Source organism: Cyprinus carpio, chromosome B18 (genome assembly GCF_018340385.1).
Source record: "Cyprinus carpio isolate SPL01 chromosome B18, ASM1834038v1, whole genome shotgun sequence".
Taxonomy (NCBI): Eukaryota; Metazoa; Chordata; class Actinopteri; order Cypriniformes; family Cyprinidae; genus Cyprinus; species Cyprinus carpio.
The window spans coordinates 6,499,911-6,644,089 of record NC_056614.1 but is presented as its reverse complement, the minus strand read 5'-3'; the positions used below and the strand labels follow the sequence as shown (position 1 = coordinate 6,644,089).

The 144,179-nt window shown below is 38.1% G+C and overlaps 4 protein-coding genes and 1 long non-coding RNA gene across 6 annotated transcripts; 1 reads left to right on the top strand and 4 right to left on the bottom strand.

Moving 5' to 3' along the window:
• The first annotated feature begins 7,900 nt into the window (after positions 1 to 7,900).
• LOC109085543 (transmembrane protein 255B) lies at positions 7,901 to 45,250 on the top strand. 2 transcript variants are annotated; one of them, XM_042743831.1, is made up of 9 exons: positions 7,901 to 8,074; positions 8,712 to 8,854; positions 19,354 to 19,416; positions 29,377 to 29,466; positions 30,434 to 30,514; positions 30,853 to 30,938; positions 33,125 to 33,284; positions 42,557 to 42,691; positions 44,196 to 45,250. In XM_042743831.1, exons 1-9 carry the CDS (start codon positions 8,017 to 8,019, stop codon positions 44,343 to 44,345), a joined length of 966 nt encoding a protein of 321 aa, XP_042599765.1. In that variant the 5' UTR covers positions 7,901 to 8,016; the 3' UTR covers positions 44,346 to 45,250. The 2 variants fall into 2 exon arrangements, with proteins under 2 accessions (XP_042599765.1, XP_042599764.1); XM_042743830.1 differs by having other exon boundaries at positions 7,909 to 8,074; positions 42,554 to 42,691.
• Positions 45,251 to 53,387: 8,137 nt separating this feature from the next.
• On the bottom strand, positions 53,388 to 97,280 carry rasa2 (RAS p21 protein activator 2). The gene is made up of 24 exons (XM_042743649.1): positions 96,777 to 97,280; positions 85,910 to 86,033; positions 80,809 to 80,915; positions 80,627 to 80,721; positions 77,259 to 77,335; positions 74,687 to 74,770; positions 74,340 to 74,412; positions 73,525 to 73,601; positions 71,345 to 71,446; positions 68,139 to 68,292; positions 67,673 to 67,827; positions 67,127 to 67,241; positions 66,891 to 66,965; positions 66,505 to 66,628; positions 66,200 to 66,306; positions 65,842 to 65,928; positions 65,604 to 65,681; positions 64,385 to 64,458; positions 64,127 to 64,233; positions 59,497 to 59,579; positions 58,469 to 58,677; positions 58,278 to 58,381; positions 57,745 to 57,916; positions 53,388 to 56,002 (listed from the first exon to the last, which is right to left on the bottom strand). Exons 1-24 carry the CDS (start codon positions 96,832 to 96,834, stop codon positions 55,972 to 55,974), a joined length of 2,472 nt encoding a protein of 823 aa, XP_042599583.1. The 5' UTR covers positions 96,835 to 97,280; the 3' UTR covers positions 53,388 to 55,971.
• A 2,797-nt stretch (positions 97,281 to 100,077) lies between these two features.
• zbtb38 (zinc finger and BTB domain containing 38) lies at positions 100,078 to 117,437 on the bottom strand. The gene is made up of 3 exons (XM_042743648.1): positions 117,244 to 117,437; positions 116,671 to 116,818; positions 100,078 to 104,494 (listed from the first exon to the last, which is right to left on the bottom strand). Exons 2-3 carry the CDS (start codon positions 116,788 to 116,790, stop codon positions 100,805 to 100,807), a joined length of 3,810 nt encoding a protein of 1,269 aa, XP_042599582.1. The 5' UTR covers positions 116,791 to 116,818; positions 117,244 to 117,437; the 3' UTR covers positions 100,078 to 100,804.
• Positions 117,438 to 123,260: 5,823 nt separating this feature from the next.
• Positions 123,261 to 123,947, bottom strand: LOC122140374. Its single transcript, XR_006157023.1, has 2 exons — positions 123,848 to 123,947; positions 123,261 to 123,513 (listed from the first exon to the last, which is right to left on the bottom strand). It is a non-coding gene; the product is annotated as an uncharacterized LOC122140374 (long non-coding RNA).
• A 9,624-nt stretch (positions 123,948 to 133,571) lies between these two features.
• Positions 133,572 to 135,467, bottom strand: fbxo36a (F-box protein 36a). Its single transcript, XM_042743725.1, is given in 5 exon segments — positions 133,572 to 134,053; positions 134,056 to 134,065; positions 134,343 to 134,515; positions 134,614 to 134,722; positions 134,948 to 135,467. Coding segments are annotated over 5 exon segments (591 nt in total). The 5' UTR covers positions 135,068 to 135,467; the 3' UTR covers positions 133,572 to 133,874.
• Positions 135,468 to 144,179: the final 8,712 nt, after the last annotated feature.

Below are 144,179 nucleotides of genomic sequence, written 5' to 3'. Positions count from 1 at the left end.
GTAAGGTTGAGCTGAAGGTGATGGTCTCATTTATCCAGCTAGAAATGTCACACTCAGACAGGCTGAAATGCGAGCAACTACCGTCGGGGTCATCTGGTTGGAATGACAAGCTGACAATGCTTTGGTTAACCTCAGCGGACAATGCTTTGTTAACAGCAGACTGGCAGTTCCAGAAACCACTTGGAATAGAGAGCGTTGTAGTAGAGGTCAGAGGGACAGGCTTTTTAGATTTGTCGGGCAGGGCGAGCTTTCTTCGACGTACATAGCGTGCTCTCTGCCTGTTGGTAGTGATAGTAGAGATCTGAAAGCACATAGTGACTACAAGTGACCAAAATAAGTATTTGGAGGATGAGCTGTACAAAAATTGAAGGGGAAGAAAGCAATACTCAAGTGCCCTGTCAGTGTCCTTGCTCGGTGGAGTCGCGCAGGTAGAGTCGATGGTCTTTTTTTTACCACCCGTCGTTTCGGTCTTCACACATAGGAGGCTTCACTAAACGAGGGTCTGCCACGACCCACGGCTGCCGCGGTGACACCTACCCACTTATATATTTGCCTGAGTACCTGTGATTGAAGTCAGCTGGTCACGCCTCCCTATTTAGCAGACCAAAACTGTCCAGTTTCCCGCTATAGGCAAACGCAAAACCAAACGCCACTTCACACGTATTTACCAGGGGTAAGCACACACAGTAATTAAAGCAAAGTTTCCCTAGCAATGATGATCACGCAGTAGTCTAATGAGAAAAAACGAGGCAAAAAAAAACTTACAAACTGCTGTCCTTATCTGTCCCTCGGGACTGTTTCTTATACTGACAAGCGCTTACAAAACAGCTCTTTAAGTAGTGTTTACCGGCTTACTGGCTATAGTCACGCCTCCCTATTTAGAAGACCGAAAACTGTCCAGTCCCGCGATAGGCAAAACGCAAAACCAAGCAGTAGTCTAATGAGAAAACGAGGCATAAGACACAGTAATTAAAGCAAAGTTTCCCTAGCAATGATGATCACGCAGTAGTCTAATGAGAAAACGAGGCAAAAACACTTACAAACTCCTGTCCTTATCTGTCCCTCGACTGTTTCTTCTGAATGGTTGGGCCCAATTTTCCCATGTCAGCCATTTTGGGGCGTGGCCATTTTGAATTTTGTCATAAAATGCTATAATTTACGAACGCATTGACGTATCGTTATGAAACTTGGCAAGCATCTTTAACAACCATGCCTGACATGATGGGTTCAGCGCCACCTTGTGGTCAAAAGTATGATGAAATTTATAAAAATGCTAATAACTTTTGCTTACATTAGCCTATTGTAATGGGACTGATGTTGACAGATTCCTTGGATCATGCCTAGAACATCGATACCAATTTTTGCCATAATTGACTGAACTTCCTGTCCTGTCCACCATTTGTGATTTATGTTGAAAACCCTACTTTTTGAACTCCTCCTAGACAGTCAGTCCCAATTTTCACTAAATCTGACTTGGATCATCTTCAGACCATGCTGGCAAAAAGTTATGGATTTTGTGTCGATATTAGAAAACAGTTCTCGTTAAGCACGTCAACGAATTTGATGGAAAGATGCCAAACTGAATCTGAGGGCCGTATCTCTGCAACGCTTTGACATATTTACATCAAACTATATATGTGCCATTGTCACCTCAAACTGATCACGCCACATCAATTTGGTAAACAGCGCCACCTATTGGTCAAGAGTAATAAAACCATTATTAACTGTTAATTATTAAATTTCCAAACATTTTCCTTGGGTCATGCCGACAACATAGATACCATTTTCAACTTAGACATTCCGAACCTCCTGTCTGCCATTTTGATTTATGTTGAAAATTTACTTTTTCGAACTCCTCCTCAGGTGACAAAGCGTTATGGATTTTGTGCCGATAAGTGAAACTTTCCGACTGTGGTGACAAAACGTTATGGATTTCGTGCCGATAAGTGAAACCATTTTTGTACATCGCTGCTAAAAAATTTTAGGCACCAGTGCCAAACTGCATCTGAGGCTGTATCTCTGCAAATATGTTGACATATTGATAACCAAACTTTGTATGTGGCATTTATCACCTCACCCGGACCATGCCACATTGAATTTGGTAACAGCGGCACCTATTGGTCAAGACTAATAAGCCATTCATTAACTGTTAATTATCAAATTTCCAAAAAAGCTAATAACTTTTGATTGCATCAGCCTATGGTAATGAAACTGGGTATGAAAACTAGTCCGTTGTCCTTAGGAATCTATGTCGCTCAGGGTGTATCACGCCGGCCGATATACGTGTACCCTACAATCACAAAACCCTCTAGTCTGATCATTAGTCAGAGGTTCTGACTAACTATTTAATAGGTCCCCCATGCTTACCCATAATTTAAATAGTTGTTCTGTTTAGCCCCCTTCAGTCACCCATGTAAACAACTTAGTTAAAGCTCAAAACAGTAATCAGCGGTTATGCTAGTACTATTTGCCTAGCCCCTGATAATTAATATAACTATGTACCACTTAATTAAATCTGAGACAATAAGCAGAGGTTTATGGCCAGTACTATGAAGTATGCCCGAAACATGCTAATACTGCAATAGATTTTGTCTAGCCCTCCACAGTTAATGGAAACTGCATAACAACTTAACTAAAGTGAAGGCAGTTAGTCAGAAATCTATAATCTCACCTGATGTGCCCCATGCTCCAACTAACCTGAGATTTAGTATGTACTAACCCTAGACGCAGATTTGTGGTAACATACACCTTCACTTAATCAACTTGAGAAAATAATTTCAGAATAAGTCAAAATAAGATCCAATGTAACAATTTATTGTCACTCAGGTGAATATGTATTATGGCAATTACATAGCCAATTCAAAGATATCAAATCAATACAAGACATGTAATTCTCAAAGATGAATCTAGAAGTAAGATGCATACCTGACTTTAGAAAAATACAAAAAATAGTGGACACACGTCATGCTATGGGCTTCATTCTGGCTACAGAATCTCCCCAACCCTTTGCTGCAATCCTTTAATACAACACCAAGATAAAAACATTCCCCCAAATGGAGGCATGTAAAAACAATTGGAATTTGCATTAAGCCAGGTTCCAGACCTGGGTGGTTTATACCTCAGTGGGAACAAAATGTTATTTAGATGGAAGACCCTGGGAAAGGGCACTCCCATTACAGTAAGCAAAATATCTCTTAACTCTTCGGATCTCTATTATCTATTATTATCTGTTAGTCTACTTTGTAAGATTGAGACCATTGTACCACTCACCCTGAGGACTATTCAAATGATACCAAAACATGACTATAAATATTACTTGCATTCATGTAGCACATTATACTATTGACCATTTTGAGTGAACCAAATGGAGGGAGGCTAGGTAAAGGGAAGTAAGGGGATGAGAAGGAAACTGATACATATGTAAGAGAGGCGTTATCTGCATCTCCACTCTGTGGGGTGTCTCGAAGATGCCTGTGTATGTTTGTACTGTCTGTTTCTCAGGAGATCAAAGTATCTGGGGTTCCTTCATCCTTACAAGCTCATGTTTAATACCTTTAAATGCATTTAAAAATTGGTCATATACTTGTAGTATTAGGACTGGTTGTCCCTCAGCCAGAACGCTGGAGTCAGACATTGTCCTGCTTCACCCCTTCAGGGGGGTCCACCACTGATGGTGCTGGGAATACAGATATAAATAAATCATTAAAAAACAGTGAGTGATTTTCTGCTTTTATTGATTGTTTTGGGTCATGTTAAGAGCGTAGACAGCAGTATAGGTACTGTGTATTATGCTGCTGTCACATCCCAGCAGGTACACAACGTCATATGACATTGATATTTGGTTAAATTTCGGTTGCGATGTCGGGTGATCAAAATTCAGTGTCTATTCAACGTCTAATGTCAATTTTAAATTTGATGTCCAATACAGACGTCAGCTGATGTTGATTATTTGTTGTTTTTAGGTTGTGTAACCAAAATCCAACGTTAAGCCAATGTCAAATTGGCATCAAATACTGACATCAACCGATTTTTATTCTTAACCAAAATGCAACAATCTGTCTTGACATCATATCCAACATCAAAATGATATTATATTGATGTGCTGGGTTAATACACAGCTCTAATATACTGTAAGCATGCGATTTCTTTCCCAGCTGTTTACCTTCACAGACAAAACCGACTGTGTTTTTGTAACTTCTGTGTGTTTTTTAACATTGGACTTGCGTGTAATTAACAGTTTAAAGCACAATAAGACATGAAAGAATTTAGTCCTCACATACCGTGTGACACCCGCTTCCGTTTTTGGCAGATTGTGCTTCAGATGTGTGTGCTTTGAAAACTGTATATCAGAATTTTGAACCGATATGGCTTTAAAGCGCATGATTTCAGAGTGATAGAGTGATAATCAAAACCAAACAGATGTTTTTGGCAGATAATCTAAAGCAGGAGCTGTAAAGGCACAGTATTCTGGAAAAGGGGGCAGGGAGCAGCAGGTCATTTATGCATTTAAAAAATACATGGAAAAGTTACACCATGTACAGTAGAGTTGTTTGATAGATAGATAGATAGATAGATAGATAGATAGATAGATAGATATCCCACCTACAAAGTAGTTACAGCTGGATTAAAGCAGGAGGGTTTAATGTATTGCTTTCTGTTCACTAAAGTGCCTCCCCTCATGAAATATGTTATGAAGAGGATTATGAGGGGAAGATGTTCACAGAACTGAGGAGGATCTCACACCAACAACGAGACAGAGCAATAGAAAGAAAATGATCAAGACAGATCATTGTCTATAGAGAACCTTTGGTGCCTGTTTGTGAAGGGTTTCAAGTACTTTAGCATTTTGCCCTTGACCTTGTAAGGCTTGGGAGGATCCATCTCCCCTGGTAAGTGTTCAGGAGTTGAATGTACAGGTTTGTGTCTGTATGGTATTAGGGTGGGGTGCTTTCAAAGGAAAAAAAATCTGTTAGACAAATTTGAAGGATATGAGTATGTGTCTCAGAAGACCAAATGCACAATTACGTACTATAATGCTATTGTCTTCATTCCAAATTTCCAGTATTTGGTTTTAAGAATGCCACGTTTAACCCTCATAGATCCACTATTTTTGACACAGCCTAATGAAATTTTGGATTGTGCCTGTGGGTTTAGTCTAAGATAAACCTAATTTAGACTATAAGGGGTTTCAAACTGGGGTTCTGGGCAATTTTATATTATTATTATTATTATTATTATTATTTATTATTATTATTATATGTTATTATTCTTATGTTTAATCAGTAAAATTTGTCAGAAAAACAAAATCTATAGCCAAGTGCGCTTTACATATCCACCATTACTATAATAATGGGCATAATTTACAGAAAATTGTTTCATTCTTTGCTTTGGTATCAATACAGTAATAATATAAAAGCCAAATTTTTATATTTGTGGGCAAAATGCTTAAAATATCCTGCTTTTTTCTAAGCATTTTTATGTTTTAAATGGGTCTTTACTCGTGAAATGTATAGTTTTCCTTAATATTCTATAAAGGGGGTTTCTCATAACGGCATAATCATATTTGGGGTCCTTGGCATCAAACAACATCTATGATTACTGGAAAGACTTTTATAAAAGTCAAAGGCACTGCAGTTTTGATTTTCAGGGCCCCCCAGGGGGAAATTCCAGGTCCGTGAAACTTCAAAGGATATCAGAGCACAATTTCAGCCTCCTAGCTTAAAAGTTAAAGCATGTGTTGTTAAAATACTTAATGATGACTACTGTGAAATTTTGCCTTTATTGCAATTTTGCAACATTTTCTAAAAATTCTAAAATCCAAAAATAAAGTATGACACAAAAGTTGATCATTATTTTTGTTACATATAGCGCCATGATCCATTATGTCTTTGATTGTATCTGCTGCCTGTTTAACAACCCAGATTAACAATGACTATATTGATGGCTGTATTGCTTAAATAAAATATCACATCATGTATTACTAGGGCTGTTTTATACAGGGGAAAAAAAATCAAATCACCTAATTTAGATGTTAATATATGACGGGATTCTAAGTTTTTATAGCAGAAAGCTGTTTGCTTAAAAAAATAATATTCCATAATGGACATTCAAACAGCACTGTAAAAAAAACTTATTTATATACATTAGGTTATACAATGTGAGTTGTAACACAGTCAGGTTACCCACCTAGAAATTAGAGGTGACACATTTAAATGATTTACGTGACAAAGACCAATTTCCAGAAAGAAATATCAACATTTCACCCTGGTATTGGAACATATTGTAATAACAGCACTCATTACTTGCATTACTTAACATTACTTTATACAGTTCAAGGATAATGTTGGTTTCACAACCACTTTAATATGTAGCAGATGAACATGGGGGAAAATGAGTTAAAGATGTTAAAGTGAAAAAGTGTTACAAGCATCCTCAGTCTCATCAGTTTTTATCCACAGAAATAGGAAAAACATCACTTTTTAGTCCTATGTCAGTGAACTCACACTGACCAATCCTGACCATCACTGAGAGTTCCAGATATTCTAGCTGCAGGCGGAGGAAAAACATCACCCACCAAGCTCCTCACACCTATCAAATATATCATGTATCATTTTGTGAGTTTCAACACCCTGAAGTACACAGAAGAGATTAATAAAATATGCAATATGGCAAGAGATATATAGTAGACAGCAGACCGAGTTTAAAATTACGTATAAAATCTAAGCTTTAATCACAATACAAAGTCATTTTTCACTCCTAACTAGATCCACCTGCTATCCATAGAGGAGCGTGTTGAACAACAGAAATAATTTACAGCCTGGCAGGAATGTGACTTCTAAATGAATCTCAGATAGAAAAGCATATGCTGCAAACTTAATACAGAAAGGCCAGAAGCAGTACAACACCTTCAGTGTTGTTATTTTATACCACCGTTTTCGATAAATGTGTTCATACCTTAGAGTACATAAAGTACATAAATATACATATACATAAAAATACATTTAAGTATTCTGTTTCTCTCTAGGGTATATTGCTCTTGTACAGCAGGCAAGTTTTCAAATAGTTTTTAGTCACAAAAAAAAATAATATTATAATAAAGAATAGACACATCTGAACCTCCTCCCATAAATAATTTTTTGCATGTTCCTTTGACTAAAAACTGATACAAATCAGTATTATAACATCACTTTGCTGAGTTTCCCAGCAACACGTTACATTCAAGAAACTGGCAAGTGTTCAGAGACTAAATCAACATGTGATAATTTGCCCATTTGTGTAGTGAGACTCATATTGCTCTATAATCTTGACACTGAAATAAGAGACAGAAAACTGAAGCACCGTTTTGCTTATTAATAACTCTTATGGCTTTTAGTGTTTAATAAACTAACTACAATAATCTTTTTCCTGAGCCATTATAGCTTTTTTAGGTGGCACTTTAGTCATTGGTACAGTTTAAATATAAATTTTGAGTTATAATAATTAACTACATGTACTTACTATGGCTAAGATTAGAATTATATGGTTTGGTTTAGAGTTACTTGCATGTAATTATACATAATTAATTGTTATTATAATAGTGAGTACATGTTACACATGTAACAATGACACCTTAAAATAAAGTGTTACTTTATTTTACAGTCAAAACTTTAAAGTTTGTGTCTTTACAGAAAAAATTTAATAAATATACGCTTAGAAATCTTCACTGCAGTATTACAAGGTGACAAAAAAGCATAATCTGCAACAATTCCTGAAGAAGCATTACAACAAAACCATCATCAAAATAGTCAAAAAACAGTCCGTTTTGCCTCAAACTCTATAAATAATATCACGTAACGCTACCAGGTAAGACAAGTTTCAGTTGAACTGATCACTTTGTTCAGACTCTAATATTTCGTCCCTGAATTCTCCGGAGGGCGCTGGCACGTGTATAAAAGCTCTAGCAGTCGCATTGGCGCGCACAGTCTGGACTTACACCGCGAGTGAGACCGGTTGGATTCTAAACATTAACGAAGAGAAATGACAAACGCACAGGAAACGACCCGGCGCGACGCCAGTCCTACACACGCTGCTGCAGGTAAGTGTTGAATCAGATATCAAAAATATGGACCATTTAGCGTAAGAAAGAAAAGGTTAAATTTTGAAAAATAGAAAGTATTTTCTGTATAATACGTATTATTGTTAATGAATGAAACAGAATGTCTGCATTGACCTGCACTTGTCATTTTTACACTAAAATAAAATGTGTTTCCAGTCGAAACTATTTTATCGATTAGGCTATATTACTGAATTTGATAAACATAGACTGTGTATTGAGAGACTTCAGCTCAGGTAAAGTGAGTGGGACCTCAGGTAAAATAGAACGATTTTTTTTTTCATGATTGGTTGTATTTTAAATATTAGTAGACAATCATATATACCCGTCATTAATAATTATTTTTCATTCGAAAAATGTTTTTATTTGTCTGACAACCTCATAGTGCATCAACCTTCAACATATGGATATGTGTTTTAGTGTGTAATAAATGTACCTTAATAAATTAGATAAAGTGAGACATAATTCTAATTTTAAATAAAAAAATTTCATACGTAAACAGAGATTTGTCAGTCAAGAGGGGAAACCTATACAATTTATTTAAGCAGATTTAAACTGTATTTATGTTACTGATCTGCAATCATTTAAATGTATTTAACTCCTAAACTCTCTCTGGTAGATGCAGTGAGGATGAGGAGAAGAAAGGCTCAGGGGCTGGTTTCAGGCATGTTAAGTCTGTCTTTGCTCATTGTAGTGATGGGTATCTACACCAGCACTCGCACTGAGAGCGTCAGCATCACAGGATACATGTCAGGAATTGTTGTAAGTGTCATAATCTCATTTTGATTCGTATTTGGTATAAATGCAGAAACACTGGGGGACAAATGTTTGAATAGAAAATGTTAAATTGTTTGTTCAGTATTTGTTGCTTGTTTGTATTTGTTTTCTTTGGTATTCTAACTATAAGACCCACTGACATTCTTGATCTTTTTGTACATACCCTGGAGAACTAGAGTTTATTCTGATCTCAATGAAGATTCCATTCCATCCAGCGAGATGAAAATGTACTTATGTTCAGTCAAAACACAATCCGATAGGAACAGTAACACCCCAAACAAACCAACCCAAAACAAAAACACTGACTTTATTTAAAACTCGACAAATCTTAAATCTGGCCAAAATAGACAAAGACCAACCAAACTTTTCCAAGAATAGAATTCAACAAAATAGACAAAGACTAGCTAAATCTTTCCAAGACAAATTTTCATGAGAAAACCACACACTCAGTATTAGCAACAGAATCGTACTCGGTTATAAATGTAACATCGGTTCCCTGAGATATGGGATAGAACTGCGACTGCTAAGACGCTGTGGGAAAAAGTATTTTTTTTTTTCTCCTAAGCTGAAGCCTTTTTCAATAACGCAGTGTAACTGCATGGCCATTGGTTCGTGCAGTATGCTTTAAAAATGAACCAATGGCTCAGCAGCGGTGCTGAACGAACCTATGGCCACAAAGCCCGCCAAAGCCCGCCAGAATGGGCGGGACCATCTGGCTTTATAAGCGGGCACTTCGCCATAGGATTCATGTTACTTTGACTAAAGCGACAACTGAGTCGTGCAGCTGCATAGCATGGCTAGCAACGCAGTACTCGTCGCTGTATCTCAGGGCACCGAGGTTATATTTGTAACCAAGCTCAGAGCGGTACTGTGTAAGCTGTTGCATGCAAGGCATGGACGTCCAGGTTATAAAACCTAGCAAATGTGGAAGGTGAGGCCCAACTGGCTGCCGCACAAATTTCTGCAATGTACATGCCACTAGACCAAGCCCGATAAGAGGTGACGCCTCTAGTTTAATGGGCCTGTACTCCAATGGGGCAGTGCAGGCCCAAGGAAGAGTAGCCTAGCATAATAGCGTCAATTATCCACTTAGAAAGTCTCTGCTTCGTGACCGGATGCCCTTTAGCGTGGCCACCTAAGTAAACAAAGAGCTGTTCAGACTGCCTAAACGGGGCAGGACGCTCAGTGTAAACTTTCAGTGCCCTGACGGGGCAGAGTAAATTCAACTCCTGGTCCTCTTCTGAGGGAGGAAGCGCAAAGAGTGAAATGACCTCTGCCCTTAATAGAGTAGAGAGCACCTTAGGTATATAACCATGCCTCAGTTTCAGGACAACCTTAGAGTCACCATGCCCGAACTCCAGGCAGACAGGGCTCACAGAGAGCACCTGTAAGTCTCCCATTCATTTGACTGATGCTAATGCTAGCAGCAGAACTGTTTTCAACGACAGGGACCGAAGGTCAACAGACTGCAGCAGCTCAAAGGGAGGACGATCCAGGGCCCTCAGAACAGTGGGCAGGTCCCACGTAGCTACAGTGATGGGAAGGGTGGATTCAGCCTCCTAGCTCCCCTCAGAAAATGGACAACAAAGTTGTTTCTGCCCACCGACTGGCCTGCTATAGGGGCATGAGAAGCCTTTATAGCTGCTACATAGACCTTGAGCATGAATGGGGAGTGCCCCTTATCCAACAGCTCCTGCAGGAAGGACAATATCACCGATACATCACAGATGGACGGGTCCTCGCTGCGGGTTAAACACCAGGCGGAGAACACTGACCACTTAAGGGTGTAAAGGCGCCTTGTAGATGGAACTCTAGCCTGAGAAATGTTGTTTAGAACACACTCTAGCAGGCTTGCAGGTTCCTGTCGAGTGACCAAAGATGCAGAGCCCACAGCTCGGGCCGGGGGTGCCACATCTACCAGCACTACTGAAAGAGGAGATCCCACCTCAGGGGAATTGGCCATGGGGCTGCTATGAGCAGGTGTGACAGCTCTGATAACCAATGCTGGTTTCTCCAGAGCAGGGCCACAAGGAAAACCTTGCGTTCTTGTTCCCTGATTCGTCTGATTACCTGTAGGATCAGGGGAATCGGGGGAAAAGCATAGAGAAGGAGGTTGGGCCAGTCATGGGCAGGGCTGGATTGGTAATCGGGCATTGTGGGCATTTTCCCAGTGGGCCGACGCACCTAAGGGGCAGACAGAATTCTTTAAATTTTCTTATAGTATAATGTCCACCATAATTTCTTGTTCATATATTCCAAAACATATTTAAAACATCTCATAAGATTATTCAATGCAATTGTATTTTTTTTCAGTGTAAATGATTTAATTTGATAACATAGAGATAACAATAATCACATTATTATAATTGAATTTATAGATTAAATGTAAGAATTTGAAATGAAAGATGAAGTATTAATGAGATTAGGGGGAAAATGCCCTCTATAAAGGTAAAAAAAAAAAAAAAAAAATATATATATATATATATATATATATATATATATATATATATATATATATATATATATATAGATATATATATATATTAGTGGTGTCAAATATCGCATCCAAAATAAAGATTTATGTTTATTTAATATATGTGTGTGTATTGTGTATATTTATTATATACTGTATATATAAATACACACCCATGCATGTATATATTTAAGAAAACATTTTATATTTCTATATTAATATATTTTTAGATAATATAAATTATATGAATATAATTATATACATGTAAATATTTTCAAAATATATACTGTATGTGTTTGTATTTATATATACATAATAAATATACACAGTACACACACACATATATTACGTAAGCAAAAACTTTAATTTTGGATGCACAAATAATCGTTTGACACCACTAATATACAGTAGCCTCAAAAGACAACTCTCATTGCCCAATTTATTAGTACATATATATCTATATATATATATATATATATAATATATATATATATATATATATATATATATATATATATTTATTTATATATCGAAGTGGTAGTGGGCCATCTGGACCAAAAAATTCCAGGGCCGATTTTTTTTGTCCCAGTCCAGCCCTGGTCATGGATGGTCCAACACATCCTTGTACTTGTAATAATAAATTGGGCAATGAGAGTTGTCTTTTTAGGCAAAGAGGTCCACTTCCACCTTACCAAAGATCTCCCAAATTTTTTGAACCATCTACGGATGAAGCATCCACTCTTCTGAGGGGACCTTGCTTCATGACAACATGTCCACTCCTTGGTTCAGTTTGCCCGGAATGTGTGCTACTCTTAGCGAGCGCAGGTTGAGCTTAGCCCATTCCAGGAGGCGCTCTACCAGCACAAAGAGGCGCCTTGAGGAAAGCCCTCCCTGGCTATTTATGTAGGACACCACGTTCTGGTGTGAGCGGACCAGAACGTGGTGTCCCCTCAGGTCTGGTAGGAAGGTCAGACCCAACATACTGCCAGCATTTCGAGGCAGTTGATGTGAAGACTGTCCTCTGCTTTCGACAATTTGCCGAAAGCCGGATTTCCTTCGCACAGAGCTTTCCAACACATGTTGGAAGCATCTGTCAAACCCTTTCTACTGCAGACCGTTCCCAGGGGGACGCCCTGTTCCATCCACTGAGCATTCTTCCAAAAGAGTCAGGGCTGTTACACAGGCCTGGTCTACCTTGATAAGCAGGCCTGACGTCACGCATGATGGAACTTGCAGTTTCAGCCAGTACTAAAGGGGATGCATACAAAGCAGGCCCAACTGTAGCACTGGAGACGCAACCACCATAAGGCCCAGCATCTTTTGAAATGCCTTGAAGGGGTGAGAGGCAACGGCCTTGAAGAAAGCTGCGAGCTGCTGTATGACCAGAGTAGCTCTGTCGCGATGACTGCTCTCATTTGGGTTAAGTCAAACACTGTTCCCAGGAATGATACTGGGGGACAGTGCACTCTTGGCAAAATTGACCCTGAGCCCCAGGCATTCTAAGTGCCTGAGGAGGAGGGCTCTGTGAGATAGTGACTCCACCTCTGATTGGGCCAGAATGAGACAGTCTTTGAGGTAATTGAGAATGCGGATTCCCTTCTGCCTCAGAGGGGAAAGTGCCACATCCATGCACTTTGTGAAAGTGTGTGGAGCCAGGGACAGTCCAAAAGGGAAGGACTGTGTATTGATAAGCCACTCCCTCGAAGGCGAATCTCAAGAATTTCCTGTGGTGGGGGGCTATCTGGATGTGAAAGTAGGTGTCTTTCAAGTCCAGAGAAAAAAAAAAAAAAACAGTCCTCTGGGCGGATTTGCGAGTAGATCTGCTTCAGTGTAGACATTCTGAACGGCCGTTTCATGAGGGCACAATTCAGGCATCTGAGATCAAGGATGGGCCACAGGCTGCCATCCTTCTTGGGGATGAGGAAGTAACGGCTGTACAAGCCTAACTTGCTCTAAGCTGGAGGAACTGTATCTATGACTCCCTTTGTCAGAAGATTTTTCACTTCAGAGCGCTCTGAACCAAAGTGGGGACCACCCCGCTGAAATGTGGGGGTCTTCGTGCGAATTGAATAGCCTCGCTAAACCACTCTGACACTCCGAGGATGGCTTGCCATGCCTCGGCCCGGGAAGTAAGGGATTGGATTAGTTTGAGTGCCTGGTCGCTGCAAGGGGACACGGTACTCATGAGAAATGGAAGAGGAAATCTGCTCTCTTTTTGGAATTTTTTGTGTTTTAATCTGCCTGTTATAACAGCAGATCGCCGCTTGGGCACTTGAACAGACCCAGAGTTTTCAGCAAGCACATCGCCAACTGCACCCGAAACTGGACAGAGTGATTAGAAGCTTGAGAGATGGAGCTTGGGGGGTCCGGTTGCAGTGAGACTTGGCCCCCTCTTTCTGTTCCATAGATCAGGACGACGCCTGAGGTGCAGGGTCTAGTGCTATCTTGGGCCAGGGTCTCTGGTGCTTCGGAAATGGGTAGCATTTGGCCGAGCGGGAACATTGTCGAGGCTTAGGTTTTAGCTGGCTTGGCAGTGGCAGCAACAGCAGGTACAGACTTCGCAGGCTGCTGAATCGGCACAGACTTGGGGCAACTAGAGGCCGCTGCAGAGCAAGAGCGTTTTGGAATGAAGTGCCACATGGCTTGGGACGACATTTGTGCCTCTGTGAAACACTCATCGAAGCCTTCGACCGCTGACCCGAACAGACCAGTTGGGGAGATCAGAGCATCAAGGAAGGGAACCTTGTAGGTGTCCTTGATTTCCGTCAAGGTCAGCCATATGTGGCATTCGAGCACCACCAGACTGGCCAGTTTCTTGCACAGACCGATCGTTTTGTGTCTTTACACGTCAATGTATCATCACAAGCCGCAGGGTTTATTGTGGTTTTGTTTATCTATATTTTTTGACTCTCAAAGCCGTGATTCCCATCCACTTACATTATATGACTGACAGACTGCAACCGTTTGAGTTAAAAATCTTCGTTTGTGTACTACTGAAGAATCAAAGTCACCTACATCTTGGATGCCCTGGGGGTAAGCAGATAAAGCAGATAAACAAATTTTCATTTTTGGGTGAACTATTCCATACAGCCATATATGGACTGTTACATGTCTGTGAAAGAGGAAAACATAAATGCAGGGTGAGGTGGAGAAAGAACATTTTGCACAGCATGAAGTGTCCAGACAGATGAGAAGAATGTTTCACAGCAGATGGGAATTTCATAGCCTGTAATTCCAATGTATTGATGAAAAAGATTTCATAGTCCAGAAAACATTTGTTATCCCAGGGAGAGTGTATTTAGTCTTTTAAAAGGCTATAGACTCCTATTCCACAAGAGTGTTTCTCTGGACAGGCAGAACCTGGGTTTTTTGGAAAAGCTGTTGAGATACTGCAGTTTACGAAGAACAGTAATAGGATACATTAAATCTGTCATTATTTACGCACCCTCATGTTGTTTCATAGACTTTCTCTTTCTGCGGAACACAAAAGCGCATATTTTGAAAAGTGTTAGTAACTAAAGCTGTGGTGACTATTGACTGCCATTGTTTGGCGAAAAGGCACTGAGGCATTTCTCAGAATATCTTCTTTTATGCTCAGCTGCAGCGAGACTTGGCCCCCTCTTTCTGTCTCATAGATCAGGACGACACCTGAGGCGCAGGGTCCAGTGCTATCTTGGGCCGGGGTCTCTGGCGCTTCGGAAATGGGTAACATTTGGCCGAGCGGGAACATCATCAAGGCTTAGGCTTTAGCTGGCTGGGCAGTGGCGGCAACAGCAGGTACAGGCTTCGCAGGCTGCTGAATCGGCACAGACTTGGGGCAACTAGAGGCAGCTGCAGAGCTAGAGCGTTTTGGAACGAAGTGCTGCGTGGCTTGGGATGACATTTGTGCCTCCGTGAAACACTCAGTGAAGCCTTCGACCTCTGACCCGAACAGACCGGTTGGGGAGATCGGAGCATCAAGGAAGGGAACCTTGTAGGTTTTCTTGATTTCCGTCAAGGTCAGCCATATGTGGCATTCGAGCACCACCAGACTGGCAATGGAATGGCCTATAGACTGAGCCGTAGCTTTGGTGGCGCGCAAAGCCAGGCCGTGATGTGGCCGTGCAGTTGCACTGCGTTATTGAAAAAGGACATTTTACCATAGCGTTTTAGCAGATGCAGTATGAGAGAAGTATCGATAGGGAACTAGTGTTCCTTTCGTCAACAAAAATTGTGACTAAATATCGTTGTCAACGAACCTTTATCATGTGACGAAAACGAGATGAGACGCAACGTAAATGCTGGTCATGTGACGATGACTATAATTAAATGTATAATGCAATATTGTTGACGAATAAAAACAAGACTAAATGTGGTTTACAAAATAAAAACTATGCTAAAATGTCTCTTCATTTTTGTTGACCAAAACGAGACGAAACAAAATGTTATAACGTTTTCTCGTGTCATTTAGTCGCGTTATTTTTATTTTGCAGTTTTTTTTGTTTCCTATGTCTCACTGCGCAGACGCAACTAACGTCACTTCCACAAGCCCCACTCATGGGATTATTTAGAAGACGACAACAAACAAAGTTAAGCAGGATTTATACTTTCGCCTGGCTCCGCTGACTGCGAGTGCTCCTTCCCAAATGGACAAGGCTTTTATACTTGTCACGTTCGCCATTGTACTATTCTTTGAAACAGGGGAGCGATGAGGAGTAATTGTCCTCTAAAACCGTCGGGAATCACCAGTGAGAAGAAGTCATTTGCCAGTACAAGTCTTGTGATGAATGAGTTGATGAATGAATAATTTCTTTATGTACAAACTTAAAACAATCTTAAACTATTGGATGTATTTCGCATCAAACACAAGACAACTTTAAGCACATAGTGTATAATTAATATCTAAATGAATTCTAATTCTATTAAAAAATAAAACGTACTTCAAATAAGAAGCCATGGACAAACTATGCAAACTTTTTTTTCCAAACAAACGTTTTCCGTCAGAAAGCACCTGATGGAGTATGAACTTCACATTAAACTGCTTTTGTTTCACACAAACGCCGGCACAGACGTGCATGTTCGGATGCGGAGCTATGTGTAAAGTTATAAAAAATACTGTGCACTCCGCCACACAAAATTAGTTTGCACACACTCAAAGCGAACTTCCGGCAACACCATGATGATGTCATATTTTCCAAGGTCACCCAAACGAACTTGCGGACTTGTCGAGTATAAATCAGCCTTGACACAGAGAAAGGGACCGATGGCCGGCCAGCCGGGGTTCGTCATTGGGAGAAAAATTTGCAGATTTTTAAAAATTGTTTATTTTATTTATTGTTTTTATTTATTTTATTTAAATTTATTTGTGTGTACTTGTTACATGTTTGGTTGGTAAAATAAATGTTGTAAATTCAAGTCTTCTGTGTCTGGAATGGATGTATTCTTAAGTCTATAAGGTAATAATAATATAATAAGAAAACCTTATTTGAAATGGGTTTGGCTAAAATAAAATTTTGGTTTCGTCTATACTTCTAGGTACTTGTACTATATTGACTGGGTTAAATTAAATTGCATTACGAAAAAGAGGCTAAAATACCATTTTCATTGGCTAAAACTAGACTAAAATGTCATCAGTTTTCGTCGACTAAAACTTGACTAGACTAAAAAGAGTATGAACGTGACTAAAACTAAAATTAAAACAGGCCGCCAGAAACAACACTATAGGGTACTCACTTTTATCTGAAATACAATTTTTAAATGCAGTTTTGGATTTCACCACACCTTCTCAAAACCCTTAAATGCACAAAGATATTGACTTTATGATTTACCCTGTGCTCAGAGATGACATAATTATGGTCATGGCCAAGGAAATTATGTTTTACAGTAAATGCTATAAATCAAACAAATATAATTTAACTGTCTTTTGGAAAATAGCAAGTGTGTGATGTGGGTTTTTGTCATTTTCATGGTGATTTCATGTGATTATAGACCCACACCTTAATTCCCTTCATGTACAGTATCAAGTTTAACATTGTAACATGTTAATTTCTCATTTTATGAATATGACAATTATCATTTTGTCACATACTCAGCAGGCACATGCAAATTTTGTGGGCAAAAAAAGGTTCATTGTATTTTGTCAATAGTGCAGATATGTATAAATCACAGCTCATACAGAAGTTTACTTTCAAACCAAGCCGGTTTCTATTGGTCAACATGGCAAATCCGTATGACTAACTTAAAACCCGTCACAAAATATGTGTGGGAAAATATTCTTAAATGACTGGATTGTGCCAATGAAAATTTATCAAACAATGATAAATGTGACTGAACCTTTACTCTTTTGTCTTTTTTTTCACTTATGCATTTTAATCCTGTATTATTATTATTCTATGGAACACAACATGAATTAATAAGATGAAATTCAATGAAAGTCAGTGTGGTCTATTGTTGTTCTGACTTGAATCTGTCAGATAGAAAGGATCCTCTTCTTCTCATCAAACTATCCACTGGAGTTCTACAGGGTTCAGTACTTGGACCTCTTTTATTCTCTCTGTACTAAGCAACATCAACTCTCAAAAATGTCATAATCCTTATGCAGATATTACTTAGCTCAATCATTTAAAAATGAATTCGTTAAAAATCATGTTGGTAATTCCAACCAAGAACCAACTGTGTTTAGACCTTATCATTTCAATCAAAAACTCAACCAGCTCACCACAAAGAAAGCCAAGAACCTGTAATTTGCACCCCACATGCTAACCAGGAGACCTGTTCTTACTGCTACAACTGATTCCTGGCCAGTCTCCCAGCATATGAGGAGACCTGTGCATCTTACCCAGAATACTACAGACTGGCTGTTCAAGTTTCCCATGTACTTCCACACCACAATGCATGTCTGTTTCACGTCAATGGCTCCCTATCACTGCTAGAATCAGGTTCAAAACACTTCTAGAGTACAAGGCAGTCAATGGCCAAGCACTGTCTTACATTTGTAGCCCTATTATGATACCTAGGACTATAACTAAGGTTGCCAGCCATCACAGAATAATTATTTCTGTATTTGTATAATACAGAATAATCTTGTATGTAAATATTAAATGCTATGTCCCTAATTGAATCGTGTGGGACTCAATTTGTAGCCAAAGTGAGTTTTTTTAAAAGTATTTTAGGCCATGCACCCCTCAATTCACTGACGATATCTTTTGGATTGGTCCAAAAGAGATTGTCCATGAACTGATACAAATTTTTATTACACTTTTATTATACAATGCATCCTTTTTGAAACTTAAAAACTCTTTTCCCAATTACATAGCAACTAAGTATTACAAAATTTCTTCATTTGTGTCATACAGGTTTGGAATAACATGAGTAAATAACGACAGAATTTCCCCCCATTTTTATGAACCAATCCTAGTGAACCAGTCAGTGCTTGCATCTTAGTAATACTCAAACTTGCATTTTCCCAATTAATGAATTGCATTAGTGACTTCATCTATGAGCTCAAGGCTGTTCAGACATTATAAACAAGGGGCTTCTTGTTGATACAATGTCAAATATTATTAATGGGTTCACAGCAGGAAAAAGAACACAATAAAATCAGCCTGACAGTGAGAAGTAAACCGCATACTGTGTTACCAAAACATCTCTTTTCCATCTGTGAACTTAGATGGTCTTGAATCTTACCACAACTCTGGCAGATACCCTGCTGGAGACTTGGACTATTATTATAGTTACAGTGTGTCACCTCTCATAAGCTGATGAAGTTTTGCATCTAAAGGGATTGGACCTTCCAATTAGCTATCAGCAGGATGTTGAGGAGAGGGAAGGTTATGTGTTCCGCAACACATAAGGATCTCATGATCCTTGAAATATTTTGGTTTCAGACTTCCCCTTCATATTTTCTTGTCATTTAAGCTGGAAAAAAAACATGATAATGATTCCCAGTGCTCGTACGGTCATGCTTATGTTCTCTAGAGTATTTTGCATCATTGTTTCTCATTTTACATTCACGTCTGTCTACTGATTGCAGTTGGCGTTTGGATCATTCTTGGGAGTTCTTGGACTATGCCTGGAGGAAAACCGCAAACAGCTGGTAGATATCACAATGTAACATTTTCAGTAGGGTTTTGTCTTCCTGTTTTATGATCCTGATCAGCATGATACCTTGTCATCCTGCCTTGGTAATTTCTAGTTATGCTTCACAAAATATGTACTCCCTTTTTTTTCTTTTTCTTCACTCTGGTTAAGAAAACATTCTAATCTCACGCTTCCAATGTGCAAATATGTGAAGCACAAGTATTTAAAAACACAATATATCTGTTTTTATACAACAGATCCGCCAAATGATGTTCAGGGATTTTTCATAATTTTTTTTAAAAAATTCATAATTTTTATTGACTTGTGTTTAAATGTTTTAAATAGATGGAATTTCAAAAAGACACAAACTCTATGCAAAATAATCATAAAGGAGACTTCTGTGTATGTCATTTACAGTATATAGCTAAGAGTACGTACAGAAATTTCACACTGGTTTCAAATGTTTGATAAGACCAGACCTGCCTCTAACCCTTACCCTCACACAAACCTATAGCAGACTTAATGAAAAACATAATTTGTCCAATTTATGAGCTTATTAAATAGTGTGGACACTTTAAATGTCCTCGCAGTTGAGTTTCTGACATGTTTCTCTATATTTGTGAGAGCATATTCAAAAAATTGGCCCTCACAAGTAATCAAACCTGCACACACACGCACACACACACATCTGGGATTTGGTGGATACTTTCCATTGACTTTTATTGTTTTTACACTTAGCTTAGATGTTTTCCATCACCTAACCCAACCCAAGATGCTGCTGGGTTAATTAAAAAAAAAATTCAACTGCTTACACACAAAATCTTTACTTGTCACACACAATTTCTGAAACCTGACCAGAACCACACACCAAATCTGCAAAACCATACACTATTTCTCGCACTTTGATTGAGTTTTCAATTTCATAAAACACTTTTTGCAAAACACAACACACAATTCTCTGTGTAACACACAAAAATCTAACAGGAATTAATATTATGGCAAAGGTGTTTGCAAATGTTTGCTTTTAAGATGTGTTTGTGATTTTTTTGAATTCAGTGCTTCATTTTGGAAGAAATGTGAGAGATTTTGCAATTTGTGTGCACAATTCTTGCATTTGTTTGTAAAGTTTTGAAAAAAAGAGGCACATTTTTGAAAGTTTTGTGTGTATGCAGTTAAAAAAAAACAAGGTTTGTTCAGACTGTCAGTCTAAATCCTGTTTTTGTGCATATCCAATTGGAATCTGATTTTAATGTTGTCATTGTCTAATGTGTTTACTGTACATTTTACATGGCATGAGAAAGTGACATTGGCAAAAAGCTACACAAAATCAGATTTCACATAATTTTTGCTGTTCAGACTAGATAAATATGATCAGATTCCAGTCAGATATTCACAAAAAAAAAAAAAAAAAAAAAAACATGATATGGACAGTAACATCTGTGTACAAAATAAAAATCATTGATATCAAGGTCTACATTGATCTGCCTTGACAGGTTAAAGGAATAGTTCACCTAAAAATCAAAATTTGCAAAAAATTTAATAACCCTCAGGCCGTCCAAGATGTAGATGAGTTTGTTTATTCATGTGAACAGATTTTGAAAAATCAAGCATTACATCAAGTGCTCACTAAATGGATCTTATGCAGTGAATGGGTGCTGTCAGAATAGGAGTGCAAACAGGGGATAAAAGTAATCCACACGACCCCAGACATTAAAAAGACATTAATTGGTTGACTGTAGTCATGTGGGTTGCTTGTGGATTATTGTGATGCTTTTATCATCTGTCTGAACTGTCATTCTGACGGCACCCATTCACTGCAGAGGATCAATTGGTGGGCAAGTGGTGTAATGCTGCATTTCTCAAAGTCTGTTTTGATGAAGAAACAAATTCATCTACATTTTGGAAAGCCTGAGGTTGAGTAAATTCTTTCAGCAAATTTTCATTTAAAATATTTCTAAAATTATATTTGCTCTCAAATGACACACTACAGTTAAAATTTGTAAACACATCAAAATAAGTGTATGTCTTTAAAGTATTATTAAAACAATGAAGCCCATTCATTAAATGTTTCATAAAACAATGTCTATTGTTTGTGCTAAAAATGTTCCAAATTTTCCCTTTTCCAGCAGGATGAGTTTAGTTTAGTGTTATGACCCCATAGACTTCCACTGTACTTGTACATGTTTTTGCTTGTTTTTACAAAATGATGGACACAATTATTGTCTGTGATAATCATTTCAGCAGCATTTCAGAGGTGCCGTTGATAGAGCATAACCAGAACATAGAGGGTTCCTTTAATGATTCACAGATGCATACTGTTTTGCAATGTAACACAATCCATTTTATTCTTGACCAAAATATTTTTGCATGCATTAACAGAAAACAATAATGATGTTTAGGAAAATACTCCAAATTAAGCAGACCACCCATATTTTAATGCATGGTACATTTGCTACCACCCAGAACATTGTATCTTTGTAACTGTTGGTTAGTTTACATATTCCACTCACCACTTTTATCAGAACATTTAAATTTCCTACTTAAAAACAAGGTTTCAAAGGGTGTAGTGGGACAGATACTTATCCAAGCCACAGGATTTTCTCCAGATTGGTGTTTCAGGCAAATTTGAGAACTTGAACTTGTGCTTTTGGAAATTGCAGAACCATTTATTCTTGTACTTGAAGGGTCACTGTAATAAACGGAGTGCAGACAAAGCATGAGCCAAAACCCTCACCAGTACTCATCTCCACCATAACACCACCACTACTCAGCTCCACCATAACCTACATTTTACATCACTGACGAATTTACTGGACTCAACGTAAACAACAAACTAACAATACAAATAAACTAAATATTTAATGCCCATGTAAAATTCCACCACCACATAAAATTCCACCATTTGGTTCTGATGACCAGTACTACTAGTTGGATGGTAGCTTCTTCTGGGTGGAGGAGGCATGAGAATTGACTGGAAAACTTTCAGGAGAGCCAAAGGTCTGTCTCTGTACATCATGGTCCAGCTTCAGATCCTACAAACATAAAAGGCTTAAAGGGATAGTTCACCCAAAAATTAAAATTTCATGTTTATCTGCTCACCCAATTGGACCATTGACACTCCTAATTGAGACTGTAGATAGAGTGTCAATGGTCCACTTGAGAGACAGGTGGTGGTAATGCACTTATAAGCAAGAAGAAGAAAAATACACGTCAGGCGCTGGCTGTTGAGAACGCGCTCAGGACAGTTCGGACATTGTGGTGAATCAGAGGTGAAAAAACAATATAAATACTGTTCAGTTTCTTGCACAGACTGATTGTTTTGTGTCTTTACACTTCAATGTATCATCACGAGCCGCAAGGTTTATTTTGGTTTTGTTTGTGTATATTTTTTGACTCTTAAAGCCATGATTACCATCCACTTAACTTATATGACTGACAGACTGCAACAGTTTGAGTTAAAAATTTTTGTTTGTGTTCTACTGAAGAAACAAAGTCACCTACATCTTGGATGCCCTGGGGGTAAGCAGATAAACATCAAATTTTCATTTTTGGGTGAACTATCCCATTAAACCAGATATGGACTGTTACATGTCTGTGAAAGAGGAAAACATAAATGCAGGGTGAGGTGGAGAAAGAACATTTTGCACAGCATGAAGTGTCCAGACAGATGAGAAGAATGTTTCACAGCAGATGGGAATTTCATAGCCTATAATTCCAATGTATTGATGAAAAAGATTTCATAGTCCAGAAAACATTTGTTATCCCAAGGAGATTGTATTTAGTCAAATAAAAATCCAAAAACACCCATTCCAAAAGAGTGTTTCTCTGGACAGGCAAAACCTGGGTTTTTTGGAAAAGCTGTTGAGATACTGCAGTTTATGAAGAACAGTAATAGGATACATTAAATCTGTCATTATTTATGCACCCTCATGTTGTTTCATAGACTTTCTCTTTCTGCGGAACACAAAAGTGCATATTTTGAAAAGTGTTAGTAACTAAAGCTGTGGTGACTATTGACTGCCATTGTTTGGCGAAAAGGCACTGAGGCATTTCTCAGAATATCTTCTTTTATGTTTTACTGAAGAAAGAAAGTCATAATGTTTTTAAGATCAGAAATATTTGACAAAGCTCTAATGAGGACATGGCTGGTGGTTGATGCAAATAAGATTTTTTGATCTTTTAATTTCTTATCAATTTCAGAATAGTGCTCCTGTTCCCCATCACTTATTTGTCTTTAAAATTGCATATATTTAAATGTAAAAATAATCCTGCCCACAGACAGTTCATTTTGCAAATGCTGTTCCACACTGATCTGGACCTTTTTGCATAATTGTTTTCCTTTAGTTGCCCGTTAACATAACCGAATCGCAGATAAATTCAATTCCATGTCCAACACTACTTTACAGTAGTCATAGGTCAGAATACAATTATTAATTATTTTCTCCCAAATACTACACTAGTATTAAAAGGCTATATTGGAATAGCTATTTATTTATTTATCATTAGGTTCGAACCAAAAAAAAAAAAAGAGAGAGAGAGAGAGAGAGAGACATATTAGTAGCTAAGTGATTTGATAAAAACAGATGGTGTGAGGTCTAAAAAGCTAATGTACCACATCTTGCTACAACTTTTATTGTGTTTTTGAGTTTTGTTTTCATGTGCTACTTGTTGAAATAACTTGAGTTCAGAGCTTGGCACTGTAGGTTTGCTGGCACCAACAAACAATTATTTAATCTTAAATGAATAAAACTCCCTAAATAAATTCTTTCATAGTTGCTGATAAAATGACATACACTAAAAAAACAAAAAAAAAACAACACATTTCAAACTCCAAAATTTGTTTTGGAGACCTATAATCAAAAATTTCCCTACAAACTAAACAAATTTAAACCCAAATGACAAATATCCTTCTGCCCTGAAGAAATCTTAACCCTGACAGACATTAAAACAAGCCTAATGTTGTGATAATTAAAACTCTTGGGAAATATTGCATGTATTCTTCAGTATTTCTGGCAGTTATAGAACAAAACCATTGACATTTTCACAATGATGCTTCAGTGGTTGTCATTATAGAAAAAAAAAGTTTTAAATGGCCATCTGAAGCAGGTTTGCTGGTGGCTGACGTACTTTAAGCCAACATAATTTAAATTCAAGATTTAAAAAATAAAGCAAGTGTTGAGATAGGAAAAATTTTAAAATGAAAATGAAATGCCTCATCCTCAAAGCAATATTTTGGTGTTTCTTTAGACAATTTTATGTTCCAGGATTTAAATTCAACAATCAAATTGAATCAAATTCAAATTTGCTTTTTGTTCTATGAATATTTATTGTATGAAAATGATTTATGTTCATTTCAAAATATTCCACCATTTCCACTTCCTCCTACAACAATAAGGTATAACATATTATAATATTTTGAAGAGAAATATGGTGCATCTGATATGCGAAGACAACAAAAAGTTAAATATCACTTTAGAGCAGACAATTTTTTATTGCATGGCGCAGTAAAATTCTTTTTGTATCAGCAGCCAATGAGCTCACTGCTCAACATTCAAATACTTGGCTAGTGCTTGCTGTAGCAGTGCTTAAGAAACCCTACACCTTCCCCAGCTCCACCTGTATAGATCTGTTACGGGGTGAATCATATATTCTATATATGGGGATACTTTATGTAGTAAGTATACAAATATCAGTGTACTAGTAGTATACTTGTAAGTGTACTATTTCAATACTCATTGGGACTAAACTGGCCCACTTTCTAGCATACAAAAGCAGTGCCGGCGCTGTGGTGGGGCATTCGAGGGCCGTGCCCCCCCTAGCGGTCATTGATGCCCCTCCTACAGGCCATGGCGTGGCCCAAAAAAAAAAAATCCCTTTTAGTTATTATTTTAATATTAAATGTTCAAACTGTAACTTAAAGTAAATAAAATAAAAAGAATGGGGAAAATGCATAATTTTGGTTGCTCATGGCACGTTACTAGGCTTCGTCATGGTGAATGCTTATTGGTCGCCGAGTAAACTTGTTACATTTGATTTGCAGCGCGCGCGCAAAATCCATTTCAAGTTGAAGAACAGTTTGTCCGTCTATATTATAGACAGTTGTTAGCAGCTAATTATAAAAAAAAAAAAAAAAAACACAGGTGAATTGTTGATGAATGTTTGTGGGTTCTAACTGCATTTGTGTTTTATACTTGGCTGTCTGTAAAGATATACGGCCTTATGTCATTTCTGCTTGGTGCGTGCATAAACTGTTGGGAGGTGTGTAACCCAGGTTAAAACCAAGTATTAGCATAAAGTAATAGCAGAAAATACATTTATTTTTGTCCTTTATTTATTTTGTTTAGAAAATGAGTCCTTTAGAGTATTTAAAGTCCTTGAAACCCTAAGAAAAAACGGTGTTTAAAGAAATTATTTTATTTGTTGAAGCACACTTTGTATTTTCTGTATTTTATTCTTTCCATTTCCTGTATTTTCTTTTCTTTTATCTATTTCTCAAGTTCTACAGAATTTGCATTCTACGCAAATCAAAAACTACAAAATCAGTTAAACCTTATACCCTGTGTGAGTGGCTCATTATTGTTGTGACATCCTTATTCTCTGCAGGCGAATTTTAGTCTTCTGTTGGTCCATACGCAGACATTTGTGTGATGATGTCCAACTCGTTTTATTAAGAAAAAAAGCCTTAAGTTTTCAGAAACATCTATACGAAAACACTTTGTCTGATGGGGACATTTTTTTTGCCGGTTTTTCAAAGCTTCAAACTGATTCAGTGTTTTATTTTTGTCGTCGTAATTTGTAAATTATTTAAGTATAAAAAATATATAGCTATTCATTGTAGGCCAATTTTATGTTTTTTTATTTAGCCTATATTATATTTATATTATTATTTTCTGTCCTGTTCTGTTGTTTAGGCTACCGGTTCTGGGCCGGGTTTCCCTCGATGTAGCCTAGCCTATTTTAGCTCTTAAAAGCGCTCTCTACGTGCAAGGTTATAAACGTTAGCCGCAATTCCTCGCGCGTTTCCCAAAAATGTAACGCGAGAATGAGTCGCTGTCCATTCGCTGACGTGCTGAACTAGGCTATACTAACCTTATATTGAATCGTATTCTGAACGTTTAACCTAACAATCGTCATCTGTTGTGTATTAGGAATCAAGACAGGTATAAAAAAAAAAAAAAAAAAAAATTATATAATGACATTCTATATAGATAGATCATTGGAGCTAACATTATAGGGTAGAATGTCATTCTATATAGATCATTGGAACCGTATCCGGTCGGCAAAACAGCAAATTTCAGCGCTGTCTTCTGTTCCTCTTTTAGATAAAACCCAAAGTCTAAAGGCCCGTTCACACCAAGGACGATAACTATAAAGATAACGATAAAGATATAGTTCTAAAAATCGTTTTCAGTATTAAAGAACAGCAGCATCCACACCACAACTATAACGATAAAGACAAAGAAAAACGATATCGTTGGAATCACTTTCAAAACTATTTTTTTCCAGCTGATGAACGATAAAAAAATTGACAGCCAATCAGAATCCATCCTGTTGTAACGCGCTCGAGAATTTAAAGCGCCAGACGAGCGTGCGCTTAGAATAAACAGAAGATATCGTTCGCTGGTGTGGACGCTAATATCGTTATCTTTATAGTCATCGTTCTTTGTGTGAACGGGCCTTAAATCTTTCATTGTCATTCTATATAGATCTTTCAGATTTAGGTCTGGATTTCCATGCTACTATGATGTTGCCAATGCGTCAAAAAAATATTTATCAAACGACAGACTGATATTGTTCATTAAACTTTTTCCAAAAACAAAATTAAAAATACTCCAATACTTATATAAAAGTATAACAATAGTAGACTTTGAGTACACTACTAGTTTACATCTATGTTTTTAATTTGTACTGCAACTATACTAAAAGTGAACTTATAGGTATACTGATAGTTTATAATAATAATAATTATAGTAATAATTAAATAAATTTTTAGTATACTTTGAAGTATAGTCTCAGTAAACTACTAGTTTAGTAGTTTAATACTGCGAGTATACTCATAAGTTTTCTTTAAGTGAACTTTACATCATACTTAAATATACAACTATGTCCCTATTTATGTATTAATTTGTATATATTTTGTTACATGTATATCTGAACATACAAAACATCAAAAGAACAGGCTATCTGCTTATAAACAAAAACATTTACTCTAGCTTCATGCATTGTTTTTTTTTTTTTTAAACACTTGAATGTGGGTAAATTTTATAAATAAAAAATTAAGAAATAAATAACATTTTGAACAAAAAGCTGAAAAAAGACTCGTCGCTCAACACCCCAAAGCTTGACAGTCATTATTACCTCTTCATTGGTCGACATTTTATTCCATAACATTACACAGTTTTGATGCTGTTTTATGTCAGATGATCATGTTAGAATACATGTGGAAGCATCTGTTGTTTCGGTTTCTTCTTCACTTTTCACTCTTTTTGGAAATTATGTACAGAAGATGTGTAATAACGCCCCCTAACGTATAACAATGAAAACACAGATTCTCTGAGCACAAGTATAGCTCAAATATATTTAGACTTTTTCTAAGTATAAGTCAAGTATACTTAAATGTCATTTTAAGTATATTTCTGAGAAGTATATAAAGTCCATGTCTGAGAAGTACATAAAAAGTAGACTGGAAGTATACTTTCCTATTTTTTGGTTTAAAAGAAGTATACTGCTAGCACACTTAAATAAACTTCTTTTTCGTAAGGGATGTTTTTGGATGTTTTGGCAGTCTCGGTACTTGTTCTTCCACAGCAGCAGCAACAGATCTATTCCACCGAGACCAAACATATTAACACTGTCATGTACACTACCATTCCAAACAATCTGAAAGTTGTCATGATAGAACTGTTTTTAAACAGGTTTCTGAATATTCTGGACATCTGCCATTGTTGAGACAAGATTCTGCCCCAAGGCGGAGCTTAACGAAGAGTCAATTGAAAAACAAAAAACAAAAAAAAAAACCACATATATTCATAGTTTGGTCAAAAATGTATGCTTGTTTATGTCCTGCTAAATTTGAATGTCGTCCTCATTCCCATCTTTGAACTGTAATTCACATCTGTTATAGATTTCTCTAAACTGCACAAGAAGCACAGGTCCTAAGTGTGGACATTGTCCTTTCATCTTCCTTCCTTCCTTCCTGTTACTCTTCTCTCTGTTCCTCTGTTGACCTTTATATACACTGCATCCATTTACTGTCTCTGTTCACTTCCTCTCTTCCAGGCTCTCCTTTTCTCTGTATGTGCATATGTTTCTCTGTTGGTGGGTTGAACTTCTTTTGGCAGTCTGTCTCTGATCAGCTGAGAAGAGATGCGTCCCTGTGGCTATCATATTGCATATTAAAATAAATACACTATGACATTTGGTTGAGTTATTGTCAGTTATACGTAATTTATGGTAAGTTTCAAAGCCGGATGAGTTTTTATTGTGCCCCCAGGAATCACATACAAATTTGTCAGCTTTGGACAAGGACAAAGACTGCATGTATGTGAACATGTATATGTATTTACTAGGAAAGGTATTTACTAAAGTAGAGTTCATGTCAAATAAAGCTGTTTTATATAGGTATTATTTTAGATGACTGTGATCATCGCCATGCAATAATATATCACTTGTTGTGCAGTAGTGCTTTATGTGAGTGCTCTATGTTAACACATTTGGTATTTAATCGAAGCAATAATGTATTATAAATGTTTATATGTATATATTATTTATTATATTGTCTTATTGTGTTTTATTTAGATTTTATTATTTATTATTCCATTATTTATTTTTTAATCAAAAGAAAAAAAAAAGTATATTCCAGGTAATCAATATTGGGGAAAATGTACCATTAATAAATAAATAAAGACTGCATCTTTTTTTGCTGTCAGCTCAAATGTACATTTGTATCTGTAATCCATTTTCTTTCTCTCTCCAGCTGATTGCAGCTATTGTGTTCCTGAGTTTTGGTATAATTTCAAGTTTCCTGTGTCTCGTGGTTGATGGCATTTTCATCCTTCTCAACATTGTAAGTACAGCAACTATGAAACATTTTTACATAGAAACAACCTTAGCAACTGCCTAGTGACTGTTCAGAACATCTTATCAATGCAGCATCAAGCAAACAGAATACCCAAGCAACCACTACTATATTGGAGATATAGCCAAATTAGGGCCAGATTTACTAAACGGGAAATTAGCGTGAGAGCTCAATCCCATAAACGTGCATATGGGAGTGGAAAGTTCTGCGGGTGATTAACTGACATTTCATGAATAAAAGAACACAGACGCAGACAGATAATTTTCATAATGACCAGCACAATATACCAAGAGCAGTGCAAATTAGCTGGATTAAGACAAGCTTTTGGGGAAGTAAATAATGGCACAAATACCAGTAAACTGACTGGCACATACCATAATAAATGGAGTTGCATGATTCATTTAAACACCCTCCTCTCATAAACTTTGCATCTGAAAAGGTGCATATGCAATAAAGTCAGCAGCAAAAATGATAACCTCTTGGCTAACTCTTAGTTGGTCATACAAGTTCTTAAGTCAAAGTATTATTAACCTAATTACTAAATAACATATTCAGTTTTCAGTGTCAAAATCCAAGGGCTGCATTTGGAGAGATAAGGAGTTCACTGAACTCTTTAGTATTTGTGTAAAAATTCAGCGGTCAGATCATCCGTCTTAACAGCATGAATGTGACTCATGAAGAGCAGAACGATGGACTGATGAGTTTGAGGGAAAACTCGGTGTGATGATAAGAAATGCCTACTTTGAGCTTCTCATTTGCATTCATGAACAATGTACAAGCTAGAGCAGAGTGGAAATGTAGAGAAAAGAAAGAAATTAATTTTTTCCCTTAAGTTTTTGTAGTGGTTGTAGATAGTAGTGGTAGAAAGGAAAAAGCATTGTATTAAAGAAAAAAAAATTCAATGAAATTGCAGAAGAAAACATCAAACTGAAGACATTTCTTACAATCTCAACAGGATATGCGTCCAATGAAGGCAGGAAGATGTCAGTTCTACACCAGTGGAAATAGTTACATTTATGAGAACTACTATGCTACAGTGAGTCAAGTCCTCCTGATTTCTATGTTCAGCTCTGTAAAATATATTTGTATGCCTACTGTACTTATAAAAAGCACCCACCTAAATAGCTGTTTGTTTAACCAGGTTTTTAAAGTTTTTCTAAAGTCCTGTTTTAAGTTGATTTAGTTCCTTGGTGAATGAATTGATGCTCTGAGCTATTACATGCAGTTATTTAGCATCATAATTTGATTTTATAAAAGTAGTTAGTTATAACTAGAGACATCTGAATGAAAATGTGTGCACAAAACATTTTGTATAACAAAAGTGAGTTTTGTATATAGCATTTAATTTCTAAAAGATGCTCAATTGTTTTGTAGGTTCCCTGTCAAGGACTAACAGAGTCATGTAATATGAAAGTTCGGAGTGGAACGTGTTACTGTTGTGATTTGTATGATTGTGCCAAGTAAGTAATTCACATATTGGTGAAGAAACACAGACACTTTATGGAAAAACTCAACAATAATGCAATACGAGTTATTTGTCCACTGAGCATCAAAGAAACCAAAAATTCATTTCACTCGTTTAGTAGTATTTTTTTTCTAGTTTTTGCAAGTATCTCTATTACTATTATTCATACTTTGAGTTAAGGGTTCAAATCTCTAACTATGAGTATTAAAAATAGCATATGAATGCCAAGCTCTGTAATAAAACTCTTGATGGCACGGGCTGATAGGTCCTTAATGCAAACTCATGATATTCACAATGTTAAACTGCTTGATACAAGCTGATTGGTTTATTTTGCATATGCAACCAATGAGCTTGCTGCTTTACATTTAAATGGCTGGTTAGTATTCACAAGAACAGTTCGCAGTGTGCTTTGAGAGTTCCTCTGAATCCCTCCACTTCCCCAGCTCCACCTGTATAGATCTGCTACAGGTTATTATTAGGGCTGGTAATTTAATGCATTAATTCGATTAGTTAATTATGGTAAAAAATAATGTGTTAAAACTATTAATGCATTTAACGCACTTGCCCCGCCCCAGACCTACGTGGGTCAACTGACATTTCATACAGATGATTAATGACAATTAATTTGATTTGAAGCAGTGCTGCACAGATCGATCGGTGTATGACATCAAAGTACAGCGAGAGCGATTCAAAAGCATAAGGAGCCGTCTGCTCTCTATAGCTCTCACGGAGCCTGTCCTCCAACAAAAAACGACCATATAGGTCGTTTGTGCAAGCACCTTATTACGACCTATTTTTACGTTTTAACGTTAAGCGGCCTCTAGCGGGCGTAAAAATAATGACAGTATCGCGTTGCGTCTGTCGTCATGAAATAACGTATAACGTCATTACCAATCAAAACGCACGCACGTTATTTAAATGCAATGTGTGGACTTTTTACACCGATCTCACAGTAATTCGTACATATTTTACTAGGAGGCTTATTCGTTTCGAATGACCACACCTAACCCCACCCCCTAAACCTAACCCTCACAGAAATCATGCTAAATTATGATTTTTTGAGCATATACATTTTACGTGCACGTCCATTCTCGGGGATCGAACCCATGATAGCATGATTGCATTTCAAGGTATAACGCAATAATCTACCAACTGAGCTACACGAAACGCAAATCACGGGACAAATAAAAGAGTACAAAACATTAATATGAACACGACCTTTTGCCGATAGGGGCGCAATTGTAGTATACGCTCTGATGGGTCGTATTTCAAGGGATTTGGACAAACGACCTATACGAGCGTATTAGTTGGAGGACAGGTTGCTCTCACGGTACTTTGATGTCACAAACCTGTTGGTGTAATGGTGGTGATCTGCTTCAAGTCAAACGAGCCTAATGATTCAATGGACCATTGATAAAGAACCATTTACCTCACTCCTGAATGAATCAGCCATTTGAACGAATCAAATGAATGAATAAATGACTCAATGACTTAATCATATAGACATTTACCACCACCTACTGGCAGTTTTAGTTCATTATTTAGAGTATCATTTCATTAAAGAAATAATTTAATATTTCCGTAGTAATAATAATACAATTAATAAAATAAATTATTAAAGGTATAGTTCATCCACCCAAAAATGACAACTGTGTCATCATTTACTCACCCTCATGGTCCAAAAGAGTATATGTATAAATTTTATCCAACAAATATTTCCTGCTGAAGCTACTTTTTGTAATGTCTGTTTGATGCTTTACACAACAACTTGAAATGATCTATTAGGAGTAATTTCTCAGGCAAATTTGATGTGCGATTAATTTGCTATTAATTCGATTAATTAATCGCCACATCATGTAATTAATTAGATAAAAAAATGTAATCGCTTACCAGCCCTAGTTATTATATATGCTATTTGTGCAGCAGCAGTATGTCTCAAATACTTACAGCACCATACTGGCGTATGTATTGGCAGTAGCAAGTTCCTGTAAGTGTAACTGCTTTGCAGCAGCAGCAGCGTTATCATGATAGAATTAATTTCATACCATTTGCACTACAGACAGTGAGTTTTGCACGGCAATGAACCACCTACACTTTCTTGAGAATTTCTAGTATCAATAAATTATTAACAGCACATAAACTTATAATACCATGACAATGATTTCTTGCTTTCTTTTTCAGTGGAGGATATCTGAACAATTACTATGAGTTTGTTGGTGTGCAGAGCTGTCAGGAGGTCCTCTCTCTGTATGTTCTCCTCTGGGTCCTGACCACACTTAACCTGTTGGCTTTCGTGTGTGGAATCCTGACCACTGCTGTACTGGGCAGTATCAAAGACATGGTGAGGCACGGAAAAACTCACAGAGAGTTAACAAACAGCCTGAAAATAACTAGCAGTCATCAAAATTTGAGTCCATAATTAAAAGTAATTAAATCTTTCATTATAAGTAGTTCAAACCTATTAACATATTTACTGACACATCGATTGAGACTCACTGATGTAAAAATTATAATTGAACTTTATTTGGAGTACTCCATGTGCAACAATGCACATTTCTTAATATTAAGCCTATGTGTTTTAATGTGACTATTTATGACATTGTATGATCTTTGAATAATATCAGCCTTTAAATGCAAGACATTTAAAGTGTACCTGAAGTATACTTGCAATAGCTCCACTTTAGCACAATCAAATGTACTTGTATCTTTAGCTGGACTTCAGCACTACTTCTGCACAATTAAAATGCATTAATTACAAAATCAGTTGTTCCAATTTAATAGACTTTAAGTACATCAGTTTATTATAGCAAAAGTACAACTGCAGTGTATTTTTATTAAGTACATGAATATGTTAATGTATTTGTAGTACATTTAGCATGAAAGAAATGTATTTCAATAAATTTAAGTATATTTATTTTTCACTAGGCACTCTGCACAACTCTAATACTTAGAGATTGAATTTGCAAGTATACAGAATTTTTTTGACATATACTTTCCAAAATCCAGAAAGATCTACAATGGTTTAATACAGTGTTTTCATCCTATAAAAATCTAGGTTTGGCCGATTTTGAGTTTAATTTTCATCTATGACTTCCAATGATTATGACAACAAGACAAGTTCCAGGTTTATCAGAAAATTAGACGAGGAAGCAAACAAGAGAAAAGCAGAAATGTAGAGTTTTTTTTTTTTTTTTTTGGCAAGTGCATTCGTTTAAATGTATGTGGGGTGGTTAACTTGTGGAAGAGGTGTGTCTTCAGCTGCTTTTTGAAATAAGTGATAGTCTCCGAGTCTCCGCTCATTCCACCAGAGAGGAACAGAGGTTTTGGAAAGTAACTTTTAGCCTCATTAAGGCGTTGCTCATTCAGTGACCTAAGCTGGAGAAGAGAAAATAAACTTGCAGGAGTGGAGGTAGGCAGGTGCTATTCCAGTGGCTGTCCTAAGAGTCAGCATCAAACCCTTGCATTGAGCCAGTGGAGTGAGATAAGGAGAGGTGCGATGTGGGTCCTCTTTGGCTGATTAAAGACCAGACTTGCTGGATCATCTGCAGAGCTTAGTCAGACTGGTTTAAAGACCCACTGGTAGATATCTGGCATGTGTTTAACTGAATGTGACATTCTCAGCTATGAAAGAAAGAGAAAGTGTGTCTTGGGAATCTGTGGTCACATTCTTGTTTCTGCTTTTGTTGACTGAATGTGATTTTTTTTTGTTTTCAATAATCCTCCTGTGTTGAAGGACGGGAAATTTATTTTCCTGCAGGAAAGTAAATCTCGGCTTATATGCAGATGTTTGGCTGTCTAAACCAGATTCTGCACAAGGATGTTTGTGTATTTGTTTTGTCCATGTTGTCTTTTATTACAACAAGCTTTCTAGTTCCCTTTCAGTCGGTCACTCTCGACGCCACGTCGGTGACCAACGAATTGGGATATCACTTCGATAGACCAATCTACTTCAAGTGGAAACTAAATGAGCCAATACACATTGGCATGCAATTATTGCATCCAGCTGCCGCTGATCACAGCATGAGTATAATAAGGCAGCAGGTGCAATGCATACCAGCTTTTCGCTTTGTGGCTGAACGTTAGTATCGTTCTCCTCAAACTGTGTCTAGCTGTGAACTACGAGTTCAGCACGCTCTCGGAAGCTTCGTGTGTTGGCAAGACGGTGCTTCAGCGGTGGTCATTCCTGAGTCAAGTGGGTTGCGCACTTCAGGCTGCACTACCCCCTGTCGTGTTGCAAGCGGCTAATTCCCCTGTGCACCTCAGCAATAAAAGAGCATTTCCTAAAGAGCAAATTTCTCCAAAAGAGCTTCACAGGTGCGTCTTTGAAAAGATGATGGATCGTCCTTATAAGGATGCCGTTTCACCCATGCGTTTCTGGGTGCGGTTGTTACCTGGCAACGGGTGATGGTCACGATCACTGCCTCACGTGTCTGGGCAAGTACGCTGAGGTGGCCTTCGTGGATGAGTCATGTTCCCACTTCGGGAAGATGACCATCTCAGAGCTGTGAACCAGGCTCCGCTACCTTCAGGGGGGCAGAGTCCCGTTGCCGCTGCCGCGATCTGGGGCTCGTTCTGGCTGCAGACAGATGAGAACCACTTCCAGCAGTAGCGCGAGCGGTTTGAGGGTTACAGTGGTGGCAAACCCCGCAGGGAACCAGCCCTCTGGGGACCATCACTCCTCTTACACCTCTGATCCAGTGGAGCAACCTATGGAACGTGCTGGGCCCTCTTCAAAGAGCATACCAGCAGCATCCAGTGGGCATCCCCCTGACCAGATGTCGATCTCAGCATTGGAGGGAGAGCTGTCCGATGAAGATTCGGCTGCACTTCCACCCTCCGGGACGGTGGCAAAGCCTGAATCGGATCTGGAGATGACAGCTATGCTTTCCCAGGCCACCGAGAGGGTAGGGCTCGAGTGGAAACCTCCACCGTTCCCCCTCAAGGCTGGATGACTGGTTTCTCAAAGTGGCTCGCGCTGGTTCTCAGCCCCCCGCCTTTCTTCCCGGAAGTGCAAGATGAACTCACCAGGTCGTGGACGGCACCTTTTACTGCCAGAAACCGGCCGGTGGGCTCTTCCTCCCTTGACACCTTGGACGGCGGTGAAGCGAAGGGGTATTCGACGATCCCCCCCAGTGGAGTGGGCAGTAGTGACGCAATTGTGTCCTTAGTCTGCCTCCTCATGGCGGGGAGACCCGGTGCTTCCTTCCCGGGCCTGTAGGTATTTGTCTGGTTTAACTGGCAGTGCCTATATAGCTTGCAGGGAAGCTGTTTCCGCCTTACATACTATGGCGTTACTGCAAGGCACTGAAGGACCTGCACGAGGGTTGTCACAATCTGGAAGTTCTGAAAGAACTCTGAACTGCCACTGACCTTGCGCTCCGAGCGACGAAGGTCATCGCGAGTTCTCTGGGTTGTGCGATGTCCGCACTTGTGGTCCAGGAGTGCCAACTCTGGCTGTGTCTGGTTGATATGGGGGCGCCGACAAAGCTCGGTTCCTTAATGCCCCTGTGTCCCAGACCGGCCTCTTCGGCGACACAGTCGAGAACCTGGCCCAGCAGTTCTTGGCTGCACGGGAGCAGACTGAGGTGGTCCAACCTTCTGCCAGGCGGGCAGCTGCTGCTTCCACCCGTCCACCGGCCGCAGTGCCCCAGCCTGCTCGTCACCGAGGGTGGCACCCTGCATCCGCCCCCGCACCGCATCCGCAGCAGCCTCCAGCAAGTGGCACCGTAGAGCTGGGCGTAGGCAGGCCGCCCCACCTGTCCTAGCCCCTGTCAAACCTGGCGGTGAGCAGAAGAGCAAGAGAAAGGTGGTGGGTTACGGCCAATCTTGGATCTGCGAGTTTTGAACCGGGCCCTTCATCGGCTACCGTTCAAGATGTTGACACAGAAACGCATCTTCAGGTGCGTCCGTCCCCGAGATTGGTTTGCAGCGTTCAACCTGAAGGACGCATACTTTCATGTGTTGATCCTTCCACACCACAGACCTTTTCTGCGGTTTGCGTTCAAAGGACGGGCATATCAGTACAAGGTCCCTGTCTCACCGTGTCTTGACGAAAGTTGCGGAGGTGGCTCTTGTTCCCCTCAGAGAACAAGGTGTTCTCATCCTCACCTATCTAGATGATTGGCTTATACTAGCACAGTTTCGGGATCAGTTGTGCAGGCACAGGGACCTGGGGCTCCGGCACCTCAGCCTGAGTTTGCTGAGAAAAGAGCAAACTCTCCCAGACAGTGCGCCTCACAGAGGAACGTGCTAGCCTGCTTGAATACATTCAAGGGTAGGACAGCGGTTCCACTGAAAGGCTCCTGGGGCATATGGCAGCCGCAGCAGCACTTACACCGCTCAGCATGTTACATATGAGACCGCTCCAGCACTGGCTTTATGGCCGAGTCCCAAGGTCGCCCAAGGCATGGAAGCACAGCACTCACCGGGTCCAAGTTACACCAGCCTGTCGCCAAACATTCACCCCGTGGTCAGTTCTTGCATTCCTCCGGGCAGGGGTGCCTCTAGAACAGTTCTCCAGGCATGCTGTGGTTTACACGGATGCCTCCACCACTGGCTAGGGGGCCATGTACAATGGGCTCGCAGTCTCAGGGGTTTGGACAGGCCTGCAGCTCCATTGGCACATCAAGTGCCTAGAGTTCTTAGCAGTGCGCCTTGCTTTGAACCGTCTCAAATGGCGGATAACACAATGACCTTTGCATACATCAACAGACAAGGTGGTCTGCACTCCCATCACAGGTCGCAACTCGCCCGGCATCTCCTCCTTTGGAGTTGGAAGGTTATGAGGTCACTTCATGCTGTTTACATTCCGGGCCTGCTCAACCGTACAGCCGACGAGCTGTCTCGAGCAATGCTCCCGGGAGAATGGCAACTCCATCCCCAGACGGTCCAGCTGATTTGCTCAGGTAGACCTATTTGCTTCTCCAGAGACCTCTAACTGCCAGTTGTTCTACTCCCTGACCGAGGGAACACTCAGCACGGATGCACTGGCACACAGCTGGCCGTGGGGCCTACGCAAATATGCATTTCCCCCAGTGAGCCTTCCTCGCACAGACACTGTGCAAATTCTGGGTGTACGAGGAGCAAGTCTTGCTAGTGGCACCGTATTGGTCCACTCGGACCTGGTTCCCCGAACTAGTGCTCCTCGTGACAGCCCCTCATTGGCCGATTCCTCTGGGGAAGTATCTACTGACTCAGAGACGGGGCACCGTTTGGCACCCGTGTCCAAACCTTTGGAAACTCCATGTCTGGTCCCTGGATGGGACGCGGAGGTTCTAGGTGACCTACCCCAGGAGGTAGCGAACACCATCACTTTGGTGAGAGCACCGTCTATGAGATATGCTTACGCCTTGAAGTGGAACCTGTTCGTTGAGTGGTGTTCTTCTCGCCAAGAAGACCCACGAAGATGCCCGATTGTGGTCATGGTTTCCTTTCTGCAGCAAGGGCTGGAGCGAAAGCTGACTCCCTCCACCCTAAAAATCCAGGTTGCTGCTATTGCTGCTTACCATGACCCCGTGAATGGGAAGTCTTTAGGTAAGCATGACCTCATCATCAGGTTCCTTAGAGGGGCCAGGAGGTTAAATCCTTCCTGACCCCCCTCTATACCCTCTTGGGACCTGACTCTAGTGCTAAAATCACTACAGCAGGGCCCATTCGAGCCTTTGCATTCAGCTGACTTAAAGTTTCTTTTGTTGAAAATTCTGCTCCTGCTTGCACTGGCCTCCATTAAGAGGGTAGGGGACCTGCACGCATTTTCAGTCGACGATTCGTGTCTAGAGTTTGGGCCGGCTGACTCCCAGGTAATCCTGGCTATGTGCCCAAGGTTCCAGCTACACCCTTCAAAGACCAAGTGGTGAACCTGCAACCGCTGCCACCGAGAGAAGGCAGACCCAGCCCTTGCATTGCTTTGTCTCGTCCGAGCATTGAGATGCTACATTGACCGGACACAAAGCTTCAGGACCTCAGACCAGCTCTTTATCTGTTACGGAGGCCAGCAGAAGGGGAATGCCGTCTCTAAGCAGAGGATGGCCCACTGGATTGTGGATGCCATCACCCTGGCTTATCAGGCAGAGGGTTTGCCCTTCCCATTCAGGTTGCGAGCTCACTCAACTAGGAGTGCATCCTCCTGGGTGCTGGCTCATGGCGCCTTGCTGACAGATATTTGTAGACCTGTGGACTGGGCGACCCCTAACTCATTCGCTAGATTCTATAGCCTTCATGTAGAACAGGATGGGGCTTCCGCAGCGTCCCCGTTCCAAGTGGAACGGGTATGTTTTCCCAGTGTTATCCAGTCTCACCCAGTGAGGTATTGCTTTGACAATGGTGAGTGGAACTACTTGTTCCGAGGCCCGGCCTACACCAAAAAGGGGCACAGGCGGCTCGCACAGGGCACTGGAAGGAGTAGCACCCATGGCGCTTTGGTAAGGATCCCAATTCGTCGGTCACTGACGTGACGTCGAGAGTGACTGACTGAAAGGGAACGTCTCGGTTATGTATTGTAACCCTCGTTCCCTGAAGGAGGTCACGTCCTGTCGCCACGGTTGCTGTACCAACGCTGAGCGGCCAGGTCACCAGCTCGGCTCCTCAGTGAAAACCCTGGTATGCATTGCACCTGCTGCCTTATACTCACACTGTGATCAGCGGCAGCTGGATGCAATAATTGCATGCCAATGTGCATTGGCTCGGTTAGTTTAAACTCAAAGTAGATTGGTCTATCGAAGCGATATCCCAATTCGCGGTCACCAACGTGACATCTCCGTTCCCTCCTTCAGGGAACGAGGGTTACCATACGTAACCGAGACGTTCCTCCTACAAAAAGAAACTGTCATCCTTTTAATATTTTATAAAATTATTTGAAATAAATAAATAAAAGTAATTATTAGTGATATTTATTAGTAATGGTAACACTTTATTTTGATGCTCCCTTTTGAACACATATCTGCTAAATCTTCTTGTGATGGACTCCCAACAGACTTTCTAAAGACTATAAGTAACTTTGCAAGTACATGCTAACTTATTCTAACTCTAACCCTACCAGTCTAATACTCAGCAAATAAAGGGACCATCAAAATAAAGTGAAACCCATGTAATAATTACAAGTGTCAGAATAAAATTTAAAACAAAAACAAAGAGTGTTTTTAATAATTCCTTACATTTATATAGCGCTTTTCTGGGCACTCAAAGCGCTTTACATAGAAGGGGGTAATCTCCTCAACCACCACCAGTGTGCAGCATCCACCTGGATGATGAGATGGCAGCAATATTGCGCCAGAACGCCCACCGGACACCAGCTTATTGGTGGAGAGGAGACAGAGTGATGAAGCCAATCAGTAGATATAGGGATGGTTAGGAGGCCATGATGGTCAGAGGGCAATGGGCGAATTTTGGCCAGGATGCCGGGGTTACACCCCTACTCTTTTTCAAAGGACATCCTGGGATTTTTAATGACCACAGAGAGTCAGGACCTCGGTTTAACGTCTCATCCGAAAGACAGTGCTTTTTGTCAGTATAATGTCCCCATCACTAAACTGGGGCATTAGGACCCACACAGACCACAGGGTGAGCAACCCCCTGCTGGCCTCACTAACTCCTCTTCCAGCAGCAACCTAGTTTTCCCAGGAGGTCTCACATCCAGGTACTGACCAGGCTCAGCCCTGCTTAGCTTCAGTGGGCAACCAGTCTTGGGCTGCAGGGTGACATGGCTGTTGTTGACATGGCTGTTGTTTTAATAATTCAGCCATCACGGCTCTGTTTTCTGGTTCCAGTATTGCTGTGGCAAATCTTGCATTACATTTTTGCATTTGCATGTACACTGCAAGACTTAATGCAGAGATCTATTTTGACATGTGATTTTCTGTCCAATCTGTTGCTATGATTATCACTCTCAATCATCCCAATTTTGGGAGTGACACAAGAAACGATAATTCATTGCTGCTGATTCTGTTAAACATTACAAGGGCTCCCTTTATAATCACTAAAGCTGTCAATCACTTCACTTAAGAGTTAGCTCAGTTATTTACTTGGTGTTTATACAGTACTTTCAAGGAAACTAAATAACTCAATAAACTGAGTAAAATAACAATTGGTTGTTCAAGGTAATTATATTATTCAGATTTATTAATATTATAAATCTTATTTCAGTAAATTATGTTTTGCACACATCCTGAGCACATGACCCTCTGTAACACCCACATCCAGACACGTCCACCCTGGTAATAACTACAAAGATTCCAATCTTTCAGAATCCATACATGAAATGAAGATGACAGATGAAGTCCAAGTTTGTTTTAAAGGCTACTCTCATTGGATTAGTACTGAAGGCACAGATGTTCTTCTGGAAATGCTTCTGAAAAAGAAAGGAAAACAGTTACCTTTATTGGTCCAATTTTTCACAAAGGTCAAAATAGAGTTGCTTTGAAGACTATAAATGGGACAAAATTGGACAGCATATCACATAAATCAATACAAATATGTAGGACCACTGGAAAGGCTTTTTGAAATCTGACAGCAAAGTACAATGAAGAGAAACTTCTGGGCTTATTTTTGGCATAATTTATCAACTGGAAAATCTGTGTGAAGACATTGTAAATGTTTGGACATTTTTCTGCTGATTTAGCTAAATATCTCTGACACTTTCAGTGTTGTCTTCATCACTCAGATCTTTGCTCTTCGTGACCAGTTAATCCATTTGTGTGTCCGGCTTAAAGTTACTAGTTGACATGTTTATTCTGTTTTCTCAATAGCCAATACACAACAAACTATGACACTATAAACACAAAACCACAACTGTAAACAGAAAATTCTTGATATTTATATGTTCTTGTAGAAATGGTATACAATGAACATGATATTGCAGATTCAAGATATATACATATTTCTTTGACCAACCCTATATTCATTTCAGTGTCCTTAACCATTGTAACTGTTTCGTTTAAACAGATCTCACTGTGTTTAATTGCGTTCAGTGTATTTGATGGTTTGTGTTTGAATTGAACATTTTTTAACACAGTGTTTAATTTTGTCTTAATAGCTTGAGGTTTGCAGCACTGAGTTGGTGGTTTTGGCTTTGTGTTTATAGTTTTGATTAATGTGGTATTGCTTTCAGGAAATGTGTCTCGGCAATAGGAGGAAACTGTGCCAATTCAGCCACTGCTAAATGAATTTTTCCCAAAACGAGCATTAGAGTTATATATGGCTTGTGGCATATGTCACAAAACGGGTTTATGAAAGCTTAAAAGACTGCATAAACTTTAATGTACAAACTTTTATGTTTACATCTGTTATCCTCCATTCAATATTTTTTAAGCTAGCTTTTAAAAATGTAAGACCTGCATGTCACTTAAAGGATCATCAGCTACAAAATAGATTGCTTGCATGCATATAAATCAAATTAAAACATGATTCCATTGGCTTTTATGCAAACACACAAAATTGCCCTGTGCAACAGAGATAAACCAATAAACAATGGACCCTTTTCACATTTCCGGGATTGGAACGCAGAAGTAAACTATACTCTTTCTGGGGCAATTGTATAGATAAACTGTTTTGGTAAATATTTTTTTGGCATATGGCAGCCAGAGATGATCTTATACTTTTTTTTCTTCTTGCCAGAAGAGTGGGGTGGTCGGTCTTGATGTGTCCCAGTTGGGTGGTTCTTCTCTATTCTCTTTTGATGGAGCCAGCTGTTCTTCTCCCACTGCACCCCTGCTAATGGACCCAAACTCACACGCAGGACATCAGCTCTACCCGGTCAGTACATCACGCTCATGGTCTTTTATGGTATGATTCAGTTGCGGAGACTTGCAGACTTTTTGTGTACTATAAAATTAGTGTGAGACTCCCTATCAAATCCCCATAGGATGCGGTGTGTCCAAAATCCCACAGCATTCCCTTATAAAACTGTGCCTAAGTATACTGAACCTTGGGCTTGTCCCGATCACACCCCTGCCCTGCCGAGAACGCCAGCCAGAAGTCCAACCAATCCCAGATCATGGATCTTCCAGCACTCTCACCCCTGCTGAGTGATCTGAAGTTTCTTTTGGAAGCATCACCACAAAAGTTCCTCTAGCCAACTTAAACACACTTCACTAAGCATTAGATCAGCCATGCTCATCAAGAACGCAACAAATAAACTAAGAGAATAGGATTATACAGCCTAATAAGTTAAACATATAACAGTCACTGAGAAAAGTATTACATTATTACATGATCAGCTCAACACTATTAAAGGCACAGTTCACCCAAAAATGAAAATTCTGTCATTAATTACTCACCCTCATGTTGTTCCAAACACATAAGACCTTCGATAATACTTTTTGTGTGCAAAGAAAACAATAAAAACATCATTTATTCAGCAGCTCTATAATAACAATAATAACAGTTCCGTTATTATTGTTTTCTTTGTCCACAAAAAGTATTTTCATAGCTGCATCAACCCCTGATGTCACATTGACTATTTTACAGATGTCCTTGCTACAGTAGGTTTCTGTGCAGTGATCGTGGTAATATCATTGCTGTCTATGGAGGGTTAGAGAGCTCTCGGATTTCATCAAAAATACTTAATTTGTTTTTCCAAAGATGAACGAAGGTCTGGAACAACATTAATGATAGAATTTAATGATAGAATTTTCATTTTTGGGTGAATTATCCCTTTTAAAATAAAGGTTCTGCATCATTGGTTCCATAAAAAACATTGAACATTCAAGGATCTTTGAAGATTCTTTAGATTACCAAATTGTTCTTCACACTAGGAATTGAATGGTTCACTGAAAGGTTCTTTGAGGAACCAAGCAATTCTTCTATAGCATCGCTGGGAAAACCCATTTTGAAATCTTTATTTCTAAGAATGAATCAGCGGCCTCCTAGGCAACAACTAATTTTGGCTTGAATTCCAATTCCAGAATCCATCATGGAAATCTAAATGAAAACTTTCATCCAAGATTGTGGACGGGTCATATCAGGGAAAATTGAGGAAATTGTCATTATCATTTTTTATTCAGTACTGAAAAAGTACTGCTATAAATACATTTGAATCAAATGCACCATTTAACCCAGTGTTTCTATTGTGTGCTCTATTTACAGCAGACAATAAAGTAGCTCACAAGGTTACAGAACAGAGCTGAAGTACGACAATAGTTTGCTGGAAAAAGAGCTGATGAAAAACATCTCAGTGTGCAGTCCAAAAATCTTGAAAAAGTGAAATGTGCAGTTTAATAATGTATGTATAATAATTTAAACAATTTCTTTTCTCCAGAGGGCGTCACTTTATGTTTCTCCAGCAGGATCTAGTGTATCTCCAGCTGCTGCAGGATCAGCAGATACATCCCATGCACAGCCCAACCCTCCTCCCTTTGCCCCCCTTTACAACCTGCTACCCTACAAGACCTCCAGCTTCTCAGCTTAGAACATCTGAATCCAAACCGAAGACCTTTACACTGCACTCCCCTTAAAAATGGACTGTTTGCTTTCGGAATAAATGTCCGTGGTCTTATTGTGCAAGATTCATCTGAGCACGTTCTCAAGAAAATGGCTTGTTTTCATAATCTTTCATCAAAATGGCTTTTCGCTTTCTTCACTTTTGTGAAAACAATGGTGAAACAATGTCTTTTTTACTGCTAGCCTGTGTGGTTGGGAAAAATATTGTTAACTAATTGTATTTTTCTACTTTTCATGACCTAGTTAAACCCCGCTCTACCTTGTTTTCTGGTGGATCTTCAATTCCATTTATAAATATGCCATATTATAGACATTTATTGAAGAAATGCAATGCTAATGTCATTTCATGTTACCTTTAAATGTCACATAAGGCTGCCAAGTCTAGTTCTTGCTATGGCTATACAGTAAATATCACATTATAAAATAAATGGCTAATTAAAAAAAAAACTATAATACTAGAGACTAATTACAATCAGGTGTAGACTGTGACTCAGTTTGAACTAACTTCTCCACAGAATAATGTTCATTTTCATCAATCTGTTTAATTCTGCCATACATCAAAATCACAACTTGAGGTTTTCTTGAAGCACCTTTTGAAAGCAAGGGATAGGAAAAGACTTTCAAAATGTAATCTATATGTTTGTATATGATGTGTGAATATGTTTCTTTAAACATGAATTGTTGTCTCTACGTAAGGTTTTATATGTTTTTATACCTTTATATTTTGATATATTTTTGTCTTATTTTTGTGCAAGCTCTGTTAAAATAATTAGTTTATATTTTATACCAAAGGCAAAGTACTTGGCAGTATAATAAAAACAGCTCTTACTCTCATTTTAAGGCTGAAAATAAAATTTCAGGCTGTTTTATCTACACAGTTTTGCTTCTCACTGACACAATAGCATATGACAGTAATACAAATCTAATGATTCAAAATGATACTCTTGTACTGTACTGACATTGAAACTCCACAGTCTATAGTATTTATTTGACCTCAGTGACTTATATAGATGTCTAATCAAATAAGACAAAAGTTAAAAGCGGCAAAAGACTCCAAATAACTGCATTAAGAATATCGTTATAACATTTTGAGAGAGTACAGAGACAGTAAACAAAACACATATGTATTGAGTGTTCAATTAGAGGTTTCCAAGTCTGACAGCAGGTCAGTGTTCTGCTCATTGTACTCCACAAATGGACCTTATTAGCTGACATCATGCATTTTGAATCATTACCTGCTTCAATTACAATATCAGGTTTTGTACATATTCCATGTGTCCACTAGCCAAGCTAAAAACATATGTAACAGTTATCGGTACAGGACAAATTTCCATTAGACTGGATGTAGCTAGGCCATGTGTTATGAAACCGATTGTTTTGTGTTAAAGCAATCTTCCAGGTTCAAAACAAGTGAAGCTTGATGGACATTATCTGTGACGAGCTTTCCGTTAACATAATTCACTTTGTAAAACAAACAAAAATCCCGTTTACAGTGATGCAAGGTTTAGATTCAGAATGTTCAAAGTATAGGCACAAGTCTTAAATATTATATGAGACTAGAATTATAAAGTCACTTAGTAACCTTGTCTGTGAACTAGAATTATTTCAGCTCCTGACATGAGCATGTGAAGCTGTCCATAGACAGTGGGATCCAGCATTATGGGTTATGGGTGTTGAAGTTTCCCTGTCATCAATCCTGTGGTTGGCTAAATGAAGGAGTTTTGGGTATCCTCAGCCCACGGGAGGAACTGGATCCAGCTGTGCTGTTGATGGTTACATTATTTCCGCAGGAAGCGTCCTATCTCCCAAATACTATGGTCCATCTCCCTGTTGGAATGCAGGTGGTATCCAGATAAAAGGCTTACTGACACACCTAGGAATAAGAAGGTAGACCTCCAAACCCAGGAGATGAACTGTGGTCAGCAGTCAGACACTTTGTCTTCATTGGCACCAGACGACTAAGACACAGGTGTTGGGAGTCTAATGCCGGGAGATCAGTGATAAAATCCAGCCCTAAGTGTGACTAGAGACAGCAAAAGACTTGATAGTTACTCATTCAGTTAGTTACTTTTTATGGAAAGTAATGCATTACGTGAATTTTACATTATTTTTTACTTTGCGTTCTTAGTTGTTAACATAATAAAGTTATATTTTTGGCAAATTTAAAAACACTACAGTAGAGGGCGCATGTCAAACAGACCTTTCAGCTGTGTCATCCCCGATTAATGATTCATTTGATAAAAAGTAATGTTATTGGTGGCGTTTTGTATTGCAGCTAGCAGCCATTTACCTACAATAGCAGTGAATTATATGTACATAAGCAGAGGCACATTTTTCCATCAAGATGAATCATCTAGATTATACTGTTTTAGTGCTTTTTGGAGTGTTTAGTGTCGCTCTCAAGCAAGAAAATCCTATGAGTTTGGAATGAGTAAGTGTGAAACAGAATGTTCATTTGTAATAGTACATATATTGCATAATAAATATTGAAAATAATGTAACATTAAATACCAAGCAACAGCCACGAACACAAAGCACAATATATTGAAACATCTAATCTAAAACTGGGACTCCTGCCGTGGCGAGTGCCCCTGTGTACAGCAGATTCATTGATCCTGAGTCAGGAAACAAGTAACTGAGAAACTCCTGCATGGAAACATGAGTTTAATGAACTACAGTAACACATCTTGGCAGTGTTCGATATGTGTGATGACATACCAGCCAACTCCAATAAATATACTCTATCTGAAATCAGCGGGCTCACTTTGTCTGCAGCATGTGTTTCAGCGCTGCCTTTAGATTAATAGGAAGTACGTGTGTGTTCTCTGTTGTTTGGACGATGTTTATATGTGGATATATGGGAAGTTTTTTTATCTCGAATTGGGTAAGCGTCTCTCCAAACACTGTTTCTCTGAGCTGCACACCATCATCTTTATTGTCAGCTGTCTTTCACAGCTTTTACTGGCTGTTCTGTTTGGAATGGGCTCCTGAGCAGCGGAGAGAATGGAGAGAACAGGCCTTGAGAAATCTGGAGACAGACACAACATATATGTCAAGATCACTGAGAGAAATTGAGTGAAAACCGAGGGAGGGAATGATAGAGAAACTGAGTACAAAGTGAGGTCCATGCCAGGGCAAACATGACCCTCACAGCTGGACATTTGGACATTTGGCTTGGGAATGAGAACGCGTTTTCATCGCTCTGGCTGATGGGTGAAAAGATTCAAACAAACAAATATGGAAGATATATTTTAAAACCCCAAATACTGCAATAAATAATATAATACACACACACACACACACACACACACACACACACACACACACACACACACACACACACAATATAATAAATAAATAAATTCAATAATACTACAAAAAAATGTTTATTATTTCCTTACTGGCCTGTTTTTTTTATTTTTTTTTTTTTTTTTTTTAAATAAACCTGAATGCAAATACATAATGTATTTCTTACATGATCATAAAAGTGGACACATTTATCAATAAGTATTAATATAAGGGAAAATTTTAAGAACAGTGAGCATTAACTGCTAAATTTAAGAGATATTTTAGAGTGTACAAGATTATGATGATGATGATGATTATTAAGATACATTTTTATTTTAAATTTACCAAGGGGTAAACTTATGCCAGTTGTAATCAGATTTTTGCAGAATATGTTAATACACGTGGCATTTCTAATTACGGTATTTAAAAGGTGTCATTTATGTAAAATATTAATTTGTTAGTAGATGTAAATGTGATTTTTTTTATATAAATATAACCGAATAATGACAGAAAATAAACATCAAAATTCTAGTCATAGAAATCTATCTGAACACTTCATAAATGTATAAAAATCATCTTTTCTATTTAAAAAATAATGTAATAATAGCAAAATTATGAATTCAGATTCAATGATTATTCAGTTGGTTGAAATGATATGATATATTTAAGGATGAATCTATAGAGCATTTCTCAACTGCTTGATTGCGTTTATCATCACAAAGTGAGAAATATATAATTTCCTAGCTTTGATATTTAAAGGTGCTGTATGTAGGATTGACACCGAGTGGTTGAACTTGGTATTGCAGTCCAAATTCAAAATATTGGAGAGGGTTTTTTTCACCTTGGTTGCCAGATTGACGCCACAAACAGGAACGGCGCACTTGACAATGAACGTAATGAAATACGCTGTGTTTTCCACCAACTGGCAACCCGAAATACAATTGGGTAAACTGGCAGTGGGCAGGTTTCACAAACCAAAACATTCCGACCCGGAAAGCACATTTTCAAAGGAGAATAACTTACTGTAGCATTGTTTTTCAGATAAACAAGTATGTTAACTTAGCTTGTTTCCTAAATATCTGCAAACATATTATGGTATTTCTATGCTTTAGTAGAGTAAAAATCTTACATACAGCACCTTTAATATATAATTTCCCAGCTCTTTCTAAAAATTCCCATATGTGTACAATATTTTACACAAAAATAATACAAAAACAAAACTTTAAAATAAAATAAAACAAAAAAAAAAATCCTCCTGATAAAAAAAAAAAAAAATAACTTGCTGATAAATGTTGATGTTCAAATGAAAAGTCTGCATCTGCATTGGCTTTACATCTGACAGGAAAGCCCTGTGAAAGATTGTGAAGAGTACACAGTTACAATGGAAAACATTTACTCTGAATGATACAATGGAAAACAATTACTAATAGAAATGAAAGACCACATTTATTTTAAGTTACCTCACTTATCAGACCAAAAGCAGTCAATTCAAATCAGCCACTCAACAGTCAACAGCCAGTTCTCCCTCATTCATTCAGAAGGAAAATCTACTTTTTGCATTCAGAAATCTGTTTGTCATCAGTCATTATATATACACAAACTTTACATCACCTCACTGTACAATAACTAGTTATATAAATATTCACTGTTCCGCTATTGTTTATATCTTCCTGTCTTGTTTATTGTCTGTAGGAATTTGTTGAACGTGTTTTGTGCATTGCAGTTCCCTGAACCACATGTTTGGTGTTTCTGTATTGTTATAAATGGCAATAGCTTTGACAGAGAACAGGTATTGTTGTTGGCCTTGGCCGGTTTGCCCATTAAAAGGTGTGAGATAGGCAATGAAAGGTCATTGGACTGATCTTAACAAGTTTTGTGACTTGTTGGTGGATAAACACACTAAAAGGCATAATTTCTGATTTTACTGAACCATTAAACTGAACTGTTTCAGAAAAAAAACATAAAAGTTGTGTTGGTTTAACTTTGGCAAACAATTATGAATTTCAATATTTAGACGCCAGCTTTTTATGGCTCCCTAGAGGTATTGTATTTTACAAAGTCATGTACAAAACAGGGCCAAAAATGTTGGCCCAACCAGAGGTTGAAATAAATTATGTGACTATATATATTTTTATTTCAGATTTTTTTTAAATGTAACCATGTTACAGCTTTGAACTTTCACTAAACAGAGTTTAGAAACCTGTTAACAAACATTTTTAAACTAAATATTGAGACAAAATGTTGGTTTACAGTTTTTAAACATATTTTCTATACATTTTGCAATGTTAAAATTATATAATTACTTCCTGTAATGCTGTGAATTATTATTTTTTTATTACAAACAGATGACAAAATTATGACATTATGTGAATTTATTTGTGGAATACGGTCGAGAAGGTCAAGATCTCGGCAAAGTCAACATTTTAAGTGATGCACAGACATTTGATGTGCTTAAAACGAGCTAATTTTCATGCTGGTGATTTTGTGATAGATAAAAGCCGCTTTACTGCAGTGATACTAACAAAGTGGAACCATATGGTTTTACAATCAACAAGACTTTCTATTTATCCTCTGCAATGTTTAAATTCGACTGATATCACTCGTATTATTCTTGACAGCAAACGTTTGAGATGAAAACGTGCACTTACAAACAATGCTCTCTCGTATGTTTTCATTTGCACTGGAGCGGTTCCCGGCCTCTGATAATACACAGTTAATCACGGTTCACGTAAGGAGAAGTAGGGAAACTCAGCACAGAACTTCCATAGATTGAAGGCTGCGGGAAAAGGTCGGACAAGAAATCTACAGAAATCTGGAAGAGTTTTCGCATGTCTCCAATTCAGTCCAGTGAAATCCACATGCAACCACCACATGCATTGTAAAGACAATTGCCAGTTGAGTTCATATTTTACAGGTTTCTCAGCATTTCTGTGAGAAACTGAACAATCTTGGTCGTCACCATTTGTTAAAGTGCCAAGTTCATACATATGCTTTCTTTTAAACACGAATCAACTGATTTTACACATCTTATGCTCTTACGATTAGTTGGCCAGTTGTAATATTATTTACAATGTGTAGGTTTTAATTGTTTTCTTCTGACTTTTCTGCAATTTCATATTACAGGAACCCTCGTCTCTGTTTGTTTCCCGATTTATGTATATGGATGTATGTTTTTTAATCATGACTGAGGTGTCCAAATGTTTTGCACGGGGATATATTTGTTGCATATTTTTTAAATAAATAACAGTAATTCAAAAGTTATTACAGCAGAAATGAGCTAGTGTGCCACAACAGTTCAATGTGCTATTGAGCTGAACTGTGAAAATTATTTCAATTCTAAAATTTTGGTATAGAGCCACTGATATCACACACAAAACAGAATCACACAAACAATATATTTATTACAAATTAATTCCACAGAACTAATAACACAGGAATTACGTGAGCTTGTATTGTGAAAATAATGGTATAAAAACATTTAAATAACAAAATGAAGCAAACATGTCCAGTACAATTAGTAATACATTGGAAGAGGAATGGGAATGGGTAAAAAAAGAAAACAAAAAAACAAACAAAAAAAAGTGGTCAAATTTGTGCAAATATTTATAGCAGTTTTACAGACCTACATTACTGATCTAAAAATATAATAATTTAAGAAATGCATTATTTAAACTACAAGGTTTTCAAAAGGCGACTTGCAGACCCAATTACAGCAACGGGGTGGAATTCGAGAACAAACATCAAACATCACATACATCATGGTTTGAAACGTTCTTATGATATGGTGATTGTAGATTCGTACCAATATACATTCAAAAAAAAAAAGGAAAATGACATCATCTGCATTGATCCATCCACTCAAAGATAAGTGCTAAATTGGGAACGTTAAAGAAGAACCTTTAGGCCCGGGGGTTGGGGGGTCTTAAAGGCCACTAGATGCTGGTCAAATTGTTTTCTGTATGTTTACATGAGATGAAAATGTGCCCAGTTCAGAGATGGGTGGGAGGGGCGGGGGGTGGATTTACAGAAAATACACAGAAACCACTAAATTAGATCTGACAAGTCTAATGAATGGAGGAGGTCTGCGGTATCACCGCAATGCTAAGCGAGCCCACACTGCTCTTTCCTCTACCACAGTTATGAAGGGAGGATGATCAGTACCACATTTCTACTGAAGCTCACTGGAGCCGCAGAGTACCAGATGAACATCCACGTACCATTCAACCAAAATATCATGACGACATTCAGTTCACAGTGTGCTACAAACATCTACACATCACATGTGAGAAAAGATAAATACACACAAATCTGATGGACCTAATACAAATATATATATATATTCTGACACCATAACTGGAAGGTGAATGTTGCATAATTGTTCGTGCTGAAACAGCAAATTGTGTTCCAAGCTTCTTTATCAATGCTCAATACAATCTTTCAGCTTTCAAAATGTCATGATTACAAAAATATATATATCTGGTTGAGAGGCACATTATGGAAGCAGATTAGTCTCAAATATAATTCATGCAAAAAACACGATTCACACATGCGTAGACAATTTCACATGCATGAAACCTAATTCACGTACACACAAAAAAAAATTCACGTGCGTGAAAAAAAAAAAATATATTCACCAAAAGCAATTCACATGCGCAAAATAAAATTATATATTCATAAAATACATTTCACAAATGCAAAACACAATTCGTAGATATACAACTGTGCACAAAAACCTTTGAATGTTTAAAATGTACGAGTGGTCTGAATGTACAAATCGTCATTTACTACGAATCCACTCGGATTTGTGTGTGTGTGTTTTTGAGACTTTCCTGGCAGAGATCTCTTCCCACGTGGGTCTGTCGTACTCTTTAGCCAATCAGATGCGAGCTTACCATTCAACCAATCATATCATAAGCCACTGAGAGTGCATTCAAGGAGCACGATTCTGCGCACCTTTTGCGCAATATGGATTAATTAGAACGGAAATTAAGCCTTTACATCAGTAATCCCATAGACAGTAAAAGAAATGGACACAGCGACCCAATTTGAACTCAATTGAGACAAGTGAAGCCCATTTTTAGCGATTTTTAGCACTTCTGTTTCTGACGCGCAGACTCAAACTAAGCTTGATGACGTCAGCAACCTGTCTGACAGATGTAAATCTTCTAGTAGCTGTGCGTGCAAACTGCCATCATTAATCTTGCAGAGACGGCGAGCTTGAGCGGGGAGTTCTTTGGCGTGAGTGAGCAGGAGTAAGTATTCTGTTTAATTATTTTGTATAGTATTTTAAAATGTAACGCCAGGGCTTCTATGAGCTTCTCTCGACGTCTCCCCGATTGCCTGCGAGCTTCTGAATGCACTCTCAGTGGCTTATGATATGATTGGTTGAATGGTAAGCTCGCATCTGATTGGCTAAAGAGTACGACAGACCCACGTGGGAAGAGAGCTCTGCCAGGAAAGTCTCAAAAACACACACACACACAAATCCGAGTGGATTCGTAGTAAATGACGATTTGTACATTCAGACACTGGTACATTTTAAACATTCAAAGGTTTTTGTGCACAGTTGTATATCTACGAATTGTGTTTTGCATTTGTGAAATGTATTTTATGAATATATAATTTTATTTTCCGCATGTGAATTGCTTTTTGTGAATATATTTTTTTTTTCACGCACGTGAATTTTTTTCGTGTGTACGTGAATTAGGTTTCATGCATGTGAAATTGTCTACGCATGTGTGAATCGTGTTTTTGGCGTGAATTATATTTGAGACCAATCTGCTTCCATAGCACATCACTTGAAATTCAGAAATGTAGACTCATGTTCTGTAGTTTTACTTGTGTTTTCGTTCCGAATGGAATGTTACAGTGGAGTTTGAGGTGTGACAGAATTCAATTTGCTTTCTCTGATATGCCCAGGTCTAAGAAAGCAAGACTTGCTGGTTCCTGCATTCCCCAAATATTATTTTTCACATGTACTTTTCTCATATTGCTAAGGCGTCTTTTTAAAGGATGTAAAATGATCATGTTAAGTACACTTTAATTTTAGATCACATATTAACAGGTTTGATTTTTTTAAGTTTTTTTTTTTTATTTAGGTCAGTGGTTCTCAAGTGGTTTTGCTTCATGACCCAGAGTTTATATTGGACACCCAAAGTGGTACCAAAATTGTGTATCATACAAAATTTCAGTGGTTTCATGCTTTCAGCAGCCAATCATTCTCAAAACATTGTGGTTTTGACAAACCATGTCCTCTCTGCAACCCGTATTTAATGTCTGTGGGAGGTTTTTTCTCAACCCGTCCATGTTGGCATCTCCCAGATCAGAATCCGAATCAGAACTCAGAATTCATCACTCCTAAAGATTGCAGTGATGATGTATTTTTGTAGGCCAAAACTCAGAAATGAGTTAGAATTTTAGCACTTCCCATTCCATCATCCTGAAGGGAATCTGTGGACAAAATCATACAGTGTGCACTGGGCACACAATGACATAAAAGCAATGCTATGGTTTGAAAGAAAAATGTTCTTCATAATTACAGATCAATAGGACTTAACAGTTGAAATGTTCATTCCTACATATTTCATTATCATATCATTACATAGGGGGTTATTTTTAAGTTGACCTTCCAGTTGAGAACCACTGAGTAGACTATCAATATATGCAAAACACAAGTATGCCAAGCAGAACATAACAGTCTCCAATGTTACAGCAAAGACACAGAAAACCCTTCTGTACAGTTGAGAACAGGGTCATTACAAACAAAACCGTGAACGGTAGACCTGTAATAAACAGCAGGTGGTTATCAGGAAATGACATGACAATTCCACCACATAACTACAACACAACTGCGATGCAACAAACATGATGCGGGTGATTGTTTCTTGTCAAACAGAATTCTTACTAAACAATCTAGCTCCATTCAAAACACTAGTGAGCTGCCTCAGCAAGTCACACAAATAGCATTAAATCCAATGATTCCAATTAGACTTAGCTATTAGCATGTTGCTAAGCTAACAGCTCAATACTCAAGCAAAATCGCAAACACCAATATTAAGAAATGTGTTTCTATTTTATCCGTGCTTTTTAGTATAGCATAAAACTAAAGCATTTTCTCAAATGCCTATAGGAGAGTTTTGTTTTTGTTGCAGTGCATTATGGGAATGCAATCTCTGCAAAGGAGGCAGACGGCCCACAACAGCCTTTGTTTGTGAGTCTTAAAATGCCGTCTTTGTAGGCAGCTCACTAGGTTTTTGGAACAGAGTTTATGACAGCATATTATAAAATATCCAAACATTTTTCACTGTTTGTATGGGGAAAAATGACAACGATCGATTGAATGAAATCTTCTTCATGTTTATCAAAAGGTTTGACGCTCCCAAAATGTAAGTCCATGAAATATAGATAGCCATTTTCCTTTTTTAAAAGTTCTGTATTTAAAAAAACTACATGTATACCATTTTCAAGTCATGAAAACCTACAAAACAACATCTTTGGCGTAAGAAAAATAGCTAGTAAAAATCTACAGGATATGAACGTTATCTACAGAACATTACACAAGAGTTGATCATGTAACTGATCAATATCGGGAAAAAAGGTTGATACGACGTATCTAAAACAATCTCATCTGGAATATTCCAAATTTCTAAAGTGCTTCTGCATTAGTCCCTAATTCATACACAAGTGTGGGATTGTAAGTATAAGGCAGATTAATTCTATCCACTACAGATAGAAAACCATGCACACACTCAAAGGGATGGGTGAGACGGATGATACTATATCTATAAAGAACAACGAAGATTCCCTTTGACATGGTTATTTTACTTGTCAAAACATCAGACGACCAGAAAAACCGATGGTTCATAAAGAAATATGAGAAGGTTGAGTTCTTTCAAAGACTATTTTAGCAGCTATAATTTCTCAGACAAACTCTGGTGTCTGGACTTTCACAGCCTGTTTAGGAATGGATAAGAGGTGATTGGAATCTTTTCTTACTGTGCGGACTGGCGATTGAGGTTTCTAAACGATCTTAAAAACTGATATAAGACAGAGGCCAAACAGGCACACAGAGAAAAGAGCTAGATTTTTCCAATGATAGCAACTCACGGATACACCACTCGACTCCTGACTGGCCAAATTCTTCTAAGTACACTGTAACTCCAGACAGGCCATCGCTGGAGAGGTAAGACTCAGTCACATGTGGAACGGCAGCACATCTCTGAGCATAATCAGAGTGCTGTCGTGCTCCTCTATGTCGACAAACACAGCGCCCTCTGTCAGTACCACCTGGTCCTGCAGTCACAATGTTATGCTGTCTTTCCAACTATAGGATTCTCGCTATAAATGAAAGTAAAAAGAATGTCAAACAACACATATACCCACACACAAGGCAAAATTCTGTCTAATAGCTTTTTCGGGGGAATTTTGATTTAGTACTTTTAAACGAAAAATGTTTGCTGAAAATGTACTTTGAAATTTATTTTTCCGGCCAAGATGGAGATGAGTTTGTTTCATACAACATCATTTTGGTGGCACATAAAAGTATAAAATAAATAAAATATTTCAAGATTAAAGTCATAATATTTTGAGAATAAAATTTCCACCTATTCCACAAAAAACATCTGTACCTCAAACCTTATGTCAAAACAGTAATAAAATGTTGAAATAGACTCCAACTTGGTTAACTGACTGATTTATTAGAATAATAATAAAAAAAATGTTGGCAAAGTTATATCATTGTTCCTTTTGTGTGCATTCTGAATTCATCCCAGCTCCCTTTTATCTGTCCTAGAAGAAAGCCACTGAGGCCCGGTGGCCAACCCACATAAAAGAGAATAATCTTAATAATTTACTTTTATTTTGCAACCTTTTCTTCTTGATATCCAGAGCTGTTTTTGCCAGCACTGCAGTACTGAACAGCATTGCTGTCATCGATATTACTTTGAGGATCAAAGAGCACCGCTTGATTGGTGAATGTGCTGAAGCAAAGCTAAATATAAGTAAATATTTTATCCAAAGCAACTTACAAATGAAGAGGACAACAGAAGCAATCAAGATCAACAAAAGAGCAATAAGATGTAAATTTAGGAAAAAGGTAAATGTCAATGACATTCATGAATAGACAGCGACTTGAGTACCACTTAAAAGCGGTCATGTTTTAATTTTAAACCATTGCATCTGGCCAAAATATGAGTCCAAGGTCCATTATATTGCTTTCTCTAGTGAAAAAGTCCTCATACATCACTTTATATTAGGTGGCCACAACTACTACATTAAAAAAATAAGTACAATGTTGTTTTCATATTGCAATACTGCTCCTATTGAGGTGGGATACGGGTAAGGTTAGGGACAGGTTTGGTGGTATGGGTAGGTTTAAGGGACGTGTCAACAGTGTAATTATAAATGTAATTATGGAAATTAACTACATATGTAATTACATGAAGGTATTTTTAAATATAAGTGCAATGTAAAAACATGTATTTACGTACACAATAAGTGCACTGTATCAACTGACTAATTTAAATGCAAGTACATATCAAGGCCACCTTATAAAAACATTTGGGACTGCTTTGACTTCTAAATGGTGCTTTATCTGAGCATAATTTTCTCCTGATTTAGACAAGAAGACTTTTTTTTTACTGGAAAGCAAAGCTATGGATAGAGGACTTTTAGCCAGAAGAAATGGTGATGGATTTATTTATTACAAACATGCAGCTTTTCCCTTCACAATCATGTAATGTGGATTACTGATGGATTATTGTGTTGTTTTTATCAGGTGTTTGGACTCTCATTCTGACGGCACCCATTCACTGCAAAGGATCCAATGGTGAGCATGTGATATAATGCAAATTTTCTCCAAATCTGTTCCAATGAAGAAACATCTACTCATCTACTGTACATCTTTAATGGCCTGAGGGTGAGTACATTTTCAGCAAATTTTTGTTTTGGGTGAACTATTCTTTTAATAAACTAATTCAAAATAATAAATACAAATAATGATTTAAAAAAAATCTACATCACACTTCACATTTTGCACTTTCTTAATTCATGCCAATTTTAACAGATTTTGGGTGTCTTACATAGTGCCTGGTTCATCAGTTAGTGCTCCCTTTGAGTCGTGGTGAGCCTGCAGATCATCCAGTACTTCTCCGAGCTCTTTAATAGTACGGAAGGTCTCTTTAGGGTCCTGTATAGTGAAGGCTGAACACTCCTCCTGCTGCCCAAGATACACTGACATACCGGCACAGGCATCTGTAGACACAGACAAATAAACCAAATTTATTGCTATGTAAAAAATGGTATTAATAAAAATGACTGTGTTCAATAATACAAAAGTGAGTTCAAGCATTTCACTGTTTCTGAGTGAAACTGAAACTTGAGCAGGAAATATCCTGGATCAGCTGAACTGATTTGACATTAGCTATTATTTCATAGGTCATTGTTACATCAATAGACAAGAAACTATTTTTTTTTTCAGTAGTGGAGAAAGTACATTTTGATCAAATATTATGAAAACATATACTGCTGAATCATGCATAAACAGACAAAATGTGTATTAAGAAAGTAAATGGGGCCAGTTTTGGATTCTATTCTGTTTTTAGGCTATACACACCCTCCATCTTCTGTAGTCTGGAGCGGCTGGAGGAGAAGAAGGAGAAGATTCGTTCTGTTTCTCTGTCACAGTCGATGTCCAGTTGTATATTAGCCAACAATGTCCTATAAGACAGAACCAGACATCAAAAACAAGAACGTGAAGACATTTGATAAAGCGATAAAATGTAAGTGTATTAATAAACGCCTTACGCAGTGCAGGGTTTGCAGCCAGGGGTGCTCTCGTTGGTTTCCGTACAGCATAACCAGGATCCACCCACATAAGCGGACGGGTGAAACGTGCTGAGCCGTCCCGGGTTACAGCGGCTGACCTGACTCAGTACCTCGATCCAGCTGTTGGTCTCCACGCAGTTCCCCGCCTGCACGTACAGAGGCTTCTCTGAATGGATTACCTGAAACATCTACAAAACAAATAGTGGTAAAGGGGGATATTACACATACACTAAGTTTTTTTTATTGTTTTCAAAAAATGTTACCAAGGCTGAATTTATTTGATCAGAAATACAGTAAAAAAAATCTAAAACTGTGAAATATTATTGCAATATAAAAGAACTGTTTTCCATTTTAATATATTTTAAAATGTAATTTACTCTTGTGATGCAAAGATCAATTTTCAGTATCATTACGCCAGGCTTCAGTGTCCATCAGAAATCATTCTTATTGTTATAATATTACTGTTGTAATAACAAATGCAGCCTTGGTGAGCATAAATATTGAAAAACATTATACAAATTTTCAGAACTTAAAGCTGCAGTCCTTAAAATTTTTTGTGTTCAAAATTTACGAGATTAATATAAGCGAGTACATCATGAATCCATTTTCCAAACCATGTTTTTGGCTTATCCTGAATCACTATAATAAGTTTTTATATTCAGACTATTTCAGACTGGTACTGGTGGAACCGCTGCGAAGTAGCCCAATAATTATTACAAAAAGTACTTTTGAAAAGTACTTTATATGTTGCATGTTCTACATACTGTAAGTTTGCAGATACTTTTATCCAAAGCAACACACAATTTTCAATTTCATTTGTATGTTCGTCCCCTGGGAATGAAACCCATGACCTTTGCGTTGCTAACGCCATGCTGTACCAGTTGAGATATAGAAACATAGATAAACACCCACCCACCCACACAACACACACACACACACACACACACACACACACACACACACACACACACACACACACAAAGCATAAAAACAACTGAGCTACTCACGTTTTTGCGGTTAAAGGCACTTTCTTCCAGTTTCTCGACACCAAGGATGTTTTTCACAGGAATGATGCACAGTGCTTCTTTCCCTGTATACAAATACAAAGATACATTTATCCATGCCATAGAAAAATAAATTAATAAAAATTTCACAATTTGCCATATTTTGCACTTTTGTGTAAGGATATTGATGAATAACATGCATCATTACATTTGCACTAAATGTAAATACCAGAGCCTAGACTGCTGGGACTGTTTGAGTCTGTTTTTGCATACACACATCAACAAACATCTGGGGACTGCGGTTCAGACGGACACTAAATCTCACATGATATTCTGTAATGACCCGTGGCTCGGTCTAGTCGGGCCGAGCCGTGGAGCTGATAGCACACCAACTTGCTGCGCCAATACAAACACGCAGCTGTTTCTCAAGCACATTCTACACATTTGAAAAATTCCTATTTTCATCTCCTCCGCTGACGTGCAGCATTTTGACCACAGTACAGCCAAAGTACACAGATGCTTGAGAACTAGAGCCACACACACCACGTCAGCCCATCTTGCTCTCTATTCAATATATTTTCTTCCCGAAACTGACCAGGTGTGTACTGCCACTAGCTGGCTAGCTTTCCCCCCCCACCGGTTCCTCTTTACTGCAGATAAATAAATAAATATATAAATAAGTAAATAAATAAATAAATTCCTACTCCTAAAAATTATGTTGTTTTTCCAGTTAAAAAATGTAAATTATCCTTAAAGTAAGTTTTCTGTATGTGTGTGTGTGTGTGTATATTCAGGATCTGAAACAACTTTGTTGAGCTGGATAATGACACTAACTTTGCAGCATTGACAGTGTAATTGTAACTGAACTGTACTGACACTGACTGCCTTCTGTAGACCTGCTTATAGCTGAAGTATAGCTAATAAACATTGCAACATTGACAGTTATTGAAGTGCATTGAAACAACATTAAACAGAGTTAAATGCAGACATTATTATCTTCTGTAGAGCTGCTTTACAGCTAAAAGATCAACACTGTTATTTTCCTGTTTATTAATGTGAAGCTGCTATAAATTTGTATTGTACAAAGCGCTATATAAATAAATATGATTTGTCTTGTCTTCCACAGATTATAGAGAATAAATTCAACAACGACATGAATGATGATGGAATAATAGTTTTGGGGAGAATATTTCCTTGAATAAAATATTATTTTAATGAAAAAGTAAGTCATTAGAATTATGTAGTAAACGTTTAGAACAGCAGTAACACACCCCAGGCTGCTGTGAGGCGTTCCTAAAAACACATTTGAACTTTTTTACTTACACCATTTGTCTGAGAATTAAAATGCCAATGTACTAAAGATTTGCAATATATTTTGCCCTTTTCTGCTGGCAGATATTTTTACTAACATCTTCTAATTTCTAAGTTTCTAACAGCCGCTTTTGCAGTTTTCCAATGTGGCGATACACTGGAACAACACAAACAGATGCTTTTTAGCTTCCTTACATGAAAGGGCAAAGATTAAAGATCGGTGGTTTGACATTTAACTGTAAAATCTTCTGCTTTGTCATTTTAAGCTGCTTAAAGTACAGCAGCAGAAAACTCTAAGCTGTAGTTTGGGGACAAAATTGCCTTTGCATGTGGAGCTAAATGACTGCCATAGATCAGCTGATTGTGGGCATGTTTGTTAAATGGTGAAACACTTTTAGTATCCTGATTTTCTTTCCAGTGAGATTTCTAACCATTAAACGGGTCAGGTTGAGTTTAGCCAGTAAAAAACACAGTATACCTTTATAACATCCTCGACTGCCCCAGATCTGATATCTGGAGGAAACTTACAAATGAAAGCTGCACGTCTACAGAGGACAGTCCATCATTTAGTCAGCGGTCATGCGTCTGGAAGATGACCCTCCATTGATCAAATAAGAGGAAATGAAACCACGAGTTATTAGCTTCTCTCCCTTTTTAAACTGTGACGTAAACTTATTTGGTCAAAAGGCAGTCTACTAAAAATTTAACCTACACTCCCTGATCCAGAGGTGAATGAAGTCAGTATTTTACTGTATGAAGTCAGTTCTCCTCAATTTGACACAGGTGTCCAAGCAAAGTAGCCAAAGGTGTGTAGAGTCACATCCACTGCGATTTGTCTCAATACTTCTTTCTTTATATTTTGTTATCTACTGCATTTCAAGTGTGATTTGGGTCTCCAAATACTTTTTGGGGTCACTATATGCAAATAAAGTCACTATAAAATACAGGAACTGTACAAGAACTGTTACAGTCCATAAAACAAATATTACTCAGAAAATCCCTTTATTGGTATAATTAGGAGAATAGCTTGTTGTTACCTAAATTAGCTAAGAAAAGTCATATATTCTAACAAGAAACAAAACTATAATACTTCCCATCTGTGTGAACACAAACGAGAAACATGCGAGTCACTCCCAGCACAAGTGCTTAAATTATATGATAGATTACACAGTTACATAATAAAAGAAGCAATGTGGAAAATCTAAACCCATAGGGAAAAAACCTGCAAATGAGATAATAATCAAAACAATTCTTTCACCCTTCTGAACTCTGTTGGATCCAGACACACCACATCTCCTACTGATTAGTCAACATCCTCATATTAGAATGATTTCTGCAGGACCATGTGACACTGATTGAAGAAGACTGCAGTAATTTAGCTTATCCATGACAGGAATAAATTTCATTTGAAAATCTAAACCAGTTCTTTTTATCAGTTAAAATATTTCGCAATAATACAGATCCTACTGTATATTTCATCAAATAAATCCACCCTTGGTGAGCCTTAACCTTAATTATTCCAAACTTTTTATCAGTATCTTTTTTCAGTAGTGTATGTTTGTTCAGCTCTCCTGTAGAAAAGACAACAACAGTAATCCAGTTTTGCTGACAGTCCAGCAGGAAGCCACCATGCTATCTTCTTTTGAGATTATCACACTGATGGATGTTTATTATTACAACAGCGGTAAACGTGTATCATACGGGGACATTCACATTACACCTTGGGAATTGACATGGCTCTTGTTTCACAGGACAGCTCACTTTAAGTGAATGTGGGAATTAAGTAGTTAGGATGCAATGAAGCTGAGTGTTGTATACTGGAGTGTATTTAATTCTATATCAGTTTGTTGGCGGTACAAAATGAACCAAGACTGTGAATATTTCCTGTTCCGTGTCATGACTCATACGTGTGAGAGTGTTGACAAAGATTTTGGTAATAGTGTCCTTATTCAAACCTCAATAACAAAAATACTGATACAGATGGGAAGTGTGATTCATGTCTGGAAATTATTTCTTTCAAACTGCCCATTTCAGTGAATCAGTAAAAAAAAAAACAATGATTCAGTCACACTCACCCCACTCAAAAATGTGGAAATCTATAAAACTGAAAAATGCAAATGCATTTGAACTGTAGAGAAGTTACCATACAAACGTTTTTGATCAGTGAGACTTTTTAAAGAAGTCTCTAATGCTAACCAATGATGCATATATATATTTGATCAAAATACTGTAAAAATATTGCAAAATATTATTACAGTTATAAATAAAGGCAAAGCTAAATTTTCTGCAGCCACTGCTCTAGCATGCAAATATGCTCAAATATGCACATTTCTTATTATTATCAATATTGAAACCATTCGTGCTGCTTAATATTTCTGTGGGAAGAACCATAATTGAACCATTTTTTTCAAGATTCTTTAATCAATTAAAAGTTGTGAAACAAATATATATATATATATATTTTTTTTAACATTATTAGTTTCTTAACTGTCACTTTTGATCAATGTAATGTGTCCTTGCAGAACAAAAGTATTTTTTATTTTTTATTTTATCTTACTCCAAACTTTTTAGTGCTGGCTTGTTTGTAGGTAAATATTGCTGTTCATTGCAGTTTAAATATTTGAATAAATATAAATATTATTCTTACCAGTGTTCCTCAATTAAAAACTCTCTCTTTATTATTCAAATGGATCAATATATATATTGAATATCCTTCCTGTTATTATAAAATTTTAAGACCTAATTCTCTTTTATGTCCAGAATCTACTGACAGCCTCAACATCTTTTTCCAATTTTTTTTGAGAAAATATTGTGTAAAATAGTCAATTTGACGTCTTACTGGTTTTAAACTATATCACATCCATTATATCAGCATTATATATGCCACTGTGCATCCTATTGTCAGCAATGGTCATGAATTTAAAACACAGTGGACAGACACACACATATTCAGTACTCAAACACGTTGCTAAATACACAAAATCCACCGACATCAGTAGACACAAATACACACCCATGACATAAAGCCGACTGCATAAATCAAAAGGGGAAACAGAACTTTTCACATCCAGAACTGGCCGACCACACTACATGTACAGGAGCTACACAAACAAGAATGTGAAACTGAGGACAAGCTAAAAGAATCCAGGGATGCTTTTCATGTTATTTCAACTCCATTACCACAGAAAAAAACGCCAGCAAAAGCAACTGTCTGGACACTCACATTTTAGATGTAAACTGGATGACTGCTCACAAACAAAGCTCTTTAAATCATGGACCAAACTGCTGTTCAGGAGAACACATCTTAGCCAGGATCACTCACCTTTCTGCTTGTGATAGGAGAGCTCTTGATTGGTCACTCGTAACCAGCGTTTCTTAAAGTTCTTCTTTCCTAATCGCTTTCTGCCCTGGGCCCGCTTATGTACCTCTCTGTTAAAAATCACATGTACACATCTAACTGTTAGATTTCCCGGAAACAATGTGGTAAAAGTCAGTCAAACTGAACTATAGTTATCTGATGCTATTCAAAAACTAATAGATTATTTTGACTAATCTGAGAACTGTGGCGTCTTTCACTCACCCCTCCTTCAGTACAAATGAGTCCTCCACTCCACTGGACTCCTTGCTTACATTAGAGGAGATCTCATCTAAGAACTAACGGAAAAAAATGACAGAAGGAAAATTATATTTAAAAATGAAGCCCAAGTTTAAGACAAAAACAAAACAAAAACACATGCACATTGAGAGCTGGGCAATGCCAGCATATTTATGACATCATACATGATACTGAACTGTGAAATGCTGTTCACACTAGTATGCTAAGTTCCCAGAAAAGTACTTCCTTTGTATTCATGTTGGTTTTATTTGGTTTGAAAAATACATTTTGGTAGCACTTTACTTAAAGCCTTTATGAATAATTCATTATAAAGTAGTTTTAATGCATTAATTATGCCTTGTAATGCAACTTATAAAGCATTGTACAAGTAACCACAGTTAATACATTATAACACTTTTAAATTTGGTTATAATAATTTACGACAAGATCTAATGCATTACAATGCACATTATGAATAATTACCCTTTAATAGCCATTTATAATGCATTATACATAAAGGGTTTAAGTAAAGTGTTACTGAAATTGTACAGCATTTTCAAGAAAAGGTCAAATGTAACCATCAAGGAAAAGGTAACATCACATTTTACTTACACTTTGAGTTTGTGATGTTTGAAAAAATTTAAATTAAAAAAAAAATATATATATTTTTAAAACTATTTACACACACAAAGACACACACACACACACACACACACACACACACACACACACACACACACACACACACACACACACACACACACACACACACATATATATATATATATATATATACATATATATATATATATATATATATATAGTTTTAAATATATTTAAAAAAAATATATTATGAGTGTTTTCAGGGGTCTTTCTTAAAAATGAAATATTTTTAAATAACAATTATGATACCAGGACAGTTGTATCATGCTGACAATTAAAAAAAAAAATGTAAAAAATTATACAAATAAAAAATGTAATTTAATTTAGAAATTAAAACCATGCTAATTACAGAACTGTATTTACATGTATTTCTGGATAAATTAATAGGTCTGGACAAAAAAAAAAAAAGAAAAGAGCATCATGTCATAGACCCACAAGCATGTTAAGTATTGGTCCAATCTATTCAGAACAGGAAACAATCTGAATATAAAGAAATATAATTGTAGCAACACAGCTCAATTGGTTAGTTAAAAATACTTACCCTTTTAACTTTTTCTATACATTCATCTTCTTGGAATAATTTGAAGAAATCGTACATATAGGTTTCTTTAAAGCTAGACTGGGGAAAAAAATAAAATAAAAAATCAAAATCATCACAACTGCAACAAGAACAGGAATTATTATTATTTTTTTTAAATATTTTAGTTTTACTATATCTATGGAAAAACTTTTCAACATTTGGTTCCTTCAGCACACCGTATGACTAATAGCTGACGTACCAGTTTGTTCTTGGAAAGGCTGCCCCAGCTGCCCAGAGACTGGATGGTTTTAGAGATGAGAGTAAGCGTGCGGGAAATTTCGGGGTCCTGAGAGAGAAAGTAATGTTAGGTGATTTTAACAACTCATATTTAATTCAAAGCACTTGGTTTCATTTACTGGTAATTACTTTATGCTCTTACAAATAACATGTATTGCTGAATGAAAGCATTCTAAGAAAAGACTGGAGAGTCTCAATGGGTCTTTCCGGGCATAAGTAAATGAGTCACATGCTTAAAAAAGGAAGTAAATCATGTTTGTTTCAACTAGGTAGTTTGTTTTAGCTGTGGTGTGACGTGGCTGTTCTTGTTGCACACTCACAGGATGATGGGTTCTCAGCTGGAAGGTGTGTGGAGAGAGAACAGCCACCGCAAAGAACCTCAGGAATATGAAACTACTGACCGCTGAGTACTGCACATGAGGATCCGCTGTGGTGAGACACACACAGAGAGAGATTATTAGTCATGACTGAGTATCTGGCTCCTCCTAGTGGTGAATCAACACAGTCCTTCAGGAATGCTTACAGGAGATGCCAGCAAGAGGTCCTTCAAAATTGTGCTGGACAAAATACATGCGTGCACCCTGCACAAGTAAATGAGAGTCAAAGTGTGCATGTGCTGTCTCACCTGGAAAGCGTTTAGACGCCAGCTGTCTGAGTGACCTGAAGACATCACACATGAGGGGAGGACAGCTGGAGCTGGACTGTGTTATAGACGTAAAAACCTTATGTACATATCCCTGAAGATTCTCCTAAGCACACACAAACACATGCACATGAGATGTAGAAAAATACTTTGCTCTTTGGGGGACAAATGTTATTACATCCAACCTGTAAAATGAAAGCAACATTATCTTATATATAGTCATTTTAACCCATACATTTTTAATTGCAAGTACATTTTTCAGTTTTGGTGGCTTTTTTTGTCCAGAGTCACCCTTTTCATTTTCAACAACTGATGTATATGGCCAAATTATGTATCAAAATTCAACCAAAAAACAAACATCATCTCACCTTGTTGACTTCCACATTATCACCCTCTTTCAGTTTGACAGGATCAATCTCACAGGTTTTATTTGATTCAAAGATCTGTAAAAGCAGAATGAAGACACAAACAATTTTATACAGTGTTGGTCGGAGTAAACAACTGTAGCAAATCTGAGCCACAGATTTCAATGCATTTGTATAGACATTCAGTTAACATTAAAAGAAAGAAAGAAAATCAACTTAGGAAATCTTGTGTGTTTTACCTCATTGAGAACCGGTTTGAGAGTGACGGTCAAGTAACTTTTGCCCACAATCTTCATCATGTCATCTATGCAGCGGGTGGCCAGAGAATTGCCTCTGAATATGGTGTTGGCCTCTCTGCAGAGGGAGACGGAGAACATTTCAGAGGACAGACAAAGAAACTGTGTGTTTTCAGACTTTGGGGAGGGGGGCGGTTGCTAACAAACCAAACCAAACCAAACCAAACCCAACCAAACCCAACCAAACCAAACCAAACCAAACCAAACCAAACCAAAACAAAAAACAAAACAAAACAAAACAAAACAAAACAAAACAAAACAAAACAAAACAAAACAAAACAAAACAAAACATATATTAAAAAAAAAAAAAAAAAAACGATATGCATATTAACAAATAAACAACTAAACAAACAAAAAGTAAAGCAAAAGTTGTACGCATATAAAAAATACGTACAAAAAATAAAAACAAAAACTATATGCATATTAACAAAACCAAATCAAACCAAACAAAAACTATATAACTGTTTGTGTGTGAATGTGATACTGAACTGTGTATTCTCCAGCTCCAGGGCAGCAACAGAAGTGAGAAAGGGCAGCAGTCTGTTGTGATGGAGCAGCAGTCTGACCACAGGAAGCAGTGCGTCATACCCCACACTCTCTCGGCAAATATCTCCCAGAACATGAGCTGCTGATGCTGAGATCGGCTAGAGACACACAAAAAATAAGAAATGAAAAGAAGTTATGTTTGCCAATGAAGTATTGCTGATAGTTTTAAAGGGACAGTTTCATTTGCTCATTCTCAAGTTGTTCCAAACATGAATGGATGTTGAACACAAAAGAAGATATTTTGAAGAATGTGTCAGTTTCTGGTCCCCACTGACTTCTATAGTATTAGAACAACTTGGTTTGGAATAACATGAGGATGTGTAAATGATGACAGAATTTTCACTTTTGGATTTGTGGTTTATGTCAAAGTGCATAAGGTCTTCAAGATAAAAGGAAGGCACTATTGTACCTTGACATCCGGGGATTTGAGCATTAGGTTGCGGAGGGCCATGTAGCAGGGAGAGGGCAGGACGTTGTCCTCCGTGTATGTTACCTTCAGACGTAAAGAACCCAGATCATCTGGCTTAGACTTTGTACCGTTTCCTTTTGGCTGCAGCAAGTACCTAGGATACACAAGGCAAAAGCAATTTCCCCTTTTTAATAAGCTATTTTACTGTGTCGTAGAGCTTCATCATTTAATATGCTGTATTGTTAGATTACACACTGTGTAATATGAGATATTCACAATATATTTTGCTGGCGATAAAAAAAAATTAAGCAACACTTTGACTATTACAATAATCATGAAGTCCTTTTTATTTAGTCATTAGGCTTCTGTCATTCAGTGTGTCATTGAACTAATGGGTGTTAAGAAAGTGACATTTTAAAAGCAAAAACATTCCATTTGTTAAGTTTCCATGAATCAGTTCAAACTATTTCAAGGATTTGACTGGAAATGTTGCATCAGAAAATTCTGGTTAAACATTATGTCATCAGTCAGAAATGTTCACAAAATAAGTGTCAATTTTTTGAAATTGAGATTTATACACCATCTGAAAGCTGAATAAATAAGCTTCCCATTGATGTATGGTTTATTAGGATCGGGCAATATTTGGCCGAGATACAACTATTTGAAAATATGGAATCTGAGGGTGCAAAAAAAACCAAACAAATCAAAATACTGAGAAAATCGCCTTTGAAGCTGTCCAAATGAATTCTTAACAATGCATATTACTAATAAAAAATTACGTTTTGATATATTTATGGTAGGAAATTTACAAAATATCTTCATGGAACATGATCTTTACTTAATAACCTAATGATTTTTGTCAAAATTGATTTTTTAGAAAAATTGGTAATATTTTGGCTTTTGCTAAAAATATACCCCAGCGACTTAAGACTGGTTTTGTGGTCCAGGGTCACATATGGTAAAATGTTTTAGTTGAAAATATGTAGGTAAATCTTGCTGTATATTACTAATGTACTTTGTAATGTTTTTGTAATGTACGCTCTCTCTCTCTCTCTCTCTCTCTCTCTCTCTCTCTCTCTCTCTCTCTCTTCTTAAAGAGCAAATCAGTATATTAGAAGACTGGAGTAATGATGCTGGAAATTCAGCTTTGCCATCACAAGAATAAATTAAATTGGTAACACTTTATTTTAAGGTGTCATTGTTACACAAGTACTTACTATAATAATAACAATTAATTATGCATAATTACATGCAAGTAACCCTAAGCCAAACCTTAATCCTAACCCTAACCACATAGTAAATACATGTTGTTAATAAATTTACTCAGTATTTAGGCTATATGTATAATTACACTGTAACAAGGACACCTTAAAATTCAGTCTAACCATTACATTTTCAAATACATTCATATAGAAAATATACTAAAAAAATCTATTTCTTATAAAACTCTAATATTATAATATTTTACACTCTATTTTTTGATCAAATAAATGCAGTCTTGGTGAGCATAAAAGACTTCTTTCAATAACATTTGAATTGAGATATATTAAATAGTGAATAGTGTCAAAAAGATGAACATTTTTAAGATACAGTTTTTGTTAGATCTGTTGCCCAGTGTTAATTTATAACCACAAAATTTTCCTGGCAGCATTTTTTTTATCCTTTCATTATGCATGTCTGACACCTATATAATTTTATCCTATGTGCCATTTGCATTGCGCAGACCACAAAGTACAGGAATTAGTGTGGCAAGATTGTATTTAAGAGTGTCAGCGTCTGTGTGCGAGTACGTGCGCTTGTTTTATGCTAGGTTCATGCAAAAGCTCACCCACGCAGTAGACTCACTGCCCTCATTCAAAACATGCAGATCAGTATCAACAAGTTCCCTCTCAGTCTACACACACTCACACACACACAAATGCACGCACATACAATGTTTACACAACACTACCGGCAGGACGCTGTGATCCACAGTCTGAGGACACAAGAGAAGCAGGCAACGGAAGCAATCCGCCCAAAACACATACACACACACCTACACACACCCACAATCTGTCGAAAGCTTCTCGACAAAAACTATCAGAGATAAGACAGATTTGCAGCTGAAATTTATATTATGATTGTTGCAGTCAGCGGTCATTGATTATGTCACAATGCGTAGCTTTAAGCAAAGGCCTTTAGAGTCAGTAAAGTAATGCTGAAGTATTATATTCTTTTAAGCTCTGACGTCAGAGAGGTGTTGCTCTCATGCCTGATTGGGCAGATAAGGACAGTGCAGAGCTGGGATTGGCTGTTATCTCCCTTCCTCATCTGTTCATCAGTATACCTCACTCAGACACTGAGATCAGCATATTGCAGTACCGCATTAAAGTGTGAGCGGGCACACCTTTATACACATTTATTTCATACAGTTTGTCTGTTGTGTGTATTACAATATGACTGAAAAATTGGTAACACTTTACAATAGGGTTCCGTTTGTTAACATTAGATAACTAAAAAAAAAAATGTCTGAAGCACTTATTAGTCTTACTTAACATTAATACCAGCGATTACTAATACATGATTAAAAAAAAAATCTGTTAATATTTAATGGACTTGCACTAACATGAACTAATAATGAACAGCAATAAACAAACATTATCAAAGTTGATTAAATTCTGTAACAAGTGTATATACCGCGATAAAATTATTTTTTATAGTTTTACCATTTTAAAGTACCAATTCTCACTATTAACTAGCATGCATATTACTAGCATTTATAAGTGCTTATAAAACACATATTAATGTGACAAAAAAAAGTTTACTTTACCAGAAAACACTATTTCAGTCCTTCTATTTCAAAATTTAATGTTTAATTATATGCTGCTGTACTGTATTAAAATGAAGGTATTTTCTGTATTGATTTTTAACAGGTGTTTTACCTGAATTTTGCACTTCATTGTGTTGTTTAAAAGTTAACAAAAATGTCTGTAAAATTAATGGATAATGTCCTGAAAATTACTAGTACATTTACCTTTTTTTTCAGTGTACATCTTTTTTTTTTTTTTTTTTTTTTGTAGTAAGCTCATAATAAATGAATAAACCTTGACAAAAAATGGCCCACAAATTTCTTTTATTTACGCTCATTTAAAAACTTTTTTATAGCACCAGCAAACTGAATATACAATATCTTGGCCAGTCCTACTTCTGAGTATGTCAGTTCTTACCATGCTTTGTGAGCATTGTCGTTTCTCAGGATTTTCACAGATACCCGTGTCTCTCCGAGGAACACGTCCTGTGCCAAGTTACCATTATTCCACAGCTCCACCCTGCATGGCAGAGTACAAGAGAGTATGCATTAGCTAAATGTTCATTTCTAAACACACATACACAAACAGAGCTCTGTAATCAATGTATTCAACACACGTTTGAACTTCTCCCATTTTCAGTCAAACTAAATCGGAAATTCAGCACGCAGAGCACAGATGCAGTTGCATCAAAGTGGGTTAGTCATTTTTCTCTCCACTATCGAATGAAGCATCAAACATGCACACAAATAAATTGCATTTGAGTGGAAAATAAAAACCAACAACACACCAAAACCATGCATAAACACACACGCACACACACACATTAGCGTCATGATCTAATGTGCCGTCTGGTGGTTTCACCTACTCTTACCTGTCAGCTTCTGCAGAGGGCTATATGGGACAATTCAGAGTGGCACATTACGTGTCAAATCAGATCAAAGCCACATTCATCAAAACATTTGTAACAGAACACACAATCGCCAAATCATATAAGCATTCATCCCTGATTACCATATTCATCCAAAAACAGTAAGTTTGTACAGTTACAGGTGCTGGTCATATAATTAGAATATCATCAAAAACTTGATTTATTTCATTAATTCCATTCAAAAAGTGAAACTTGTATATTATATTCATTAATTACACACAGACTGATATATTTCAAATGTTTATTTCTTTTAATTTTGATGATTATAACTGACAACTACGGAAAATCCCAAATTCAGTATATCAGAAAATTTGAATATTACTTAAGACCAATACAAAGAAAGGATTTTTAGAAATCTTGGCCCCATAGATTTTTAATGGGGTTAAGGTCAGGCGAGTGTGCTGCCCAATTAAGAACAGGGATACCATGAAGTGCTCTAAAACTTCCTGGTATTTGGCTGCGTTGACCTTGGACCTCAGAAAACAGTGGACCAACACCAGCAGATGACATGGCACCCCAAACCATCACTGACTGTGGAAACTTTACACTGGACCTCAAGAAATGTGGATTGTGTGCCTCTCCTCTCTTCCTCCAGACTCTGGGACCCTGATTTCCAAAGGAAATGCAAAATTTACTTTCATCAGAAAACATAACTTTGGACCACTCAGCAGCAGTCCAGTCCTTTTTGTCTTTAGCCCAGGCGAGACGCTTCTGACACTGTCTGTTGTTCAAGAGTGGCATGACACAAGGAATGCGACAGCTAAAACCCATGTCTTGCATACGTCTGTGCGTAGTGGTTCTTGAAGCACTGACTCCAGCTGCAGTCCACTCTTTGTAAATCTCCCCCACATTTTTGAATGGGTATTGTTTCACAATCCTCTCCAGGGTGCGGTTATCCCTATTGCTTGTACACATTTTCTACCAAATCTTTTCCTTCCCTTCGCCTCTCTATTAATGTGCTTGGACACAGAGCTCTGTGAACAGCCAGCCTCTTTTGCAATGACCTTTTGTGTCTTGCCCTCCTTGTGCAAGGTGTCAATGGTCGTCTTTTGGGACAACTGTCAGTTCAGCAGTCTTCCACCATGATTGTGTAGCCTAGAGAACTAGACTGAGAGACCATTTAAAGACCTTTGCAGGTGTTTTGAGTTAACTAACTGATTAGAGTGTGGCACCAGGTGTCTTCAATACTGAACCTTTTCACAATATTCTAATTTTCTGAGATACTGAATTTGGGATTTTCCTTAGTTGTCAGTTATAATCATCAAAATTAAAAGAAATAAAAATTTGAAATATATCAGTCTGTGTGTAATGAATGAATATAATATACAAGTTTCACTTTTGGAATGGAATTAGTGAAATAAATCAACTTTTTGATGATATTCTAATTATATGACCAGCACCTTTATATGCTGTTTATAAAAATACTTTAAACAAAAACAAAAGTCCAGAACAAAAAACAAAACAAAACAGAAGACAAAACAAAAAACTGAACAAAACAAAACAAAAAAATACAAAACAAAAACAAAAAATACAAAACAAAACAAAACCAATGAACACATAATAATAAAGAAGAAGAGAAGAGAAGAGAAGAGAAGAGAAGAGAAGAGAAGAGAAGAGAAGAGAAGAGAAGAGAAGAGAAGAGAAGAGAAGAGAAGAGAAGAGGACTCACTTGATCTCTAGTTTCTCTATGTCCTCCTCCTCCACGTGAAAATGTGACCTCCCTTTGTAACTGCTTGACCTTGTGACCTGCCAAAACATTATGAATTGTGAACTTATGGCTAGCACTACCGATGCATGTGACAAGATACTTTAATCAGCTGTTTAGGGCAAGACTGTAAACATGTCTCATACCGTTTTTAATAAAGCAAGGAAATAAATGAAAATTCTAGGTCTAGTTCTAGTTGGCAAGTAATCATTTTGAACTCTTTGTAATATTTTAAAATATGCACATGCATTTATTTGTATGCCTAATGAACTATATTTTTAATGAAAATGGTCATATTTGAGGAACAAGTTGAATAGTTTAATATGACTGTCAGTTGTTTAACATTTGTAATGTTACAAAAGTTGTCAAATATTAAATGTTTCACCGCTTTAATCTCACCACCCTCTTTTTCAACGTTAAAACTGACACTTCATGCTGGAATTTGTGCTCTGCTTCTGTGAAGAGTAAACCTGTCTACTTTGACTTGATTGGCCATCTCAATCATTTTGGCATTGACGACAATTATTAGACTGCTGAGGCAGAGCAGCCTAAAAATTTAACTTTTAGACATTTTTGTCATCCTAACTAACAGAGCACTGCGTAATTGAGTACAGCTGAACAGTGTGAGAATAAAAAAACTGGGAGGGACAATTTGCCCATTTCTAATTATTGTGCAAGGGGACTTGTCCCCCATACAGCTCTGGTTTGAGAGGTTAAGAAACAATAAAAAAAAAAACAGCATTCATTAACTAATATTCAATAATTGGATGAGGCTGTACCTCAAAATGAAATGTCTCATCAAACTGAGGGTCACTGGTTTTCTTCTTCACTTTAGTTTTTTTCTGGTCAGACCTGAGCGAGAGAGAGAGACAGAGAGAGAAACAGAAAGACAGAGAGCAGGATGTTATTATTGAATCAGAGCGGATGTTATGTACTCATCTCTGCCTAGATCAGAAACAGAGGTCTTATGACTGACTGATTTAGAAACAATCACAATAGAGCATTTTGACTGTTGAAGCATTGACTTCATTAGAAACCATCATGTTTTATGCAAACATCTGTTCCTTTACTGTAAACCTTGTGATTTTAGGGCACCTTCAATTTGACTTCATTTTTATAAACCCACCTGGCGGGCCCTACGAGTGTTACTGTAGCATATGGATCGCAGTTCTGCCCACTTATCAACGGCAAACCCTGACAGGCAATTATCCTGCAAAAGACACAAAGCTGTCTTAATGAGCTTGTTATTAAAACAGTAAAGATACTAACACTTTAGTATAGGGACCAATTCTCGCTATTAACTAGTTGCTTATTAGCATGCTATTATTAACATATTGGCTATTTATTAGTACTTTTAAATATGTGCATGACCATATTTTACACCCTTAATCCTACCCAGTACCTTACTAACTATTAATAATCAGCAGATTAGAGGAGTTTATTGAGGCAAAAGTCATAGCTAATGGTTTAGTGAGAATTGGACCTTAAAATAAAGTGTGACTGTAAAGATCAAACAGAAAAATGTTTTGTCCATACTGTGATTAAACAACATACATTCAAGTCAATATGAAGCCACATTCTTTATCCATTTTACTATGACAAAATTCCAAGTGAAACAGGATATTTAGTCTAAATAATGCCTAAATATCTATTTGACCCTTCCCTTAAAATACAAAGCACCAATATCACTGAATCATTCACAAAAGACCATAAGCATTTATTAATAAAACAAATGTGGTGGTTTTAAATTTATGTTAGCCATTCAGGCCAGTACTGCAGATTTTCATTCATGAAATCAATCAATCAATCAAAACGTTCAGTTTTGATCAAATATATATTAACAAATGAAATAAGCTGAGGTCCAATAGGGCAAGTGACTGTCAGTGAACTTCTTTATTGTTGAGCATTGACGTTGACTTTTTCAGAAGTTATACTACGTCACGTTAAAATGTGAATGAATGAATAAGATGATGTAAGGTGAACAAGCATAAATTAAGGTGTCAGATATAAATGCTGAAAACAGAAGCACTGCTATCCAAGACAGGAAGTAATTCACAATTGTAGTTGTCATGGTGACAGCCATGAAGCGGCGAAGGAAGGTGAGAAAGAACGACAGAAAGCGAGAGAGCATGAAAGAAAAAAAGCAGTGTGACGGCAAAACAAAACCACAGGAGCAGCGCAGTACGAACTTCCTGCCGTCACGGCATCACTTCCTCTTTCGTCAACCTGCTCTGTGGGAGAGTGAATGAAGAGCGATGGCCAACATTAAACACACACACACACGTCAGCAACTCTGTGTTGACTCAAAGAATTTTTCACACCATTAAAGAAAATACATACATCCTGTAGAGATGTGAAGATGAATTTCACAGCGATTCTCCTCCACCCAGAGGACACACACCTCTGAAGTTATCAACACAGCATCCACATGTTGCAGAAAGCATACAGTATGTAGTATTTCATGTGAAACACCATGAAACCACAGTAGAAAACCAAACAACGACCATTTCCAAACATGCCTGTATGTTAATATACAGAAAAACAAGCATGATGAAGTAACCATATAGCCCAGCATCCCTGTTATCTCAGTGGCAGGTGTCTAGATCAGAGATTCCCAAACTTTTGGTCAGCTACACCCTTTTGACATAAAAAAAAAAAAAAAAAAAATCTAGTTCAAATTTTATACAAAAATGAAGACAAAAAAATTATTGTAAGATTAGAATTGTGATTTAAAGAAAAAAAAATTTGATCATTTTAATAAAATAGTATATATTATATATTTTATATAGATAGAGACAGACAGACAGACAGATAGATATTAATATTATCTAAAAAATCATATAGTACTATTTTAACAATACAATTGCAATTCAACTAAAAAAGTATTATTCTAAATATTCTAAATTAAATTAAATAATACTGTTATAATTCTATATTATTCTTTAGCATATTTTATTTTTCACTAAACATTACAATACAAATATGTGTCTTAAAAGCTTGAGACTTTAATGTTTGAAATATTTTATTTAAACACAAAACTGCAGGGTGACCTTAAGGTCTATAAACAGGTTCATAAACACTTTTCATTACAAATCTGATAAAAACGTTTGTTCACAGAAATGTTCAAAAATTATGCCGGTGTGAAAATAAATGTACGGCATGCAGAGATGGAACCCCCATTTGTCCTCAGTCACAGAAATATTATCAAGACAATGCTGATTGGCTGATGGCACAATATGAACCTCCCAGTTACAAACCTTCACTAGTGACTACACTGAGCTGTGACAGCAGGGCAAGAAAAGCCCATTCTACACTTTTAAAGCGCTGGATACTAAAATATGGCTATTGGACCGGATACTAGTGAAACGACTACTATAATACAATGAAATATAAGTGACATAGCCCATATGCTTTTGACATAAACAAGATTTTAAACTGTATACTATTAGTACACACATTTAATTATGAATTGCTAACAATGGAGAAAGATGATTTTTAAAACCACATGCTGTAGTTAAGACATCTACCAGCAAGGGATAAAGAGGCCCTTCTGAGTAGCCAAACCTTGGCGTCTTAATTCGATATCCTGTTTCACTTTAAAGAATGTAACTGTGAAAATCTACAGTGGGTTATGAATGCCAATTCATGTTGAGCTCAAATACACTAAATACATGCAGCGACAGACAAGCATCACTTACTGAACCACAAGCTGTTGGCAGATGGAGCCATTCTCTGTGATCAGTTCATTCAGCTTCATCTCTAAATGAACCTTCCCCTGTAAAAGTAAAAAAGACTTATTATTGGATAACACAGGACAACAGACTCCAGAACCCAGTGTGCCAGCATTCACAAATTACATACAAAAGAAAAAAACTATAATATATATTAGTGCGCTCAAACGATTAATTGCGATTAATCGTATCCAAAATAAAAGTTTTTGTTTACATAATACATGTGTGTACTGTGTATATTTATTATGTTTATATAAATACACACATATACAGTATATATTTTGAAAATATTTGAATGTATTTACATATATATTACGTAAACAAAAAAAACAAAAACTATATTATTAATCACAATAAACACCATTAAATCACTAACATAAATAAAAAAAAAAATATATATAAATATATGATAATAAAAATATATATATATAATTTGTATAAATAAATAATGCTTTGTTATCTTATATTTTTAAATGTTTGTTAAGTTCATAAATACTTTTAGGGCCACCGTATATGATATTCAGATGACAGGATCTGTCCCACAAACCATCATTCAGACGTCTGCTTAAAAGAAAAAAGTAACCTGAAATACAGAATGTGTTTTGAGGGCCGTGGCACTGAAGATCAACTACTGACATGTTTATGATACAATATGATATATATTGAAATAACCTATCCAGCCAGTCAAATTTAGGCATATAATGTTGGAATGAGAAAGACTGCAAACGGAGGAGAGGTGTGGAGGAAAGGACAGGGAGGGAGAAAGATAGAGAAGAAAAACAAAATAAAAACACCCACATACTCCTACGCAATATTTTGTGCAAGTTCCTTTGAGAAATGACACTGACAACGCACCAATAACTCAATGTTAACAGATGTCCAAAGCCAATACTAAAGAATCACTTTTTAAAAATAAAGTTACAAGTTTTTTTTTTAAATACTTCAAAATGCAAATCTTTTTATAGAATCTAATCATTTAACCCTGCAGAAGACAAAAGTAGATCTATTCGCAAGATCACATCTACAATGGATTAATGATAGAGCAATTCATTTCATAAGTGTGTGGAAACAAAAAACTTGTTTTGTGTAAATAAGTTGTTTAAATTTTTAAATACGTAAGGGCTTAAAAAAGCGATAGAGGAACGTCTTGTGATTTCAGCCAGTTCTGGGTGGCTCTGAATATTATCTGACGGAACTGCCACCCACCCTTTTCTCGTCCTCAGGCTTAAAGACACATACACCACAGTGTTTACCAACTGTCGTAAAGTAACGCTGCAACTGTAGACTCTAGGGATATATGAAATCGATCAATATTTTTCAGCATTTTGACAATCATGATAGTTATGTTTTTAGTCTTAAGTAAGCATGAGTGTGTTCTTTTTAGTCAAAAAAAAAAAAGGTGATTATTGACAAGCAGATTAAAAATGATAAAATGTAAGAACTGCAACATGCAGTAAAACAGTAAAAAGTTTAGGTCACACTTTTTTTAAGGTCCAATTCTCACTATTAACGAACTATTTTGCCTCAGTAAACTCCTAATTTGCTGCTTATTAATAGTTAAGGTAGTTGTTAAGTTTATGTTTTGGGTAGGATTGGAGATGTAGATTATGGTCATGCAGAATAAGTGCTTAATAACGACTAATAAACAGCCAATATGTTAATAATAGGCATGCTAATAACCAACTAGTTAATAGTTAGAATTGGTCCCTATACTAAAGTGGTACCAAAGTTTAAAATAATATTTTTTTTCTAAATGAATACTGATACAAATAATCCCTTTTATTTATATGCACCAGTACAACAATACACTATAATAACCAGCAATGTTTTTACAAAAATATTTTAATATATGAAAGGTTACACACATGCTTCCCAAGAACAATTCTGTGTGACTGCAAACAAATCACTGAATCAGAGTCTGAATCTACTAATTGAAAAAAAGAAAGAAAAAGACAGTTTGAACTGATAGGGAAAATGATCGTTTTTTTTGCTACTAAAGTCAGTGAAGTCGCAAAGCGACTAAGAAGGAAGGATTGTAAAACTAGTCTGCAAACATGGATGCTCTGAGGAAAGCTATGCACAGAAGCTGAAATGTGACCAACAATTTTATAATGAAATAGTCTAGTTTATTAAAGGCTTTTTAATTTTTAACCATGTGAGTGCCTTGAAGTATTATATCGTTTCACTAGTCTGAAAACATGCTCTGTGTTTCAGGTGACTTTTTTTGTTTCAGATGCCTTCTTTGTTCAGACTTCTGATTTATGGACACATCCTATCATCATATACAGTGGCCTTAAAAATATTTAGACATTTAACAAACACAGTAAAAAAAAAACAAAAAAAAAAAAACAAATAAGAATGCAAATGCAAATAAAATTAGAAAAATATTCAAAATATTGCCAAATTCCAATTAAAACTGATGTTATCAATACGCATATAAAATGTAGAGACACTAATGCAGAAGCTTGGTTGCTTGGTTTACTTTCCTCGGTTGAAAAAGTGGCAAATCGCTATTTGTAATGGTCTTTCCATTGTGTCTATGTGTGTGTGTGTGTGTGAGTGTGTGTATGTGTGTGTGTGTGTGTTTTAAAAAATACACTGCAAAAGTATTTTTTCCACAAATACATTGCAAGTATTCTAAATACCTCTAAATTCCAATTAAAACTGGTGTTATCAGCACTTAACTCTGCTTGCTAGTTTTACTTTCTTTGGTTGGAAAAGTGGAAAACTGCTATTTGTAATTATACATGTAAAATACATTGCAAACATTTTTAAAAAAAAATACATCTCAAGTATTTAAAAAGTATTCCAATCAAAAGCGATGTTATCAGTACACATACAAAATGTAGAAATTCTTATTTTACTTGACTCTTTAATTTCTAAAAGTGGCAACCTGCTACTTGACATTGTCTTTTTTCGTTGTGTATGTGTTTTCTATTTTTCGAAACAGACTTTTTACAAAAGCAAATTCCTTTACATAAACAATTTTTGTTTCTGATACAGTCCACACCCCCTGCCCCTGGTTCTGCTGAACAGTGAATCATACTTGTGTACAAAACAGATCCGTGCATACAGCATACACAAAAACAGGATGTGGAGTTGGGCCCGCATCTGCTTTCAAGTCATTGGACCACATATAAGTGCTGACTAATCATACATCGATCTCATTGGGTATGGCGAGGCAATGAGTAATCATAAACTCACCCGATTGGCCCAAACCACGGCTGGAGACTAACCACAGAAGGGAAGTAAGGTCGTGTGTTCATGTTTTGCTCTGTTGGGTGTGTGTTTGTGTATTAAATGATAACTTCTATGCCATCTAACCGTTCACTCACCTGAACTTCTGAGTGTGGATCCACAGGCTGTAACTGAAACCAGTTCTCTTTCCCGCAGTACTTATATAGATCTTCCTTCCTGATGGCTACTTTCCCTACAAACACACATGCAAGCCTTAGTTGACATGTACACTGTGTATTAGTCTTGTAAATGAGACAAAACAAGGGCAAAAGATACTGACCTATAGGTAGATCCCTTATTTGGAACATGCTCTTAGCGTACACGTAGAAGGACAGGCATTGGAATGGGCGTGGAATTTCGAAGTAGAAGTCCTCGCCATAGAACGGACTAAAGCACATGAAAAGGGAATGTTAATCACAAGCACAGTGACTCCATTAACAAAATGGCTGCAAAAAATAAATATTATCAATATCACCTGTTACAGTTCAAAATGTACAGCATGAGCATCACAATGGGTTTGATTCCCAGGAAAAACAAATACTGATAAAAAAAAAGTGTACCTTGAATTCAGGTCGCTTTGAATAAAAGCATCTGCTATATGTATAAATGTAAATGCATGTTATTTATGTTTCGCAGTACAGTAATGAGAATGATTTTTTCTCTCTTTTTTTGCATTATATCATAACCAGGTGCAATGCAAAAATGTAAAAATGTCTCCACAACTAATTTGAAAAATTGCCATGATGCAATACATCATAAGAGTATTCTGTCATACAGCATTAATTTCTATGGTTTTCTTTAGGAACTTGTGTGATATGCCACATAACAAAAATAACAAAAATAAATTTTTAAAATAGGCCACACAGTGTACTATATTAATATGAAAGAATTTTCCATATTTATTTTTTACAGTTTTTTTGTACCTAGGCTATATTTAGAATTTTGCACTTCATTACATTGTGTTTTACTGCATTTAGTTGCATTGTCCTAGCAGACAATTTCAAGTACATTTAACTTTTTTTTACAGTATATTACAGTATATTGTATTCTATGTAGAGAAACAAATACAGAAACACACTGCAAATACTAACAACACCCAAATACCAAAACACGCTGCAAATACTAACAACACAAATACAGAAACACGCTGCAAATACTAACACCCAAATACCAAAACGCGCTGCAAATACTAACAACACAAATACAGAAACACGCTGCAAATACTAACAACACCCAAATACCGAAACACGCTGCAAATACTCACAACCCAAACAAATACAGAATCATGCTGCAAATGCTAACAACACAAATACAGAAACACACTGCAAATACTAACAACACCCAAATACAGAAATGCACTGCAAATACTAACAACCCAACAAATACAGAAACGTGCTGCAAATACTCACAACAAAAACAAATACTGAAATGCGCTGCAAATACTCACAACCCAAACAAATACAGAAATGTGCTGCAAATACTCACAACAAACAAATACACAAACGTGCTGCAAATACTCACAACCCAAACAAATACAGAAACGTGCTGCAAATACTCACAACAAATACAAAAACGTGCTGCAAATACTCAAAACAAACAAGTACAGAAACATGCTGCAAATACTCAAAACAAACAAATACAGAAACATGCTGCAAACTCACAACACAAACAAATACCGAAACGTGCTGCAAATACTCACAACAAACAAATACCGAAACATGCTGCAAATACTCACAAACAAATACAAAAACGCACTGCTAATACTCACAACCCAACAAATACAGAAACGTGCTGCAAATACTCACAACAAACAAATACACAAACGTGCTGCAAATACTCACAACCCAACAAATACAGAAACGTGCTGCAAATACTCACAACAAACAAATACACAAACGTGCTGCAAATACTCACAACAAACAAATACAGAAACGTGCTGCAAATACTCACAACAAACAAATACACAAACGTGCTGCAAATACTCACAACAAACAAATACAGAAACCAACGTGCTGCAAATACTCACAACACAAACAAATACAGAAACGCGCTGCAAATACTAATAACATCCAAATAATGAAACGTGCTGCAAATACTCACAACAAACAAATACACAAACGTGCTGCAAATACTCACAACAAACAAATACAGAAACGTGCTGCAAATACTCACAACAAACAAATACACAAACGTGCTGCAAATACTCACAACAAACAAATACAGAAACATGCTGCAAATACTCACAACACAAACAAATACAGAAACGCGCTGCAAATACTAATAACATCCAAATAATGAAACGTGCTGCAAATACTCACAACACAAACAAATACAGAAACGCGCTGCAAATACTCACAACACTAACAAATACAGAAACATGCTGCAAATACTAATAACACAAACAAATACAGAAACGCGCTGCAAATACTCACAACACTAACAAATACAGAAACATGCTGCAAATACTAATAACACAAACAAATACAGAAACGCGCTGCAAATACTCACAACACTAACAAATACAGAAACATGCTGCAAATACTAATAACACCCAAATGCCGAAACGTGCTGCAAATACTCACAAACAAAAACGCACTGCTAATACGCACAGACCACATCGGAAATGTTTAAGGGAACTGCAAAGTGACAAACATGATTGAGACATGCTCATCAATGTTTGCTCTAAAAGGTACGATTTTTGTTTATATTATCATCCTGGTCATATGATTCCTTAGCTTTTTTTTTTTTTTTTTTTTTTTTTTTTTGATATTTTAAATAAGCTAACGAAATACACAATTTCTTCAAACATATGAAAGGTTATGTAAGCTGGCTAATTTAGTTTTATAACTTCCCATACAAAAATTAACCTTGGCTTTACTATTAAAACAAAAAAATTAATAAATGAATTAATTTTTTTTTTTTTTAATATGTACACAAAATAAATATAAATAAAAAATAGTTAAACCATGGTAACCACAAATTAACCATGGTTTTGCTACACTAACCATAGTTTAACCACCATAATATTTGTACAACTGAATGTGGTACTTTTAACCATTGTTAATTTTAGTTTCCTCAACATCTTACAAATGTGGTACTTTTAACCATGGTTAATTTTAGTTTTGTTAACATTGCTGTTTGGTATTGTTGGGGTCCTCCTGTGCTTCCATATCTTTTCTTTTTCTGCATCACTTCACCACATTTTTTTGTGTTGCTAGTATTTGAGTATAAGATGTATTCTTAATTTGCTGGTGCTTTTTCTATATGCATGTGCTTTAAGTCGCAGTGTGTTGTCTCTCGGCCACCATACAATACGCTTTTTGGCAGTACAACATAACGAGGTAATGAGAAATATATCAAAAATAACATTTAAAAATATGTAGTCGCTTTAACATATCATAACTGATTAGGATGAAGTAAGTCTAGGTAATGAGAATTTGATGTACTATACTATACTATACTATTTAATGGCCACGATATGAAACAGTTTGTGAGATCCAAATGATCTAATAAAATACAATTTTATATAACATTTCAATAGATACAATTACATTCAAAATTTCTGTGACACTTTGTGGTTGTGAAATGTTAGTGGATCATGTTCATAACCAAATGTTATGGACTACACTTAGTTACTCTGCTTAGCCTCAATGTCCAAACACTTTTTGGGGTCAAAGTAGGCAAGAAATTAAAAAAAAAAATCGTATATCATAACAAAAGTATCAAAAAAAAAAAAAAAAAACCCAGACAGATTACAAAGGTTAAAAAAAAATCACTTCTAGCTGTGTGACTGCAACAGTCAAATACCTCAACTGAGACTTGAGAGGAGAATGCTCATCCACCCACACACACTCCAGCTCTCTTACACACACACACACACAAATAACACACTCATAGCCCACGCACTCAAGAGCGCATGCGCTCCCACATACATTCACACAAACAGATTCTGACCTCCTGAACACTGTTACAGGTAAAACTACTCGACTCGAAATACTGAAAACGTGGCACACATGAATGGCCTCAGATTCAAAAGTGTTTAATAAGAAGCCAAATGAGAGGAAGAAAGATTAGGAGAGGTGACGAGGAAAAACTTCACGCTCTGAGAGAGGCTGACTGCAAACGAGTGTGTGAAGGAAAGACAAGGAGTGATAGATAGCAAGTGTGAGAGAGAAAAGTGAGGGAACGCGTAGGTGGACACCCTTCCTTAGACACAGCCAACAGAGCCCTTTGAACAGAGGGGAAAAAACAGTTGTGAAATACCACGAGAGGAAAAGCCTTCAGAAAGAGAGTGAGATAAAGAAAATGTGCTTCTTTCAATGACTAGACGCTTTTGCAACCGAAAATGTACACAACGTAATACCATCAAACACAATGTTGTACGTCCGATATCAAGATGAACTATCAGACAAAGTAAATCTGGTGCACAATGGAAAGTCAACTTTGAGTATAATGGGAAAAAAGGTTTTTTTTTTTTTTTTTTTTTTTTATTAAAACTGAGTATTGAAGCTCTCCACACCATTTATAAAACTACAAATCTTGCATAGAATTGCACTGAAAAATATCTTAGAGAATTGGGATGAGAATTGGACTCTTTTGAACACCTTAGCAACAATCCAAAGCAGCCTGACAACATGCTAAAACACAGAATAGCTTAAAGTGATTCGTTCACCCTCATGTTGTTGAATTTTTTTTCTCCCATGGAACACAAAATAAGATATTTTGAAGAATGTTTAAACTGTTTTTGCCCACACAACCAAAGCCAATGGGGTCCAAAATAAATTCAAACCCTGTTTTAATGTTTGGGGGGGAAATAAACTCTTCAAACTTTTCAAAATATTCTCTATATTAAATACCTTCTAAAAAATATCTTCTATAAATATCTAATAAAGCAATATGAAGCAGAGCAAATGATGACAGGACAAATGATCACTTTACCCTCTCCAAAAAACAAAATCTTGAGTTAACAACTACATTAATTGAAGTCAAATTATTAACATCACCAAACACCAACAAAACTAAATTTAGGGGTTAGATCAGGCACAAATTAGGGCAACAATTGTGGGTTACCATGCTCCACAACTACTACTGACATTTTCTTCAGGATATATGTTTACATCTATTTGTATATTGTAATATATTATATTTTGAGCAACTACTGTGAAAGACGAAATAAAATGACATAAAAGGGCAGCGTTTCCGCTCTTGTTCGAATTACGTGACATGGCAGACAGAAAAAAATATGGGCCTGCATTTTTGTGAAGCAGCATGAAAACCACATATATGAGAAGTGCTGTAAGATAAATATCATTAGCATCAGCATGTCGTTTGCATGTGATGTTTGTGTGCTTATGTGTACCAGACTGTGTTGTTCATCTCACCTTACACTCTTCTCATAGACTTTTGTGCGATATACTTCCTCCTGGTCCAAACTGATTGTACAGAAGGTGCAGAGGTCACGGAGACGGTTCGGCCCTGAGCTCGGACCCAAATTCTTTGCTTCGCCTGCCGAGAGAAGCATAACAAGGGTGTAAGAAGTCACACAATATTACTCACATTATTGCATTACTTCTCCCAAAAGCTAAAATCTCAATGTGTGGAAAGGCTATCTAAGGACATTCTCCATAAGAACCTTTACGTTTTTCACAGAAAAAAAGATTTGCAATTTTTTATTTTATTTTTTGGTATCTGAACACTGCATTCGAATTAGAGGTTTGTCAGTTGTGGGGTCGGCAATGTACGGCCACTACACACACTATTGCGCGCACACACTTGCAGGAGCGCTGTGGTGGTGCACAGGCTTGAGGCGGATGTGGCCGCTGTACGTGGAGCTCATCTAAGATGTGGTTACAGACGAGAAGCATTAACTTCCTCCCAGCATGCACTGGGGCTTCCAGGAGAGCGCTGATTCAAAAGATCAAATTCAAAAACACACACATGCACAACCACACATATTAATGTGTCAGAGGGCAAATGTAGCCATAACTAATCCGGACCACATCAAACCAGAACGACACAGCTAGAGCTATTTTCTGAACGTAAGAACAATTAATAAAAACGAACATGCATCTTATAACTTTTTATGAAAAATTTGTAATATAAGATACGATGGATTCTTTATTGTGGTTCAAAGCTTTCAGTTTTATGCCTCTTCTAAAATCACCACAATTTTTTTTTTTTTTTTTTTTTTTTTTTTGGATAAAGCCATTCATAAAAGTTAGTTGAGAAAGGTCTGTACTTGCTGTTGGCTTGGGATTTAACTGTTGATCATGTCTATAGACAAACCTCATGTTTGTAAGAAGGAATAACATGGCCATATGTCACTACAAAATAAAGAAAAATTTTTTGCATAAAGATAATTTTATGACAATCACAATTTGTTTAACATATAGTTTTAATATATTTACTTATTTTATATATGTATTTAATGTTGCAATGAATATAAATTGGCTTATTTGAATTAAAATCATGTTAAAACAGTAAGATTTTTCATTAATTAAAGCAAGAAGATTTTTTTTTCCTGGTGGGGCAAAATACTTAAAATAATGTCACTATGCAATGCATATCAAAAATCTTAAAAATAACCACCATTTTCTGCATGAAAAATATAATTTATTTTTACAACATACACCATTACATAATGCATTGATGACCATATAAAATTCACCCTGCAGAAGATGCTTATATTCTCATTAGGGATCAGAGACTGAATGCACAAAGTCTGCAACTTACACCTTTAGCAACTATACAGTCTCTGTTTCCGGCACACACACACCTCTTCCCCTGAACCATTCAGAAAACAACAGCAAATGCAACCCTGAGCAGCTCATAATGATGCTCACAGTCGACACAGATAAAGACTCAGAGGAAACTAAACTCCCATGCGCACACTGCCGCAGGGAGCCGTGATAGCAGGCAATGCCCTAAAGTTAACCCTCTCTTCTCACACACATACACACAGGTGTGATGAAGAGAAGTGAACATGTGTAGCACTGTATGCTTAGCAACGGAAGTGAATACAAACCAATTCAGATACAAAACTCTGGAGCTCCCTACATGCAAACACACACAGACACACATGCACTTATGCTTACAAAAAACAATAAAAAAAAAAAAAAAACAAACACACACACACACACACACACACACATGCATGCATGTACTCATACTTAGACACATTCATAGACATAAACAAACATGCATGAAAACGGTATTAAAAAAAATGCAACCATACCGGATACATTTCTGTGAAATCATCTGTGCCGATGAAAAGATATGATTAAAATCAAACCAGCTGTATAATGTAGAACTCCACAGAAATCTCTGATAGTTTCTACAGAATTTGATCATTTACTGTCCAGTTCCATCATTCAAATTCAACACATTCTCAGGCTTTAAGAAATATTTGGCCTAATCTTGATTTTTCTTTTTTTTTTTAGCTAATCATTCTTTTCTATAGTATTTTACAGTATTTCAATTGATCCAAATGACAAAATCACCCGTAAAATCATTGCCGGGGGGGGGGGGGGGGGGGTGTGTGTCTACAGATTGATTTTGGGTCTAAAGAAGAGAAAGAGTATCTTGATCCCCATGAGGGTTAATTTTATGCAACTCTGAAATCCTCTGATGGCAACCGTCTGAAATAGTTTAAATCAATATCCATTCATATTTTTAGGACACAATATGACCTACACAACAGTTAGTTAATATCACATTCACCCATGAAAAGTGTTGCATCACATCATTAAACTGTGCTTGGTGGTAAAATCAGAGACCGTTTAGTGTTAGCTGTGTAAGCACAATGCACTGCTAAGGGTGTGTGAGGTGACAGCGTCAATCTGCTTCAACTCTTTAAAGAACTATTAATATCTAATCCCAGTGCCTCTGGCTGTGAAAACTAAAGCGACTTTCGGGCTCTGTGCTAAACCCTCCTGCCCTGAATCGCTCAGAAGCAGCCCCAGAGACCCGTGTGACGCCATGCCTGACTGCTGTTAGAAGATCTTAACAGACCCACTGGATTGACCGGAAGGGGAAACACTGAGTTGGTTAGTTTTTGACCCCATCTTTGACCCTAATTTCGCCTGGCTCATAATTAAACTTGTTAAAAAAAAAAAAAACTGTAGTTCCTCAGAAAAATAATGATTAGGCAGAAAAACTAACTTTAGAACTAATATAGGCTACACTGTGTTTGTAACTAGCCCACTGTTTGCAAGCATACTGATCTTTTTAACAGTATGTGTTATTCAACCATAAATATTAGCATGGTTTCACCTCAGAAATAAATAGTTTGTACACAGCTCTCTTGAATACTTGTTTCTGACTGGTGGCATTCAGCAGTCTAATATTTTCATACACTGACTGATAGTCTAATTGATCTTTGTCCCAAGCAACCAATTTCCAACAGACACAAAACTGATAGCCACTCTATTTTCATTTTTAATATAAATTTTTTATTTTTTTGTTCTCACAGAATACAATGTTTACAAAATAAAAGTTTCAAATTAATAGATATAAAGTAAATATAAAACATATATTAAATATACAGTGTCTATGCATGTTTGTATACAAAAACTGTATATTTACCACATGTTCAGAATCATACCAGTATGATTTTATAGATATTTTTTTAAAGTGTTGCTCAAAACTATTTGTAACAAAATAGCTATTGCGAAAGAAGTATGAAGACGCAAGAGAAGGATGAGGTTTGAGAGTGAATGAAGTAAGCGGTCAGAAGGTTATGAGTCAATGAGTGTGAGCCACAAGTTTTAAACACCAACCTCAGCTTGTTTGCTACCTTTAAAGGCCCCATGAAATCACTTGACAAAGGATTTTTGGGCGAAACATATCAAAGAGCCAACTTTTTAAAAATAGCCAACAGACTTCACATCACAGCTCACAAAATCAAAGGCTACGTTTACACGACAACAATGTAGTCAAAAATGGAAAAGATTTTCCCTTGCATTTTTAAAAAGTTTTACGTATACATGACAACATTTTCAAAATGATTTGCGTTTACACATATCCGCGAAAATGGCCAAAACCTGTATTACGTATGCCAGGCCAGTAGTTGGCGCTATCACCTTGTTAGTAAACAGTAACTGTAGGGAAGTGACGATTATATGTTGTATATGATGCTTCTCTGCTGTTGGTTGTAATATTGGTGAAGTAAATCCACTCTTTGATGAAGAAGCATTAGCAAACTCTTGAGCAGCAACATCACAACAATTTACTCCACCAACGTTCAGTATGTTTGTTCGCGCTTGTCTTTAAAATCGACACGTACTGCGCATGTCTACATACCTAACAAGTACTACGCACGCACATGATGTCACCATTTTCAAAGATTCCCATTTTGGGTGTTTACACAGAAACGATAACGGTGGCATTTTCAAAAACTTGCACTTTGAAACCCGGTTTTAAAAAATATGCGTTTTCAGTCCCCAAAACGTCATTGTCGTGTAAACAAACAGACAAAACAGGCTGAAAACATTGTCGTATAAAAGTCATCAATATTTTTTTTTTCTAGAGAAAGATAACTTTTAGCTGTATGCAAGCATTTATATGACCTCCAAACTAACAAACAGTGTTGGGAAAAGTTACTTCTAAAAATAATACATTACAATATTGTGTTACTCCCTAAAAAGTAACTAATTACGTTATTTGCAGTAGTTACTTTTTATGGAAAGTAATGGGTTACGTTACTTTTGTGTTACTTTTTAAATCTGGGCAGGGCTTGCTTATTTGTTTTTAATATAAAAAGTTCTATTTTTGCCAAATGTAAACACCCTTTTACACCAAAAGCCTCAGACTAAAGGAAGATTAAATTCATGTCTGTACAGTAGAACGCAGAAGAAGAAAGTTTAACACTTTTTTTAAGCAAAAAAAAAAAAAAAAAAAAGAAAAGAAGAACATAATGTTAGTTTATCTTGAGTAATTTTTGCTTATTAGTATGGTTGAACTGGATCATCGAAGGTCAGCAGAAAAGACATTGATTAATAAAATTGGATTATTTGTATTATTTAACATATTTAATTATTGCAGGTTTGTGTCATTTTCTGAGTTGTAGTTCACTGTTTTTATTCATTTTGAGCAATACTGAATCTGTATTTTTTTATGAGTGAGATGAATTACATTTACTCTAGAACTAAAGTAACATCTTACTTACCCGATTTCTCTCAACATGGGGACAGCAGAGCTTTTAATCAATAAATGAGAAAAAAGTAACTGGACTTACTTATTTGAAAAAGCAACTCAGATATTTTCTTGTAAATTAAAAAGTAATGCGTTACTTTTCTAGTTACTTGAAAAAGTAATCTGATTATGTAATTTGCGTAACTTGTAATGCACTAAAATAAACACATATAACAGACATGAACTAAAACCCACAAAACTCAGAGACTGATTTCATACCCACTACAGGAAAACGAACAGTTGTATAGTGGTTTAAATATAATGGACTAGCATGTTTGTCTATACTGAAATGTTCTAATAAGGGCATCGGAATTGGTTGACACCGGAACATTGTGGCCAGTATAAAGTCGTAAGAGTGTGTTGTAAGATGGTCCTCATAGATCCAGCCCTTAGTTCAGTTCCTCTTTGTCGGCTGTTATTAGTATACTACTGAATGCTTCACAGTTCTCCAACACATCACAACAGGAAAACATTTCCTCCTGCTGTTTGTAAATGTGCACGCACACCTGCTGATAACCGGTGCTGGTGACCACATGTAAATGTGGCCATTTGTGTGCAAAAAAGAGGGGAAAAGAAAAGAAAAAGATAACATCAGAGTGAGCAAAAAAGTCTTTTAGTCCACAAGGGTACCAATTAGTACACTACACTTTCCAATGGAAAGATTCATGGCTCAAGGTCCCACAAAATAAAAAAGTTTACCAATGCAAAGGTAATTTTAGAGAATTTTAAACATATTGCTGTACAGAATAGTTTTCTGCATACAGCTCAGATGCTCAGAATTTTTAGCATGTCCAAGGTGTTCTGAGACAATTTTAGCATGTTGATAAAGTGTTATGAGTTTTTTTTTTTTTTTTGCATATGCATATTTCTATGGTGTTCTGGGAGAATTTAAGCATGCTGATAAGGTCTTCTGAGTGGTTTTAGCATGTTTGGCATCTGTATTGTCATGACATTCCCTTTTATAGCTGATACTAAAGAAAAATAACCTATCCAAATTAGTGAATTGTTTAATATTATTAATGCAGACATGGTTTTAATGTATTAAAGGAGTAATGGAATAGAATTAGTTTGTGTGTGTGTGTGTGTGTGTGTGTGTGTGTGTGTGTGTGTGTGTGTGTGTGTGTGTGTGTGTGTGTGTGTGTGTGTGTGTGTGTGTGTGTGTGTGTGCGTGCTTTTGTGACATGTCAGGACACAACTTTGTATAATGACATGGGTTTGACACAGGTATTACAAGGAGAGAGTGACTTATGAGGACATAACCCATGTCCCCATTTTTCAAAATGCTGATAAACCATGCAGAATGAGTTTTTTTGAGAAAGTAAAAATCCACAAAGTTTCATGTAAGGGGTAGGGTTAGGTGTAGGGTTGGTGTAGGGCAATAGCACATACAGTTTGTAAAGTATAAAAACCATTAATGTCCCCACAATTCACAAAAACAAAAAATTAACTTTATAAATACTAATGTGTGTGTGAGATTAAGCTATAGCATTTGTGCATTTATACAATATGTATTTAAACTACTGTTTTTCATACAAATACCTAGAAACCACATTTTAAACATGGTATTGAGGTGCTGTATGTGTGGCTTTAACTGTGGTCATCATGATCTAAATGTATGCAGCTATGGAAGACCGGTGGAGTTAATAATGAACCAATGAATGTTTATAAAACTAAGTAATTTCACCATATAAAAATGGAAGCCTACTCCCCAAACCAAGCTGAAAAAACTACTGTCAAATTTATATTTCTTAGGGACAAAAATGTAGTATTATTAATATTGCAGCCTGCTCTGCAAACTGTGCTGAAGATACACATCAGTTTCATGATTTGAAACAAAACCATTCACAAGAACATAAACAAAATAATACATAATTAAATTAACAAAATAATAATTTTTTTTTTTTAATTAAAAAAAACACAAAAATAGTACATTAAAAATAAAAAAGAAATAAAGATTGGACATTTATCGTTGACCATAAAGAGTAGTTTCAAATTACAACTAACAATCTGGTTTCTAAAACTTCAACTCAGGAGAAGAAATATCCTTTAAACTTGAAAGAAATAAAGATTGGACATTTATCGTGATAACTATTAATACTGACTGATCTGAAAATCTTTTTTGGCCATATCGCTGAGCCCTAATCTGAATGATTCCCTTGTTAATTCAAAGCTATTTAAATCATTATACCATCACCCTTGTTAATTCAAAGCTATTTAAATCATTATACCATCATTTTTCTGCAAAACTATGAACAAGCTATTTAAATCATTATACCATAATTTTTCTGCAAAACTATGAACTATACCACATGGTCTTGGTACATTAAACATAATCATAATCAATAACAAAAAATTAAAAATCAAGAAAAATAAACATAATCAACAAAAACAAATAGTTTTCAATCAATAAACTCCTAATTTGCTGCCTAATTGATTTGTTTGAATATGGACATACCGAATACGGTCAAGCAGAATAAGGAATTAATATGTGCTTTATAATTACTAATAAACAGTTAATATGCTAGTAATATGCATGCTAATAAGCAACTAGTTAACAGTGAATAGTGTTCCCTGATCTAAAGTGTTACCTTCTGATCATTTCCTGCTGGCATATTGTGGGCCCAATTCTGAATTAATTGTTTTAAGATATAAGGGATTTAATTACTTTAGCAGGTGAATATTATTGTAGGAATTAAATTAATAGCATCCTGCAAGTGCTGCATGCATAGAACGGTTTATTTGTGTTTGTCGAGGCCATAACCTAATTTGTGGTTATGCGTGGTGTTGACATACGTCCCGATTAGGACACTTACATGGACAAAGACATCACAGCAGTGTGACGCACTGCACTCAGTGGCCTACGTACTCATAACAGTCATTCTGAAACCTTGGTGAGCTTTTGTGAATGAAAAAGCCTTTGAGTTGTATTCATTCACCTCACGGACCAATGGGCAGTAGCCATTATTAGACATAACAGTTGTTGTCAACCAACTACAAAACACTAGTAAACAAATTAATGCCTTTATCCTTTCATAAAAATAGCTGACGACGAGAACCAACCACACCACGTATTTGGACAAGTGTGTTAATACAGAGCCCACAGACTGACTGCACAGCTATAACATTTAGCTGATCAATTGTTCAGTGTCACGTCAGTCACGCTGTCCTCTTTGAGAGTTTCGGGCAATTTGATTTGATAGCACATGATTGATGTCATGAGACTGTTCTCTGTTTACAGTGTGTCATTCAGTTTGTGTCACCCTGATTTGCCCTTAACCTCATCGTTTGGGCAAGGGCAAGCAAAGGACTGAGTAGGAAGTAGTTTGATCGAAGACTTTTTAGTTAAGTGCAGTTCTTCAGGAAGGCTCAGACATTTTTAACAACCAGACATATATCCTAATTTTTTTTTTTTTTTTTTTTTTTACTTAAACCTTTCAATTACAGGAAAGTCAGGTCAAATACTGTAAAAGTAAACAGTACCTGGTTTCTTCCCTAAGCATTTACAAAGAAGAGAGGGATTATTTAACAGTACTCTGTAATTTCCTAAGGACTTTCCCAATTGTTCCTGAAGGCATGTTTAACTTTTTTAATTCACTAAACATGACATAACTATTTTATATTCTGTAAGTATAATTAATTATTCAACACTCTTTGAAATAAAGGTACATAAGCAGGATATACTGTCACTCAAAACTACATCGAATTCACATAACAGTAAGTTATTCACTCACACTATATACTATCCTTTTTTTTTTTGAGAGTCTAATTCTGTCAACTATATACTAAACAACATCTAATAAACAAATAAATATACTGTCACTCAAAACTACATCGAATTCACATAACAGTAAGTTATTCACTCACACTATATACTATATATGTTGTTGGAATTGACCTGAGGTTGGGACTTTCAAGTGATCCAAATGCCATAAAAGCCCCAATTACACACCGACTTCCAAAAACTCCCCGTCTCTGAAAGCCCCCACATCCCCAGTGCAGACAGCTGTTTTAGTACAGTAGCAAACGCAGGTTACTGAGCTGTTACTGTAATCAGAAAAACCTACCCTCATCCAGGTGGAAAGATAAAAGCGATGACTTTCACACAATCATACGCATGCACACACAGTTGTAAAAAAATAGGCATAAAGGGCTGTACTGAGAAAGATCTCAATAGAGATTTTATGACATGTTTTCAGGTATGAGAGATAATATATGTTTTTTATTTTTTATTTTTAGGTTTGCTGAAAATACAACAGATTTTGCACTTTTATCACAGGTCATCTTTTTTCATTACATTATTTATTCTTTCTATACTCTCGTAAAACGAAGACCTATTCCACTTCACATGAATTATGTAATATCATGTGGCTATGAGGCTTCCAGCGAGCTTTCCAGAGAGCGATGATTTACCACGAAGTCACTTGCAACACAGAAGGTTTCGGTTCAATTTTTTTGTTGTTTTTTTGTATTTTGGTGGGTGAGGGGTGGGAGACGGTAAAAACATAAGCACCAATCATTTTGACAGCGTTAAGAAAACACTTCCAAATAAATTGAGTTTAAATTTAAATCAGCTCAATCTATTCAAAGCACCTGACATGTCAAAATTATATTTCAGATGCACAGCAATCTTTCATTTGCCCCGATAGTGTCAATATCAGCCGTCATGTCATATTCTATGTATCAAATGTACAATTTATACTAATTGTATCCAACAGTAATATCACAGAAAATGCAAGTTAAAAATGTAATTCAAATGTTTTTACGAAGAATGTGTTTAGGTTACTTGACAAAACATTTTTACAATGTACTGTGAAATGTGAAGAATGGCGATGACACACACGTACATTGGAATGTAAATAATCCTTAAAGAATAACATGTTATTACTGTGGTAGCATGCCCAAAATAACATGGTAATACCATGGTATCATGTCAAATGATCATTGTAGTTCTGTGGTACTTTGTTGTGATTCCATGGTAGAAACTGGCAAAAACTCTTACAATTTATATATAAGCAACCCGGCTGGGTTATACAAATCACTCTGGGTCAGATTGAGTAGGAATAACTCCATATTTGATTTTTACAGAGTAAATATATAAAAATACCCTAACAGAAACTATACCACAGTTAATTTAGCTAGTTACTAAGACTGTAAGCCATATAAATTTAATGTGGGATGTTCTGCAAAGAGTGTTAAAAAGAGTTAAGAGGCTCTCTGTCATTTAAAATAATAATAATAATAATAATAATAATAATAATAATGACAGTAACTTAGCTGCAAATACCAAATGACTAAAGTGTTATTGTACAAACTGTAATATATATGATTTTGATGTACGTACTAAGTAATTAAAAATCTATACTTTAACGTCACAGCTATTGCGTTATAGTTTATATAATACAGAATATACTATATTACGATTTAAAAATCGTTTTTAAGAAAATTACAAATATGATAATTATCTGTGGCAATGTTCGTTTTTTTTTTTTTTTTTTTTTTTAAGCGAAGTAACAACTTCCGTCCAGCTCAGAATTTGTCAAAATTCGGCGAGGATCCCACCGTCTATATCACACCCTCAGTCCGGGTAAGAATGAATCAACCATCCGCCAACTCCAGTCGCACGAAGACGGGTTTGGTTAAAACGGGTAACGTAAATAAAGAACGATATTTCACTCTTGTACTAACATGAAAGTGAATAAATACGACGGCTGTTAGGGGGAACCTGGGTACTGAGCACGTTAGCACCACTGCTAACTCACAGATAATGGGCAAAAGCCTGAGCTATATCTGTCACTGGTGATATAAAGATGATATAAACGTAAAATATCCAAAATTAAGTGAACTACTTATCCAGACTGTTCGCAAAATTTACCAAACACCACTTTCCCCCTCGGAGCCCCATCCAGTAGCGCTGAGTGCGTGTTTGTGTGTGTGTCGCTCCTACCGCGCCCCTCTTTCCCCCGTGCCGATCCTTTTCTTTCTCTCCCAAAGCCACCTAAACACACTCTTCCACACACACACATCTAACTCGCTATCCAAGCAGCGTGTCGCACTTACATATTTTTCCTCGGAGGCTCTGCAAAATCCGGATTTTTTTGTCGTCTTCTTCCGCCATGGTCCAAGTTTCGTCTCTGTACAGTACATTCAACACTTATCACATCCGTTTATGAATGCAGGCGCACGGACGGACGGCCCTCCAAAGCGTCACCGGCTCAGCGCGATTGGTCGCGACGCCAGACCGGGATTTGTGTGAATCAACTCGCAAAGGCAACATGTAGTCAAAACAAACGGAAACCCTGGTGGAGGACGAGCGACAGAGCAGATGAACGGGGCCCCTCGAAAGAAACCCAGTGACTTGTGTTTTAAAGCCTAGTGAGCTGACTGCCTAAAGAGCATTTTGGCCTTGTCAAGTTACACTGCTCACCAGGGTTTGAAACAGTCTTTGTGGATAGTTTGGAAATCTGTACAAATCTGTTAGCTAGTGGTTTATATTAAAATTATTGAAACTTTGTCTGTTCTTAAAGGCATTTTAAGATTTAATTCTGCCCCAAACAGTAGCCTATCAACTGAAAAAAAAAAAAACTTTATTAGTAAACCTTTGCCAAGTGTATCATGGTCTGTGTGATGTCAGATATTTTTAAAACATTCTGCTTATTTATATATTTTACTTTTATGAGCCAGTATAACAAAATTACTGTATAATGTGATATTAATAATCATATTGTAATTCTATAGTATTGCCAGAAATCAGACTATATACCCATTTTAAACTGTGAAAATGCATTTTCAGAACAATTAACATTCAAAATTCATTTTTTAAAAGATATTTTCATCATTTAATAATAAAAATAATAATAATACGCGTCACACATTTATGACAAATATATTTTGCTGTATTAGCCTAGAATTAAAGGGATACTCCAACCCAAAATGAAAATTTTGTGATTAATCACTTACCGCCATGTCGTTCCAAACCCATAAAAGCTTTGTTCGTCTTCGGAATACAGTTTAATATATTTTGGATGAAAACCGGGCAGCTTGTGACTGTCCCATAGACTGCTTTTCTTTTAAATCAAAGCGTAAATATACGTAGAAAACGTATCCTTGTGGTGCGGCTGACACAGAAGAGCATACGCTGCCTGCGTACAGCTCAGATACTCCAAAATGGCGCTATGCTAATGGGGAGTGACACAGAGGAGACAAATTATTGAATAAAGTCATTATTTGTGTTTTATTCGCATACAAAAAGTATTGTCGTCACTTCATAATGTTATGGTTGAACCACTGATGGCAGATGGAGTATTCTGACGATGCTTTTCATACTTTTCTGGACCTTGACAGTGTATTTTACTTGGCAGTCTATGAGACAGTCACATCCAAAATATATTAAATTGTGTTCCGAAGACAAATTAAGCTTTTACGGGTTTGGAAAAACATGGGGGTAAGTGAATAATGACAAAATTTTCATTTTTGGGTGGAGTATCCCTTTAAATTACAAAAATGTCAACCCTACTGCAACACTGCAGCTGGAAATTTGATATCTTCCTCTTTTTTGACTGCCATAATTCATCTGTTTGTTTGTTTTGTTTTGTTTTTTTATTTGGGAAAGTTGTAGAAATGTATAAATAAAATTGGAACATCATAATTTTGATATGGTCTCATGAGGATTACCCTGCTATAGCAAACCGGTGAAAATCATCCATTCCATTGGTATTTAACAAATTACATATTTTATGTCATTGTACTCTGATTTCTTAGCCCATGCTGTCAGTGTCTCTAAAGATTGGTCCAGTGGATGATGGTTATCAGCACTGTCTCTAAGATTTGTTTTTGCTCTGAAAATTTTTTTGTTGAGCAGGAATCATAGGTATATTTGTTAGGGCATTATACCGTATATATGATCTGCCTCAGATTTAAACCTTTGCTTTTGTAAACTTGTCAAATTTGTAGACTTCATTGTGTTTAATATAAAATTGCTCCTTTGTATTGTGTTTGTATTACAATCTCAACCTGAATGTACACTAGCCAAATATTTGAGTAGACTGGCAGATATATATTTCTGGTGGATTAGGCATGCAAAACAGATAAGTAGCTGACAGGCTGTCTGGTTAAGATTTTGAAAAATGTAAAACAAAGTTCAGGTACACATGAAAGAAGTACCAGACATTCCCTCATGACCTGGAATTAATAAAAACCTTCACAGACATACTGATAGGCTTTCGGTTTTGGGCACAAACCTGCTACCAGCATATCTCCATGGAGTTGACGGTGGTGAAGAGTTCAGAACATCTGGCGCTGGTGTCACGTGGGCCCAGACAGGACACTGTGAATGCGGCATTGTGTGAAGGACCCACAGAGAAACTGGAATGAGCTTCTCAGATGGGTCAGAATGGAGGCCCAAAGACATAGTGAGAGAGACAATCTGAATGAATAAACAGAGTTCCTTCTTACAAGTCTGCAATTTCAGGAGGAAAAGGAGCTCTGGGCTCTGTTTCACTCATTCTCTTTCTGGCTCTCTTTCTCTTATTTTTTTAAATTGTATTTATTATTTATGGATTCTAATAATATGATATTTAAAATTTGAATGTGATGAAATATACTTTTGATATTGAGGAAACCCAGCCATCATTGAAATAAACCTTAGTCAGTTGTAGAAGCAGTTTTCAATTTGCCACAAATGAAAACAAGGCAACTGTGTCACACTTCAAAAAATCACCTATTTGTAATATGTAAACATGCCATTTTAAATACAGTCTGTGAATACATCCTATTGCATGGACTGTCTGTTGATCTTTTCAGCCTTGATTTCATTTGTGTTAAATTTAATATTTACATATTTAATAAGTCCATAACTGTGGCTAACATTATTACATTTTACTATATGTGACCCTGGACCACAAAACCAGTCATAAGTGTCAATATTTCGAAATTGAGAAAAAAACAAAATCTCAAAAACAATGCATATTACCGAACAAAAATTAAATTTTAATATATTTACGGTAGGGAAAAAAAAATCTGGAATCTGAGGGTGCAAAAAAAAATTTCCATAGCAATGCATATTACCGAACAAAAATTAAATTTCCATAGCAATGCATATTACCGAACAAAAATTTAATTTTAATATATTTACGGTAGGGAATTTACAAAATATCTTTATGGAACATGACATTTACTTAATATCCTAATGATTTTTGGCATAAAATAAAAATCTATAATTTTGACCCATAAAATGTATTTTTGGCTATTGCTACAAATATACCCATGCAACTTAAGACTGGTTTTGTGGTCCAGGGTCACATATTACAACAATTTAAACAAAATATTGTGATATACTTAATAACATGACTTGTGTTATGTGTTATTTTTGTTATTGTATTTTTTTTATTTCATGATTTGATGTATTTCACAAAATTAGGTAATTTTATAAATGAAAGCTAAAACATTTGGTATATTCTGGAAAATCATTTTTAGCATTTATCAGTATAATCAGCAGAGTTATTAATGCATTTTTGTGCAACAAACAGATTGAAATTGTGGTAACAGTGTTATGTTTACAATAAAAGTACAATCACTCGCGGTTATCTTTGCTGTAAGGTGCTGCTAGTCGTACAATTTACTTGATGCATAGAGTACAACACAATGAGCAATGGAATAGGGAAGATCCACTTGACTTAGACAAATAAAAACATATAAAAATAAAACCACTTCTTTCCTCATAGAAAAAAATGGAAAACTACCAACAATATTTCATGTGAACGACCAAAAATACTCTATATTTACATCTCACAAGTTCTCTTGAATGCAAAGTCACTAAGCAAAACTCCTCATACTTTCATGTGCGTTTTTTCTCCATTTTTCAAACGTTGTAAGGCCTGCCCTGTCACTTATGTCATTATTCTATGTGACATCAGCAGGAGATGCATTTCCTTCCTGTCGTGGGTGTGAAAACAAGGTTCCTCTTTAAATAAATGCTTTTCTGACTTGAGCAACTGTAGGCTGTTGGGAAGTTCCTTTGGTTACAGGCATTCTTGTCTGACAGATTGGACAGAGTCAGCACTTTACTTGGTTGTACCTGTGTTGCGAGGTCAATCCTGTTGTCCCCATATCACAGAGTCCTGTCTGTGTCCCTCAAATCCAAATCCTTTAGAACGTTCCAAATTGCTTTTTTTCTTGGATGTCTTCCTCTTTAACTCTGAGGAAAGGGGAGTAAAAGACCCATCTGCTGCATAAGGAAATGACAAAGGTGTTTTCTTGTAGACACTGGTGATTGTAGGATAATTCCCCTCACTTTCTATGTCCATAGGTTCCCCCATCTTTGGCTTTACCTCTAAGCTGGTATACATGCTTTCCCAAGGATCAGGTTTGATCTGTCCTTTGCGCTCTTTACCTGTTGAGAGTGAACTGGTTATTTTACATGTCATGTCTGGATCTTCTCCATCTTCTGCCTTGAAGTGCTTGCTCTCATGCACACTCAACAGCACTGCTGATTTACATACTTTTGAACAATACCTGCAATTGTGTCCTTTACCTGACTTTTCTAGATGTTTTTTCTCGTGACTTTTCTTGGTGGCAAGGTAAAGGAACCGCTGTGGGCAGTAAGAACATCTATAACGCTTCTCCATGCTCAGGCTGTGGGACGCCACATCTGAGCTGAAACAGGAGCCATCTTCAGTGCAGCTCTTGCAGATAAAGTCACTACTGTCCTCTCCAAAGGGCCCAGCTGTGCTGGATGTGTCTTCAGGGGGACATTGTTTACCACATATTCTGCAGTGTGGCTGATGGCAGCTGATGATGTGCATGCTGAGGGTGGTCTGACTAGGGAAAGAGCTCTCACAGCTGTGGCAAGGGAAAGCTTCCTTTTGGCTGCTATGCCTTGGCTCCCTCCGGACCCCATAGTTGTCTGCTGCGATCCTCTCATCTGGACAGAATGGTGTTTCTCTGAAGTTTTTATTGGCTTCAGGTGACAATGGCCTAGTGTAGCATCTCAGATGTTTCATCCTTTTTCGTTTTCCTTTCACTTTCTTACACTTCTTTTTAGGTTTATATGTGTAATAGGGACGCCATAGATTGTCGGTTTCAGGATCATTTAGGTCATCATATGATTCCTTTTCTGTAACTGAGGTTGTAACTTCTGCCCTCACCCTCAAACTTGGACTTCCAATACTCTCCTCTGCAGGGCTTCTTTGACCCATCCCCTCTTGTCTCCAGCTTTTCCTTTTTCTCTTCTTTGGAAATAGCTTTGAGCCTTTTATTTTTCGTCGAACAATTGCCTCGTTGCCAATTTTCACTGTTATTTGGCAGAGGGGAAGGACTTGGCTATCAATCGATGGACCTGGACATGCAGGCTTAGCAATGTACGTTTCTGTCTTTCCACTAGGTGGTTGATCTGCTGTTATGCTCCCAGGTCTCGCCTGCAGCAGCTGATTAGCCATGTCCTCGATGGTCTGTGCTGCTGCTGACAGTTCACTCAGCTTGCTCAATCCTTCAAAGGAGCATACGGATGGTATATTGAGGAATGGAAGAATGTCTGTGCTGTTTTCTGTGTTTTTCTCTGTTGGCGAATCTCTGTCACTTCCATGCATAATCAAAGAGGACCCTGTGTTTTTCTCTATTGCTTTTGAAGAATCTGTAAACCTGTAGCTGAAGAGCGGTGACCCTTTTCCATCAAATCCAGACTTTTTCCTAAAACCAGTAGAGAGGTGTTTCAGGGGTCGGTCTATCTCAGATGGCACAGGAAATCCTAAGTTTTGGTCACACAGTTTGTCAAAGCTGATGCGAGGCTTTTCTGATGCCATCATTTTCGGAGTGGCCATGAATGTCACTGGCATTGAAAATAAGGACTGACCACTAACAACATCTGAATTAGTTGTCGGTACTGTGCTGTCAAAAAGAGTGTTGGGGGAACAGCTGCCCAGAGGTGCACTGCAGGACTCATCATTGCCCTCGACCCCTTCAGAGTATGTCTGACTGTATGACTTGTAACGTTTCTTTCTAAACTTCATTGGGAGAAGCCTGTAAAGCTTTACGGGGTAGACACTACTCTTGAATCCACCATTTGCTGATTTTTTATTGACAGCCAGCTGTGGATCAATGCCATGAAAGGTCTTCTGATGATTCTTGAGGATGTAATAAGTCAAGAAGGTCTCCAAGCAGAAAATGCACTGGTATCGGCGTTCCCCGGTATGCCAGATCTCATGCTTGGTGCGGTATTCAGCCAGAGCAAAAACTTTGTTGCAGTAGTGGCAAGGATAGGCTCTATGCCATGAGTGTACATTCTCATGTCTTTTTAGGCTGGAAAGGGTCACATAAGCCCGTTTGCACACAGAACATTTATAAGTCCTTGAAGTGCTATTTGTTTTTAAGGTCCCATTAACTTGATCCTGAGACATCTCAAGGGAACTAGTCAATGTGGGTTCTAAATTTAAAGGGATATGAAGATCTGGTGGACGTAAAGAATGTTGTGTGGTATTTGCATTAGATGCACCGTTAGAGACTGGGACTCTCAAACAATCTTTATTATTTGTCTCTAACTCAGATGGACCTTTTAGAGATTTCACACAAACCTGCTCATGATTGCGCAATCTTTTCAGATGCATAAACTTTTTATGGCAGTACTTGCAGAACAAATGACTGACAAATCTCTTGTGTATTTGCATGTGGATGGTGAGAAGCGTTGAGTCGCTAAAGGTCTCAGTGCATTGCTGACAGCTGAAGGTGGAGACATTGGGTGTATTCTGAGGACTGAGGCAGGGTGGCTCTGCATCCTGAGAGGGTGTAATGTCAAGTGGTGGCAACAGATCGAGGCTGGAATGTATCTCTGGTGCTGCATCTGGGGACAGCTGGGAGGAAGATAATGGAGCAAGAATAGACTTTTCCACTGCAGATGTGCCTGTAAGAGTGGGCACAGTTACAGCTGGCTCAGTTGAGAGAGGCGGAATACCATTACCATGTATACGACGCTTCTTTATAGGTCCAAGTCTATGGGTAACCAAAGTCTTAGCTAGAGGCATGACAGGCATGGTGGTTCTGTTATCATTCTCCTGGTTAACCTCTTTAGATTCTTGCCCCTGGCTCACTGCATATGAGTGCTCAGTTAAGGCATTGGCAGGCTCACACTCTGTGGGTGATATGCTTGTATCTTGGGAGCTAGAAGGAGGTGGCCCTTCCTCAAGTCCCTCAATTACTTTGTTACTGTGATCCAGTGTAGAGAATGGGTTGTTTACTGCCTCAACCTCAGTAATGGAAAAAGCATTGGTGATCCTTGGGCCCTTAGAGCAGTCTAACTCCTCAGGCTTGAGGGTTTCTTTTTTCAGTGTGCATGTGTCTGCCAACTTTGGCTGACTGTTTGATCTTCCTGCAGAGGCTTGGCCTTGCAAGAGACCAGAGCTCTGCCTTTCAGAGTCTAGCAATTTCTCCAGAAAGGGAATTCCTAAACGCTTTCCGGCTGCCACCAAAGACCTGCTGTCCTCTGTACTACTTGACTCCACTCTGGCATTGTAGATGAAGTTCAGGATGCTAGCAAAGACCTCAGATTTCAGGTCTGTAAGCTCCAGCACCTGGCTGGATGTGTAGACCTCGGGCGTTTTAAAAGCATTACGAAAATATCCACTTGTAGCAGCCAGTATGTTGCGATGAGCCCGGAATTTGACATCCTCTACGACGATTATTACATCACAGAACAGGCCTTGTGAACGCTGTTCACTAAGATGACTGAGAACAGCTTGAGGGTGGGAACTGTCCACCAGACCAAGAGTGCTGTGGTTGACCACAGTCATCTGCAGAGGATAAACACAGGAAAAACAGAGGATAAACAGAGGAAAAATGACATTTTTCCTTCTGCAGAGCACAAAAGAAGAAACTTCATTGTGTTCCACAGAAGAATGAAATGGGTTACATTTTATTTTAAGGTGTCATTGTTACAGTGTAATTATACCTTTAAGTACTGAGTAATATTAATTAACTATAAGGTTAGGTTTAGGATTATGGTTTGGTTTAGGGTTACTTGCATGTAATTATCCATAATTAATTGATTGTTATTATAATAGTAAGTACATGTATCCTGTGTAACAAGAAACCTTAAATAAAGTGTTACCATGAAATGCATAAAGGTTTGGAACAACATTAGGGTAAATCGTTTAGAAGGGAAAAAATGTAACCATGTTAAACAAATCGCAACAAAACCACAACATGACATTTAACTATTAGTAAAAAGTAGAATAGTAGAATAGCATGTAGACATTTTAAACCACAGAATGAAAATAAAAGTTTAATTATTAGATGACTCTAATCTAATCATATCAAACCACTAGATGGCAGCATGACTCAACTCTTAAGCACTTGTTTAACCATCATGGCTATAAAGCAGTAATTAAATGAAGCCAGTGTAGTTAGTATACTATACAGTGTTTAGCAGATGTGGTTAGTTCATAACATCAACAACCAAACTGCAATATATTCAATTGTTATACACAAATATTGATAATGTTATAGTGCATAGTGCAAAGACAGATGCATATTTCATTTTACAGTTGATATTGTAGTGATGCAAGGAAATGAGGTAAAGATGAAGCCAGTAGAGATTTATTACTTTGGATGTTTCCGTACTAACATGACAGTCTTCATACTACCCTCATGTCTTCCCTAATCTTACTACCTTGATCTGAGCTCCCTTAAAAGCTCTCGTTTATTTATTTTTGCTCTCAAGATTACAGAAACATACTTTGTACAAGGTAAGCACACATACATGCACAAAGAAGTGCATACAACAAAGAAAAACTGCACAGGAAAAAAAAAAAAAAAAAAAACTTAAAGGGGTCATTGGATGCCACATGCACTTTTACAAGCTATTTGAACTGAAATGTGTGTTGGCAGTGTGTGTAGGCCTACACAACCATCTTATAATGATAAAGATCCAATTCATTTCCCCTTTCTCACATCAAGCCCATCTTAGATGCCTGTCTGTGTGACCTATTAGGTATATTTATACTTATAAACGTATAATAACGTGCAACTTGTCAAGTTTCACGATGAATGCAGCTAAAGAGAGCTGAAAACGGTGTTGTTTTACATTACCATTGAGAAATTTTAACCAAACTAATTTGCATTTAAAGCAGCATGCTAGAAAAAAGCTTGCTCTGAAAAGAGCTGTTTTTGACAGAGTAAAAACGGTGTTGTTTTACATTACCATTGAGAAATTTTAACCAAACTATGTTACAGAATTTTCATCAAGACCCTAAAGAATCACGTCAACTTGTGGAAAATGAGCATCCGATGGCACCTTTAAGGAAAAGCAACAATATGCATAAATACAGTCCTTCAAACAAAATGTTTTCTACACCAAAATTTTTAATATAAATACAGGCTAAAAATAAACTTATTAGTCATCAACCAATTTCATCTGTTGCTATACCTGGGATGACCTGGCAAAGTCATCAAAGAGAGTCTAGACTGAGCAAGGGTGTGATGTTTCATATACAGTATGAATGCTCCTTTTGTCTGCTTGAGGACCTAACACCTGGGCTGTGGGAGATGGCTCACCTGGCAGCATTAGAATAGTTTAATCCATTACATGCAATACACAGAAATACATCAAAATGAATATGAATTAAAAATGGTTTATTATCCAAATCATATTTGGATAAAAATATGAGGCAGGTATCATCTGATATGTTGTCAGAAATAAACAGTCATGAATTTATATTGGTTGAACACGTATCTAAACATTTTTGACTTTTTAATCACTAAATCCTGTGGAGTGATTCAGAAAATAAATTTTTAAACATGCTTTATGCTAGTCCTGGAATGTCCACCAAACTTAGCCCTGCAAATAAACCACTATACCATTAAGACCACTGTAATCAGGGACAGAAACACATTAAAGGATTGACAAGCAGAATTGTGCATTGAAGTATTTTTGACTAATCAAAGAATATGACAATATTAAGACAGTCTGTGTTTGTTTTGTTTTTTTGTTGTTGTTTTTTGTATGAGCTCAAAGCAGTCACAGAGACTAGTGTAATATTTCAAAACATTAATTAATTCACATCTGTCAGGTAAAATGACTATTTTCTGAGTACCATTAAAAATTTTGAACCGTGGTATAGCTAAAGAATTGGACAGACAATTTCTTAGCACCTAGGTAGACTTCCTGTTTTACTGAATCTTCCCCACCCTTCTATATCCTGTTTCTATGGCATATTAAAATCTTCTTCAACTTGCATTAAAAGCTGCTTGGTCAATATCCTATAAATATGCCAAGATGATGGCAAGGTCTCAATTGGTGATGCATTTTAAACAACGTAAGCAAATTAATAATAATAATAATAATAATTCTGATCTACCAGCATACTACTTAGGACCCGCAAAGTGCCTCAAATAGTTTTTGCCACAGACCTATGCACTTTTATCTCCATTTGGTATTTATTTTTAGGGCAGCGTGGTTCACTGAATAATGACTAATGTTTGAAATGATGACTTGTTGCTCCTCATTGCTCTTCGCATGAAGGCATGTGCTGAAAGACACACTATAATCTCCATTGTCTACTAGAGGAAGTGAGCAAGAATCCATGGCTGGGAAAGTGCTGTCCTCTACCAGCACTTCCACTGAGTAAAATATAATGCTCAAAATCAAACCAAGGCACAATTAATGCCAGGGCCGCATTATACAAATGGCCAACATGGGCTGTAACCCAGCACTGGTAGGGCAAGGGAACAGGTGGAAGCAGTGGCACTAAATGAAACTGATGTAGGCTATTTTTGTATGCATCTAGATTAATATTTACGCATTTGATGGACTCTTTAATCCAAAGCGGCATAGTCAAATTTCAGTATGTTTGTCATTGGTGAGTCTACTATGCTTCCGTTAGCAATGTTTCTTTGGTATGGTTTTCTTGCTTGAGCAAAGTTGACCTGGACTAACTCATGACTATTAAAGTTCATGCTGACGTTGCTTAACCTTCATAGAGTGCTCATCCATGTGACCAAATTAATATTAAGAAGTTAATCTGGTAAGGTTGCGTTAGGCTTATCTTGGCCCTGACTGCTGCAATGTTTTGCCTCCTGGCAGTCTACGTAGATCCTATATTGCTATTCCTTTTCAGTGTTATTTCACCTTCAAGCATCTTTATGTTCCTGAACAAATGACTCTACCTGATACTCCACTCAAAAATGATGCTCCACTCATTTGCTCACCCAAACTTGTTGCAAGTGTATGACTTTTTTTGTCTACTGAACATTGAATAATGAAGGAGCAAACAACATTGGAGCCCACTGACTTTATGGACAAAAAACAGAGACATTTTTCAAAATATGCAATATCCATATCCATTATGTTTTTCTTTTATGTTGTCCAGAGTTGATTTTTTACTGTCCTTTCAAATTTGTCTTCGGTCAGCGACCAAGTGTATGAAACTTGTTTGACTCTTTAGCTGACTAATCTACATAGTAGCACAATGAGGAAATGAACAAAGGTCAGATACTACATCTTCCTGGTGGTACAGGAACACAAAAGCTTTTGAATATTTATCCTAGCAAGCTGACCCATTTCTGCTTCTCACTATCTATTTCCAGTTCAAGTGCACCCCATGAGGAAGACTGACCTGCTTCTGCAAAGTGGATGTATGTCAGATGCAGCAGCGCTCATGGCTAATGTACCATCAAAGTATAATAAATACTACTTGGAGGGCTGCAAAATTCTCAAAGCGAATGCAGTTTTTTTTTTCTTTGCCTCTCATGTGCACTGCTTTCTGTTCTGTCTTGCTCTTTTTCTGCGCAGTGGTCATAAAATGTCCACATAACAAACCAAATGAGCCACTTCAACCTAAAATTAAACAATTATAAATAACACACCATTTTTTCATAAAATAAAAAATTTGGGCGTCGAACAACCTTTTTAAATGCAAAATATGCACGTTTTTAGATGCATGCTCAGATGTTGGTCACTTTAACCTTGCATCAATCCAATGGATGATCCAAGGGGAATATACCAATCATTTGTAGAAAGTTGCGCTCTGTTATTGTGGAGCATTTGCCGTAAATTGACCATGTTCAATTTAGCGTAAACGCTCAGCAATGTGCAGACGTTTTTTTTTGTTTTTTTCAGTAATGTATGCAAATCAGGCGATAAGCCAAAAATTTTCTATCTAAACCAAGACAAAGTTTTCTTTCAACAGAGCGGCCATTTTGAAACCACGACAAAAGCATCTTTGAACAAAGTAAAATGGCAGCCTGTAATGTTCTATTAGACAGTAGAGGTTGATCTTGTTCGGACTTGCGATATAGATTTTAGAGTCTTAATTCTGAGAACATTATTAATTATTAATATTAAAATGACTGATAAGCAAAGCCTTGTCTGCTCAGCACTCTGTTTCTGAACAGATAAACTAGTTTAAAAGAACATTTCCTCAGGCTGTTCTGTGGTCGCCCTGATGCATTATGTGTTGCTCATAACGAGAAAGGAAACAACCAAACCACAAAGAAGATATCTAACATATATCTGCCTCTGCTGATCAAAAACCTCATGACACAGCATTATTGTTCGGCCTGTACCTTTCTTAAACAACCCTGGATGTAACAGCGTGCCAGATTTTTTCGTATGATGCTGCCAAAGATCTATTTTAATCTGTGCTGTTTGTGTATGATTGGGCTTAATGGGATAGGCAGACCTCGCTTAATCGCTGGGAAAACATCCGCCTGCTCACTGTCTGACAGGCCTCCGTTGTCACGGCAACATGCTGTGGCGCAGCACATATTGGGATTTGTATGAATGGCTGTGTATCACGCACATATAAAAACAGACCATATAAAAACCGACATTTCTTAAAGACCCAACAACATTTAAAAGAACCTGTAGAAAATAGCATAACATGTAGAAAATCGCTGGGGATCACTGCTATCTGTATCGGTGTGTGGGTGTGCAAGTGTGTGTGTTTCGTACACTAGTACAGATTCAAAATTACATCCCGTAGACTCGCAGAGCTGGAAGGCAATGCTAATTTAAGTTGAAGGGCCCTTTTACGTGAAAAAAGAAAAACACGAAATTGAAATGTGCTATTTGGTATTTTCAGTTGTCGGAAGCTTTCGTTTAATGCCTTATGGCATTTTATATAGGTGTAAAATGGCATTTGTTGTCTGTGGTTATATTTACCTGCCACACCCTCAACATGACTTACCATACCTAATGAGCGAAATAGCAGAAAAATAAAAATCCCCTGCTTTATTAAGTACAAAATGAGAGATACATTTGCCTACAATGTCCAGTCAGACAAAGAACGAAACATTAACTTTCATTTTTACAGATAAAAACACACGAGTCTTGATGCGCTGCCCTGCAAAAACTGCGCTCGACTGTGTTTGTTTGGAACTGGAGGGAAAAGCATGCTGAACGTACCTTTATTGCAGTTAATCAGAGAAAGCGCTTCAGTGGACGGAGAGCGGAAAACATCGCTCACACCTTCCTCGTTCCTGCAATCCACTGTTGGCTGGAAAGAGATGTTTCGTTTGCAGGCGAAAGTGTTACAGCTTTTTTTTTTTTGATTCAACTCGTCACTTGCTGCTCTCTGCTGCGATCGCAGTCTCTCCTATAAGTCTATCCTGCTTGCTCTCTCTCTCTCTCACACACACACAATCTCTCTCTTTTTTTCGTTCACCCTAGTCCCAGTGCCCTCTCTGCGTGAGACACCCAGTCCAGAGGTGGCAGGGGGCATCAGTCTGCTCCAGTGCACCCCGATATAAGTCTCGGTCCTTCTGTACGCTCGCTTGGTGGCCACAAGGGTCTTTTTGCCCACTGTGGAGTTTATATATAGTCGGGCAGGGCAGCTCTGCTGCTGGCTGTGCGTTATTAGCAGCGGAAAAGAGATGCAGTGTGCTAGGAAGCACTGCAACTTCATTAACCACTGCAAAAGGGTAGCCGGAACGAGAGCGCGTGGGGAAAACGGATCAGCGTGCTAACACGTGAGAAGCACTTGCATGCCGTGCGGAGTGGATGCAGCAGCGCTACCACTGGTGTCAAAACAAAAATGGCACCTGGCGCGAGGCAGCTTTTGACATTTTCCCATCATGTAGGATAAATAATGGCGGTCTGGGTGGTGCTTTTTCAGATGAGCCCCCCCTCACTCCTCCAAAACAAGGTTATGAATTTAAATGCACAGGCGCACACATATTTGTGTTCTTCGAACGCTGCTGTTTGTTGTTATGGCTAAGCTGCACCGTTACCGCTGCAGCCACATCTTAATGCGTGCATCTAACACCAATATGCACCGTTACCGCTGCAGCCACATCTTAATGCGTGCATCTTAGTAGTGGCGGGTGAGTGGGTATGAGAGAGAGAGAGAGAGAAAGAGAGAGAAAGAAAAACAAAAACTCAAAACCCTCCTCCCCAACGCACATTTCTGATATCAAACAGAAGGAGGGCGAGCAGCCGAGGAGAAAGAGAGGATGAGAGAGTACATAAGCAAGCAGAAGTGGTTGATTTGAGACAAGGACAGGAAGACATGGGGAAGACAACATGACGGACTGCTAGAAAGAGGTTTCAGTGAAAGGTTAACAATGAAATGAGATACTGACGCTGACAGAGAGTGAGCACGCAAGAGCATCGAAGAGAGAACGAGAGATCAGGAGGAAGTGGAAATGTGATGAAGGACAGTAGATTCACCTTCAACATGGCTGCTGATTGATGCAAAGAGATGCGGCTGTTCTGCAGAGAGCACGAGAGAGGGAGGAGACGGATGGGAGGGAACGGGAGAAAATGGACAGGGAGGCTCTGCTTCACATTCTATCCGCATGGGTTATTATATTTCATGGCCCAAACTGGGTATGCCTTTATTAAGGGTGAGGATTGCAAATAAATACTGTCCATAAATCATGTGAATACCTATTGTCAATTTTTTATCACCTTTTTTTTTTTCCTCTAAAGCTTCTGTCTACTTTCTAGCATATTTTGTTAGCATGGTAATATTAATACTAAAAGTACCACTGGTGAAAAACCTTCTTTGCATACTTTTTGTAATTTAACATTTTTTAATTTAACATTATCAGCGTAACAATGCTGAACAAAACCTAATGATAATGTTCTCCAGCATGATTTGAGAACAGCCCAAATGCCTTTTGTGCTACAATGGAAGCAATAAAATTGGATCTTCTGTACAAAGAATCACATGATCAGAGTAACAATTACGTAATTTGAGTTTTTGTTTCAATTTTTCTCAATATCTTAAATCTATTTCCATATTTAAATGAGAACCCAAAGGAGATAGCATCAATATGAGGGGTGTATTTCACTATATTTAGACTATATTTATTTAGTTTTCCATCAAATAAGCTCTTGATCTGATGTACCAGGCCTGCTTTTAAAGTCTGCGAAGTGTCTCTTTAAGGCTTGCAGAAGACCGCCGCCTCCTTCAGCTCGCGGTGTAGCATGTGAACCTAAGGCCCAGATACCAGCGGTTATTTCTGGAAACAGGGCTGAGTGCTGATTACCTAGGTGCCATGAAGACAAGGTGCTGTAACAAAGGCTGCATTCACTACAAGTCTGGACCCATATCAACACCCAGGAATATCAAAAAATAAAACACTTATAATGAAATAAGAACCAAAGACTAGATTGATCACTAAGCTATCCATCCCACAACCTCTGAGTTTCCATATGCATATCTATGAATATCAAATTGCTCGGTTACGTCTTAAATTTCATACATGATATCAATGTGCCACAATTGTTAGAAACCAGGAAAACACTGGGAATTAAAGAAAATTGTGATTTTCAGGCCTGGACAAGTCATGCAAATGAATCAACTTATCTATAGAGAACAATATTGTCTGCGTTAAAATAGCAGGGACTGTAATGACCGGTGTAGATCATTGGGCAGAAGATGCTAATAGCTGGTTCCAATGTGATAATTCCTGGTTCTTAAAGGAATAAAAATCCAAATCATCCATTAAACCACATTCCAAATATCTTTTTTTGTTATAATGGATACTTGCTTGTAAATATATAAATGTAAATGTATTTATGTACAAGTAATAATAATAGTAATCTATAGTATCTAGTTTAATAAATATAATAACTGCAAGTACTATAAAATAAAATCAATTGATCAAACAGAGTGGGACCCCTGAAATATAAAAATTCTATTTATTTGTATTTCATACTTTTTGTGCACAAAGAAAACAAAAATAACTTCATTCAACAATTTCTTCTCTTCCTTGTCAGTCGTTACACGTTTACGAGAGTACCACACCGCATTACGATTGAACCCCTGATGTCCAATGGACTATTTTAACGATGTCCTGAGTCTGAATTTCTTAGGCTACATTTACACGACAACAATGTAGTCAAAAATGGAAAAGCTTTTCTCTTGCATTTTTAAAAAGTTTCAAGAATACACAACAACGTTTTTAAAAAGATTCGTGTTTACACAGATCCTTGAAAACGGCCAAAAACACTGTATTACTTATGCTAGGCCAGTTGTTGGTGCTGTCACCTTGTTAGTAAACAGTACCTGTAAGGAAGTGACGATTATATGTTGTATATGATGAGTCTCCGCTATTGGTTGTAATATTGGTGAAGTAAATCCACACTTTGCTGAAGAAGTGTTAGCAAACTCTTGAGCAGCAACAGCAGTACCATGCACTCCACCATTGTTGTGTACGTTTGTTCACACTTGCCTTTAAAATCGACACTTACTGCATGTGTCTTCATACCTAACACATACTATGCACGCGCCTGATGCAACTGTTTTCAAAGACTATTGGGTGTTTACACATAAAAGATAACGGTAGCGTTTTCAAAAACTTGTACTTTGAAACCCGTTTTCAAAAATATACATTTTCAGTCCTCAAAATGCCATTGTCGTGTAAACGAACCGGCAAAACACATAAAAAGTTTCCCGTTTTTGGCTGAAAACGTTGTGGAAACGGCCCCTTTCAGTTGCTGTCTATGCAGGGTCAGAAAGCTTGATTTGTATTTCTGAGGCTACGTCCACACGAATCCAGAGCTTTCCCTATCCAATCTTTTTTTCCTTGTCTCAAGAAATATCTGCATCCACACGAAACAAAATGATGTAGTATACCTGCCAGACCAGCATATGGCGCTGTAATTCTGCCACAGAGATACACTAAAAATAGAGAAGAAGACTTGGACTATGTGCATAAACCTTTCGCGCAGTATACAAACAAACATGGAACTATACATTTATTAATCTGTGTTAATGTTAGTTGATAAAAAGACAATCGTTCAGTGTTTGTTCATGTTTTTGTTGTTGTTATGTGACATAACAGTGTCTGACCAGGGGCGAGACGTGGGCTGATGACGTCATCGTTTCAGAAAATATACGGATTCACTGTCCACACGAAAATGCAAGGACGGCGTTTTCAAATTTATCCACTCTGGAACCCGGTTACAAAAAATCTCGGTTTCACTCTCCCAAAATGCCTGATCCGTGTGGACGAAACGCCTATACTTTATAAAAATTTATGCGTGTACAGCGAAACACCTCTCCGTGTGGACGGGGCCTGTTCTTAAGATGAACAAAGGTCTTAGAGGTTTGGAACAACATGAGGGTAAGTAATTAATGACAGAATTTTCCTATCCCTTTAAGGTTACAGAAATTCCTTTTGACTAACCACAAGATAATTAAAGGGTCATGTTGCTAAAAAGAAAATTTCTTTGTGTATTTGGTGTAATGAAATGTGTTTATGTGGTTTAAGGTTCAAAAAACACATTATTTCTACATAATGTACATTATTGTTTCTCCTATGCCCCGCCTTCTGAAACGCATTGTTTTTTTACACAGCTCATCGGTTTGAAAAGCAAGGTGTGCTCTGATTGGCCAGCTGTCCAATGCATTGTGATTGGCCGAATGTTTCAAGCGTCTGATGGAAATGTTACGCCCCTCAACATATACTTTTATGGCGTGTCCTTGTCAGAACACCGGCATGACAGGACAAAAAAAAAATAACACCAATTACAAACGAGGCAGTTGTTGCATCAAGTGGGGACATAATTACTGATTATAATGACTTGTACTGTCTTTTTACGCGTTGCGTTGCATATCGCGCCGCGTAAACATAAAACCATGTCTGCATTTGTGATTGGAGAAACGACAAAATAAGTGCTACTCTACACTGCCCAAAATTTGCGTTTGAAATCATCAGTGCCAAATCCTTTACATATGTAAACCTACTTACATACCATGAGTAAGAAGCGCCAGTCTGTCCTTGCAAAGAGTGAGGAACGGCCAGCGGCTTGAGTGAGGAACAGCGGGGGGCTTGAGTAAGGAACGGCCTGCAGCTTGAGTGAGCGGCAGCCAGCGGCTATAATGAGGAACGGCCGGCGGTTTCGACAACCACATGTGACGACCCCGTGCTGGACTCCGCTTCTTCCACGGTGAGCGCGAAGTTGATGTATTTCCTCAGCGACCAGCACAGAACAGCTCTAGGCATGACGAAGCGGATATCGTGCTCTTTTGGAAGGCCAAACAAAGTGGTTTAATTTTCACAATGAAATACATAGCTTCTACATGAAATGGCACCAGTGGCAACAGCGAGAATAAAAGGTATGCGTTCTGTCTTTGCATGAACATTTGGGCGGTGTTATGCAAATCTTTCCATATAGTGATGTAGAGATGTGGGGGCGTGTTAGAACGAGCCGTTTTAGGGGGGTGTGGACAAGTCTTACTTTTATAAAGAATATCTCTTTGGATTTTGAGACTTTAGTCTTTTTCTTTATTCACCAAGATCACCAAAAACTCCAAACACAAAAAAAAAAAAAAAAAAAAAAAACCCCACTAAAAATGACCCCTTTAGAAATATTCATAAAACACCTGTGAAAAAAACAATTAACAGAAAATTCCTTCATATTAACAGTACATTGGGCCATATTTTTATCGACTTTACTAAGAGTTTATGAATAAGCCATATATTATTCACTATTAATAGCACAATAATAAATACAGCAATATAATACTGCTGTTGCTAGATTCTGTTTTTATATTTTTGTGATATTACTTTGATTTTGCATTCTTATTTGTGTATACAGTTTTAAAATTTATATATGTATATTATATATTTATTTTTAAATAAACTTACAAAATAAAGGACTATATACATGATATCCTTATAAAATCATGCAGAACATCTCCCCTGGAGTGACAGCACATTTTTACTAGTATATTCTAAGAATATTTACATGAGAGGCTGAGTAGATTATAGATAACATTTCTATTTCAGTTCAGGGTACTTCCTGCTAGTATTGCCTGAACTCCTAATAAAAACGAAAGTTGAAGTCTATTATGTTGTAGCAAGCAAAAAAATGGTTGCAGTGAATTTTTCTGCAGTGCGACATACTGCTTCTAAATAACCTTGGGGTGTAAGGACTTCCGCCATACCAGCCACAGCACAGTCATATCAAGTATGCAGTGAACCGTTAGCGGACAAGTGCTGCATGGCTGAAATACTTTTGTTCTTTGTCACTCAATAATATGTGTGGGCTGTGGCCCTGAAAGCATCAAAGAAGCTAACACTTCAGAGGCCTGTCAAAGTGAGTCCTACAGTAAACCACGGTACAAATAAGCTCATAGCATGAATCTTCCACTCAAGGCCAACATGGCCTTAAGTATAATATACAAACTGAACACTATGATAAATTGGACTGACGATCAAGATGAGGCCTAGGACAATATGTGGGCCGCTGTGTTTCGTAATGAATTATAGATGGAAACTTTGCCGCTCATGAAACCAAATTCTAGCAGTGAGCTATACAGCTCAGATGTGAATACACGAAAGAACAATGAAACAAATGAAAATCAAACATGAATATCACATACATATAACCACAATAATATTGTCGTCTTGCTGGAGCAAAAACAAGAAGGCAGGCTACAGTTTTACATTTCCTGCTATCAAGTGACTAAAAGCTCTTTAAATAACGCAGTAAGATTGAAATCCCTTTACCAACCTGACGTTTGTTCATACCGCTCCTCATAATCGAGATCGTCTTTCCTCTGGTCCCTGACGGTGCGATTAAATGTGCGTCTGTGCGAGGAACTACATTAATGTGCCCCCTGGTGGTCATCATGAAGAAGAACTCAATACGTGATCCAGTCCTGCAATGTATAGTATGCATGATTTTTTTTTTTTGACTATTTTAAAATATTTCATGTTGTTTGACCATTTAAAAGTTCCACAGTTATATAAATACCTAGATTATAGTGCAGGTAACATTTAAGTTTTATGTTGTTTACAATGTTATTATGTCATTATTACAGGAAGGCCCGCCATAATTTCAACCCAAACAAAATAAAACAACACAAACTAAAAACAACTCATACTCAAAACAAGCTTACACGCACACAAACACACTCATTACGCTCATGGCCACTCGATCGTCTCACCAGTCCCACAGCGTAACACTTTTAATGCCTCTTTTTAGTCAGAATTAATGGACAACAGCTCACAATCTCTCTGTGTGTTAGTAGAGTAAGTAAGAAAGCAAAAAAGAGAGTTTCGAGTTAGCAGGGCTGATATATACCTGATCTATTCCTCCTCCTCTTCCATATTTGAGCAGCTGTAGATGTACACAGTCTGGCCCAGAGGGAGATCAGAAAGTTCTGCCATGGTAGAGAGGACAGCGAAGGATAGAGACTCTGCAGCACACTTTCTCCTTCAGGGCCAGATCAGCTGCTCTCTCTCAGCAGTACTTCCTTTTGTGTGTGTGTGTGTGTGTGTGTGTGTGTGTGTGTGTGTGTGTGTGTGTGTGTGTGTGTGTGTGTGTGTGTGTCAAGGCCGGCCAAAGCAACACCTCTGTTATTCTCTCAGCCCAGCAATCGTTCCACAGGCCTCTGTCGCTGCTGCGTCATCAAGTTGCTGTACTGGCGAGAGAGAAAGAGAGAGAGAGAGAGAGAGAGCGAGAGAGAGAGAAAGAGAGAGAGAGAGAGAGAGAGCGAGAGGGAGGGGTTGGAAAAGGGAGGGAGAAGCGGCAGAGAGAAAAAGAGGGAAAGCTGGGCTTCCTCTCAAATGGTTACAAGCTCTGGAGCACAGATGAATAATTTAATTCTGTTGTTATCTGTTTTATTACTATAGTAAAAATTAGTTGGCATTAAGTGGAAATTCACAGTAAGACACATTTAGAAAGTAAACGTTATCTGTTTTATAAGGTTCTAAATAGTTAAATAATATGCATATTATTGTCAGTGCTGGTAGTAACTGATTTCATGTAATCTGGATAACGTAACCAGATTCCATAAATTAAGTACTTGTAATTAGAGTATAATACATTTTAAAATGTTCATAATCAGATTACAGTTACTTTTTTATGGATTGCATAAAGTACTTGTAATTAGAGTATAATACATTTTAAAATGTTCATAATCAGATTACAGTTACTTTTTTATGGATTGCATAATTACATATTATTTACACAATGGCAGTTCATTATTCAGAATTTATTGATTCTCCCCAACTATTCTTTTGTCTCTTAAATTTTCACTTTTAAAAATCCTACTGTGTATCATATAATTTAGCTTTGACTATTACAAATGTAAATAAGTTTGCAAACCATGCTTCTGAATTTGGGGAGAAAGCACCTCTCAAGCAATTAGATCATAAAAAAAATAATAATTATGCAAGTTACTTAACACTGGTGAAACACTATTGTCATCCTCATATCCAGTGAAATTCAATAACTGTTGATTCTGTAAGCCTGGAAAAATATTTAAAACTTGGAAGACTTCAGACATGTAATGTCATTGTTTTCATGTTTATATAATGCAGATATTCCCAAACTTTTTTTGTCAGCCAAACCCCTCAAAATAAAATGTTTATTAGAAATATCTCTACAAAAGTTACTATTTCAATAATTTAACACAATTTCGTTTTTACAATTACCTGATGTCTTGACATTGATATGCAGGTAAACAAATAACATTATATATATATATATATATATATATATATATATATATATATATATATATATATATATATATATATATATATATAGAGAGAGAGAGAGAAAAACAGATAAATAAACATTTTATGATTTAATTGAGGGAAACCCTTTAACTCAAACTCACCGCAGTTCTCAAATTAAGCTGAGTTTGGGAAACCCTGATGTAATGTAATGTTTAATGCATTTTATGATGTTAATACATTTTTTTTCCATTAATATGGTTCGTTTCATGCTAAGTTTTTTAAAAAAGTTTGATTTAAAAAGTAATCTAAGAAGTATTCAGAATACATTACCTAAAATGTGTAACCTAGATTAACCCCACCTTTTTCCTAAGGTGAAAGTACTGTATGTACCTTTTTGCGCTGCTAATAAAACAATTGTGTATTTACAAAAATAGAGTATTTTTAAACAACAACTTGTGCTCATCACACACCCTTAAGGCTGATTTATACTTCTGCGACGGACCTACGCTGTAACCTACATGTGCACCTCTCCAAAAATCTAATAGCGTGCTGTGATTGGTCTGCTAGAACCCCTTCCTCCGTATGTACTTCAGTTTGGTGTGTGTTTATAATGTGCACTTTAATATTTTAATGTTACACCTTCTTATATAAAATAAATCAAAGCAAAGAACAAGTGTCTTATCATTTATTATACTACATAGCAATATATTTCAGTAGTTGTCTGCGACAAACAATGTTGATCTGCCATGGTACAAGTCCTTGTGGAGACTGAAAGAATGCCGTATCTTCTCCTGTTCCGTTGTTGTCTACTTTTTGTAGTTTTGGTACTGCAGGTAACACAAGCAACATGCCCGTGGACACTGCAGACTAGCGTTTTGCATGTGTACTGCACATCGACATGGACAACAACGCAGAAGTATAAATGAAAACTGACGCATAGCCTGCGGCATAAAGGCTACAGCGTAGGTCCGACGCAGAAGTATAAATCAGCATTTACGATTACTCTTCTCCTTTCAGTATCTTACTATTTTATCTGTGACTTGACAGTAAAGTGCTAACGCGTGACAAAACTTAAGTTAACTTACCTGTCAAGAAGAAACCCCACAGGTTTGGCCTCTCCATTGCAACCCCAACATTTCATCAAATTCTTCCATCTTGTAAAAGCACTGCGAGTGTTTACCTTTGTTTTATCCTGTTGTTTGTCCCAGCATATTTTTGGTAGGCTATTTCCAGGTCTAGGGATGAGGCAAGGACTCAATGGTGCAGGAGATGGGAGATGGACTTTTATTAATAAACTAAAACAAAAACTACCACAAACAGCTGGCAACAAGACAAGGCTTGGCAAGGCAGGGCAGGACACAAGGGCACACACTCAACATTCGACGATGAACTGGCACGGGTCTGCAAACATAAGGAGAATAAATAGGGAAATAAAATAGGAAGGTAACGGGGGAGGACAGGTGAGGCAACTGAAACAATAATTAGGAAACAATATGGGCGGGGCCAAGAGAATAGACATGAGAGCACATGGCACACAGAAAACAAAGACAAAAGCCATGTGCTCACACAAAACAAAAACACAAGCACGTGGCCAGCAAAACAATCACAAGCTATGTGTTTGAACAAAACAAGCCACTAACACGCAGCTAATGAGAATACTTAGCCGCGTGTTCACACAAGACATGACAACATGAAAGCACGCAGGCCATGAAAAACACAAGCTGCATGCTACACAGCACAAGTAACAAGAGAATAACAGCACGCAGCTGATAGGAACATACAAGACCAGGACAAACATGACAACACAAGACCGACACACACAACAACAGACAAAAAAAAAAACAAAAAGAACATGACAGCACAAGACCAGGACAAACATGACAACACAAGACCGACACACACAACAACAGACAACACAAGACAGGAAAATCAAAACACAGAGACAAAGAGGGGAGTGAGGGAGTATAGCCAAGCCAGTGTCAGCAAGGAAGCCCCGACAGTCATTAGAGGGACCAGGCAGTGGCTGGAGGGTTGTGCTAGGGAGGCTCAGACAGTTTTGGGGTCCTGGCAGAAAACCAGGGCGGGGCCGGATGGATGGACCACAGGGCTCTGGCAGTCCAGGAGTCTGAGCAGGAGGCCAAGGTGGAGCTGCAGGAATGAACCAGGGAGGCTCTGGCCTAACAGGAACCCAAGCAGATGGCCAGGGCAGGGCCGGAGGGACAGAGCAGGGAGTCTCCGGCCGAACAAGAACCCAAGCAGATGGCCAAGGCGGGGCCGGAGGGACAGACCAGGGAGGCTCCGGCTTAACAGGAACCCCTGGCAGACAGCCAGAGCGAGGCCAGAGGCATGGACCAGGGAGCCTGGGCTTTTATTATTAAACTAAAACAAAAACAACAACAAAAACTACCCGTGGGGGGAAAACACAGCTGGCAACAAGTCATGGCTTGGCAAGGCAGGGCAGAACACAAGGCACACATAACATTCGATGACAAACTGGCAAAGGACAGCAAACACAAGGAGAATAAATAGGGAGCGAATGGGGAGGGTAACGAGGGAGGACAGGTAAGGCAACTGAAACAACACACTCAACACACTTGGTCAGTCCAAGATGGCGCTGCTGAGTTCGGATGCCATCCAGGTCGCTCCACTTAGATTGTGTTTTTATTTACTTTTGTACTTTCTTTTGCTCTCTCTTTTTACACACATACCGTCTGCACTGATCACTTACGACAAAGGAACACTTTTGGACATTGGATACCACTTCACTAACCTGTTTCAGGACACTTTATCCTCCAACCCATCGTGGCCATCTGAGATTCTCCAGAACGCTGAGATGAACAATGGCCACCTGAATAACCACCCGAGGCGACGAATCAAGAAACACTGCGGGAAATATGCTGGGATTCACAACAGACTGAGAAAAATAGCACACAGCCCACCTCTGCCGAGCATTCTGCTCGCCAATGTCCAGTCTCTGGAGAATAAGATGGACAATCTTAGAGCCAGGATAAGTTTCCAATGGGACATTAGGGACTGTAACATCCTTTGTTTGTCTGAAACATGGCTCACGCCCTCGGTCCCGGACACTGGTGTAACGCCGTCTGATAACTTCTCTGTTTTACGGATGGACAGAACAGCCGACGCCGGTAAATCCAAAGGTGGAGGAGTGTGTTTCATGATTAACAAGAAATGGTGTGACCCCAGGAATATCTCCACCCTGTCGCGCTTCTGCCCATCTCATCTGAAACATCTATCCATTATTTGCCGCCCATTCTTTCTGCCCCGGGAGTTTTCATCGACATCCCACCACAAGCTGACACCGGCTTGGTTTTGTCTAAGCTCCACGATGTGCTCAGCAGCTACATCAACAAACATCCTGACGCTGCTCTTATCATCGCTGGGGATTTTACCCAAGCCAACCTTAGGCAGGTCATGCCGAACTTATACCAACATGTATCCTGTCCAACCAGAAGACCGAATACACTGGATCATTTCTACTCTCAGTTTAAGAATCCCTACAAAGCTCGCTCACTACCAGCTTTCGGCAAATCGGACCATGCCGCCATTTTCCTCACATCGGAATATGAACAAAGGCTCGTTCAAGAACACCCCGGTGCAGAGGGTAATGACGCGTTGGTCAGCCCACTCTGAAGCCATGCTACACTCGGCTCTTGATGACGTAGACTGGGACATGTTCCGAACGAGTTCCTCTGACATCAGCGAGTACACGGATGTAGCATTAAGCTTTGTAAACACGCAAACCGAGCAAGCTACGGATACAATAACTATAAGGACCTTCTCAAACCAAAAACAGAAACTGTACATAAAAATAACAACCCCACAAAAAAAAAACACACCTCCACACAAAACCCCTCGCTCTAATGTTGGGGAACATGAGTGAGTACAAAACATTGTACTATGCTCTCCGACAGACAGTAAAAGCCGCAAAACACAGATACAGGGAATGCATAGAGTCCCATTTCCAACTAAACGAATGTGCGACGAATGTGGCAAGGACTAAGAACCAACTGTGCCTTTGGAAACAAATCCTCTGCAGCTGTGAGAGCAGAACTGTCGCTGGCTGACGAGTTAAACTCTTTCTACGGCTGCTTTGAATGCAACCGCGGCAACGCGAGTCTGCGGATCAGCATGTCAGGAAGCGGCACTTAGAGCAGCGATAATCATGTGATCACCCTGTCTGAGGACGAGGTTCAGAGGACTCTAAAGCGAGTGTACATCAGGAAAGCAGCAGGTCCTGATGGGATTTCTGGCCGTGTTCTGAGGTCCTGTGCCGATCAGCTTGCTGGTTTGTTTACATCTATTTTTAATGAGTCCCTTGCTACCTCCCTGTGCCTAAGAACAATAACCCCTCTTGCCTGAATGACTATCGTCCGGTTGCCCTCACGTCAACAGTCGTGAAGGTCTTTGAGAAACTTATAAAGAACAACATTTGCTCCTCCATCCTTGATACTTTGGACCGTCTTCAGTTCGCCCCAATAGATCCACTGAAGATGCCATCTCTCACATCCTGCACTCTTCTCTCACGTACATTGACAGCAGCAATGGGAACTATGTAAGGCTGCTATTCATCGACTATAGCTCAGCTTTCAATATTATAGTAGCTGAGGGGCTAAGGACTGTAAGGTGCTAGCTGTTGCTAATGAGGTGAAGCTGGTCCGGGTGTGTCGGTAAGAACACCAAAGTCGGAGAAGGAATCCAGTTTAACAGATTTATTTATACAAGCATATGAAGAGGGGGAGCCAGATCCTAATGAGCTGTATTAAACAGTGCTCTCTGTGCACAGATCGAAGATGAGCATGTATATGGGTACTAAGTGGTATCGTCTTTGCTGTATGTCCTGAGGAGTGTCAGCATATGAGTGTGTGGTCTGTAACAAACAAATAAAAGATATGCTCTAACAAACAATGCTTCTTTCTTATCACAATCACACTCATAACAACATAAATGGCATTAAAACTATTGGCTTCCCCAAACATCAACACAGTGTTGCCGTTGAATACAGCAGAACATGAAACATAATCCACAGCTTACATGTATAATAATTATACACAATTACACATAATTACACTGTACTGGATGAAACTCAAATACTTCTATACTTCACATTAGCATCCACTTCGTGTCATAACTCTCTCCACATCTCTATCTCAGCAAACAGTAATCAACTCGGCTTGAGTAACAGTGGAATCTATAGTACTCACTTTCTCTCTGGACGCACACAACTTTAAACACTCATAGGAATATAACGAAGATCAAAACTGAATTTAGTCAGGGAATTTCACGGCTCGTTCTCTCTGAAGATGACGGCTGATGCGCGACTGGATCGCGGTGCGCGCGCACGCACTCTGAAGCACCCCACCGTATGAGCTGCGTTCCGGTCAAAATAAGAGTCCCCGCAACCGGGACGAGCGCGCTCTTATCCATCCACGTCGTAAATCAGTGTCATTAGTGAGACTAACAATTCATTATAGTCCCCATCAAGCTAGCTTCTAAACTCATGGACCTCGGCCTGAATTCTTCACTATGCAACTGGATTTTTGATTTCCTCACTGGCAGACCTCAAGTGGTGAAAGTAGGCCAGTACACCACCAACTCCATCACCCTGAATGTGGGAGCTCCACAGGGCTGTGTCCTGATTCCCCTGCTCTACTCTCTCTACACACATGACTGCGTGTCTTCCCACAGCTCCACTTCTATAATCAAATTTTTGCTGATGATACTGTGGTTCTGGGCCTCATTTCCAACAACAATGAAGCCGCATACTTGGATGAGGTAGAGAAACTCACATCATGGTGCCAGGACAATTGTCTCTCTTTGAATGTGAGTAAATCTAAAGAGTTGATTGTGGACTTCAGGAAGAGACAGCAGTAGGCTTACACTCCTCTTATGATCAGCGGGACCCCTGTGGAGAGGGTGAGCAGCTTCAAGTACCTGACTTGGACTACCCACATTCAAACTCAGGTTAAGAAAGCCAGGCAAAGACGGTACCATCTGTGTCAGCTGAGGAAATTCAGGGTCTCACCAGCAATCCTGAAAACTTTCTATTCAGGGGCCATAGAGTGTATTGACTCAGTGTATCTCAGTGTGGTATGGGAACAGCTCCAGTCAAGACCGCAAAGCCCTGCAGAGAGTTGTGTGCTTAGCAGAGTGCATCTCAGGGTTTGCTCTCCCCTCTCTGCAGGACATCTACCTCAAACGCTGCAAAAGCAGAGCTGTTAAAATAATTAAGGACACAAATCACCCTAGTAACTCTTTTCATTTTGCTACCATCTGGTAAGCGCTTCCATGGCCTGATGGCAAAAACTGAGAGACTTAGGAGGAGCTTCTTCCCCCAGGCCATCAGGCTCCTTATTACGCCCCGCGCCTAGGGGTATTAGGAAAAACTCTTAACAGGGCATAATAATAAGACTGGGTTGTGGTGATGGAATCCCAAGTACGAATCACTCCGGTCGATAATCAAACAGGTACACGATGTTAATCAGAATAAGTAATTAGATTTATTTAAAACCAACAAGTGAAACAAAGAGCATCTCTCCAGGGTGTCCCAAAGGCCAAAACAACAAACAAAACAAATCTAGAAAGAAAAAAAGTAATAACTAACCTCATCAAATAACAAAAGTAAAATACATTTTACTTCCCTAACTTCCTAACACAAAACAGAACCCAACCAAGTTAGCCAAAACAAATCGGCAGGACACCCCTTGGCTCCATGATCTTAGTACACAAGGTTGAAAAGGAAAGAACGTGATCAATAGATTGTACACTACACTTGAAAGTGACAAATTTGATCATCGGCCGGAGAAGGGATCCAGGAGCTCTCAACCCAACCGCGTCCGAACCAACAATGAGCTCCTCGTCCTTTTAAAGACCACACCTTGTCTCCACCACCAATGGCGACCATACATCCCATCAGCGGGCATCCTATCAGATACCAGAGAGAGTAAGAGGGAGGAGAAAGTACACACACACACCACGACACTACAAGAAAAGCAGGTCGTAACACTCCTAAACTCATACTCAGTCTCTTAAACTCTACATGACTTCACTTAATTATCAGTAAGATACTTAATATACTGACATTGACACTTGCACACAGCAATTTCTATAATTTTTATTTTTATTTATTTACTTTTTTACCTCTATTGCTGCTATGTAAATACTTAATATTTACATCTTAATATTTATTAAGTCTACAGTATATTGTCCTGCACATTTTTTATAATTTATTTATTTTTTTGTATAATTTTTCTTGTGTTTGTGTTCTTTAATAATTTTTCTTGTGTTTGTGTTCTTTAATAATTGCACTGTGCATGGAGCGGACCTGACTTACATTTCATTGCTGGTCATATGCTCTCCGTATAACCATGTATGTGACTGTAACATAATCATGGAAAGAAGGAGGCGGGAACCAGCGGACACTCAAATAAAACTTTAATAACCAAATAAAAATAAAACAGCGCAACATCCCCCCAACATCTACCGCTGCGCGCAAACAAAAACCAAACACAAAATAAAACCCAGGCCTGCTCCTCTCTCGTCCTTCACTGTCGTCGCTCCTCTTTTGTATCCTTCCGATCTCCTCCGTGGGACTCGAGACCGGTGAGTGGAGCAGGTGTCACTCATTTCCAAATCACTCCACTGGCCTCGCTTCGTTCCCCACAGCTCTCGGCCCGGCCCCACTCGTCACATACCCATGAGACTGCGCTCCTCTCCGGGGGGGTCCGGGGGGAACGTTCACTGTGGCTGTGGGAACCTGGGGGTAAGGACAGACAGACGAGACAAGAGAAAAGGAGATGGAAGGATGAGGAGCGACAGAGATGAGAGAGGGGAGAGAGGAGAAAAAAAAAATTTGTTCCGGTTCCCTGACACGCTGCTGCTCGGCCCTCCACCAGCTGGGTGAACTCTTCCGCGGTGCCTGGCGGTGGCACTGGATGGCCCTCGGTGGACAGCACGACACTCCTCTGCCGCCCAGTGGACGGTGACGGCTCCTCCGCTTTCGGGCAGCCAGCAGGAGTCCCCCGTTCCCTGCTCCTCCCCATTCTGGCGGATGCCAGCAGGCTCCGGCCCCCTGGCGAACAGCGCTGACTCCTCTGCTTCCTCACGGACGGCAGCTGCCCCTCCACATCGCGGGCGGCCGGCAGCGAGTTCGTCCGTTCCCGGCAACTCACTCCAGCCCACCGCCTCGCCTCTTTCGCCCTGCTCGATGGCACCGCGGATTCACCCCAGCGGCGAGGGATCTTCGGCAGCACGTCCCTCCTTCCTCCCAGGTTTTGGCACCAGCGTAACAATATAAAAACTCCATAATCATGGGAAGAAGGAGGCGGGAACCGGCGGACACTCAAATAAAAACTTTAATAACCAAATAAACATAAAACAGCGTGACAGCCCCTCACGGTTGACTGCCGCGGGCGAACAAAAACCAAACACAAAATAAAGCCCAGGCCTGGTCCTCTCTCGTCCTTCACTGTCGTCGCTCCTTTTTTGTATCCTTCCGATCTCCTCCGTGGGACTCGAGACTGGTGAGTGGAGCAAGTGTCGCTCATTTCCCAAATCACTCCACCGGCCTCGCTCCATTTCCACGGCTCTCGGCCCCACCCCACTCATCACAGTGACAAATAAAAATCTTGAATCTTGAACATTCGATGACACCTGGGAAAGGACAACAAACACAAGGAGAATAAATAGGGAGCAAATGGGGAGGGTAACGAGGGAGGATAGGTAAGGCAACTGAAACAATAATCAGGAAATAAGATGTGAGGAGTCAAGACAATAGACATGAGAGCACATGGCACACAGAAAACAAGGACAAAAGCCATGTGCTCACACAAAACAAAAACACAAGCACATGGCCAGCAAAACATTCACAAGCCATGTGCTTGAACAAAACAAGGCAAGAACACGCAGCTAATGAGAAAACTCATAAGCCGCATGTTAACACAAGACATGACAACATGAAAGCATGCAGCCCGTGATGCCCGTGATGCAGCTGCTGCTGTATCGATACTGCCGCATCACATGACTTGAGTGGCCATTTTAGCAACGTGAGCAGCAATGGACAATTCAAAATAGATCAGAGGATTGTGCCACCGCCGACAAAATTAAAATCAATCACATGGGACAATTTTGGGTTTTACACTCAACTGGGGGGGGGGAGACATTAGACATGAGTCATGCCATATGCAAGAACTGCAAAGCTAACTTTAAGTATTCCAGCAACATGACAAACATCTCTTAAAATTCTCTCTGCATATAATGAGACATTATCTAGGCCAGCCAGCATCCGTCACACCACATACTAGAAAAGCCACAACAGTGAAGTGACTAAAACTGCAATTCATCGACTGGCCGCTAGAGGCTGGCTCCAAAAGGGAGTCAATCCCATAGACTCCCCATGTTAAAATGCCCAGGTTTACAGCCTGGTACAAAAACTTATTTTATTCTATATAGCTAATTTTGCCCTTCATGGCAACTGTGAGGGGGGTGATTTTTTTTTGTAACTTATCCGTTTAAATTATATTAAGCCTTAAATTTCTGCATAATTAAGGGTGTGGCCACTTGAGTGACAGGTGGATTGCTGCTGCTGTCACTGCCGTCGAGCTAGGTTGGCGTGGCTTCAGCAAACAGCTCCCGCCTTTTTGCCCATTTTCGATGATCTGGGAGTGACGCAAGCCAACCTTGCCTGATGTTTTTAACTCAAAACTCCCATCCACATCTCAGTGCTCTCAGAAGATAACAAATGCTTTAATGCGTTTCATATGTCAGGATTTACGGCCATACAGCGCTGTCAAGAATAACGCCCTCAGACAATTGCTTCACGAGTGTGAGCCACGTTGAAACTGCAATTCATCATTTGTGTGATGAAGTTAAACAAGACGTACTGCCATTATTATCTACAGAGAAAAATATCATGATTTCCTGCGAGCAACCAACACCAAAAATATAAAAATCAACCAAGATCCAGTTCTAGTGATAATGCATAATAGCCAGTAGCTGCAGAAATAGCCAAATTAGTTCAGGTGATGCTTTGTGCACTGTCTGAACCTGGCTGCTTCAACAGGCTTGGAAGTCTTCATGAGAAGCGAAAGTTACTTGAAGTGTTCAGAGCACCACAACATTTTTTAGGAAAAGTACAATCGCCTGCCATGTTCTTCATGAGAAGCGAAAGTTACTTGGCCTTCCTGAGCATAAGCTGATGACCGATGTCTTCACGAGGTGGAACAGCGCACATGAAATGTTGGAGCGATTCATAGAACAACAGCCTGCAATTTGCACTGCATTACTTTGTCTCAGCTGCAGTGCGGAAAAAATGCTGAAGATCTGTAGACACTGAAGCAGACATAACTTTGTGCTGAAGATGTAATAAATGCACTGAAGCATCTTAAATTGGCAATTGCACATTATGTCCGATGAGAAAAAACCCCTATCGTTTCAATCATCACACCTTTGTGTGCTCAGTTAAGTAGCGGCACTCGGATTGAAAACACTGACTCGGCAGTGGCATGGGACATTAAGATTGCTGTGGCTGGAGATCTGGAGAAAAGAGATGAGCGTGAAATGGCTTTTCTGAAACATGACCTCAGCGTTGGATCCATGCTTTAAAGCACAGCCCTTCTTGGAGGAGGAAAACAGACAGGATGTCTAACCCAAAATGAAAAAATGGAGGCATCACAGACTTCACTTTGCAAGGGTAAGTTAGACTGTCAGAAAAATAGGTATGTTCATTATATCAGCTATATTATTATGCTAGTTATTGTCTTATCACTTGATTTTATAGGTTCTTTTACACTTCACATATGTGTTTTTATCTATCTACACATTAAAAATATTTTGTTGGAGATCAACTGAAAATATTTAGTGTTTATTATGTTTTTATTAATGTGGGCTACATGAGATCTGTAGAAGTTATTAATTACAATGTCATGTTATAATTATTTCAGAACCAGAATAATGAAGAAGAACAGAACAGAAAGCATGCTGAGACAGATCTGTCCCCACCCTGCATGAGAAGAAAAGTGGACTCTTGTACTCTTGAGGACTTATTTGGAGATGCAGGAAATACAGCGATACAGAGGCATTACCACTTACAGGAAATCCACTCATCTGGTGGAAGGAGCACCAGTCTGATTTCCCATTACTATAAAACTTGGCAAGCTGTACTTTACTTTACAATGAGTTACTTTTAGAATATTCCTTTCATGTTCCCGTTTTGAATGTTATAGTACATAGTTTGATTAATGGCACACGTCATTATGTCACCACGCGACGCCATCCGACGTCTCCTCCGGAATTTCACATATAAACATACAGTTTGTCTTTGTTATGATGCCATATACAGTTTTTGGTGTTTCATTTATAATTTTTATTTTTATGAAAGCTTCAAGTGCAGTTAATTAATTGTACGTTCATACAGACGACGGTGGGTGTTGAAGCTCTTTTATTTGCCATCAAATGGTTGACCACTGCTGTGTGTGTATCCTGTCGCAAAATGTGGCGAAAAGTCCTACACGATGGTAATAATGTGATTGAGTTGTTTATATGTCTATTCTGCAACTAAAATAGGAATACTCCACACGTCTTAATTTGATTTCTGTTTACTTCGATTATGACTTTAGCCAGATTAAGGTAATCAAAAATCTATGTTTACATGGTAGATTTCTTAATCAGAGTATTGTCTTAATCGTATTATAATTGGAGTATTGTTGTCCATGTAAATGTACTCACTGTTGGTGATACACAACCCTAGTATCCACGCCCCCAACTGTTGCTATTGGTTGAGGTGGAAAGAAATTTACATCTGAGCACACCGCGCCTTAATATTTTTAGGGCACTTGGTAGGCTCAATGTTTACCCTTTTAGAGAGATAAACTCATAAATAGCATTACAGTTGTCAATGAACAAAATAAGAGAATGAAAATGCAGTTTTCTTCCCTGTCGTGTTTCTTTTGTATATCTTTTTTTTTCTCTCTCTCAAGAAGGGTTCTATATTAGGACTGTAATAGTACATTGTGTCACTATATATCACGATGCAAAATGTAGCAGTATGCATCGTGTATAGTATACACAAAAGTGAAAATTTCGACTTTTAGACTAGATTAATTTAGATTTTTATTCACATATAAACAATAATCAAGACAAAGTCTTGATCCCCTGGATGAAAAAATGACAATGACTTGGTACTGTAACAAGCTGCGCACAATTTTTCGCGCAAAATGTTTCAAGCGCAACTTTTGAAGTTCTTTAAAAAGAAGACAACAGACGGTATAAGTTTTAAAGACATTCTCCTGACATAATGTTGTTGTGCTGTGTAGGCCTGTGTGACTGTGAGGGACTAAGAGATGATACGAGAGCCAACATTATCGACTTTGCAAACAAACATCCAAAAAACATGTCTTGAGTGTCAAAAAGCATTCACTGCGCGATGAAGCCCAGTGACCATTTTGTTTCTATATTCACTGAGCATGCAATGTACTTTTCTAAAATAGAACAATGTGCTATTAATTTTATACAACAGTGCATAGCAACACAGTGTTTTGTTCCTTGAATTAATCTGTTTTTGAATGAACTGAGTGAGCCAGTGGTTCAGTGGGTTCAGGTTACTTCGGCTGCATTCCAGTCCACTTTTTTTATGCCCTTCACTCGCTAACTACCCTCCCTCTTGTTAACTCGGATGTACATCATTGATTACATTGCATGAGTGCCCACTACTGGCGAACCCTTGGCATGGACTGAATTGAATTTCCTAAGCCCTTGATCACTTAGAATCCGTTATGGAGTTGGTTTATTGTTTACATTTTTCCCCTTACGAATAATTTTGGTGCAGCATTCTATATGTATATAGGTATCTTTGGACTGTTATAAATATAAAAAATATATTATATATTATAGAGTTCTTTGTGGTGGGCATAAATTAAACGCGATCTGCTATGACGTCATAGCCGTGTTGCATTGTGGTCTATAGAGTGGCCTGAAGTGTGCATATGAAGCAGACTCACTCCCTCTGTCAAAATTAAGGGGTCGAGGGTATCTCCATGTAGACTTCCCTCGTCCACTTGACGAATGACAACCATAGACTGTAAAAAAGATGGACAACGCGTCTCCACTTCTTTCCCCTAAAGAAAAGTGAAGCCAAAGCATCTCATGTATGGCCGCTGCCATCTTGTGTAAATTACGTCATTTGGAGCCAGAGTCTGCGCAGTAGAGATTCGTTTGGAGCCAGAGTCTGCGCAGTAGTGTCCAGAGGTAGAGCCACGGTATCAAACTCCCGTGGACCCAATCAACCATAATGACACGCCCCGATTTTGGTAGCATCATCATATTACTAGCTAAAATCAAACTTATCACAAAAACGTACAATTGAACATACATCAGCGGAAAATTGTATTGGAAGTGACTCAAGTCCCATTCGTCTACATGGAGAGGGCAGGGTTTATGACCTGTACTGCAACCAGCCACCGGGTGCGATCAATAGAGCCCACAGCTTCGCCTTTCAGGATGTGTGAGGCACACCAGAGTGGAACGCACTTCAAAATGGCGGCGGGGATCCCCGGAGGGGAAGTGCTTAGGGAAGTTGGCCAATGCATGTCTAAAAGTGAACTGGAACATAGCCTTGTTTTGCTTCTAATTGAATCAGCCGTTTTGAAGGAATCGTTTTGATTTGAATGATTCAATGAATCAATTATTAAAACAGGGACTTTGCTGACACCTAACGGGTGGTTTTTAATATCATATTTATTTATCAATCACAGTTTCTAAACCAGCCCAAAATGCCAGCACAAAAACACACATTTTGCAAAATATTGTTTAGTTACCAATATTGACCAAAATTCCTCCGTTTTCAGGCCCCATAAGGGAAAAAAGCTTATAAATAGTAGTTCATTTAATAAGGCTAATGTTTCATTATACAAAAAACTTTTTATATATTTTTAAACAGTGTTCTCTGTATGTCTTAATGTTTGTCATTAAGTTATTAGTAGGGCAGACTTGGACTACTGATTTTTAAACAGTGTTCTCTGTATGTCTTAATGTTTGTCATTAAGTTATTAGTAGGGCAGACTTGGACTACTGGCCACATAGTCTATACCTCTGAGACAAAAATCCAGTTGCATGAAAACCAGGCCATTCTTCTCAAATCAGTTGCAATCAATCCGCAGGTTTTGTTGTGACAACGTGTATGTTAAACAAGTGTGTGTCTGTCTGTGCGTTTCTTAATAACAAAGTAAAAAAAAAAAAAAAATCTGTATGTATTTGTTACTTTTTACAAGGGCTGGTTCAGTAATAGTTTTGAGTCAGAACTCTAGTTAACAAATTTGTGTTTTCATGAGTAGTAATTTTGTATGACAGTTTCAAACACTCGGGCCAAATAGTCTTAGATTAGAATAGTGTTTGTGAATTATGACCTTAATAATTAAATCCTTATATTTTTTTTATGATTTTTTATGAACTTCTGGGTAAACAAGATCACAAAAAAAAAATATAAAAAATCACTCTGACTAACATTCATACAAGAAATGGAGGTTCTAACTGAAAAGGCAAATGGCAAGCCTGGACGTGTTATAAATGTTCCAGTTTCATAGTTAAAGCAATATCAGGCTGCCTGCTAATAGTCAGTAATACTAATAGCACTGTATATGGTATTACTAGTATGAATAATGTGAATGTGGTATTACTTTTAATACAACAGTTCAATAAACAAGACATTAATAATAACTAACATCAACCCCCCCACCCCCCACTTGTCGCCACCCACAGGCCAAATGATAGTACAACCCGCACAAGGCTTACTGGATTTCATGATCCAGACACAGTATTCATTTGGTTTTGCACATTCACTCACTTTATTAACTTGCGCCATCTGCTGGTCACTTTCCACGTTGCAGTTACTGAAAAAGAGCCAACACAGTGACCACTAGACTAGGCAGCGACGTGCGCTTAGAGTGCGACAAAACATAGCGGTGTCGGGTGACAGACAGAAACAGTGACTCATACATAACACTTACGAGTTACATGAATAGTTATGGAGTACATACATTTAAAAAAGATAAAATTAACACTTGAATATTTAATACTTTGGTGGTCATAGCACAGCACAACTTGTCTAAATTAGAATTTTTCAAAAACTTTTTTCTCAATACCAGCAAGCAAAAAAAAAAAAAAAAACCTATATAATTTAATTAACACTTTAAGATCATATGATTGTCTTTTTGGTTGACTGAGAGTGGTTTTAATAGCTCATGGAGATTCAGTATTGGCTTTATCTTCTTCCTCTGCAGGATAGGCCGTGCTGTCATGTTCTTTATTATAGTAAAACTTAAAGAAGATGTTCTTCCATCCCATGACATTCGCCAGCATCTCCATGTCTTCAGTTATCATATCACAGTGACCCTTCACAGCCTGCCTCCAGATCTCTCCGAGTTACACAGCTGGGCACACATGCACATTAACAGATTAATAAAAATACATACCATACTTTATCATTTCTGTAGCACATCATGCAGGACAAGTTACAACCTGCTGTATAATACTTATTAAAGGTTCGTTTATGAGCAATAGTGATGCTTTCATTTGCTGCAACCACTAATAGTAACTCACTACATTCTTACAATGTTTTTGAAGCATCAGTTACATATGATCTGATTGACATGCAACCTTAATTTTCCTCAAGAAGCAGAGGAGAAAAGGACAGGGTATCGTTCTAACCTTCCTAAACCTACTTGAGGTTTGGCTGAGGTGGCCAATGTCCTGTAAGGAGATGTAGGAAAGGATTTCAAGGAGCAGCTTGTCAGGTAAACGTTCCAGATAGTCAACATGCCCTCCACACAGAGCCAAAGTGTAGTCCAGAACCCTGGCGCCGAACACTGCAGCCAGCTGCTCTAAAATCACGAATCACATTCACATATATGTATCATGACGTCATTACAACTCAGCTTACATGATTTATCTGAGGAATAACGAACGCTGGGATCTTCACCCTGCAACCTCGCATCATTCAAAAAGTCATTGTGGAGCAGTTTTATCTCTCCAGGTGGAGCTCCTCTGAATTCAGACCGGACCGAAATCTTCCACCACCTCCATATAACCTGTCGGTAATTAAGGGTCAGGAAACATCATGCATGAATATTTTTGTTATGTTATTATGACTGATGACAAGATATTTAACATCACGTCACATCCATTTCGCTGATCGGATATGACAGACAACTGTTTTTTGCAATGCAGGTGATATAAAAATTGACCACCACATTTAAATTTTTGTCCCTTGTAGTAATTCCAGAGAAATTATTATTTCATGTACTTCTAAATACCTCCTTTTGTGTGATAACAAACTGGTAGAAGTCTTTAGAGGGAGGCGGACCTTGTGCAGCGGTTTCAAACAGTATCTCACGCAGCAGAGACGCCATGTTTTGACGCTTAGTGGTTACCATGACAACAGGCACACCAAAAAGATCTATTTTCGTATGCACATCGATTTTATGCACAAGTATTCACATCCGCTTTGTCAGAAAACACATACGATAAACAGTCTAAAATAATAATGAAAAAATTTACTTAAAATTATGTAAGGGTGAACGTTTTTTTTTTTTTTTTTTTTAAGATGGTGGTAGCGGGGGGGTCACGACCTGGCGGATTGATATTATGAAATCCTGACGTACGTAGCTGATGCACTAGTAATAAATTAATAAAGCGCGGGGTTAATGATGAAACGACCCGTTCGCAGTAACTCAAATGGGCGTTATTATCGTCGGCACAGCGGTTGGTAAGGCTTCACTGCGCCGGTTGTCGTCGTAAATCGTTGTTCTATAGTGTGGGAAGTAGTGCGTGGCGGAAGCACGGAGCGCTGTGGGAGCTCCTCTGCCTCTCCTTCCCGAACTCGTGCCTCCACTGTCGTCGGCTCCTCTTTTGTTATCCTCGTCGATCTTCTCCACCTCCGATGGGTCCTCGAGACCGGTGAGTGGAGGGCAGGTGTCGCTCCTTTTTCGCTTCGCAATCAGCTTTTATCTTCGTGCTCTCGTCCCCTCCCACGGGCCGCTCGCTAGCTGTTGCGTTATCGTTCCCTACCGCTGCCTCCCACATCGTCACATACCCCTGAGACTCGCCATCCTACAAAAACATCTTAATAAAAAATAAATACCCCCCCCCCCCTCCGTGGGTGAACGTTCACCAGGTGGCTGTGGGAAACACCTGGGGGTAAGGACAGAAGTGAACGAGGCAAGGAGAAAAGCTGCGATGGAAAGGATGAGGAGCGACAGAGACGAAGAGAGGGGAGAGAGGAGAAAAAAAACTTTGTTCCCGTTCCCCTGACACACTGCCCGCTTCGGCCCCTCCACCAGCTGGGTTAACTCGTTCCGCGTCCGCGGTGCTGGCTGTGGCACTGGGATGGCCCTCGGTGGACGGCCCGACACATCGACGCCTCTGCCACCCGGTGGAAACCGGTGACGGCTCCTCCTGTCCCCCGCGTTTCCCCCCCCGGGCAGGCCAAGTCAGGAGTCCCCCCGTCCCTCCGCTGCCCTCCCCCATTCTGGCGTAGGCCAGCAGGCTTCCCGGCCCCCTTGGCGAACAAGCGATGACTCCTTTCGCTGTTCGCCGCAACGGACGGCAGCTTGGCCCTGCTCACACATCGCGCGGGCAGCCGGCAAGTGAGTTCGTCCGTTCTCCCGGGCAACTCACCTCCAGCCCCACCCACCACCGGCCTTGAGCGTCCACGGCAGGGCAGGACTCCTTCCTTCGCACCTGCTCGATGGCCAACCGCGGCGTTCAACTAGACCACCCCCTCCCCAGCGAGTGATGCGGCGTGGACCTTCTTTCGTGCAGGGCGCGGCCCTACCTCTCCGCCCACGGTGGTTTTGGGGCACCGAGCGTAACCAATAAACTAACCACACTTCGCAGTACCTCTATGGGAATGAAGGAGTGCTGGACCTGGCTGACACTCCCCTAAAACTTTAATAACCAAGATCACACATACAAACATCGTGCAGCCCCTCACGGTTGACTGCCCGCTGGCCGAACAAAAACCAAACACAAAGATAAAGCCGCGGCCTGGTCCTCTCACATCGTCTTCAACTGTCCGTCGATCCTCTTTTGTTATCCGTTGCCGCATCTCTCTACCGTGGGCTCCGAGACTTGGTGAAGTGGAGCAGGGTGTCGCTCATTTCCCAAATCACTCCACCGCCTCGCTCCATTTCCCGGCTCTCCCCTCGCGGAACCCCACGCATACAGTGACAAATAAAAATGTTGTAATTCTTTAACATTCGAGGACAACTGGAAAAAATCTGGACCACAAACACAACTGATAATAATGGCTCAAATGGAGGGTAAGGGGGGGGCTAGGGAGGACAGGTAAGAGAAACAAAGAAGTCTGAACCATAATCAGTAAATAGTGCTGGACAGGAGGGGGGGTCAAGACAAGTAGACCTGGAGAGCACATGGCAAACAGAAAACAAGGACAGAAAAAGCCATTGTGCTCACACAAAATCAAAAACACACAAGCACATGGCCAGCAAACATTCAAAAGCCATGTGCTTGAACAAAACAGGCAAGAACACGCAGCTAATGAGAAAACTCATAAGCCGCGTGTTAACACAAGACATTTACACACATGAAAGTCATGCAGCCCGTGAGTGCCCGTGATGCAGCTTACTGCTGTCATCGATACTGCCCGCATCACATGGCTTGAGTGGCCATTTTAGCAACGTGAGCAGCAATTGACAATTCAAAATAGATCAGAGGATTGTGCCAAACAGCGCCGACAAAATTAAAATCAAAACATGGGACAATTTTGGGTTTTACACTCAACTGGGGGGGGCGGGAGACATTAGACATGAGTCATTCCATATGCAGAAGAACTGCAAAGCTAACTTTTAAGTATTCCAGCAACATGACAACCATCTCTTAAATTCTCTCTGCATATAATGAGACATTATCTAGGCCAATTTGTCCAGCATGTACATCCGAAGAGAGCAGGTATCAGCCAGGAAAGCTGCAACAGTGAAGTGACTAAAACTGCAATTTTCATCGACTGGCCGCTAGGAGGCTGGCTCCAAAGGGAGTCAATCCCTTAGACTCCCCATGTTAAAATGCCCAGGTTACACGTCCTTGGTACAAAAACTTATTTTATTCTATATAGCTAATTTTGCCCCTTCATGGCAACTGTGAGGGGGCGGGTGATTTTTTTGTATAACTGTTGCGTTAAAATTATATTAAGCCTTAAATTTCTTGCATAATTAAGGGTGTGGCCACTTGAGTGACAGGTGGATTGCTGCTGCTGTCCACTGCCGTTCGAGCTAGGTTGGCGTGGCTTCAGCAAACGCTCCCGGCCTTTTTGGCCCATTTTCGATGATCTGGGAGTGACGCAAGCCAACCTTGCCTGATGTTTTTAACTCAAAACTCCCATCCCACATCTCAGTGCTCTCAGAAGATAACAAATGCTTTAATGCGTTTCATATGTCAGGATTTACGGCCATACAGCGCTGTCAAGAATAACGCCCTCAGACAATTGCTTCACGAGTGTGAGCCATGTTACACAATACCGACAAGATTTGTGATGCAGGAATGGGGAATAAGGACAAAGACACAAATATACAAATAATTCAATATGGAGAGTAGCTCAAGATTTAAACCAAGCAAGATCCAGTTCTAGTGATAATGCATAATAGCCAGTAGCTGCAGAAATAGCCAAATTAGTTCAGGTGATGCTTTGTGCACTGTTTGAACCTGGCTGCTCAACAGGCTCGGAAGTTACAGAAGTGTTCAGAGCATCACAACATTTTTTAGGAAAAGTACAATCGCCTGCCATGTTCTTCATGAGAAGCGAAAGTTACTTGGCCTTCCTGAGCATAAGCTGATGACCGATGTCTTCACGAGGTGGAACAGCGCACATGAAATGTTGGAGCGATTCATAGAACAACAGCCTGCAATTTGCACTGCATTACTTTGTCTCAGCTGCAGTGCGGAAAAATGCTGAAGATCTGTGACACTGAAGCAGACATAACCTGTGCTGAAGATGTAATAAATGCACTGAAGCATCTTAAATTGGCAATGCACATTATGTCCGATGAGAAAACCCCTACCGTTTCAATCATCACACCTTTGTGTGCTCAGTTAAGTAGCGGCACTCGGATTGAAAACACTGACTCGGCAGTGGCATGGGACATTAAGATTGCTGTGGCTGGAGATCTGGAGAAAAGATATGAGCGTGAAATGGCTTTTCTGAACATGACCTCAGCGTTGGATCCATGCTTTAAAGCACTGCCCTTCTTGGAGGAGGAAAACAGACAGGATGTCTAACCCAAAATGAAAATGGAGGCACCACAGACTTCACTTGCAAGGGTAAGTTAGACTGTCAGAAAAATAGGTATGTTCATTATATCAGCTATATTATTATGCTAGTTATTGTCTTATCACTTGATTTTATAGGTTCTTTTACACTTCACATATGTGTTTTTATCTATCTACACATAAAAATATTTTGTTGGAGATCAACTGAAAATATTTAGTGTTTATTATGTTTTTATTAATGTGGGCTACATGAGATCTGTAGAAGTTATTAATTACAATGTCATGTTTATAATTATTTCAGAACCAGAATAATGAAGAAGAACAGAACAGAAAGCATGCTGAGACAGATCTGTCCCACCCTGCATGAGAAGAAAAGTTGACTCTTGTACTCTTGAGGACTTATTTGGAGATGCAGGAAATACAGCGATACAGAGGCATTACCACTTACAGGAAATCCACTCATCTGGTGGAAGGAGCACCAGTCTGATTTCCCATTACTATAAAACTTGGCAAGCTGTACTTTACTTTACATGAGTTACTTTTAGAATATTCCTTTCATGTTCCCGTTTTGAATGTTGTAGTACATAATTTGATTAATGGCACACGTCATTATGTCACCACGCGACGCCATCCGACGTCTCCTCCGGAATTTCACATAAAAACATATAGTTTGTCTTTGTTATGATGCCATATACAGTTTTTGGTGTTTCATTTTTAATTTTATGAAAGCTTCAAGTGCAGTTAATTAATTGTACGTTCATACAGACGACGGTGGGTGTTGAAGCTCTTTTGTTTGCCGTCAAACGGTTGACCACTGCCGTGTGTGTATCCTGTCGCAAAATGTGGCGAAAAGTCCTGCACTAAGGTAATATTGTGATTAAGGTGTACATGTCTATACTGCACTTCAGTAATGCAACTAAAATAGGAATACTCCACACGTCTTAATTCGATTTCTGTTTACTTCGATTATGACTTTAGCCAGATTAAGGTAATCAAAAATCTATGTTTACATGGTAGATTCTTAATCAGAGTATTGTCTTAATCGTATTATAATTGGAGTATTGTTGTCCATGTAAATGTACTCACTGTTGGTGATACACAACCCTAGTAGCCACGCCCCCAAACTGTTGCTATTGGTTGAGGTGGAAAGAAATTTACATCTGAGCACACCGCCCTTAATATTTTTAGGGCACTTGGTAGGCTCAATGTTTACCCTTTTAGAGAGATAAACTCATAAATAGCATTACAGTTGTTAATGAACAATATAAGAGAATGAAAATGCAGTTTTCTTCCCTGTCGTGTTTCTTTTGTATATATATTTTTTTTCTCTCTCTCAAGAAGGGTTCTATATTAGGACTGTAATAGTACATTGTGTCACTATATATCACGATGCAAAAATGTAGCAGTATGCATCGTGTATAGTATACACAAAAGTGAAAATTTCGACTTTTAGACTAGATTAATTTAGATTTTTATTCACATATAAACAATAATCAAGACAAAGTCTTGCTCCCTCAGACGGTATAATAAAAAAAAAAAAACACACGACATAATTTTTAAAATTTTTCGCGCAAAATGTTTCAAGCGCAACTTTTGAAGTTCTTTAAAAAGAAGACAACAGACGGTATAAGTTTTAAAGACATTCTCCTGACATAATGTTGTTGTGCTGTGTAGGCCTGTGTAACTGTGAGGGACTAAGAGATGATACGAGAGCCAACATTATCGACTTTGCAAACAAACATCCAAAAACATGTCTTGAGTGTCAAAAAGCATTCACTGCGCGATGAAGCCAGTGACATTTTGTTTCTATATTCACTGAGCATGCAATGTACTTTTCTAAAATAGAACAATGTGCTATTAATTTTATACAACAGTGCATAGCAACACACAGTGTTTTGTTCCTTGAATTAATCTGTTTTTGAATGAACTGAGGTGAGCCAGTGGTTCATACTGGGATGTACGTCATTGATTACATCCAGTCCACTTTTTTTATGCCCTTCACTCGCTAACTTCCCTCCGTCTTGTTTACTCGGATGTACGTCATTGATTACATTGCATGAGTGCCCACTACTGGCGAACCCTTGGCATGGACTGAATTGAACTTCCTAAGCCCTTGATCACTTAGAATCCGTTATGGAGTTGGTTTATTGTTTACATTTTTCCCCTTACGAATAATTTTGGTGCAGCATTCTATATGTATATAGGTATCTTTGGACTGTTATAAATATAAAAAATCTTTTATATATTATAGAGTTCTTTGTGGTGGGCATAAATTAAACGCGATCTGCTATGACGTCATAGACGTGTTGCATTGTGGTCTATAGAGCGGCCTGAAGTGTGCATATGAAGCAGACTCACTCCCTCTGTCAAAATTAAGGGGTCGAGGGTATCTCCATGTAGACTTCCCTCGTCCACTTGACAAATGAGAACCATAGACTGTAAAAAAGATGGACAACGCGTCTCCACTTCTTTCCCCTAAAGAAAAGTGAAGCCAAAGCATCTCAGTATGGCCGCTGCCATCTTGTGTAAATGATGTCATTTGGAGCCAGAGTCTGCGCAGTAGAGATTTGTTTTGAGCCAGAGTCTGCGCTGTAGTGTCCAGAGGTAGAGCCACGGTATCAAACACCCGTGGACCCAATCAACCATAATGACATGCCCCGTTTTTGTAGCATCATATTACTAGCTAAAATCAAACTTATCACAAAAACGTACAATTGAACATACATCAGCGGAAAATTGTATTGGAAGTGACTCAAGTCCCATTCGTCTACATGGAGAGGGCAGGGTTTATGACCTGTACTGCAACCAGCCACCGGGATGCGATCATAGAGCCCACAGCTTCGCCTTTCAGGATGTGTGAGGCACACCAGAGTGGAACGCACTTCAAAATGGCGGCGGGGATTCCCCCGAGGGGAAGTGCTTAGGGAAGTTGGCCAATGCATGTCTAAAAGTGAACTGGAACATAGCCTTGTTTTGCTTCTAATTGAATCAGCCGTTTTGAAGGAATCGTTTGATTTGAATGATTCAATGAATCAATTATTAAAACAGGGACTTGCTGACACCTACTGGTGGTTTTTAATATCATATTTATTTATCAATCACAGTTCTAAACCAGCCAAAATGCCAGCACAAAAACACATTTTGCAAAATATTGTTTAGTTACCAATATTGACCAAAATTCCTCCGTTTTCAGGCCCCATAAGGGAAAAAAGCTTATAAATAGTAGTTCATTTAATAAGGCTAATGTTTCATTATGTAAAAAACTTTTTTTTTTAATGAGACAAATTTTGTAATCATTGTGTAAAATTAGCTACAGGAAAATACAATTCTACCTCTGGATGTAAGTGTATTTTTAAACAGTGTTCTCTGTATGTCTTAATGTTTGTCATTAAGTTATTAGTAGGGCAGACTTGGACTACTGGCCACATAGTCTATACCTCTGAGACAAAAATCCAGTTGCATGAAAACCAGGCCATTCTTCTCAAATCAGCTGCAATCAATCCGCAGGTTTTGTTGTGACAACGTGTATGTTAAACAAGTGTGTGTGTGTCTGTCTGTGCGTTTCTTAATAACAAAGTAAAAAAAAAAAATCTGTATGTATTTGTTACTTTTTACAAGGGCTGGTTCAGTAATAGTTTTGAGTCAGAACTCTAGTTAACAAATTTGTGTTTTCATGAGTAGTAATTTTGTATGACAGTTTCAAACACTCGGGCCAAATAGTCTTAGATTATAAAATATTACCTTAATAATTAAATCAATAAATAAATCCATAAATTTTTATGAACATCTTTTAAAAAAATATCACAAAAACAAAAAAAAAAAAAAAAAAAAAATCACTCTGACTAACATTCATACAAGAAATGGAGGTTCTAACTGAAAAGGCAAATGGCAAGCCTGGACGTGTTATAAATGTTCCAGTTTTATAGTTAAGCAATATCAGGCTGCCTGCTAATAGTCAGTAATACTAATAGCACTGTATATGGTATTACTAGTATGAATAATGTGAATGTGGTATTACTTTTATACAACAGTTCAATAAACAAGACATTAATAATAACTAACATCAACCCCCCCACCCCCCACTTGTCGCCACCCACAGGCCAAATGATAGTACAACCCGCACAAGGCTTACTGGATTTCATGATCCAGACACAGTATTCATTTGGTTTTGCACATTCACTCACGTTATTAACTTGCACCATCTGCTGGTCACTTTCCACGTTGCAGTTACTGAAAAGAGCCAAACAGTGACCACTAGAGGGCAGACGTGCGCTTAGAGTGCGACAAAACATAGCGGTGTCGGGTGACAGACAGAAACAGTGACTCATACATAATACGTACGAGTTACATTAATAATTATGGATTACATACATTTGAAAAAAATCAAATTAACACTCGAATATTTAATACTTTGGCAGTCATAGCACAGCACAATCTGAATTAGAATTTTTCAAGAACTTTTTTCTCAATACCAGCAAGCAAAAAAAAAAAAAAAAAACCTAGATCAATTAATTAACACTTTAAGATCATATAATTGTCTTTTTTGGTTGACTGAGAGTTGTTTTAATAGGCCATGCTGTCATGTTCTTTACTATTACAAAATTCAAATAAATTATACTCAACCCATTCATGTTCTTTATTAAAGTAAAACTTAAAGAAGATGTTCTTCCATCCCATGACATTCGCCAGCATCTCCATGTCTTCAGTTATCATATCACAGTGACCCTTCACAGCCTGCCTCCAGATCTCCTCCGAGTTACACAGCTGGGCACACATGCACATTAACAGATTAATAAAAATACATACCATACTTTATCATTTCTGTAGCACATCATGCAGGACAAGTTACAACCTGCTGTATAATACTTATTAAAGGTTCATTTATGAGCAATAGTGATGCTTTCCTTTGCATAGACCACTACTAGTAAATCACTACATTCTTACAGTTACAGATATGATCTGATTGACACGCAACCTTCATTTGGCTCAAAAAGCAGAGGAGAAAGGGACAGGGCAGCAGTCTAACCTTCCTTAACCTGCTTGAGGTTTGGCTGAGGTGGCCAATGTCCTGCAAAGATACAAACTAAATTATATAAATAAACATAACTCAAATCACATAAGATGGAGAATATTGGAAGCTGCACAAATGTCCCTTGACGCCGAACACTGCAGCTGCTCTAAAATCACGAATACATTCACATATATGTATATGACGTCATTACAACAGATTAAGATTTATCTGAGGAATATTGAAAGCTGGGA

What these genes read in the sequence shown, in the direction of transcription:
- rasa2 (XM_042743649.1), bottom strand. Translation starts at nt 96,834, where the DNA reads ATGGCGGAAGAAGACGACAAAAAAATCCGGATTTTGCAGAGCCTCCGA. An exon ending in ATAATGTGGAAGTCAACAAG is followed by an intron (nt 66,629 to 66,890) that starts GTGAGATGATGT and finishes GTGTGTGCTTAG; the next exon opens with GAGAATCTTCAGGGATATGT. An exon ending in GCCTTTCCAAGAACAAACTG is followed by an intron (nt 65,682 to 65,841) that starts GTACGTCAGCTA and finishes TTTTTTCCCCAG; the next exon opens with TCTAGCTTTAAAGAAACCTA.
- zbtb38 (XM_042743648.1), bottom strand. Translation starts at nt 116,790, where the DNA reads ATGATGACCACCAGGGGGCACATTAATGTAGTTCCTCGCACAGACGCA. An exon ending in GCGGTATGAACAAACGTCAG is followed by an intron (nt 104,495 to 116,670) that starts GTTGGTAAAGGG and finishes TATCCTCTGCAG; the next exon opens with ATGACTGTGGTCAACCACAG.
- LOC109085543 (XM_042743830.1), top strand. Translation starts at nt 8,017, where the DNA reads ATGACAAACGCACAGGAAACGACCCGGCGCGACGCCAGTCCTACACAC. An exon ending in GATACATGTCAGGAATTGTT is followed by an intron (nt 8,855 to 19,353) that starts GTAAGTGTCATA and finishes TACTGATTGCAG; the next exon opens with TTGGCGTTTGGATCATTCTT. An exon ending in AGGAAAACCGCAAACAGCTG is followed by an intron (nt 19,417 to 29,376) that starts GTAGATATCACA and finishes TTCTCTCTCCAG; the next exon opens with CTGATTGCAGCTATTGTGTT.